This window comes from Schistocerca piceifrons, unplaced genomic scaffold (genome assembly GCF_021461385.2).
Source record: "Schistocerca piceifrons isolate TAMUIC-IGC-003096 unplaced genomic scaffold, iqSchPice1.1 HiC_scaffold_2512, whole genome shotgun sequence".
Taxonomy (NCBI): Eukaryota; Metazoa; Arthropoda; class Insecta; order Orthoptera; family Acrididae; genus Schistocerca; species Schistocerca piceifrons.
In genome coordinates, this window is record NW_025728457.1 from 1746484 (window position 1) to 1890662 (window position 144179).

The window sequence follows — 144179 nt, forward strand, 5'->3', positions numbered from 1 at the left end:
GTGTCCAAAATCAAAGCAAGGAACGGAAATTTTTCAAGGTTGCGTTTATTTTGCCACAAAGTTGTGAAAAAAAGATAGTAATAGTTCAAAGAACGCAGGACGTAATCAACTGCAACACGCATAATAGACAGAAATGATTTTCGTTTTTTCCAACTTGACGGATTTGCTCACATTCTGACAACTGGTTAACGTGCTCAGCAGGGCGTGTGATCTCCTGTGGCACAAATACGGGCCTGACAAAGACGGACCGCTGTGAATGACGTCACCAATCTCGTGTTGAGGCGACAACGCCCTTTCCGCCCGCAGAGCTGCTCCCAAGTCTCCCAGAGTGGCCAGTGGATGCAGCCTGTTTCCTTACTGCGTCCCAGACTCGAGTCGGGAGAGCGAACTGGCCGCGGCACGCGTGCAGTATCTTCAGTTTCCGTAAGAAACACCAGCCACGTGTGCTGAGAGAGGTCGGCCATCATCGCTCGTCGAGACAGTCCGGGCACACCGCAGCTCGCAGCAGCCTCGCCTGACATTCCGAGCTCTCCTCACAGCAGCTACGCCGTGCTGGTTCAGCCGTACGAGTTCCTGAAGAGGTGTTCGAATGGTCGACACAGTCCCTGCCCACACCACCAGGGATCTCTTTCCACAAGGTTTGGAGCCCAGCACCGTGTTCCACGTGCCCCCCACATGCGAATCCGCCGAGAATCTCTCTCCACCAAGTCGGGACTCGTGTGTGGAAAGAACATTGGCCCACTGTTCTACGTCTAGGTGGCGTGTTGACGGCTCCACTCTAGACGTTCCCTTCTGTGAAGACACGCAGGAGGAAACTCACGTGGTAAATAAAATGTTTTCTGTGTGTTCAATGAGGAACTGCCGAGTAAAGCACTGTCTTTGTGTGTTTGACATTCAGCTTTCAGTTGTTAAATCAATTCAAGATAAACTGGACAGTGTTCGTACCGTTAAATGTAACATTTGTCATGAAACGTGCATGAAATTACAGAGAACTCAAATCTCGTCTAATATGTACGAATGCTTCCCAATGGCTGTTTAACGTGCAAGAATGAAGCCGCTTCGCAGTATGTTAGGACTTCTTGCCGGAAGCGACTGTATATTAATTGCTTCTGTTTTTGCGGCAAGTTTTATTCTAAACATTCACTGTACTTTCCTTTCATAAGCTAACGATTGGCATTAATATACGGCGCGTATCAAAAAGAATCGTCCAATTTAAAAAATCATAGCCATTATGTTATTTGAGATGTGTGTGTGAACAACGTACTGTTGCAGAGAGAAAACAGTTTTACATGGTTCCCACCAGGTGGTAGTAGTGCGCGCCGAGTTCAGTTCAAATAAAAATGGTGTCCTGATAGCAGAAAGCGTTTCGTGTTCTGCGTTTTGCACAGTGCGGGTCAGTAATACGGGTTCAGCGTGTCTTCCGTACTAGCAATGTCGTGGATCCTCCTACAGCACAGAGCGTTAGACGATGGCGTGAACAATTCCGAGGAACAGGTTGTTTGTGTCGCAGCAAATCGCCGGATCGTCCCCGAATGTCTTTGACAAGGACGTCGAACGCATCCGCCATAGCTTCACAAAGAGTCCGCAGAAATCCGTTCGCCGTGCAGCTCGACAGCTAAACTTGGCCCCGATGTACGTCTGGCGTTTGTTGCGCCGACGTCTACGCATGAAACCGCACAAAAGTCGGCTGCTGCAAGCTCTTCGTGGAGGTGATTTCTAAATCTGAGGTTCACTGACCGATGGATTCGCTCCCACTGGACCACATGATTCAGCCTTGCTTCACTGGCCTCCAACGTCACCGGACCTGACCGTATGTGATAATTTCTTTTTTTTTGGGGGGGGGGGAACTTACAAAAGACTTCTTTATGTGCCTCCGTTACCAATAACAATGAAAGAAGTGAGACATTGCATAACAGCAGCTGTGGAAGCGGCAACTCGAGACATTGTCGCTGCAGTGTGGGAACAATTTGAATAGCGCATTGATGTATGACGTGCATCTCAGGAAGGCACATTGAACACCTATGGAAAGGTATGAAAAAACTTTTCGAGTTTCCCGTTCACCAGGAAACTAAATTCGTTGTATGTGTCCAACAGTTTCAGAAATATAGACATGGCACATACGATGATTGTTTTCGGTACACCCTGTAAACTTCGAGCCTGTGTACTTCCACATTATGGTAGATAAAAACATCTCAGTATTTTTTGTACAGAGCACTACTCATCTCTTTGCGTGCAATTTGCTGAACGTTACCTATAATGCCTTAAGGGGACCACGCCCTGCCTATCTAACCCATGTTAATTTAGGCAAGTATTTGACTCATTTCTGAAAAAAAAATTATTTGATGCATCACCGTAATATTTTTACTGTATGTTACGTGATGCTAATAGAGCCAACTGTACTAAAATCTACTTGATCCATTTTACATTTTCTAAGAAATACTTTTTTAAATTTATTAACAAAAATATTACCTTTTTCTGCAGAAAATATTTTTGTGAACTTCCTAATGGAGTATTAATGAATGTAGTACCAGAGGTGGCCTTTTATGTTACGCAGAGTCTCTGGGAACGTCATTCATTTATCAACGATAGTTTGATATAATGGGGCATGTGTACTGAAAATTTTATTTTGAGGGAAATTGACTTTAAAGAAAAGCCCTTTGAAATTTGTTACTTACAGTCAATTAAAACTGTGCTGCTGCATATGATGGCCCTTCTTTGGCCTCTAGCAGGTCTTCCAGCTTCTCTTTCACCTTCCTGCATGTTTGTCTTGCTTTCTTGGCCATTTTGGATGCAGACCTGTCTGCATCGGCTATCCTCGCTTTATTGCAATGTTGCAGCCCAGTGATCATACTTTCACCAGGGTTAATTCCCAGCTTTTTCAGTACGCAAAACTTTCCAGTATTACCACAATTGAATGTAATAACAGCATCATGGTCTCCTAGTTTCATTGTGTGCATGCCTACAAATACAGTTTTAGGAAGGCGGTTCCAAATTATGCTGTTGAAACATTCATTTGGGTTCTGTGTCTGCCCACGCAGACATTTCCTCAGAAGTTCAGCATCAGCCAATTCTCTGAAAATAGGTTTAATTGCTGTAATAAGAGCAGCAGGAAGAGAATGCTGGCGAGAATAAGATTCTCCAGTTGCCTAAACCCTATTGTATTTGCGCCACGAATTTTCTCCTGATGGACACAATCCATGACATGGCTTATTGTCAGTAGAGGACATCTCTCTTCATTGCCTCCAGATTTCCTTTATTTGTCCTAATTGCCTGCCTTAGTATACCTGCAAGTTTTCTATTTCAGTTTTAGTTAATCGACCCTGTCCGGTCAACAGTTTTCCATCTTCTAATTTTTTCCACTCGTATCAACAGTTTTCTCAACCTTGTTCCCAAACGTTTTTGAACATGGCCTACACATTTTGCATCTCCAAATGGCCTAGTTGACAGTGGGTGACAAAAGTGGGCGTGGCACATAAACACACGTGGTAGGAAAATGCTCTTTCAGGATGTATACAGCCCGGGACAACCGGGAGATCCGGGAATTTTTTAGAATTCCGGGAATTTTTCATTGTTCCAGTTTTCAGTTAAATTTTTGTAATTTTGACTGGTAAGAACCGATACTCTGACAAAGGATATTACTGGGGATATTACTGTATCCCGCTACTGCAGATTAATACTTCAACAATGAAACATAAACGAGAGAAGAAAGACGAAAATTCAGGTTAAGTTGCAAAGGACAAACCAGTGCTCATACAAGCGTCTGTCAACAGTAAAACGTGTCTAAGGCTTCAGGAAGACCGTGCAATGCTTCAGAACAACAAATTGCCTCCGATGAGCGTGAATCTCAACTATTTACATTACATTAGTTGCAGCAATTACGAGCGGGCTCATGCGCATGCGCAGTTCAGTCGGGTTTGAGTAGAGATTCTCCCGATTCTGGCTACAGGAATGTGGCTGTTGGCTGTGCAAGCACTCGCAGCAAGCAGCTGGATGCTACCGGAAAAAGGGGGCGCCATATTCATACTCTTGAGCCAGAAAAACTTTTCACAAAACGCCTATCTTCCAGCTCTCGTTGGTCTCTAGATTACTCATATGATTTTGAAACGCGTCCCTGCTGTCTTGAAACATTTTTGAACGCATTTTAAATTGATTTATGAATGAGTCACAAGTTGATTTTTGAATGTGTGCATAGTGTACGTGATGTCTCTGCCAGGAGAATCCTCGTCGCATCTAGAAATAAACTTTCCGCAGACAACAGGGGATGGGGCTATACGAGCTGAACGGAGTAAAGCGGAACGGATGAATGCCAATCGCTGTCTGATTATGTGGTTAATTGGGTTTGCGAAAGATCAGCGTTGTTACAATTACTAGCGAAATCCATAGATTCAGAGTACCAGAATGGAAATAAACGACTGACAGGAATAACAGATGAGAAATATTACGTATTATCTTCTCGGTGTATCCAAGAAAATGAAATTTGGACAAATTTTTTGGCCAGATCGCTATACCAGTAAGGACCGTTGTACAGTCCCCGGCTAGCAGCCCACTTAAGTTCTATTCTGGAAGTAACGCAGAAAACGTAAAACGCCTGACTGGAAAATAATCGCGGGATAACTAAACCTGTGATTCTGGCAGGGTTAGTGGAGTTAATCGGCGAACAAATTTTGACAGTGGCAGAAATAGCTACAGAATTGGTGACAGGATTGTTTGTTAGAACGTGGAAGGAGAAGAAACGGGGACACCACACAATTTTAGAAGAATAAGACAAATCCAAATTTATATAAGAACTTCGTAATACTACTTTTCGATCTCGTGCTTGAGAATCCGGTGCGTATAAATAAAATGTGAAACTGTTTCCTAACAAAGCTTTTTGCTTGTACTAGGCATAATAGGCATATGATATTGTTACTTATTGGATTATATTCTGTCGTGTTATAAAAATGGCCATTTGTGCCTAAAGTGCCTCCTATATTTGGTGCGTTACAAAATTGCTACCATATTAGAAAGGCTTGTTTTGTTTTATCCAGCAGACAGTGACAAACTAGATGTAATCAGATCGAGAAACCACACCAGTATTGGGTATTATTTGTGGTAAAAGCTTTTTCAGTATTAGCTAACGACATTCCAATTTTTCATGTAGCAAAACGTTTGACGAACTTTGAGGTAAGAGATTCTTCCGCAGAAAGGAAAGCACGCCACGTAAAGCTATAGCAAGATTAGAGAGAAAAAATGCTACGAGCTAAGGATTGAAGAAATGTGTAATTTCTTGCTATCTCTTGTTTATTCGTTTTATGTATCCTACATTTAATTTTATGTCACACAAAACAGCAAGTTATTAGCTAATAGGCAATAAAGAGTGCAAATTTTCTGGAGAGTTCTTGTTCTCCCTATTACAAATAATCCCATCCTCTATTAATTACGAGATTTTTTTAAATAGGGGCAGGCTGTCAAACCGACCGACTGGGAGCAGAAGAGGCACCAGAGGTTTCAGTTTCCACTGTCCTGAATATAGTTTGGTGGCATCCATTACAAAATGTACACGTTTCAATTCCACAGAGCGAAATACAGTGACGTGCGGTTGAAGAATGCTTTAGGAAGAGGCGTGGGGCACACTTCAGACCAAATAATATGTCTTACATTTCCTCGAACACATATGTTGTATGTTTCAGACTTTTCAGAAAGACGTGCGCTACAAGACGAACATATTTTTGGAAAATTGGATTTTTTTAGAATTATCGTAGATCCGGTGCTGATGCGCAGAGCAGTCTCAAGGTGGGCAGTCTCCACGTGACCCGTGTTTACATTTACTGATTTTGCTGTTTCCCCTGTGTTTACCCTCACGGAAAATGAAAACAAATCAGATGTCTATGGCCGGGAGCTCTCAAGTGAATTAAAATACATTCACATAATTACGGAAGGCAAAAATGTCATCAGTTTGAGATTTTATTTTATTTCCATCTTTCTGACAGTCAAGCATTATTCGCCTTGCGGAACAATGAAGTTATTTTAGAAGAAATAAGCCCTCGGTCACAAATATTAAGTCAAAATTGACCAGGTTTCGGCGCTACTATGAGCGTCGTCTTCAGAATTAAACTGTTCTAAAACATAACAGGTATATAAGACATTAATAAACTAAAGTTTGTACTGACTGGAAGGAGATGCAGTACTTACAAGTCACATTCTAAAATAATCTAAGCCGGAAAGGCGACGTCATGAAAAGTTGTAAATAAGACAAGATGGCGAGCCGCTAAGGGCTGCTCGTACCTGAGTGAGTGAACACGGGTTGCAACCAAACTGAGGAGCCCACGTTAGAAAGTGTGGGCAAGTAAACACGGGGTTGCTACGAGCGCCACCTAGTAGCCGCAGAAACTACGCTACTGTACATTCAAAATTAGACAAATGAAATTGTAACGAAGCTGATTCAGGCATAACGTAAGCTCTAATAATAATAAGATGAAGTTACATATTTATCTGCTTTAAACATACATTTTGTAACGTAAAAAAAACCGTCAGTTATGACATACAAGAAAACAGCAAAGACGTAACAGGAAAATAACATTTCGGCAAACTGCATGAGGAAATCTGAATCGAAGATCAAGCAACGGCTTTATACAGTGGAAAAAGTTTTTATTTTGTAGCTGCAGCTGTTCGCTGCAAATGACGCCATCATGACGAGATAGAAGTTTGAAAATCTCCAATTCCTCTGAAACATCTAACCTACGCCCCTTCTTTTCGGTATGCAAAATATTGTTATCGCCAATGGCTTTAGGCCCGTGTCCAGTAATTAAGAGATGATCGGCAAAGGATGAATTTAGGGGACTGGTGCCGTTTTTCTCAAAAGATGTTCTTTATATCTGATGGTGAAAGCACGTCCAGTTTGCCCTATATAATAGGAGGAGCACGTATCACAGATGATCTTATAAACGCCAGAACTTTCTGTAGGGGAGCGAATGGCTTTCAAATTATGAATGAAGTCTGTCGTCAGATTGTTATTAGTAGAGAAGGCAACATTGCAGTTCTATTTGTTGCGAAGCATGCGCCGAATCTGATAGGAAATGGGTCCTACGAAAGGAATAGAACAATGTTTAGTTGGGTTACATGTGTACATGTTAAGGTCTGAAGGGGATTTGCTATCGCAGTTACGCAGATACGATGATAGGAAAACAGCCGGTAGTTTCCGATTTACTCAGCACAGTCGCTATTTCTCTGCAGTTAGAGGAAGAGTAAACTACTTTTGTCTAATATTTCTGCTTGTCTTTCACTGTACAGAATGCCTCTCCGTCCATATTAGTCTAAAACTTTTAAAAACGAGTTCAAACCTGGCAGCCCAAGCATTTTTAAAACAGATTGCGTTTACGTGGGAGTGAAAATTGATTGCGCAGTTCGGAAAATGGGCAACTGGACGCGGATTTCCAGAACAGATTTACGTGACTACCCAGAAGCGGTATTCGGAAATGTGATTACGATATCTGGTGTTGGGAGTCCCGTGTAAACGATGACGGGGTTTGTTCAAATGGTTCAAATGGCTCTGAGCACTATGGGACTCAACTGCTGAGGTCATTAGTCCCCTAGAAGTTAGAACTAGTTAAACCCAACTAACATCCATGCCCGAGGCAGGATTCGAACCTGCGACCGTAGCGGTCTTGCGGTTCCAGACTGCAGCGCCTGTAACCGCACGGCCACTTCGGCCGGCCTGACGGGGTTCGTGTTGCCAGCTGTATACGGCAGTGCGAGACAAACCGGTGTGGGTGGAGGCAGGCGGTCCGGTCCGGTCCGGCAGTGCGGACACCGACGTAGACGCCTCGCCGGCTCTGCCGCAGCCGCTCCCTCGCCAGCCGAGGGCCGACCTGGCAACGCCGCAGTCGTGACGTCAGCCGCGCGGTTTGCGCGGGTCAGTCGTGGAGTGGGGGAGGGGCCAGGCGGCCAGTGTCAGCAGGTCCTCAGGGCATCTCTTCTGCGCGGGAGTACAGGGGGAGGCGGGCAGCTGGCCCCGACTGCAGTTTCCGGAAGCCGCGGCTGTTACGCCGTTCTGCACGATTTGTGTCGTCCGTCGCGTTAACTCACGAGAGAGCAACGTCAGAAAACTGCTCCTCTCTAATACATTGTCTTACTTTGAAAACAGAAAATAGCGTCGCTACGAATGGCGAATAGTCTGTTAAATTACAGTGCCCAGTGTTTAATAATTTTTTGCCCGTCACTTCCTGTCTTTCTAGTCATTTAATCGCTGTCAGTCTAGATTCCCTCAGAATTCTCGTACCACGCACACTTCAAGTGAAAACGACGCGTTAGTATGTCACAGTGCATCGAAATAAGACACGGTAGTAGGACAGAAGTTTGCGAAAACTATCAAGTGCAGCACTTAGGACTAAGAGTTAGTCCGGCACGGCGTCTTCTGCGTCAGATTCCTCCAGCCGTAGCCCTCCCTGTTACGGAACCTCCAGCAGAAATTTAGTTTTCAATGTTTCGTGTAAATTGACCGAATTTAAACATGTAAAATGCTGTCGTAATCTGGTCATTTAGAAGCATAAGCGTCTGTCTCGAGGAAACCTAACTCAAGGCGCTGAAATACCCGGACACGCGTCACCCAGTATTTGAGAATGACAGCTTAGCCGTTTGTGATAAACTCTGCAAACTTTCAAAGCCGCAGTTACTCTTCTCGCTAACATTCCCCCCCCCCCCCCCCCCCCCCCTCGGCCCTACAAACAACACCCGACGCGAACTTCGACACTTTCCATCATTTTCATCTGCATCTCCTTGTATTGGCCGTGTTGGCAGTTAAAACTTTTTGGATGTGAGGTCCGCCAGTTAAGCAAAACATCGTTTTTCTCGGTACCCAAACATGTTTCGGCACCACTGTGCCATCATCAGTGGGTTTTGGTTTTTATTTATTCTGAAACGTGAACATTTTTGTTTAATGATTATAAAATTATGTGCATTTTTAGTCCAAACAACAGATCATTTATTTTTGTAGATACCTTTACATTTGGTGTGCACGAATTGTCTGTATCACATTTGTGTTAATTACTACATTACATCTGCAACCAAACGATGTTGACGAGAAAGGTTAACTCTCAGCAAAAAACTTTCTCATCAACTACTTTGCCTCTCGTTATATTGTTACATTCAATCCTGCTTTTTCCATTGTTTGACTGAATAAAACTGTGACTGTTTAAGGGGGGAGGGGGGGGGGGGACAGGACGTCAAACGGGCCGATTTGGAATACGAGAGGCACCGCAGGACATTTTAATTTCCACTGCCTTTACTTTTACAAATTTATGAAACTTTCTCAGCATCGTTCTAGGCGCGCAGTCCGGAACCGCGCGACTGCTACGGTCGCAGGTTCGAATCCTGCCTCGGGCATGGATGTGTGTGATGTACTTAGGTTAGTTAGGTTTAAGTAGTTCTAAGTTCTAGGGGACTGATGACCTCAGCTGTTAAGTCCCATAGTGCTCAGAGCGATCTGAACCATTTTCTCAGCATCACCAGGAAGGATTCAGGATTCACACTTATAGCAGTGGAAGTTCAAAAACATAACAAAACAATTTTTATATGTGAAATTTTATCGTTTTTTCACTTACTATTGGTTGCGTTTGTTGCTATAGGCAAACTCTGCTTCATAAGACACACTCTTTGATGAATTTTGCACAGCATACAAACCATACTCAATGGTGTATGAAACTATAGAATTTTCCAGATCTACCAAAAACTGTGGTAAAAATTGAGGTAATGAACTATACTGCAGCAATGTGTGAATGCTCACAATCTTGATAACCCACTGAATGTGCTATTCCAACTTTAGCCAAAGATTCAAATCCCGCTGGAAAAGTATACATCAACTCAGATGGTCTTTTTCCTCCTCTACTGTCATTGAAAACGATGACAACGAAATTAAGTACAGGAATCCAGCGAAACCCTCGAGTTCATGCTGCGGTGCTGTGCAAATGAAAAAATTAGTTTTCCACAATTATCAGATGCCAGATGGAGTTTGTCGGATTCCAGTAATTATGACTGGTTCACAGGCGCTTTTCTGATGCTTACTGTAACAATTTTTCCCGGCGGGGTCAGGGATTTTCTCTGCCTCGTGATGGCTGGGTGTTGTGTGCTGTGCTTAGGTTAGTTAAGTTTAAGTAGTTCTAAGTTCTAGGGGACTTATGACCACAGCAGTTGAGTCCCATAGTGCTCAGAGCCATTTTGTAACAATTTTTTGAATGTAAGCGCTGGAGGAATAGAAAAATCAGATTTTCGCCGTTCGGAATATTGGAATTCACCTCGAGTCTTCACGTTTGGAGCAACGGCAGAATATCCGTGTAAGGAGAGGCGGCGACACAGAAGCCACGTCGCGCCTGCCTTATGGCGGCTTCGGTAACAGTGTTGTACAGCGAAGACACGTTGCCAACTGAACCGCTGCAGAAGCTCCAAGGTTGTGAATACCGTGTGGTGAACACGCGTTCAAGGTTTCGGTCCGATTAAGGCAGTAAAACACAAATAATTGTCGCAGTTATTAATCTAAGACGTTTCCTTCGCACTCGGTGCATCGATGTATTGCAAGTAATTACACTCCAACTCCTAAACCTAGCTTCAGAAGTGCGAATAAGGCATCTAATGAGGATATTCCGGCCCTTGCCACCCACAACTTCGAGACGAAGCTGTAGTCACTTCACTCCCAGAACACGTCAGCTGGTATCCTTCCTGGAACTTGGCAACAACGCAGAATGGTTGGCAACTCTGTGACCGGCGAGTTACTTCCTTGACGCCACAGAACTATGCTGCCACATTCACTCCATGTATTCGTGTCGTGTTTCAGTTGAATAATGCGAGTGATTTTCTCTTGAGGTGTGATATAAGGATATCAGTTAATGCTTTGGAGTCCACGAGAGTCGTTCCACACGGGAGATAACGCCTACCCACCCACGCCTCTTAACGCAGCGATTTCCTGTCACAGCGGGCACTGGGCCGGTAAGTAAGGCACACACGCTGCATCCCTGAGGTAGCGTGCGCGCCTGCCTGGTGCAAAGCTGCATTCGTTAGCCACTCGAGAATCGCTGAAAGCCACATTTGTAATTCTTTTGTGGCGGAGCTGCAAGCAGGCAGTCGGAAACTCAATAAGGCAATCTTAAGACAACGCTCGACCAAAATTCGTTTCGCTACTTTCCGTACCCCACAGTGTCAGAGCGAAAACCTTAACGGTACTGAGCAATTCATAACGCCACTTTTCTGCCGACGTATTCTTTGTTGTGCATACATAATTTCGTCTATGAACTGCCACATCCTCGTAATACTTGAGTATGATACAGGACATGAAGTAAATACAGACTAATTCGCGTTAAAATAGGCGTAATCGTCTTACAGACACTTGATGCTTCATTAAAGGCCGGTTCCCACTAGGGCTGCCGCGCGTCAAAACGGCGCGTCAGCGGCGTGGTTGCCATGGAAATGGCGTCAGCGGCAAGGCGCGGCGGGCTCTGCGTCGCGGTTTGACCATGTCGAACCGCTTCCGCTGCCGCGTGCCGCGCTCCAGGTGCGCGCCGCCAATCACAGAACGCGCTGAGCGTGACGTCAGGTACGGACTCCCGGGCCACACGAACTTTCGCCGAACCGCTGGCGCGGACGCGGCGGCAGCTATGAAATACTTATCATCCGATTCCAAGGAAACTATTCGGTAGAAAAATTTGATTCTTGGTCATGTTACAGCCTGATATATTCTCTCGATAAAGGACCGAATTTCTTTTCGTTATTCGTCGTGGTTACTTGCTGTATCGCATTTACGTAAACCTTTACACGAAATTTGAATGAGTGTGCAGAGGTAAAAACGCATTGCGTGGACTTTGCGTACAGTTCATTTTAGGTTATACATTATTGCGTATGAAATTTAGTCAACATATCGAAATTGTTTTTAAAGCTGAGAGCAGATCGATAGCTATCACCGTTCTCGAGATATTGACTGATATGTCGGCGGACGGGCTATGCCGTGACCGCGCGCGGGTTGCTCGGCGACGCGACCGGTACTTCGTCCTGCTCGTCGTAAACCATGTGGTTGTATCAACCGCAAATTTCGTAAACGGTTCAAGAAATCGAAATGTGTTTTTTTGCAAACGATAACTTGTGAAAAGTCATGTATTTCGTCGCATGATAAATATCCTAAATCTGTTTATCTACCGAGATATGAAAGTAACTACAGTTTTTCGGAAGGGATAGATGAATTTTTTTAAATGGCATTAATAGCATGTCGAATGAGAAGTTAAACCGAAACTAATTTGCTGGTATGTCATATGATGTAATTTACTAAATATGTAGAGCTATTGATTATTTCCTTTCTTTTTTCTTTATCCAGTGTACTTTACTGATTCAAGACGCGTTTCGCCTTTTACTTTAAGGCATCTTCAGTGGAATCTAGAATGAGTCAGTTTTGTTTTGATCTGTGATACTTGCAGATTATAAAACAATTCACATCTTTTTTTACGTGAATGACTGATTACTTACAGTGAATTGAGTTTTTGGCGGACATATACGTTTCCCCTCACCTGGTCACAAGCTGGAGGTTGAACTAAAACTTAGATAATGGAACATAAGCACATTTTCATGTTCGCTCTTTTTTCTTCTGTCACTAGCAGTAGACGTTTTACCGAAAACTCTGATTTAAAGTCGTAACTACAGTGTGTACACCTCATGTCCCTTCCTGTCTGGTTTGTTTATGTACATGTTGCCAACCTGCAGAATTATATGCTGAAAACTAATGTTTGTTTATTTTTGTTCTCCTTATATCTGTATGTGTGTGTGGCTAGCCAGTGATAGTTATAGAAAGTTGAAAGTGAATCCAGTAGTTGTCAGACAGTGGTTGAAAGATTTGGTGTTCAGCTGATTTCAGTTTTGGTTTAAATGTTTTAAGGAGTGTATGGAAGAGTAAATTCACTGCTTACATTAATAGATAAAATAGTAGAATAGTATTTCAACAGATGATTATTATCAGAATACTATCACCCAACCCCTTTGTCCTCACTCTTTGACGCCCCACAATACGTCCTTTCAACTAACCCCTATTGTTGTCAAAGTTGTGCCGTAATTTCCTCTTCCTCCTCTATTTAATTCCGTACCTCTTCTTTAGTCACACGATCCTCGTATCTAATGTTCAGCATTCTTGCGAATCACCACGTTTTGAAAGCGTCCATTGTCTTCTTGAGAGAACTGTTCATCGTCCACGTTTCACTTACATACAAGTCTGCACTCCACACAAATACCTTTGTAAAATAGTATCCAACCATTAGCATTTATATTCGGTGTGAACAAATTTTCTTTTTCAGAACGCTTTTCTTACTATTGACAGTCTTATGTCAGGTTTGCGTCTGCACCAGGAAATGCCTTACAATTTAAAATCTGGTTTCGAAAACTGTTCCAAATATGTATTATTCTTTCGTGATTCTTAAGCAAGGTGCTGGCGATGATTACATTATGCTCTGTGGGAAATTCTATCAGGTGGCTTCCACTTTCATCCCTTCCACCTAGCCTTTGTGTTCTTACTGTTTTCGTGTACCTGCTACCGTACCACATTTTAAATTTTTGTCTCGCTTAACTATCTGAATAATCTCTCTTGTTGTACATTGTTTCACTGTGTTAGGAGATAGTGAACAATCGTGAACGGTAGTCATGAAATCTGTTTATGGTGAAATGAGAAAACATGAATAACGAAATATGTGAAAGAGCACATTGTACAGAAAATGAAAAACTGGTATGTCTTCACCCAACTTCGTCTTTCCCTCGTGTAGGTGTAAGATATAGTTAATCAAACGCACCGCGCGTTTCAGTGGGTCCTGCCCCGTACCTCAGTGCCTGTCCGTCATTGGCTACCGCTAACGTCTGCCGCTTCCAGATGGGAACGCCAATTCCGCGAGCCGCCACGTCAACGCGGAAAACGCTTGCCGCTGCCGTTGCCGCACGACGCGCTGCCGCGCTCTAGTGGGAACCGGCCTTAAAGGCCTTAGTTACGAGCTGCAGTTTACAACTAAAGAGACAGTAAACGGTAGCAAATTAAGGAAATGGAACTTGAATAAGTCAACACACACAGTTTTTCGATAATCTTAAAGTTACCGTAATGCAACAACTGACTGAAACAGAGAAAGGAATCCGCTAGAATACGAATGGATATCTTTGAGAGAAAAAGTGGTGAATGCAGCAGAGTTGTGAACTTTGCCTGTTGAATGGAAACGTCGAATGACGGTTAAATAGTAATCAGTCACATCAGTATTCGAGACTTGCTTGATTTGGAAAATCATTCATGTCAGAACGATCTTTGTTGTAACAAGAAAATATTATTCTGCCGTATTTTGCCGGCCGGGGTGGCCGTGCGGTTCTAGGCGCTACAGTCTGGAGCCCAGGGAACGCTACGGTCGCAGGTTCGAATCCTTTCTCGGGCATGGATGTGTGTGATGTCCTTAGGTTAGTTAGGTTTAAGTAGTTCTAAGTTCTAGGCGACTGATGACCTCAGACGTTAAGTCCCATTGTGATCAGGGCCATATGAACCATTTTTTTCTGGCGTATTTTCCCTCAAAAACACTCTCTCCACATACAGTTCAAATCTTTCGAGTTGCCTCCTCTGCATTCACCCATCTATTATACCAAAAGTAAACATCTTTTTCCACTTCCGACCCAATTGTACAATGGACGCGAACACGGCCCTGTAAGTTCAGAATACACGACGATTACACCTAGCCCACGGGCTCACACAACACACGGAAGCAGACAACACTTCCTGCTGAGACAGTGTTAACAGATTGTGCAGATCGCTAAACTTCGCGTTCTTAGGGACGGTCGGTTTTATTGATCACCTTAAGTGAGAGAGACTGACTTCGTCTTAGATTTTATGTCCAAGACTGTGTACGTACATGCAACCGAACGCAATTTCGCATCTGATTGTCGTATACGTAGACTAAGACACACGCGCCCTTAATAGGTTGCAGGCAAGTGTTCGAATTGTGAAATTAGGCTAAATCTAGAAGTTCATTCTGTGGAGACTCCAGTACTACTAAAAGCCAATAATGACTTTATTCTTCCTGCAAAATAATGCTGAAAAACTGATCGATGTCATTGTCCAGTGTCGTCGTCGTCGTTGTTGTTGTTGTTGTTGTTGTTGTTGTTGTCTTCAGTCCAGAGACTTGTTTTATGCAGCTCTCCATGCTACTCTGTCCTGTGCAAGCTTCAACTGCAGTGCCTACTGCAACCTACATCCTTCTGAATCTACTTAATGTATTCATCTCTTGGTCTCCCTCTACGATTTTTACCCTCCACGCCGCCCTCCAATAGTAAATTACTGATACATTGATGTCTCTGAACGTATCCTACCAACCGATCCCTTCTTCTAGTCACGTTGTGCCACAAATTCCTCATCTTCCCAATTCTGTTCAATACCTCCTCATTAGTTATGTGATCTACCCATCTATTCTTAACCATTATTCTGTAGCACTACATATCGAAAGCTTTTGTTCTATTCTTGTCTAAACTATTTATCGTCAGTTTCACTTCCATACATGGCTAAACTCCGTGCAAATACTTCCAGAACAGACTTCCTGACCCATATATTCTCGATGTTAACGAATTTCTCTTCTCCAGAAACGCTTTCCTTGCCATTGCCAGTCTACATTTTATATCATCTCTACTTCGACCATCAGTTATTTTGCTCCCCAGATAGCAAAACTCCTTCACTACTTTAAGTGTCTCATTTCCTGATCTGTAATTCCCTCAGCACCACCTGATTTAATTCGACTACATTCCATTATCTTCTTTTTGCTTTTGTTGATGTTCATCTTATATTCTCCTTTTAAGACACTGTCCATTCCATTCAACTGCTCTTCCAGGTCCTTTGCTGTCTCTGACAGAATTACAATGTCATCAGCAAACCTCAAAGTTTTCATTTTTGCTCCATGGATTTTAATCCCTACACCAAATTTTTCTTTTGTTTCCTTTTCTGTAAGCTCAGTATACAGATTAACATAACCCTGTCTCACTCCTTTCACAACGACTGCTTCCCTTTCATGACGCTCAACTCTTACAACTGCCATCTGGTTTCTGTACAAATTGTGAATTGCCTTTCGCTCCCTGCATTTGACTCCTGCCACATTGAGAATTTGAGAAGGAGTATGCCAGTCAACATTGTGAAAAGCTTTCTCTAAGTCTACAAATGCTAGAAACACAGGTTTGCCTTTCCTTAATCTAAGATAATTCGTAGGGTCAGTATTGCCTCACGTGTTCCAGCATTTCTACGGAAACTAAACGGGTCTTTCCCAATGTCGGCATGTACCAGTTTTTTCTTTCGTCTGTAAAGAATTCGTGTCAGGATATTGCAGCTGTGACTTAGCTAATAATTCCGTAATTTTCGCACCTGTCAACACCTGCTTTCTTTGGGATTGGAATTATTATATTCTTCTTGAAGTCTTGGCGGTATTTAGCCCGTCTCTTAAATCTTGCTCACTAGATGGTTTTCTCAGGGCTGGTTCTCCCAAGGTTATCAGTAGTTCTAATGGAATGTTATCTGCTGCCCCGGCCTTGTTTCGAAGTAGGCGTTTCAGTGCTCTGTCAAACTCTTCATGCAGTATCGCATCTCCCATTTCGTCTTCACCTGCGTCCTCTTCCAGTTCTATAATATTGCTCTCGAGTACGTCGTCCTTGTATAGACCCTCTACATACTCCTGCCACCTTTCTGCTTTCCCTTCTTTGTCTAGAACTTGTTTTCGACCTGAGCTCTTAATATTCCTACAAGTGGTTCTGTTTCCGCCAAAGATCTCTCTTAATTTTCCTGTAGGCAGTATCTTACCCCTAGTGAAATATGCCTCTACATCCTTACTTTTTTCTCCTCTAGTGATCCCTGGTTAGCCATTTGGACTTCCTGTCAATCTCATTTTTGAGACGGTATTCCTTTTTGCCTGCTTCATTTATTGCATTTTTATATTTTCTCTCATCAATTAAATTCAATATCTGTTCTGTTACCCAAGGATTTCTCAGCATATTACTAATAATGTTAATGCTCTGAAAACTCAAATACCCTGCAGTCTAATTTTTTTCTGTTGGCTATACACTACTAGCCATTAAAATTGCTACACCACGAAGATGACGTGCTTCAGACGCGAAATTTGACAGGAAGCAGATGCTGTAATATGCAAATGATTAGCTTTTCAGAGCATACACGCAAGGTTGGCGCCGGTAGCGGCACCTACAACGTGCTGACATGAGGAAAGTTTCCAACGGATTTCTCATACACAAATAGCAGTTGACCGGCGTTGCCTGGTGAAACGTTGTTGTGATGCCTCGTGTAAGGAGGGGAAATACGTACTATCACGTTTCTGACTTTGATAAAGGGCGGATTGTAGCCTATCGCGATTGCGGTTTATCGTATCGCGACATTGCTGCTCGTGTTGGTCGAGATCCAATGACTGTTGGCGGAATATGGAATCGGTGGGTTCAGGAGGGTAATACGGAACGCCGTGCTGGATCCCAACGGCCGCGTATCACTAGCAGTCGAGATGACAGGCATCTTATCCGCATGGATGTAACGGATCGTGCAGCCACATCTCGATCCCTGAGTCAACAGATGGGGACGTTTGCAAGACGACAACCATCTGCACGAACAGTTAGACGACGTTTGCAGCAGCATGGACTATCAGCTCGGAGACCGTGGCTGTGGTTACCCTTGGCGCTGCATCAAAGACAGAAGCGCCTGCTGTGGTGTACTCAACGACGAACCTGGGTGCACGAATGGCAAAACGTCATTTTTTTTTTTTCAGATGAATCTAGGTTCTGTTTACAGGATCGTGATGGTCGCATCCGTGTTTGGTGACATCACGGTGAACGCACATTGGAAGCGTGTATTCGTCATCGCCATACTGGCGTATCACCAATTGAAAACGCCTGGTCAATGGTGGCCGAGCAACTGGCTCGTCACAATACGCCAGTCACTGCTCTTGACGAACTGTGGTATCGTGTTGAAGCTGCATGGGCAGCTGTACCTGTTCACGCCAACCTAGCTCTCTTTGACTGAATGCCCTGGCGTATCAAGGCCGTTATTACGGCCAGAGTTGGTTGTTCTGGGTACTGACTTCTCAGGATCTGTGCACCCAAATTGCGTGAAAATGTAATCACATGTCAGTTCTAGTATAATGTATTTGCCCAATGAATACCCGTTTATCATCTGCATTTCTTCTTGGTGTAGCAGTTTTAATGGCCGGTACTGTTTTTTATCATGTAATAAGACATTAAAAACGTTATTAAACATTAAAAAACTACACTACTAATTTTCAGGTTTTAATTTTCTTCTCAGAGGTTTCCTGTGCACTAGCTGGAATTTTTTCGGAGAAATCTAGCTAGATTGACTTCTTGCAGCAATGGCAAAGATAAGAAGTCTTTCTCTTCTTTTTTGGGTGACAGATGGAGCGTGTTTTGCTTTTCTCCAATCGTTGTACCACTGCTTGTACGTCCGGTTCTGGTAGGCGCAATACAAGATGAATCGACACACGAAGTTCGCGGTCTATGCGGTAATGGTTGACTCGCTCTTTATTGTGCCGTGAGCAACGAGTTTGCAGGATTCATCAGAAAATCAAAGCGCCTCATCTGAGTATAGTTTCTGTAGGAATTGTGAAGGACAAACGCGTTCACACCACTTACGCCCAACACGCGGAAAAGTATTATCGTCTGCCATCGCTGGAAGAGACTTCGGTCACCTCCGACATTTGTTTCAATGAAACGTATATCTAGCAGGACCTTAAGCTAAAGATGGAGTCTCTACAATTGTCTTTACCACTTCGATAACTCTCATCATTTAAGGATGTCCCAGGTGGCGAAACAAATTCGCCTGCGCTGTTCCTGTAGCGAAATATATCTTCCCTTTCAATTTCGTTGTGACTATCTAATCAAACACGATAAAACAGTATTCTCAAAGTGAAGGAGCGTAACACGGACAGCAGAGGGAGACTCGGCTACTGAATCCATAGCGCAGAGTCCACAGAGGGGGGCCTCGGAGAGCGCTGGCACGAAAGCAGCATTGGCGGTGTAGCTTCATGTCAGACTGCAGAGAACAGCCCCGCCCGTACGCATCAGCAGCAGAGTGGCAGCAAACGCTGGGTCGTTACGGCGTAGCTGTCAAAATGGCGCTGAGAGGGGCTGAGCGGACGTACAGGGAGTTGGTTTATTCGGAATGCAGTGTTCTGTCGCGGGAAGCGTGGAGACTGCTCCGTTCTTGGAGAGAGAGAGAGAATAATAGTGCACGAGGCGCGGACGTGACGGCTCGCTGCGTCAGCTGCTGGTGGCGGGGGGGGGGGGGAAGGGGTCACGTGACGTCGCAGCCGCCGCCCCTCCTCTTCTAGAACAGTCTCTTGCGAGGCTGCGCTCAGTCGCTTTCGTACAGCAGGGCAGGCCTGTTCGTGGACGCAACAGGTAGGACTAGTTACGTAAACATCGATAAACTAACGATCAACTATTAGCCTCTGCACTATCGTCATTATCGGGTCGTTTATAATGAAATCGTCTTCTATAGACTCGTGAATGTTTTGGGATGTTGTTTTACTGGATTCCTGATATTCACGGTACACTCGTGAAATTGTCGTTCGGGGAAAACCCCACTTGATCGCTACCTCGGAGGTGTTTTGTCCCATGGCTAGTCCGCCGACTGTCACACCACGTTCCAACTTACTTCACTGTTGTTAACCTGCCGTTGTAGCAGCAGTAACCGATGTGAGGCTAAGCGCAAATTGACTTAATTTTTTTTTTCACTCCAGTCACTAATTTTGTAAGAGTTATCGACAGCCATAGTGCGCGTCATTTATGACGACGGCCGGGTTTAGGTTCGTTCTGCGCATCTGACGTCACAAAACACAGTCAGCCAATGAACAGAGAACGACGTTGCCGGAGCTCGACTGCAGTGCAGAGCACGGACGAGTGTCTTCAGTTTTACAAACGTTCAGTTATAAATAAAGTAACTGAACAAAAGCAATGTCATGATAGCAGACTTTTATAGAATGTTTGGAAAAAGCATTCTTTATACCAATTGCTTCATATTCTATTAATTAAACCAAACAAGCAATAATCCTACTAATTCAGGCGATATCAAGGAAAGGCGTTTGTATCATTATCGCGAACCGCTTTTTTCGCAATAAAGAACAGCGGTAATTGTCTATTTCCTATTGTACTTCGACGAAACGTGAGTAATTCATAGTCATACCAACAGCGTTTGTCGGTATTTTGCGTCCTTTTTAGAATCCTCCCGGACTTCTGTTCACCGACGAGCTGCGTTGCCATAATGGTTAAGGTGCATAGGGGCTACGCAAAAGGTGCCGAGTTCAAACCTTCATGCCGGCACGGTTAACTCGGCGTGTTCGGTCAGAGGGTTATCTGCCCTCTGTAATAAAAAAAAAAAAAATGAGTTAATTGATCAACGACGAACCGAAACGGGTGTCTTGCGACGTCCGCCACGAGCAGATGAAACGAACAAACACGAACAAAATGAGATTAAAAAAAACCTTGTTCGGAGCTTGATATTTTCTTTAATTATAAACAATATCAAAGTGTCCAACTGCATGAATTTGAATGTAATTTTTTGAAATTTCTAGTGCTTTGTCTCTTCATTATAATAACAATAAGTTCTCGGTTTTTCTAATTTCGTCCTCCAGTATTTCTTTTCACAGCAATTAAAAACAGCGAAAAGTCACACAAACATCATTCATGTTATCTGTTTTGTTTGTATATCTTCTCTTCCGCAGTCGCTGTTCTACTATTCATATTGAGATATATTCTTTCGCGACAGTATTAAAAGTATTATTGAGGGCAGAATTTCGGCTCGTACGTTGCCGAGCTACTTGATTGTCTCACGCAATTGTTTGCTTGGCTGCTTTGGCAACGTCATATTCAATGTTTTCGTCGACTGATCTATGTTTTGGCAAGTATTTGCTATCCGTTGTGACAAATACAAATTGTTTGCGCACTGTGCCTCACTCACAATATATTTTAGTTTCTATGTTTTATTACGTCCAGAATTCAGTTTTGTGTAGTTCGCCAACTTTGTTTTAATCAGAACGTTTTGGAAAAAAGCGAAATGACTGTGGTAGAAATAAAAGTTTTATTACAGTCGCGAAAGACGGAATATTTCTCAATATAACATACGTCACCTATCAGGTACTTAAATGAGATATTGTTATACAGTAAATTTTATATGAAATTTAGATATCTTGTCCACATTTCATTCTCAACTTTGTGGCAACTAAAATCGACCATACGGAAAGTATACGCTAAGTTTGCGAACTATACTATACTATGGCGTTGCTTCTCTTACATCTACATCTACATGATCACTCTGCAATTCACATTTAAGTGCTTGGCAGAGGGTTCATCGAACCACAATTATACTCTCCACCATTCCACTCCCGAACAGCGCGCAGGAAAATCTAACACCTAAACCATTCTGTTCGAGCTCTGATTTCTCTTATTTTATTTTGATGATCGTTCCTACCTATGTAGGTTGGGCTATACAAAATATTTTCGCATTCGGAAGAGAAAGTTGGTGACTGAAATTTCGTAAATAGATCTCGCATCGACGAAAAACGCCTTTGCTTTAATGACTTCCATCCCAACTCGCGTATCATATCTGCCACACTCTCTCCCCTATTACGTGATAATACAAAACGAGCTGCCCCTTTTTGCACCCTTTCGATGACCTCCGTCAATCCCACCTGGGCCGCCGCGGTGGCCGTGCGGTTCTAGGCGCTACAGTCTGGAACCGCGGGACTGCTACGGTCGCAGGTTCGAATCCTGCCTCGGGCATGGATGTGTGGGGTGTCCTTAGGTTAGTTAGGTTTAAGTAGTTGTAAGTTCTAGGGGACTGATGACCTCAGATGTTAAGTCCCATAGTGCTCACAGCCATTTGAACCAATCCCACCTGGTAAGGATCCCACACCGCGCAGCAATATTCTAACAGAGGACGAACGAGTGTAGTGTAAGCTGTCTCTTTAGACAGCTTGTTGCACCTTCTAAGTGTCCTGCCAATGAAACGCAACCTTTGGCTCGCCTTCCTCACAATATTATCTGTGTGTTCTTTCGAACTGAAGTTGTTCGTAATTTTAACACCAAGGTACTTAGTTGAATTGACAACCTTGAGAATTGTACTATTTATCGAGTAATCGAATTCCAACGGATTTCTTTTGGAACTCGTGTGGATCACCTCACACTTTTCGTTATTTAGCGTCAACTGCCACCTGCCACACCATACAGCAATCTTTTCTGAATCGCTTTGCGACTGATACTGGTCTTCGGATGACCTTACTAGACGGTAAATTGCAGCATCATCTGCGAACAACCTAAGAGAACTGCTCAGATTGTCACCCAGGTCATTTATATAGATCAGGAACAGCAGAGGTCCCAGGACGCTTCCCTGGGGAACACCTCATATCACTTCAGTTTTACTCGACGATTTGCCGTCTATTACTACGAACTGCGACCTTCCTGACGGGAAGTCACGAATCCAGTAGCACAACTGATTACGTATCAATAGATCGTTCCGTTCGAGGTTATTCATAATGTTTGAGTACAGTATATGCTCCAAAAACCTACTGCAAACCGACGTCAATGATATAGGTCTGTAGTTCGATGGATTACTCCTACTACCCTTGTTACACACTAGTGCGACCTGCGCAATTTTCCACCTGTAGGTACAGATCTGTCGGTGAGCGAGCGGTTGTATATGATTTATAAGTAGGGAGCTATTGTATCAGCGTAATCTGAAAGGAACCTAATCGGTATACAATCTGGACCTGAAGACTTGCCCGTATCAAGCGATTTGAGTTGCTTGGCAACCCCTAAGGTATCTGCTTCTAAGAAACTCATGCTAGCAGCTGTTCGTGTTTCGAATTGTGGAATATTCCATTCGTCTTCCCTGGTGAAGGAATTTCGGAAAACTGCGTTCAATAACTCCGTTTTAGCGGCACAGTGGTCGGTAACAGTACCATCGGCACTGCGCAGCGAAGGTATTGACTGCGTCTTGCCGCTTGTGTACTTTCCATACGACCAGAAGTTCTTCGGATTTCCTAGCGCGTGTGTCGTTTGCAACTGGCAACGCAGCAATCTCCCGCGTCTGGGCGGGCATGCGCGAGCCGCCGAGATAAAAGAATTGATACAGTGAAACAAGGGTTCCCTAGTATAAAAATAAACGTCAAATTTCTTCTCTTATGTTACTCCAAAGTTTCGTAAGCTATTGAGGTCTTTGTTGCCAATTACTTGTTGAATGAGGGACTCTGTTTCAGAATTCTGTCGCAGTAGCTGCTGAGATGAGTTTGTGCTAATTACGCTGTGTTTTGACAATGGAAGTACTATTAAACCTGTCAACAAGAGAAATGTGGACGTTACTCATAAATGGTGATGTTTCTTCGAATCAGAAAACTTCAACAACTCACACAAAGACTGCCAATTCTGTTGGAATTTTGGTTGAATCCCCATAACCCATCGGTGTTTTTGACACTGAGTGACAGGAATGGAAACTTGCCCAAGGATTTTATTCCTTCTCTTGATCTGATCATGATTGAAATTAATGACGAGCGCTCTTTCAGGCGGAATGATAGGAACACGCCAGATGCTGGTTACTCACATACGGCTTGCAAAACTCACAATGTGCAGTTCGCGAATAAAATAGTTCTTACTGAGAAAAATAAAAAAAATGATCTGTCGCACAACACAGTGGTCAGTGCATTGTCAGCAGCTGAGCATAATGCGCACGAAAGTAATGCGGAAGGTAGCCATTTGTGCCTCGTGAGCGATAGTTCGAAAAACATTGTCATGAAAGTAGAGGTGCCTTTGTCAGCAACACATTTCAACAAATTAAATATATTTAATTACCACACTCTTTCAGGAAACTCCTACTTTCGTAATAATACCGACATTTTTTTTATTTGTGTAGCCTGTTGCATAATTCGTTTATTAATGCTCACACTGTGTATGCAACAATTGAAATCGTTTCTCTCAACATGGCGAGCCAATTAAAAGATGATTATTTGTGACTGTTTTCGACTGTTTCTAGCTTGCCGTGGAAATGTGATGTCCACATGTACATAGTATAATGTCTCTCATTACATCAATATCCAAATAACGATAGTGGAACATGCGTACTACATTCCTTTGGACGATTTTTTCCAGATGCACAAAGGGGTCATATCTGTGGAAATTACACGTTTTCGACTTTTTGCAACAGATCGTAGAGATACGTCAGCGTAACAGGCAACAAGTAGATAACCGTGTTTTACTTTCCTGTCTTGCCTCTAAATCACGTGATTTTATAATATTCCTTACTTCCTTAATCACTTCCTTCACGTCTGTCCGTTCTTCCGATCTGAAAACATTCTGGAGGCAGAAAATATAATCCGCGTTACTAATGGCTCACCAGTTATTGAACCGTGCATTGTTCTTGACAAAAGAATAAACAAAACGAAAGAACTGTACAGATGTATGTAACTGAAAACTATTATGTACTAACGAAAATAGATGGAGCGCTTAAACGGCAAAAACGAAACATTACTCAGTGACAGTAAAATACAGTATACAGCAAGGCCGTATTTTTCGGATGGGCAGTACTTTCACTGGCCATATGCGCCATGCCAAGTGGACAAACGGCAGGACTCCCTCCCCGCTCCATCCCTGCCTCAGGGCTCGCGCGGCGCGAGAAACTGTGCCGCAACCGGAGCGCCGCGCGACCTGGCGCAGACGCGCGTCGCGTCCCAGTCGCGTCGCGTCGCAGTTTGAGCAGTCCCATTTGAACCTGTGATGTTGCAAAAACGCTCGCTGGACTGGGTCGCGCTATACGCGTCTTAATTTGCGTCTAGCTTAACGACTGCGACACACTTGTTACACAGGCGATGCCGACCGCAGCGCCATATTCTGCATGTTTATATCTGTGTTTGAATACGTATACCTATACCAGTTTCTTTGGCGCGTATCAATAGTTTTGAAGAACACCGTCAATAGTGTGTCGGCTATCGATGCTTAAGTAACACTAAGTAGTGGCCTTCCTCTGTTGCGGGGGCGTGAGGCCGTGGGGCGGCACGCGGGGGCAGCGGCTGTGGCCGGCCCGCCTCCCCCACTTTCGCCCCCGCCGCCCACACAGCGGCACGGCGGCGCGCCTCCCACGCTGGCCTTCTGCCCTAGTGTGAACCAGTGCAGACGTGACCGCGTGCGTGAATTGACTGACGTGAGGTGGCCATTCTGTGCCGCCACAGAGGCGAGGAGAACTTTTCCGCTACTGGAGACCTGCCAGTTTAGCAGTGCGGAAGTACACTTCTCGGCCAGTTCTTCCGAGAAAGGTTGCCAGAAGACGTCGTACAAGTGTTGCCGGAACATCGCTCCGAGACGAACGCATTACTCGGGGGCTTCGACGTCGAGAAACCGTGAGTGTCTGTTCCTTAGTTTAGCTGTTAAGTCCCATAGTGCTCAAAGCCATTTGTTCCTTAGTTTCTGTCGCCTAGTGTAAAGTACCTTTTCGGCCCGCTAGATGGCGGTGCCATAGGTCCAACGGATATCAACTGCGTTTCTTTAAATAGGAACACTCATTTAGCCAGATGGCGCTACGGTTGGCCCGCTAGATGGCGCTGCCATAGGTCAAAGGGATATAGACTGCGTTTTTTTAAATATAGGAACCCCCCTTTTTTGTTACATATTCGTGTAGTACGTAGAGAAATTTGAATGTTTTAGGTGGGCCACTTTTTCCGCATTGTGATTCATGGCGCTATAATCGTCACAAACGTATAAGTGGTATCACGTAACATTCCGCCAGTGCGGACGGTATTTGCTTCGTGATACATTACCCGTGTTAAAATGGACCGTTTACTAATTGCGGAAAAGGTCGATGTTGTGTTGTATGGATACTGTGATCAAAATGCCCAACGGGCGTGTCTTAAGTATGCTGCTCGGTATCCTGGACATCATCCAAGTGTCGGGACCGTTCGCCGGATAGTTACGTTATTTAAGGAAACAGGAAGTGTCCAGCCACATGTGAAACGTCAACCACAACTTCCAACAAATGATGATGCCCAAGTAGGCGTTTTAGCTGCTGTCGCGGCTAATCCGCACATCAGTAGCAGACAAATTGCGCGGGAATCGGGAATCTCAAAAACGTCGGTGTTGAAAATGCTACATCAACATCGATTGCACCCGTACCACATTTCTGCGCACCGGGAATTGCATGGCGGCGACTTTGAGCGTCATGTACAGTTCTGCCACTGGGCACAAGAGAAATTACGGGACGATGACACATTTTTTGCACGCGTTCTACTTAGCGTCATTCACCGACAGCGGTAACGTAAACCGGCATAGTATGCACTACTGGGCAACGGAAAATCCACGATGGCTGCGACAAGTGGAACATGAGCGACCTTGGCGGGTTAATGTACGGTGCGGCATTATGGGAGGAAGGATAATTGGCACCCATTTTATCGATCGGAATCTTAATGGTGTAATGTATGCTGATTTCCCATGTAATGTTTTACCGATGTTTCTAGAAGATATTTCACTGCATGACAGAATGGCGATGTACTTCCAACTCGATGGATATCCGGCACATAGCTCGCGAGCGGTTGAAGCGCTATTGAGTAGCATATTTCATGACAGGTGGATTGGTCGTCGAAGCACATTCACCGGATGTGACGTCCCCGGATTTCTTTCTATGGGGAGAGATGAAGGATATTTTCTATGGTGATCCACCGACAACGCCTGACAACTTGCATCAACGCATTGTCAATGCACGTGCGAACATTACGGAAGGCGAACTACTCGCTGTTACGAGGAATGTCGTTACACGTATTGCCAAATGCATTCAGGTTGATGGACATCATTCTGAGCATTTTTTGCATTAATGTGATATTTACAGGTAATCACGCTGTAACAGCATGCATTCTCAGAAATGATAAGATCACAAAGGTACATGTATTACATTAGAACAACCGAAATAAAATGTTCAAACTTACCTACGTTCTGTATTTTAATTTTAAAATCGTACCTGTTGCGAACTGTTCGCCTCAAATTGTGAGCCATATGCTTACGACTATTACAGCGCCATCTATCACACAGCGAAAAAAGTGGTCCAACTGAAACATGCATCTCTTTACGTACTACAAGAATATGTAATAAAAAATGGGGGTTCCTATTAAAAGAAAAAAAAAGTTGATATCCGTTTGACCTGTGGCAGCGCCATCTGTTTTCCTCCTTCAAGCTAGACAAGTTTCGTTCTTTGTCGTTTTTTGGTTTGACGCTTATTTCGTGAGATATTTGGCCGGGTCTCGATCAATAGACCACTCTCTGTGTGTGTGTGTGTGTGTGTGTGTGTGTGTGTCACAATGACAGTTACCTTTTAATTATTTTCCTTAATTGTGCTTCATATTTTAGGAATAAATGCAACGTAATTCGTGGAATTTGGGTCTAGGAATGTAGGCGCCGTCTGACGTACGCCATGCGCACCTTAGGCCGTAAAACGCTGCGTAATGTGCCGCCGAGGTGTCGAAATCTTTCTTAAAGCTGGAGATACCGTCGTGTTGTATTTACAGTCTAGTCTAAACGTGCTCGGAGCTGCAGACACGGAATGTCGGCTATCCGGTGACACAGTGACTCCGCAAAGTGTTCGTCTAATACGTGATCGTATGTTTAAGGGTGTATGAAGGGCCGAAAACTGGCGGATGGAAACGAAGCAGGTACAAGCACGTCGTTATTGATCAGTGAAAATGAGAATGCAATAAAGAAACACAGGTTTGTTCCGTGAATAAACACGTTTGAGCATTCAGAAGTACAGATAGGCAATGTAAGACGCAAAATCAGTATTCGTCTGCAGTACTGTAAATCACACTTTGAACATAGAATGTTGTTAGTAGGGCCTGCTTTCCTCCTATAATCGCTGGCATTCTTGCTTGGAGTGGATTTCACCAGAGATTGTGTTGTTTGCACTGTAATTTTACGGCATTACTCCTTTCTATTGATATCTGACGTGATGTTTTGGTCGAGCAAATGCCACAAATTGTCGATAGGATTAGTGCCTGGGGTGTCTGCATCCAGTGGGGCCTGTTATACAAGAGCCACAGTTAGAGCAGCACGTTTTGAATTAATGTCTTGTGTGAAAATATAATACCCATATGATTCACAGTACTGTTTTTAGGGTATTTGTTACATCTTGTGGTCAATAATGCCATCAATGAGCACCCTCACACATGTACTGAAACCATGTGTAACTGGGGCTGTTAAATTTCTCTCTTCAAATTCAGAATACTTTTTTCTCCACCCTGTTACGCGCCCTTTACACGTAAACAGCTCAAATCCATTCTCGTCAGTAAATACAACCTTCCTGCAGAAACCAAACGCACCTGATTTATGTTCCCTTTGAAATGCAACTCGCTTTATTCTATTCACTTTACTGACGTAAGGTTTTCTGCGGGCTGTTCGTGCAGAAACAGGCCTTCCTGTACGCACACGAAAACCAGTAGCGAGGTGTGGGGCGCTGAGTTTCGAATTTTTGATGACTTCTTCTCGAAGTAGCTGTCGTTTCTCCATCTCGGACAGAACTGCAGCACGACCGCTTCGCGATTTGTTTTCGTAGTTTCTGCTCCGATTGAACCTGTGTGTAATACTCGTAGCTGTACTGCTGTGTGTACCGTCGGTTTCTCCAAAACATTTTCCTCGTCGAAACAACCTGAGGCACGTATCTCTTCGTTTATAGTTTCGCAACGCTCTCGACCTAGATGGCGTGAGTATGAGTGAACGGAGAGGCAGCTGTTCGGTGGGCTGGGTGGAACGCGAACGAACGCGAGAGGCCGTGTGTCGCCGCGGCTGTTGCCCAGTGGGGCAGGACCCGTTTGGCGGTCTTACGTAGCGTGTGTTTGGTCACAAATATAGGTGAAGACCGGTTTATTGCCAAGTGTCGAAATCAACCGATCTAAGGAAATAGTTGCTATTCGTTTCGCAGCGATATTTGTATGACTGTGTTATAGTCTATGCGCCACGGCCGGTCGAACAGTTTGTGGAGTGACTGTACTTGTGGTCACAACACGCTCCAAGAACGACGCCCTGTTCTCCGAACTGTCGTAGCTTTGTTCACAAAAAAGTACTGGAACTTTTGCCGGTAGCAATACGTCAAATTCAGTGTAAAGAGCGGCGAGGTGCATGCTGTTCTAATTACCAATAATGTGCTCAGTTTACTCTGAAAAAAAGTTGCTCTAGTGACCCGAAGAGGCGGCAACGTGTATCTCACACTGTTACTCGGGCTATGCAGGCAGAATAGATCCAGCTTGCTACTAAATGGCCGAATAGAAATGAAAGAAAATTAACAGTTCGCTCAGAAATGCTCAGTTACGAAACAAATGTTACTCCTGTTTAGAAGTGAAACCGTGAAAGTACACCCGAAGAAGTAGGTAGCATACTTCGGACTTGGTCTTCTTCTCAATAAAATTGCCTCGTGTTCAATGTACGGAGCCCTGGAATGCAACCGATGTGATACTGTCGTAATTGCCGACGGATAGTACCACGGAGGGCATTAGTATCGACTAAAATACTATTATGCTCAACACGATGTTTCGGCTCTTATGCAGTTTATATTGTCCATGCGCTGATTACGAGAAAAGTGCCTTTTTTTGAAGGGAACGCGTATTTCTGAAGATATAAGCATATATATGCACGGAATACCAAAAAAGTACTTATTTTCATACGGATGCAAAAAAAGATCAATTAACTGTCTGCTTCGACCAACTTGCCAATATGCTGCAGACTCTTTAATATATTTCTTCAGTCTTTACTCGTAGGTAAAGCTTACAGTTTCATACATCCTAACCATGATAGCTATAGTTGGCTTTGCATATTGTTGCATATGGTATATGTCCCTGTTGCTCACAGTTATATATCTTGATCAGTGCGCCCAACAACCTATATTTTTCTGTTGAGGCTGTCTGTTTTGAAGTATCGTGTATTACTGTCTGTGCCAAAATGGCGAGAAATTTTCGAGATGTAAGTGACTTTCTAATGGAAGATTTATACCATGTCACGGAGAACACCCAAAGTTCTATACAATGGGCTAGGCAACAAGGTCCTTTGAAGAACGATAAGGTGTGTGAAAATGGGAATTGTGTTGGATACACAGGAGAAAACTACAGGGAAAGATGGCGAAATTTGGCGCTGCTCCGTTGGCAGGGCCTGCAGAATGAAATGTTCGGTCAGGAAAATGTCATTTTTTGCTGGCAGTCATTCGGACATTTCTAAAATTTTGCGACTGTCTTACATGTGGGCTTTCGAACTCAATAAGCAAAAGTTTTTAATGAGGGAGCTCAAAATTGGCAGTGAGCAGACTGTGGTCGATTGGTGCCAATTTTGTAGGGATATCTGCCATGAATATTTCGTAATTGAGCCAATAGTTTTGTGCGGCCCTGGCCATACTGTTGAAATAGACGAGAGCTGCTTCTTCAGGAGAAAGTAAAGGTCATAGTGTGCGGCAGCAATGGGTCCTGACGTTGAGACAAAGCAAAGCTTCATGGTTGCTGTGCCACGTCGTGATGCTACGCATTTGCTGCAGCAGTATGTTTTGCCTGGAACCACAGTAGTTTCCGAGTTTTGGCAAGCTTACACCACCATAGGTAACATGGGCTGCAATCATCTGTCAGTCATTCGCTTTATTTTGTCGATCCCTTTAGAAACGATACCACAAATCACGTGGAGTCAGTCTGGCAAAAAGCTGAAGAAAAAAATAAAAGGCGTTTCGGAACTCACCGTGCTCTGCGGAATTTCTCTGGCGTCAGCGTTTTTGGGAAAAGCCATTCCACAGTCTCATTGAGCGTGTTCGAAAAATCAATCGCAATGCCGCAAATTAACTTGAGGTAGCTGTTTTTATCTAATCTGTGATTCGAGCTTTAATGTATATCTGTGCAAAATAAACAAATACGATTTTTTGAGAAAATTTTGTTATTAATTCCATCTTTTTTGCAAAAAAAAAAAGGTTTTGAAATTCCGTGCATACATATGCAATACGTCATTTCTGATAAAAAAAATTTTTTTGAGGGAGTTAATTGATCTATTTTTTTTTTCATCCGTACGAAACGCATCAGATATGATTGTAACACACAATTTTTGAAATAAAAAACGTTTTGGTATTCCGTGCATATATGTGCTTATATGTTCAGAAATACGCGTTTCCTCGAAAAAATAGGTACTTTCCTCGTGATCAGCGCATGTACCCCCTAAACTGCAGAAGTGCCGATTTTTCTTCATAATACTACCCGCTTATGCCTGTTCCGCTCGCGAATGGCGAATGGGTAAGGTGGTGGTCTGTAAGCGTCTGTATTGGCTGCAGTTTCCGGATTTCGCCCTCGTGCTCATTTCGCTGCAAGGCCGTGAGTCTGGAGGAGGCGCGCTGGCGCTGCCAAACAGCAGTCTGGCCGCAGGAAGCGAGCGTCCGCGCACCGCAGGTCAGATAACTGCGTGTCGGCAGCGCAGGGTCGGCCGGTGACGTCAGCGGCCGCGCCGGCAGGGAAGTGCGCAGCGGCGAGGCCGAGAGTGCGCACAGTACCCTCCTCCACATACCGCAACGTGATGCAGGCGGTTACTCAGTCTTACTGCACTCCGCATCACAGTATTAATTCGGTACCACTTCCCGTTTAGATTTGGCTGTTGCACGAGAGATGTGTTGCAATAGAGCAATTAACGAATTAGGATTGCGCGGATGAGAGCACACTGTTGGATTCACAATGGTAGATTAAGTACGCTTCATATCTTCGAGAGCGATGTTTCACACTTGTGCGTAAAACACCGGGCCATAAAAAATGTGTAGGCCACATGAAGTTTTCAGGTGGAAGAATGTTTCCTTCAGCTTATATGAAAGATGTGATTGTTCGTATGTTGGCATAGTTTGACAACACAAATTGTATCGTTTATCGTTCCGGTTATAAAAGTGGTTGGTCGACTGTGAGTCAGCCTCTCCTCTCCTCTCCTCTCCTCTCCTCTCCCTCTCCTCTCCCTCTCCCTCCCCCTCTCCCTCTCCCTCCCCCTCTCCCTCCCCCTCTCCCTCCCCCTCTCCCTCCCCCTCTCCCTCCCCCTCTCCCTCTCCCTCTCCCTCTCCCTCTCCCTCTCCTCTCTCAGTTCACGACGCTCCCAGTAGAGTCCCCCAGCCACCAGGAAGAGCTGCCTCAGCAGTCGGGCAGAGGTGAAGATTAGCTGAGGTGACGGGCGCCAGCCGAGAGACTCGGCCGGGAATCGAACCCGGCTACGCTGACCGCGAGAGCACGGGCTGGTGCGCGCTGCTCACTGCTGGTCCCTGCGCTCCTTCCCCCCCCCCCCCCCCCCCCCCCCTGCTCCACGTACTCACCCACCCGGGATTCTTCAGTTCGTTGCTCATGCAGCGATGTCTGGACGAACGCCGGACATTTGCCACGCCGCACATTTGCCACGCCTGCCCCTTCGCCAGGTAGCTATCCCTCAGGTAAGGGACGCCCTTCCCCGTACTTCTTCTGTGCGCTTTCAAACCGCCGTCTCCACATCTTACTCGATTCACCCAGTACGTAAGGGATCTTCTTCCTCGACATCTTGGCCAAATACAGAGCTTTTTTTCCGAAATCGAAATATTTATAACTTTTGGGAAACGAAAGCAATACCGACGCTTATGTTAGTATGTAATTAGTTCTGCCAAGTATAAATACAGATTCCTGTGTCTGTACGGTAGCTTCCTTTCACGCTTAGCGATTGCGATGGAAACAGTCCGTCGCCATGGGAGCAACAAGAAAGGAACGACGTAATGTAAGGTCAGTATTGTCTCACGTGTTCCAAAATTTCTACGGAAATACTACTAGACACGTAGTAACTAAAGCTATAACAAACTTCCCGCAGTTCAGCTGCCTATCTATCTCCTCAACGCAATGTTCGGCCAAGAACTTGAGAAGGATGTGAAACGAATGCCCCGCTGTCGGACAGCAGTTTCGACCCCGCGGCTGTGCGCCCTGTACACGCCGCAGTCAGGCCTCGCCGCCCGTCGGCAGCTCAGCGTTACACTACGTGGCGTGCGACGGACTCCTGGGAAACATCCCTGACGTAACCGCTGCCAAGAACGGACGACGTGTCAGCGGTCTGGAATGGCGATTTGGTAACTGGCGTTTCTGTCCGGTAACACCTCGACACGTGTACATCAGTATACTTTCACAGGAGAACATGTAATACACAGCCTTTACGTGATGAAATCGCGCAGTGCTTATAACTTGCTGAAACACTTCATTACAGTGCCAAGTACAGCTTTTGTCTGGCGAAATCTCTGGTCCAGGCGTAAAAGAACCTCCCCTCATGTCCTCCCAGTTAATCGTTTTGTGCGGCAACCGCATCTCGAACACCGTGTGGTTGGTGGCAGCTGCAAAAACTAAAGTCGGAAGTTTGCCAGCAGTAACTGATACTTCCAGAGGTAACGCTCTCGTATGCCGCCATGACATTTTGCGCCATTACATTACAGCAAATCGAACAGAAAAGAGCGACTTTTTCACGAATGTTTCAAATCCGACACAGCTTGTTCAGGAAGGTGAGATTAAACGCCGTCCACTCCTGTTTCCTCTCTGTTAAGCCAGCCGAGCTGACTGCCACTTGGCAGAAACCATTACAGGTTCGTGCCATTGAGGAACGAGACCTGTGGTAAAGCCGCGACAGAGCAGCTGTTTCGACCCCCTCGGCACGGCTGGAAACCCGCAGCGCTGGCCGCGCCACGAGGGAACCGACCCAGAATTCAGAGCGCTGTCAGCAGCGGGCAGCAGGCGCTCCGAGCCACCGCTACATAGGGATCCGTTACGGTACTCAGCTGCATAGATGTTTGCAAGGTTTTAATTCGAGTTAAAAGTACTTGTGGAAGGAAATCCAAATCCTTTAACGATACCTTCTAATACCAAGATGTTATCGAACACGACAGCCCTATTCCGTCTTCGTGTGTGATGTTAGACAGAAATTTTTATATGGAAGAAAAAGGAGAGGTAAATATTACATCCTTCCCCTCGAAGTGCAAGGCGGCTGTCAAGAATTGCGGTCAGCGATTCGCGACGTGGTTTACTTGCCGGGGGGGGGGGGGGTCAAAGTGCTGGGAGGAGGAGGATCGCGTGACGTCAGAGCCGCGTCCGGTTCTGGAACAGTGGCTGGATCATGGAGGCGGAATGAGGGGAGACGGACGGCGCTACAGACTGACGCTGTAAATTGTTCGAAGTCAGTGGGCGGGGCTGCCGCCATCTTGGATCCCACGAAACATTAGCAGACGAGTGTTCACAATTGCTTCTTGATCGTCATTTCTGTCTTGTACACGCGATATTTATTTTGTGCAGTAAATGTTACACTGTTTTAGTGAACAACACAGCATAAGAAACGCAACTTTGAACGTTTTTCTGGTCTTAAATGCGTATTCGATACAGTAATACGACAAGAAAATATTACGCTTCTGGCCCCAGTAGTGTAATTCCTTTTTGTTTATACACTTCGAATTACCGAGAAGACAAGTATGTGCTCTGAAAACCGTGCTTTCGTAATCCATTTGTCTTCACTTTGTGTTCGTGTCGATAACTGATAAAACCAGAACTGCAAAAGCAATGATTGATAGTTTAGAGGCACCGATTTGTATTCGTTGCATTTTCAAGTCAGATGCAAATTTTAAATGTTAAAGTTTGCAAGAAACTTACTTTATTTCCTTTGGTGTCCCATAGCTGTATGCAAGGATGATTTACACCAAAACCGAAACATACATTGCGTGTCAAAACACGAGTCAACTGATAAACTATAAGCATTTTCTGTTGGTCATACAGAGGACGAACGCGTGTGTATAACCCAAATGAGTCTCAAGGTCCAGGTGTTGAGTCCACAGTACTTACATGTCGAGTAGGACAACTGAGTTTCAGCGGTCCACGCACAAACGAACCGCTCGAGTTGGGTGGTGTTGTGAGCTGAGGTGCAGCAGCCGTGTGCTTTGTATGCTGCGGCTGACGTCACGAAGCCCGACACACGTCGCCCCCTGCCAGCCAGTGATGGCTCGAGCGCACCGAGAATATCTCGAGCCTCTAGTTCTCGAGCAGTTCTCGAGAAAATCACGAGAAATGGCTCGGCGGCGTGCGCCGCTGCGCGCCAATTGGCTGCGACGACATACGCCGCGCCGCTGTTTTATGAATTGAATGCCGCCGCTAGACTCCGTTTCTTTGGCAACGTGTGGATATACAAACCAATTTAAAAGAGACAAATTGAACACACAACAGTGACGACACTAGATCAGTTTTTACCAAAATATGCGTAGCTGTTGGCACAAGAATAATTGTGCTGTACACCAATTAGCGCAAAGAACATTAAAATTGTGAAGTAAAAAGTTTCTAACGTGAAAATGTGCTTATGTCTTGCGATTTTATAGTGCGATCTGCAGCCCGCGACCAAGTGAGAGGAAACGCAAATGCCAGCCAAACATTCGAATAATTAAGTGGCCACTTGTTCAGGCAAAAAAAGATGATGATCTGTTTCATAACCTACAATTGTGAGTAGGCGAAAAGCGTCATGGACAAATAAAATAAATCACAGAACGAAAATGGCGTTTGTTATTTACAAAATGAATATTTCTGTGCTTGCTGCAAGTGATGACCACGTTAACAAACTACTTGTTAATTATTTCGTTTTGCCTTAAGACATTTTATTTGCAACGTTTAGAATTTGTAATTACCTATAATAACACCAGATTGCCAATTACTCTTTCCAGCATCGCTAAAATTGTCTTAACAGGCAGGCTGTATACCCTGTAATAAGTCGATTTCTTTTACCGAAAGATTTTACATCCCTGATCGAATCTTTGTGTCAAACACCTTGGGACAAAGTACCAAATACACTACTGGCCATTAAAAGTGCTACGCCAAGAAGAAATGCAGATGATAAATGGATATTCATTGGACAAATATATTATGCTAGAACTGACATGTGAGTATATTTTCACGCAGTTTGGGTGCATAGATCCCGAGAGATCAGTACCCACAACAACCACCTCTGGCCGTAATAACGGCCTTGATACGCCTGGGCATTGAGTCAAACAGAGCTCGGATGGCGTGTACAGGTACAGCTGCCCATGCAGCTTCAACACGATACCACAGTTCATCAAGAGTAGTGACTGGCGTATTGTGACGAGCCAGTTGTTCGGCCACCATTGACCAGACGTTTTCAACTGGAGAGTGATCTGGAGAATGTACTGGCCAGGGCAGCAGTCTATCATTTTCTGTATCCAGAAAGGCCCGTACAGGACCTGCAACATGCGGTCGTGCATTATCCTACTGAAATGTAGGGTTCTGCAAGGATCGAATGGAGGGTAGAGCCACGGGTCGTAACACATCTGAAATGTAACGTCCACTGTTCAAAGTGACATCAATGCGAACAAGAGGTGACCAAGACGTGTAACCAATGGCACCCCAAACCGTCACGCCGGGTGATACGCCAGTATGGCGATGACGAATACACGCTTTCAATGTGCGTTCACCGCGATGTTGCCAAACACGGATGCGACCATCACGATGCTGTAAACAGAACCTGGATTCATCCGTAAAAATGAGCTGTCCACCAGTGGCAGGTATCTCGGTGTCGTAATTGACACGCACGGACAGGTTTCGCGAACTGTCGACCGACGCAGGTACACTTGTCGACGGTGCTGCGTAACGATAAAGAGCTGCCCCGTAACGCCGTGTTTCAGAATCGACTACGATGGCGGCCGGCAACGAAGCTCAGCACAGCACACCGGTGTACCTGGGCGCCCTGCTGGATGACGGGGAGGGCGCCACCGTGACTCTGGCGGCGGGGGAGACGCGGCTGGTGGTGCACAGGGCGGTCCTCGTGGCCGGGAGCCCCGTGTTCGAAGCAATGTTCCGCCACGACACGGCGGAGTCGCGCGGCGGCCTCGTCGACGTCGCAGACGTGGACGGGCCGGTGCTGAGGGAGCTGGTGACGTACCTGTACACCCTCCGCGCCCCGCAGCTGGCGAGCCTGGCCCCCCGCCTGCTCGTCGCCGCCGACAAGTACGGCGTGGCGAGCCTGAAGGCCCAGTGTGAGCAGCAGCTGGCCGCTGGGCTGACGGTGGACAACGCGGCGGCCACAGCTGTTCTCGCGGTGCGACACTGCTGCCCCGGCCTCCGGCAGACGGCCGTCTCCTACATAAAGGGCCACACACACCGAGTGATGGCGACGCAGGGCTGGGCTGACGCAGTGCGCACCCAGCCAGAAGACGTCGTCGAACTCAGCAGGTTGCTGGCGGAGACGCCACCGGAATCCAGGTGAGCACGGGGTGATCACCGTTGATCCACTGTGTGTGAAACTTCCTGGCAGATTAAAACTGGGTGCCGGACTGAGACTCGAAATCAGGACTTTTGCATAGGTCCCGAGTTCGAGTGTCGGTCCGGCACGCAATTTTAATCTGCCAGGAAGTTTCGTATCAGCACACACTCTGCTGCAGAGTGAAAGTCTCGTTCTGGAAACTCGTGTGTGTGTGTGTGTGTGTGTGTGTGTGTGTGTGTGTGTGTGTGTGTGTGTGTGTACAGGTATTACTTTATTATAATTTGAAGAACATGAAATAGTTTACTTTGCAGAACAATGAATTTATTGTTGTCAGTTTGCTAAAGATATTTGGCTTCATTAATCTTTCCCACTGAGGCAGTCAATTTATTTGAAACAAAGTGTTTCATTCCACAGTTGTTCATTGAAGAATAAAGTGCATGTTTCCATCTTATGCCATGTGTGAGATTATGTGATAATGAAGAACCAGACATGAGATAGTACAGTACAGTACTGATACTCCAGGATAATTTACGTCCCAAAAACCGTACTGAAAATCTTAATGTCAGGTGGGACATACTTCATTGTAAGTCTGCACAAACCAATGTGCACTTCAGGCCGAATTATGCATTTTAGTATAGTTTACATAATTCCTATGCTCACGGAGTATCCTCTCGTGTCCTGTTTCTTTTATGCCGTAATCTAAGCTCTCTTTATGCTTTATACACACAAACATGCGGCCTTTCTACATCACTGCAGCTGCGCACGCACAGTAATGCCTGTTTTGTGGAACTCTGGCTACTGCTAAGCTGAAGATATTTCTGACAGTCTCGGGGTAGTACTGCGAATGGTGGTTTGAAAAGTGTTACTTTCAAAGTAAATTTGCTTCTACGCAAGATGAATTGTTACGTGTGAGAAAGTGGGTTGAATTTCTTAAATAACAGTGTTTGACTCTCGTTTAAAAGTGAACACTTTCAGGACCAGCCACATAGAATAATTTCTAGCCCAGAAAATGAGACATTCACGTCAATATTTTAAATTTACTGGCACATTTGTGTGAAGTACCTTAAGTGTAACACACGCAAAAAAGATCAATGTTAGATGTGAAAGCTTAGCTTCCCTTGTATGTTATTAATCTCAGGGACCAATATTATATGTGAAAGGTTAGCTTTTTAGTTGCGACGCTATGCATATTAATGTAAACCATTAACTTTTGCTCTTTGTGTCCGTGCGCTATGTAAGTAATGTTGCTATCGGCTTACCACATCACGTGTCCTATGCTCTGAATATCTGCTGCCATCGGCTGGCGAGATCACGTGACAAGAGATAAGATTGGCTGACAAAAGGGGATCGAAATCTCGATTTCGAAGCTCCAGAAACTGGGGTGCTGTGTGTGTTCGGTGCAATTCGAATTTACACTTTCGTAATACGAAAATATGCAGCGTATATGTTGCTGACATCAAAGGTCTTTCCAAAACTTCTCTCCCTTGTTCCTTTTTTTTCCGCGAACTTCTGTGCCAGTGTACAAAACGTTAACCGTTCGAAGCATTGATAAGTTTTACACTTGGGAGGGAAAATCTATGGATGTCACTTAGCACGGAAAAAGTGTATTTTCGCCCGGGTAAGAGTGCATTTTTTGAGCTGGATATCTGGGAAAAGTCCGGGAATTTTTTCCTTGTCTGTTTACACCCTGATTTCAGGAATTGCGACTGCCTCACTGCAAGTACATTCTACAATGCGGCGTTTTGCAAACATTTTATTTATTCTAGTACATTTTGGGACTCGGAAAATAATTTATGTATTAGCTGTGAGACATGTGACTGACTCCACACTTGTCGTACATTTATGGTATTACTAAGAAGCCAAAAGTTTGTTTTATTGGTACTACTTTACATTTATGTAAGGGTTGTGCCATCTGCAATGGTTCACTTGGGTTGCAGTCATTAAAGATGTTCAGTGACACATCCTGCACATGGCATGTACTGTTGTGTAATTGATGTACAACTACGTACAAACAGCGTGTATCTCTCTGTGCGGCCCTTTGACAGCCATTAATTTTGTTTACTCTGGCCGGTGGTCATCGGCATTTCTTCGCCGTTATGTGCACTGTAGTACTGTCAAAATCTCAGTGAAGCACATACGAATAAACCGTATCCCTGTTTACATTGCGGGTGACTGGACATCTGGATGTTTCCCAGGCCGCGTACTAACACTGTACACAGCAGTACGTAAATTCAGCGTTTGTTGTATCGTAGTAAGTCAATCACATTGCAATTTCGAGCAGCGTGCAGGTCAGTCCTGTATCGCAAAAAGTACAATAATGTCGTGTTCCACCCATTTCACGTGCCAAATTCGTGTATGAATTTCTCGGGATGTAACTGACATATTGCGATGCAATCAGTCCCATTACTACGAGTATTATGATTTCTCATGTTACTGTGTATGGAATAATATGGTGTGTCCATCTTGAAAAAGCTTAAGATCGTGCTGAAACCAGTATTTGCACACGGTTCAGAATGTCTCGCAGTACTGGCTTCCGTGAGCCCCTGCCGTACATTCGTACCCGTGAAAGCTGTGAGTCAGTATCTGTTGGTGGTTCCAGAGATTTTGACGGTGAAAAGTTGTAGGTGGGACACCCGTTATCAGTAGAATTCTGCAAGTCATCAACATTTTGACAGTTCACTTGTATACTTCGACACACAAAAATGTTGTTAGAAATAATTTACAGAATCTGCAGTTTTCCAGGTAAAAGTTTTTAAGTCATTTTACGTTCTTTTCAACATGTGAAAACCCTCCCGAGGCCATTTTTGCCTCTGTAGTACCACTTCGCTTGTATTTGTATACACGGGAAGTGCCTGTTATACAAAGGTAGCGCCTCATAGAGTTTTATTCATGGAAAAATGCTGGCTAAAAGCGACGTTTGGTGATTTGAGAACCTATGCAATGGCCCGAAAACCCTTGGCATGTTTTTATTACGTCAGTTACAACTATATTAATACTTTGCCTGCATGTACAGGGTGTAAATTTCAAGTTGACAAAGCAGCATAACTCTAAACATAAGCTTCACATGAAATAATGTGTAAAATGCAAAGTTGATTATTTTTGAGGGGGATATTTGATGGTGCTAAAATTAGCCCGCCACCCCCGCCCCCCGTGGGTGGGGCGTAAGGCAACTTTAAAATTTCAAATGGGAACCATTTTTTACTGCAGAACCAGATTCTGCATAAAAAAACTACGTACATTTTGTTTTAAACATGTGTTTTGATTCTTGGTAGTGGGCACTGCAATTCAAGAAAATCCATGTTCTCATGTTTGCATGGAAAATGGTTATGGATAAATAAAAAGTAGGATGTTTGGTTAGTTAGTTAGTTAGTTAGTTGATTTGTTTGATAATTAAAAGTTGTGTGGCATCATGACCACGAAACAAACAAAACTTACCAGAATCTGCAGAAGAAATTAATACAGTATTTGGGTCAACATTTCCTCTCTCAAACCCCACCCTATGGGGAGAGAGGGAGAGTTTTAGGTTCAGTGAATAAAAATTTATGAAGTAAATAAGTGTTTTTTATTTATCCGTAACCATTATCCATGCAAAAATGAGAATATGGAATTTCTTGATTTACTGCGACAACTAATAAGAATCAAAACAAATGTTCAAGAAAAATGTACATAGTTATTATGTAGAATCTGAAACTTATTTTTCGAGTTATTGTGGTTTGCCAACTAAAAAGTTACACCCTGTATATGCCAAACGTGAACTTTCGGCCATCATAACTGATGATATCGAAAAAAAAAAAAAAAAAAGAAATTCAGAGTTACGGACGAATGTAGTCTTAAGAAGACATGGCAAAGACGATGTCATGAGTAGAAATGACCGTCCGCACTTGGCCTACCTAAAAATAGTTTTTTCCTTGGCTTTCACAGGAACTGCCCATGAACAAATAGTACTTTTATAAGCCGCCTAAGGTGCTGCGTTGGCCACACCTTACGCGAAAGAACCAGCTGATTTGCTCAGTTTGCCTGGGCTGTAGGAAGTGTGAGGTGTTCAAGCTTTGACCGTGTACTGAAGGATAGCTACAGTAAGACATCTCTCGCGACAGGTGTACAGAGGGTCTTGAGGCTAAGGGCAATCCGAGGCACTAGACGCCTTGTCTCTGCCACCAGCAGAACGCAGTTTGTGACCCCCCTGAAAAACTGCATTTGTGGGCGCAGTGTAACGGTACCTTGCAGTGTGGTGCACGGGCCAACTGAATCACAGTGTCCTATAAGCGTAAGTCGCTAGCTCAGAAGTGTGATACGTCAGTGAGACCATCTGGCGTTCCGTACGCTCTTGCCACCGAATGCTTCTGCCGCAGTGCAGACAGTACCGGGTGATCAAAAAGTCAGTATAAATTTGAAAACTTAATAAACAACGGAATAATGTAGATAGAGAGGTAAAAATTGACACACGTGCTTGGAATGACATGGGGTTTTATTAGAACCACCCCATATTCCTAGAGGCTTGAAAGATCTCTTGCGCGCGTCGTTTGATGATGATCGTGTGCTCAGACGCCACTTTCGTCGTGCTTGGCCTCCCGGGTCCCCAGACCTCAGTCCGTGCGATTATTGGCTTTGGGGTTACCTGAAGTCGCAAATGTATTGTGATCGACCAACATCTGTAGGGATGCTGAAAGACAACATCCGACACCAATGCCTCACCATAACTCCGGACATGCTTTACAGTGCTGTTCACAGCGTTACTCCTCGACTACAGCTATGATATGAATGATGGTGGACATATTGAGCATTTCCTGTAAAGAACATCATCTTTGCTTTGTCTTACTTTGTTATGCTAATTATTGCTATTCCTATCAGATGAAGCGCCATCTGTCGGACATTTTTTGAACGCTTGTATTTTTTTGGTTCTGATAAAACCCCATGTCATTCCAAACATGTGTGTCAATTTGTACCTCTGTCTGCATTATTCCGTGATTTATTTAGTTCTCAAATTTATACTGACTTTTTGATCACCTGGTACTTTGTGTAACTTGCTTTAATTTCCTTGGCACTTGTATCCATTATGCCAGCAGTTTCTGTAGCCAACGTATTTTATTACCCCCAAGCCATGGGGGGGGGGGGGGGGGGGGGAGGGAGGAGAATGTGGTGTAATTTTATATGATATGGCACATCAAATAAAAAATAGTTTCTTGTACTATGTATAATTAAATATAATAAAGTTTGAAACAGCAGCACAATAAATCTCGTTACTCTGATATTCCGTACATGTAAATATAGTTCTGATTGCCGTTCAGCAATTAGCTTCCTAAACTCCTCAACGCCAGAAGTCACAGCCAGCTGATGTTACAACTAGTTCCTTCTTTATTTTAGGTAAGATTTTTGGAAATCAGCGATATTTCAGTTAAGAAAATTTGCAAAAAACAGTGTCGATCACTCATGTGTATATTAAAGATATGACCATTTTCCAACTCTAGAAGTAGGCCATTTCCACATAATGCTGTGTAGAGGTAAGTACTAAAAATTCTAGAATGAGATTTTCACTCTGCAGCGGAGTGTGCGCTGATATGAAACTTCCTGGCAGATTAAAACTGTGTGTCCGACCGAGACAAGAACTCGGGACCTTTGCCTTTTGTGGGCAAGTGCTCTACCGTCTGAGCTACCGAAGCACGACTCACGCCCGGTCCTCACAACTTCACTTCTGCCAGTATCTCGTCTCCTACCTTCCAATCTACAGGGAAGTCGGCGAACATGGAGCAGAGTGTGTGTTCAAACCACATACCGTTAAACCGCGTGGCTGTCAGGGAGGTCGCTGGCAACAGCTGTGCTCGCCTCAGCTGAGGAGCTACAGCCGCGCGTCAGACAGCGTGCGAGAGGGCGCGTCACGCCAGTGTTAAGTCAGTGGCAAGCGACTCACGTTTACAGACCTGAAACTCTGTTTTTGAAAGTTTAACCCAAAACAGGGCTTCCTACACCCTACGCATATCGTGTATCTGAAAAACAGTTTTGTAAAACAAATAGTAAGCGAACATAATAGGTTGAACTGTAACCCAGAACCCCATTTTTAGGCGACGCCTTTCCCGTAGCAACTAACTTATCTCTCATATTCGTAATAGCTCAGTGGCCTGGAGACTCAGGGGGCCACCGGCGACGAAGTTCATCCGCTCTCCCAACCCAGCACCTCAGGCCCGAAACTTTGACTCTCGTGTCTGTGCGGTTACGTGAAACGTGGCGCTCGTACCCCGCCTGTGCCTGACACTCTTCAAAGTCTGCGACACTGCGCTGTTGGAGCTGCGAATTCTGTAACGAGACACCAGATGCTTTGTGTGTGGCAGGAAATGAGCCAGTGGTTTGGCACTTTTCGTGTAACACACGGTGCTCACACTGAATGCACAAAAATTGCTGTTTAAACCATCACGTTGGCTTGTTATTGTTTTATAAACTTTTTAACATACACGATATCCGTAGGGTATAGAAATACCTGTTTTTTTGTGTTTACAGTGTAATTGTTGTACATTTGTAAAAATGGACATTCAGATCGCTTCTCGGTGGCTGACACTGGCGTGACGCGCCCTGTTCCACGGTGTCTGACGCGCAGCTGACGCGAGCGTCCTCCCTGCCAGCCCCGTGGTTAACGATACGTGGTTTCAACGCACACTCTACTTAATGTTAGCTGACTTCCCTGTGCAAATGAGAATTTTTAGTGTTTACCTCTACACAGCGTTATGTGAAAATTATCAAACACCACAGGCAGAAACCATTCGTATCTTCAATAAATAAACATGCACTTGAGGCCGTTGTTTACTAATTTTACTTCCACTGTGCAATCGTTATTCCTCGAGCCGTCACAGAAATCCATTTTCTTAGATTCTATTTAAAGTGAATACAATCATAAATTCAAACTTTTAATTCTGATACAGTGGCAGCCTCTTACCATATGTCAGGCAGTAACATATCTACCTTGTCATTATGTACACCAATTAGGCTTTGTAGTTGGATTGTGTTTAGGATGGGCCTACCTAAGTGTGTCATTAACTCGTGTGTATTGACCATATTTAGTGGACAACATTTAGATGTTATGATATTTTCAATGACTGTAAACGTTTCCACTGGCCTAGCTCCATTGTCTCATGTATTGCAGTCTTTCTGCACTGCTGCCTCCTCTGAGGTACCTTCCCTGCAAAGTTAATAATCTAGTTTCTTAATGTTTATTGCCTGTGCCTGTTACAGTCAAGTCCCTGATAAATGAGCTAGTGGTTTATTTGCAGTGTCTTGTTCAACAACCCTCCTATCCGTCCAGCTGTGCTGAGCCCTTACATTCATCTTCGGTTTGGTACACTCAGCTGCTGTTACGGAGAAACTTGGGAGAACCGACCTGTAAACTGATGGAACGGTGAGTCGTCGAACTCGGGAGACCCACCAGTGTGACAGGCAGTGTGTGTTGCGTAAGCGGCCCCCCACCCCCAGCACTGTGCACACGCCCGCCCACGCAGCGCCTCTTGTTTGCAGCGCCTCTTGTTTGCAGCGCCTCTTGTTTGCAGCGCCTCTTGTTTGCAGCGCCTCTTGTTTGCAGCCCCGGCCCCAGCGCCGCCACTCAGCCTGCCAGCGGCGCGGCTGCCCGCCACACTCCGCCGCCTCCTGACGACGCGGCCGTCTCTCGCCTGCGGTGAGTGCTGCCGCTGCACGCGCGCGACTTGCTCACCCACAGTAATGCTCAGTGCCTCGCCGCGTCAACGCTAAAAAGATCTAATTTGAATTTTTCTGAAATTTTCGATAAAGCTGAGCTTACAGGTATCAGGAAAAATTATTTCTACACTTAATTGGTGTGTTCAATGTAACTGTTGCTCTAGATGTTCCTTGCAAATATTAGAAATTAGTTCTGAAGGAAGTGGGTATAAAGCCAGCCTGTCGGTGCACTGTCATTCGACGAAACCTACGTGTCACGGCAATGACAGTAGAGCTGTTTGGAAGTACTCACGAGGAACCTCTTGAGTGTGAGATCACAAATTGTCTTTTGCTCATTTGAAAGTGTTAACGTTTCTAACAGGGAAAATATCAGCTGCTAATGACTCACCATCTCGAACAGGAGGGCGACAGAAAATGAGTGTCCGCAAGGTATCGAGACACACCTCTTATGGGACACACGTAACACACTTAACAAAATAGACATTATCCACATTTCAGAAATGTTCAGGACAGATCACCAACTTGAACCGCGAGCACAAAATGCAAAATCCTGAGTCACAGTGGTCGCAAAGGTGCGCACCCTCGAGATCGAAGCAAAGACCTTGGGAGCTACAAACCGTTCAGAACGTTCGGCTAACTATCCACTCTTTTAGATGACGCATACACGTGCAATGGTGTGAGGGCAACTGCTGGAATGCGATGGCGCACGCCAAACGAATGCGAAACTGTGTGTCATGGTGTTCTTTTACTCTTTCCCCTACAACTGCTTTTTTGTCCCCCCTCGACTATTAGATATTTATCTCCCTTTACGTACTGGATTAAGTGTTGAGTATCATATAGTTTTTCTACATCTTCATTGTCAACTTGTGATGTCGGCATGTATACCTGAACTCTCGTTGCTTGTGCTGGTGTTGGTTTCCTGTCGATTCTGTTGAGAAGAACCCTGTCACCGAACTGTTCACAATAGCTCGCTCTCTGCCCTAGCTTCCTACTCATAATGAATCCTACTCCTGTTCCGCCATTTTCTGCTGCTGTTGATATTACCCCATTCTCTTCTGGCCAGAAGTCGTTGCCTTCTTTCCATTTCACTTCAGTGACCACCACCACATCCAGATCGAGCTTTAGCATTTCCCTTTTGTTATTGTCTGGCTTTCCTATTGCATTCAAACTCCTTACGTTCCACGTCTTGACTCGTATAATGTCATCCTTTTGTTGGTCATTCAATCTTTTTCTCGTGGTCACGGCAGTCTCCCCAGGTATCCAAATAGGCACTAGTCAGGAATCTCTTGCCAAGATCATCATGATACTTTTGTCAGTTACCGGCCACATCTCCTGTTGATGCACTTCATGTGTCTAATGCAGTGGTTTCCATTGTCTTCCCTCATTCCTTTTGTCATTGCTGATTCATCTGCCTTAAGTGGAAGCTTCCAAACCCAATGGCAAGAGTGTCCTGAACCTGTCTGCTGCTCCACCCACTTTTGACAAAGCTGTTGACTGGGGGTCTCAAGATTCTTTCATGAGTACTTGCTTGGTGAACACGGGGTGCCAAGCTAGTGCAGTCTTTCTTCTTTCCAGGGCTGCATTTCCTTGCCCTTCCCCTCCTTTCCTCTCCTTGCTCCTTTGCCCCCTCATCTGCCTCTCTTGGTGTCCTTGCTTATGTTGGCCCCGCTATTGGTTTTGTAATTTGGCTTTGTTGCGTAATCACCTCATCCTTTTGGCATTCCCTGGGGATTGGCCTCCATTACTAAATTTCTATTGCGTCGTGTGAGCCATTTGGGTAAGAGCACCTTACCTAGTGTCTCCGACGTTTGCCCTCCTAGTTCATTCAACCTGTTCTTTCACGTTGTCGTCTGATGCTAGGGTGCATAACCTGCTCAGTAGCCAGCCTGTGTGGTGGGGTCGCTAGTACCCTTTTGGTTGAGCCCCCTGAACACACAGGGATCACACTTCTGATATCTGTGCTGTGACCACCTCAGGTAAGGCTAGCAGTGGTAGCTTGTCATCCTGGTGCATTCGATCTCCCGGCAATGGCTGCTGTGCCAGACGGCCCTTGCTATGGCTGGGTGGCGCACGTGAGGAGAGCCCCTGATTGGAGTGGGTGATATCAGGGCGGACACTGCATACGGATCCAGAACTCAGGCCGTTCTTTTGCGGCCGTCTCTCCCCATGGAACTGATTCTTTTAGTGCTGCTTCTCCTGCACCTTCGGCCTTCCCTCCCGTGGCTACACCCTTGGAGGAGCGTCAGGCCCATCGGCTAGGGGTGAAACCTTTTCCCCGCTATCTGGTTTGCACCAGGACTGACGAGGATACTTTCAGCAATGCCAAACCTTTATTTTTGTGGAACACATTGAAGATAAGTTTGGGGAAGTGGACTCCCTGAACAAGGTGCGGTCGGGTTTGTTGCTGATCAAAACCACATCAGCTGCCCAGTTTGCAGCCCTTCGTGCCTGTAACCATCTTGGCACAATTCCTGTGTCCATTACCCCCCCCACCACCAGTCTCTAAATATGGTACAAGGTGTGATTTTTCGCAGGGACTTCATCCTTCAAACTGATGAGGAACTTCGGAACAATCTTGAACGACGGGGTGTTCACTTTGTTCGGCATGTTCAGAAGGGTCCGAAGGACAATCACATTGATACTGGTGCCTTTGTCCTGGCCTTTGAAGGGGATACCCTCCCTGAGAAAGTAAAGATTATTGGTTATTGATGTGGCATAAAGATTATTCTTTATTGATTTGGCGTGAAGCCGTACATACCACCTCCTACGAGGTGTTTTAAGTACTTGTGTTTTAAGTACTTGTGTTTTGGACAAGTCTTCCTGCTGTTTGCAGGCCCCTCTCTGTGGTGACTGAATGTCCGCTCCATGAGGGGAGTTCATGTGTTCCCCCTCCTGTGTGTACAGCCATGGCAATCATTTGCCACGTTCACCAGATTGCCCAGTATATAAGAAGGAAAAGAAGATATAAGAGTATAAGTTCGTTGATCGTTTAACTGACACTGAGGCTCGTAAGAAGTAAGCATGTCTTCACCCAGTGCCCATGACGCTAGTTCTGCTTTAGTTCCATTTTCACCCCGTCCTCACCCGTCCTCACCCGTCCTCACCCGTCCTCACCCGTCCTCACCCGTCCTCACCCGTCCTCACCCGTCCTCACCCGTCCTCACCCGTCCTCACCCTTCCTCATCCTTCCTTACCCCAGTCCTGAATCCCTCTCCCCCCCCCCCCCCCCCCTTCCCTTGTGGCTCCCACACCTCTGTGCACTGTTCCCCTCTCTCCAGCTAGAGAAGTGTCCCACTTCTTCGGTGTCTGCTGCTCAAGGGCGCCCCTCCTGGGATATCCCTTCCAGGCCAAAATTATGCTGCCACGCAACCAATGCTGCCACGCGATGACTGCGAGAACCACAGTCTGTGGGGCCCCCAGGTTGCCCGATCTCTTTCTGTTCCCGATCTTGCTGCAGCTGGCTCCTTTATGCCACTCAGCTCTCCTCGGTCGCAAACAGAAAAGAAGAAGAAACATAAGTCCCGGGACAAGGAGCCTCTAGTGTCTCCAGAGGTCCCATCCTTGGCTTCGCAACCCGATTCTGACTTGTTGTTCATGGATGTCACCCCCTCCTTGTCGGTGACAGTTTGTGACTGGCTTTAGCCTGTTCAACCCCCATTTGAATCGTTGTTCTATGGTTATCCAATGGAATTGTAATGGGTATTACAATTACTTACTGGAGTGGAAATCCGTTATTTCGTCTTACTCTGCAGCTTGTTTCGTTCTACAGGAATATAATTTTACTGATGATCACTCACAAACCCTCTCTGGGTTCCGTGTTTTCTGTCGAAATTGGGTTGGCCCCGTGCGGGCCACTGGTGGCATTTGTACGTTGGGCCGTACAGACGTTGCTAGCACGTGGATTCCTCTTCAAACTACATTGGAAGCGGTTGCTGTTAAAGTCCACCTGGACGGTTTGCAATCTTTATCCCCCCCCCTGACAGAACACCTACACCTGCTGGCATAACAGCCCTTCTTCTGCAACTTGTTCCTCCCTTCCTCCTTCTCGGGGATTTTAATGCTCACCATCCCTTTGGGGCAGTGCATTTCCATCTAGACGAGGTCTTCTCATAGACTAGTTTCTTGCAGACCACGACTTGTGCCTTCTTAATGATGGCTCCCCTATTCATTTCAGTGCCAGTCATGGTACCTTTTCTGCCATCGATCTTTCTCTTTCTTCTCCCTCCCTCTTCCCTTCATTACACTGGTCGCCACACGACGACCTTTGTGATTGTGAGCATTTCCCATTGATTCTTTCACTCCCTTCCCGCACACCGATGGGCAGGCTACCTCATTGGTCTTTCCAACGCGCCTTTTGGCATCTATACACTGCACAGGTTGTGTTTTCTCCCTCTTTGTCAGGTTGTACTGATGACGTCCTACATGAAGAGTGACGCGATTGTTTGCGCTGCTAGTTTTGCTGTACCTCGCTCATCTGGACCATTTCACCGCCAGCAAGTCCCGTGGTGAAGTACGGCCATTGCCATTGCCATTCGTGATTGGTGTCGAGCTTTGCAACACCTTAAGAGGCACCCTTCAGTTGCCAACCTTATTACCTTCAAACGCCTTCGTGCTAAAGCTCGTTACTTAATCAAACAGAGCAAACGGATGTGTTGGGAATGCTTTGTTTCTTCCCTCGCTCCTACTGTCCCTACGTCACGGGTATGGGCTACACTTCGCTCTCTCCAAGGTTGCCACTGGCAGACCACCCTCACAGGTGGTCCCGGATGGTCTTCGTACGGACCCGCTGATTCTCGCGGAACATCTTGCGACCCATTTTGCAACAGCATCATCATCATCAACCTCCTAACCGGCATCTTTCCTTCACCAGAAACAGTGGTCCTAAGCTTCCACCTTAATTTTCTTCTTCTCATGATACAGCTCCTGGCTCAGACCCCATTCATAACCAACTGCTTCAACATCTCAGTGCTCCACAACGGCAACATCTTGTCCGGTTTTTAACCGTATTTGGCTCCAGGGTGACTTTCCTTCGCAGTGGAGGGATAGCATCATGGTTTTGTTTGTCGTAAGCTATCGGCCAATTATTCTGACAAATGTTGTTTGCACGTTATTTGAACTGATTGTAGCCCGTCGGCTCAATTGGGTCCTCGAATCTCGGAATCTATTGTCACGTTACCAGTGTGGCTTCTGAGAGGGACGGTCTCCGATCGATCATTTACTTATTAAGCTTGGAATCCCCAGTTCGACAGTCTTTTTCCCAGCACTGCCATTTGGTTGCAGTATTTTTTGACCTTCGCAAGGCATATGACACGGCTTGATACCATTACGTCTTCCTTACACTTAATCAGTGGGGTCCACCCTCCGATTTTTATCCGCCAGTTCCCGTTCTACTGGTCGTTCAGGGTTCGGGTTGGTACTGTTCTTAATTCTCCATGGACCCAGGAGACTGGCATCCCACAGGGTTCTGTATTGAGTGTACTTCTTTTCCTCATTGCTATCAATGGACTTGTGGCCTCTGTCAGTCCTTAGGTCGCCCTTGCTCTGTATGTGGATGATTTCTGCATTTGGGTTAGTTCCTCTTCGGTGGCCTCTGCAGAGCAGCAGTTCCAGGGAGCTGTACGGCATGCCTCTGCATGGACCCTCTCACATGGGTTTCAATTCTCTCCTTTAAAATTGTGAGTGGTACACTTCTGTCGCCGTAGTACGATCCACCCTGATCCAGAGCTCTATCTCGATGCACAACAATTACCTGAGGTCCAACAGTTTCGTTTCCCAGGTCATCTTTTCAACAACTAGCTCACTTGGCTGCCTCATATCAGACTTCTGAAGGATGTTTCCGTTAACTCAGTCCTTCACCTTCACTTCCTTGCCCACAACTCTTGGGGTGCAGACAGCTCCATCCTTATCCGCCTTTATCGTGCTTTAGTGCTGTCTCGCTTGGATTATGTCGTCAAGTTGGGCTGTCTCGCTTGGACTGTGTCGTCAAGTTTATGGTTTGGCTGCTCCTTCCACACTGCACCTGCAGTATCCGGTCCACCATTGCAGTATCCGTGTGGCCACTGTTGCCTTCCCTACTAGCCCTGTTGATAGTCTCCTGGTTGAAGCTGGGATCCCCCCCCCCCCCCCCCTCTCTGTTTGGTGGTCCCAGCTTCTGGTTTCTTATGCAATCGCCGTCTGTTCCTCTCCCACTCATCCTTCCTTTTCTATCCTGTTCCCAGACCATGGATGTCGCCCATCTGATTCCCGCCCTGGGGCAGGTTTACCGGTTGGGATCCCCCTTGCGTCTCTTCACCGTGATTTTCAGCTTCCTTCTTTGTCCTGTTTTCCATGCTCCCTTCCCACCACCCCCTCTTGGTTATTTCTTCTGGCCCGAATTTGGATGGATCTCTGCTGAGGTCCAAAAGAGTCCATCCCCCCATGGTGTTCCGTTGGTTTTTCCGCCAAATTTTATGGGAGTTTCGGGATGTTGTTTTTTACACCGATGGCTCTAAATTTGTTGACCGTGTGGGATATGCTTTCATGTCCTCTGTTCGCACGGAAAATCATATGCTGCCACCTACATGTGGGGTGTTTACTGTGAAATTGATGGCAATTTCCCAGGCCCTTACCTTTATTAAACAGTTCCAACACAACCGCATTTTGTTATGTACGGTCTCAACGAGTGGCCTTGTGGCTGTTGACCAGAGTTTTTCCCGCCATCCCTTGGTCTCGGCCATCCATGACCATCTCGCTGATCTTCACTGTGCTGCTTGTTCCGTTGACTTCCTTTGGGTCCCTGGTGATGTGGGTATCCCAGGTAATGAGCTTGCTGATTGTTTGGCTGGGGAAGCAGTCCCCCCCCCCCCAATTCTCTGTAACTCCTCCTGCAGTGGATTTACGGTTTCACATCAAATCAAACTTCGCACAATCATGGGCCAACTCTTGGGTGGCTACCTCCCTTTCTAATAAACCTCGTGTGATTAAGGTGACACCTGGCCCGTGGTGTTCTTCCTTCCACCTCTCTCGAAAGGACTCAACCAAACTGTGTTGTCTCCGCATTGGCCATACCAGACTGACCCACAGTTTTCTTTTGCGTAATGAGCCACCTTCACTTTGTGGTCGTGGAGCCTTCCACTGAGTAATCCACATTTTGGTGGAATACCCCCTTCTTTTGGCTCTGCATACTAAGTACAGATTTCCCCATGCTTTACCTTTAACGTTGGATGAGGATTTCTGGATAGTCGAACTGGTTATCAGTTTCCGCCGGTAAAGTGGTTTTTATTCTCAATTTTAAGGTTTTTAATCTCACTTTGGTGTTGGGGCATGGCAGTGAGGGTTGGGCAATCTCCCACTGTAAGCTGTGTTTGGAGATTCCCGACTCCCCTCCTTGGCCAAGATCCTCTTTTCTTCCCCCTTTTACTCTGTTGTTATCACTTTTTAGAATTTGTTAGTCTCCTTTTGCCATATACACTTCTACATTCTAGCGGTTGAACGCTTTCAAATAGCAGGTAGTCTTGCCCCTGCTGCTTCAGACGTGGGATACTTCCTGCCTCTAGCATAGCCATGGGGTCGCTCTCTTGCTGACAGCACTCATTTTAATTTTACTATTGACGACACGACTGCTGTTTTACGTTTTTAGCCTTTTCCCTTTTATCGTTCTGACTGTCATGAGATGTCAAACTGTCTGAATGGACCACATTTGAAACAAGGGACTGATGACCTTGCTGTTTGGTCCCTTCAACCCCAATCAACCAATAACCATCCAGTCAGATATCCAGTACAGAAGATGTGAGCGGAGACAGTAATTAAGTCAGCTCAGTACCGTGGTCACACACAATGCTGTGCCTTACAATCACATTCTCGTCTCTGTTCGGCGATCACCCAGATAATGTGCCATGGTTTCCTTTCTACGAAACACACAGGTATGGTGTGCTCTAGTTACCTCACTGTACTTGAGGCTGGAGGGGCAGGTGTCAAATGTCTACCCCTTTGCCAGGGCTGCAATTCTCTCCGGCATTACCGGAGACCACTCCAGTGAATCACATCAGTTTCCTTGCACTAGGGTGCGGCAGATTATATTTCCTATCTGTCTATTTGAGTCTCCAGCATGTTCCACACCGTCAGTATTGGTGTGACGATTAGCTCCAAGTATTATTTGTTACCCTCTGTCTCTCAGATTCATGTGCTTCATATTAAGACTTCCTTTTCTTTTTGGAGTTTCTTGAATGTGTTACATTACTGGTAACTCAACAATTTATAAACATTGTTCGTGAAACAATATTGCCTAGCCTGTGTAATCCATTTTTTCTTTTAGCGGTAGCCTGTACTGGAATCTTCTGTCTGTTTTGTCCAGCTTAATTTAACATGAAAATTGATGTTTGAGGAAGAAGTACATCACCTCTGCTATCAAGAGACATTACATGCATATATGGTTCTGTTTGCTTTACTCAGAAGCAAATTTTGAAACAACTCTTTTGTAAGTTTTACAGTATAGCTGTTGTAATTCCTGGCCATCTCCTTCATTCTCTCAGGCATCAAAAAATACTGTATGTTAGTTATCCACTGTTAATCTAAATGGCAGTTTATCAAACAACGCCTGTGTATCTGTGACAAGCTTCATGTGTTTTTCATTGTACGAGGGTCGTTCAATAAGTAATGCCTTAAATTTTTAAAAATGCCATTAATATACATAGACAGATGTCCTTGTTGGTGCCTCCTATTTCATGGTTTTTGTGTGCCATTGCAGTTTCGAACTGTTTTGGCAGATGGCAGATCAGTAGTACAGCGTCAAAATGGCGTCTGCATATGAGTTCCACTACAAGCAGCATGCTGTTATTGAGTTTTTGTGCACAAGAAGAGAAAACGTGGTGAACATCCATAAACGTTTGTGTGCAGTGCGTGGCAATGCTGCAATTGATAGCACAGTTGGGCAACGGGTGGTGAAAGTTGCACGTTCAGGAAATGCAGAAACAAGCTCCACGACCAGCCACACTTGGGACGTCCTGCCACAGCGGCTGCTCCAGACATGCTGAATCGTGCAGATGCCATTATTCGTGCCGACCGGTGCATCAAAACTTGACAGTTGGCTCTACAGTTGTCGGTCAGCATTGGAAGTGCGTCTGCAATGATCAGGACTCTCGGCTATTCAGATAGCGGTGCTCCCGATGGATTCGATTAACGCTCACAGCGGGTTACACGATTAAAAGAAGGGCCATTTCATCTGAACTATTAGAGCGTTTTGAGACAGATGGAGACGCCTTTCTCTAACGGATTGTTACGGGGGACGAAAGCTGGGAGCACCACTTTGTGGTAGAAACAAAAAGGCAGTCCATGCAGTGGTGTCAACCTTATTCGTCACAAAACAAGACATTACAGACAAACCCCTCTGCCAGAAAAGTCACAGTGACAGTCTTCTGGGATTGTGATGGCGTCATTTCTGTGGGTGTGATGGCAAGAGGGTCAACCATCAATTCAGGGCCATATGAGAAGACTCGAACACGAGAACCGTTACCGACGTGTTCAATCGGACAAGAATCCAGCAGAAATCTTGCTCTAATATGATAATGCACGCTACAGTCCGGACCTGGCACCCTCGCACTTCCATCTCTTTGGGTCGCTTAAAGATTTTCTATGGGAACAGACTTTGACGAGGACGAGTGTGTCAGTCTTTCAGTGGACACGAGCAAGACGTGTCGATGTATATCACCAAATTCTGACTCTTAACAATAAATACATTATGGGGAAAAAAGTGGGGCATTACTTAATGAACGATCCTCGTAAGTTCACAGAACTTGTCCGATTGTTTCCCTTATTTCCCCATCCCCACCCCCGTTAGTGATATTCAGCTTCCATACATTATGTTCCAAATAACCTCACAAGCAAGTCACAGCTTGAACTGCTTCCAAAACTCTGCCCGGCAGTCGTGCTGTCAGTGCAGCACAGTCGCTGTCCCCTATGTTCGGGCTGTGGTTTGCGCCCCACTCTGAACAGCCGCCCCCTGTTTGCAGTGCGGGCCGTGGCTCCAGCAGGCCCAGCCCTGCCACTCGGCCACTCGGCGACCCCGGACGCTCTCCTGCCGCGGCTGCCCGCCACACTCCGCCGCCACCAGACGACGCGGCCGTCTCTCGCCTGCAGTGAGTGCTGCCGACTTGTACACTCGGTGCCGCATCAACCAAATGTTACACTAAAAAGATCTAATTTAAGCATTTTTGAAATTTCCGATAAAGCTGAGCTTACAGTTGTCACGAAAAATTATTTCTTCATTTAATAGGTGTGTTTAATGTAACTGCTGCTGTTGATGGTGTTTACATATCTTAGAAATTAGTTCCGAAGGAAGTGGGCTAGGAGCCACTGTGTCAGTGCACTGTTATTCAATGAAACCTACATGTCACGTGAGTGAGTATACAACTGTTTTGAAGTTCTCACAGGGAACCTCTTGAGTGCGAGATCACAAATTCAGTCTTCAGTGAGGCTCATTGGGTAGTATTAACAGTTGTGATGGGGAAAAATATTAGCTGCTAATGTTTCACCATCTTCATGAGGAGGGCTACAGAAAGTGAGTGTCTGTGATGTACAGAGATAAACCTCCTATGAGACACACGTATTACACATAACAAAATAGACATCATCGACGTTAGAGAAATGTTCAGGACAGATAATTAACTTGAACTACAAGCACCAAATGAAAAACAGCGCGTCCCAGTGGTCACAAAGGTTTGCACCATCGAGATCGGAGGTGAACACTGTCGTGGACCTTAAGCCATGGAACTGGTCTTCCTTCGAGGTGCACGTTCAGATAATGCGATAATACGTTTTATAGGCACAGAAAAAACAAAACATCTAGAGGCAAAATCTTCCAATGATACAAATTACAATATCGCACTCCTTTCAGGAGGGATAGTTTGCTCTGAGGGAATATGATTTTTATACGCAGACCAGGAACGACCAAAAGAAACTTGCTTTAACCAGCCATTGGTGAGAAGCAGTGCTTATAGTACAGCTGTAGTTCTCTTATGCCTATTTTCCTGCTCTCGTTTGCTTTGAGGTAACTGTTACCTACTGCCCTTCCAAGATGGCGCACACGAGAAACAATCGTAGGGGGCAGAGCACCTCCAGCTTGTCGCAGCACAACAAATAGATTTCCAATAAATTTACCAACTAGATTAACATTCGACATGGTTGTGTACTGCTGCGTTAAGGCATTGATCTTACGAGAGTGAGATTTTCACTCTGCAGAGGAGTGTGCAGAATTTGGAAGGTAGGAGACGAGGTAATGGCGAAAGTAAAGCTGTGAGGACAGGGTGCGAGTATTTGAAATTTCGTTACCTGATTTTTTTTTTTTTTTTTTTTTTTCAGTTTTATAGCACTGTTTCAAACTATGCCAGTAGTATAGGCTTTGATATGGGACACCACATGTTTTTGACTTGAAAATATTTCGACGCGTTTTTTTCTGAAAAATATTTCGACGCGTTTTTTTCTGAAAAATATTTCGACGCGTTTTTTTCTGAAAAATATTTCGACGCGTTTTTTTCTGAAAAATATTTCGACGCGTTTTTTTCTGAAAAATATTTCGACGCGTTTTTTTCTGAAAAATATTTCGACGTGTTTTTTTCTGAAAAATATTTCGACGTGTTTTTTTCTGAAAAATATTTCGACGTGTTTTTTTCTGAAAAATATTTCGACGTGTTTTTTTCTGAAAAAATATTTCGACGTGTTTTTTTCTGAAAAAATATTTCGACGTGTTTTTTTCTGAAAAATATTTCGACGTGTTTTTTTCTGAAAAATATTTCGACGTGTTTTTTTCTGAAAAATATTTCGACGTGTTTTTTTCTGAAAAATATTTCGACGTGTTTTTTTCTGAAAAATATTTCGACGTGTTTTTTTCTGAAAAATATTTCGACGTGTTTTTTTCTGAAAAATATTTCGACGTGTTTTTTTCTGAAAAATATTTCGACGTGTTTTTTTCTGAAAAATATTTCGACGTGTTTTTTTCTGAAAAATATTTCGACGTGTTTTTTTCTGAAAAATATTTCCACAAAGGTTTTTTCTGAAAAATATTTCCACAAAGGTTTTTTCTGAAAAATATTTCCACAAAGGTTTTTTCTGAAAAAATAATTCCACAAAGGTTTTTTTCTGGAAAAACGTTTCCACATATATTTTGTAAAAAATATTTTTGTCTTATAAAATTTCCACTTGAATATTCTGTTACATATTTCCAATTTCCTTTTTAAAAATTCGCCGTTCGTCTTGAGAAAACTGTATCGACAAGACTGTTTTCATGATTTCCACATGTTTTCCATGTAAAAATATTTACATAGTTTCCGCATAAAAAATTTCCACATCTTCCCACTGCAAATTTTAAAACATTTTGTATAAAAGTGTGGTCCTCTCTTTAAACTCACATCTTTTTGCGCAAAAGATGGCAGCCACTTTTTAGCAGTCACTTTTTTGCGAAATTGTGGCGATTTTAAGTAAGGGCAGCGGTATGGCACGAACCCGCATTTTTTAGACGAAAAGACGACAGCCACCTTTCTGCAACGACTTTTCGCATCCACTCTTTTGTGGCCACTTTCTTGAAATTTCCAAGGAGCGTTCCAGTCGTCACTCGGCAGGCACTTTTTCGTGGTCGCTGTTTAGCTACCAGTTTCTTGCGAGCGCATTTTTGCAACGACTATCTGAAACAACACTCGAAAATTTTAAATGGTGTCCACCCTTTAAAATCAGACAGTTGTGTTGTGCTTACAAGTCACCTCAATTATTTACTGGTTGATAGGTGTCTCTTCAGTTATATCTATTTTACCATCCAGCAACAATCCGTAGCAACAATCTGTACCAACAACCATTATCATCAATGCATTCTGTAATCTCGCGGAAAGCATAGCTGTATTCTATTTATACAAGTGGATTTTATTTCATTATTAATTGCTAACCCCCCAGGGAAGTGTATCGATTATTCTGTATTCTCTTCTAAAGCCATAAGCTTATTGTAGTTACAGTTAAATTCCTTACCTGTAACTGTACTTACAAAGTTCTTTGTTTCTTGTGTGTTGTTATATCGTTGATTACTATGACTTTGTCTTGTGAACCATGTACCAGCTCGGCCATTGTTCCCATATTCAAAACCTTTATCACTACGGTAGTTAAGAGTGAAGCTTTGTAATTTTGGTAGTCTGTTTACCTCTGTACGTTTTGTATGCACAACCTTTTGGTCCTGTTCCTGTCCATTGAATACTGTAATCATCTTTACCAAATTCGTCAGTCGATTCACAAAGCGTGCAACCTGTTTCTACAGTATTCGTACCATCGTCAATATAAACAAGAGTGTCGGAGTCGTAGGACACAATTTCATCACCTAATCTATCGAGCATATCGTACGGCCTCATTCTAGTATTGGAAGTGGTGAAAGTGGACACAAACAGGTTGGTACGATCTTAGACATAGTACTGATATGTAACTTGGATTACACAGGTCTGCGACATAAAAATCGTTCCAAATTTATCAAGTGGTTTTCATAGTGTTTTCAACACTGATTTCAGGGAAATTGGTGAAAAAATTCCATCACGTACAGTTATTTCACAAACGTCTTCTCTAGTTTTAGCTTTTTTCGATATTTCAGCACTCTAGTGAGTTTGAATTTTGGTTTTTAGGGTCTCCGTTAGCTGTTACTTAGCCATTTTTATGCTAGATGTACGCAAAATAAGAGTAATCAGGAGAAACCAGCAGTATTTTCAGGTCAGTGCCTGTCTGCCGTGCTGCCCCTTCCCCGCCATCACCGAGCAGCGAGCTTCTGCTGTTGTCCTTCAGATCACAGTACCTCTTAACTCTGTGATATTCACGTGTTGTTGTTGTTGTTGTTGTTGTTGCTTTAAACTAGTGACTGTTTCCTTGTGCTGTGAAGTTGTTCTATGGACAATGGCTACCAGACGATATATAAATTCGCCACATCGCTTGTGCTACATTTGTGGTAACTATACCGTTAAAAAGCAACAAAGAAACATTTCCGATTTTGTTGAAAAGGTATAGTTCGCCTATTTTTGTATAAAGTTAGGTGATCAAGATAAGCCTTGGACCCCACACAAAGTTTGTTCAGTGTGTGTTGAAGAACTGAGGCAGTGGTTTCAGCGTTAAAAAGCAGTCCGTACATTTTGGAATACCAATGGTTTGGAGGAGCCCAAAACTCAGTGATGACTGCTATTTTTGTTCTTGCAGTGCAAGAAGACAGAGATTGCTACGATTCTGGCACAACCGATCCCATTCTGTTCTCACAAACTGAACTGAACGATTTAGACCTAGGCCTTTCTAAAGAATCGGCAGACTTTTTAGGATCTAGATTGAAAGAGAAACATATATTGGCTCCAGGTAGATCCTTTTCTTGGTATCGATCGAGGGAAAAGGAGTTTGTATCTTTCTTCCCTCAAGGAGGTGACATGGTGTTTTGCAGTGATGTTCCCCCCTGGACTTATGGCACGTTTCAAAATAGAATATGCTCCTGATGAGTGGAGACTTTTTATTGATTCTTCAAAACAAAAAAGGCCTTAAAGCAGTACTTCCACACAACGGCAATAAGTACGCTGCTATACCAGTTGGACACTCGGTTTATTTAAAACAATGTTACGCAGGCATTGAACTGGCTTCAAGCAAACACTGCTATTCAGACCACAAATGGACATTACGTGGTGATTTAAAAGTGATTTCAATGCCGTTTGGTCAGCAAAGGGCTATACAAAGTTCCCTTGCTTTCTCTGTGAATAGGAAAGTAGAGATAGAAAGCAACACTACATTAAAAAAGGTATGCCCTTCAGAAAAACATTACAAGTAAGGGTTCAGAACGCTGATAGGAAAAGCCTTGTGGATAACAAAAAGGTGTTACTTCCACCACTTCACATTAAGTTGGGACTGATGAAATAATTTAAGACATTGCCAAAAGAAGGGGAATGCTTCAGATAGCTTTGTGGAGTTTCCTGGTTCATCCGAGGCAAAGCTAAAGGAAGGAATCTCTGTCGGACCAGACATTAGGAAACTAATGACAGATCCCAAGTTTGTGGACAAAATGGAAACATAAGAAAAAACAGCATGGACATCTTTTAAATTAGGTGTTACAGGTTTCCTATGAAACTCGAGAGATCCAAACTAAAAGACAATAGTCGCAGACATGCTCGACAACTTTAAGAAACTGGGCTGTAATGTGAGCATTAAAGTTCATTTTCTCCACTCGCATCTTGACTGCTTCACTGAAAACCTTGGTGATGTAAGTGAAGAGCAGGGCGAAGGTTCCACCAAGACACCCAAAAAATGGAAAGAATAGATCAAGGAAGATTGAACATCAACACGATAGCGGACTACTACTGGATGATAAAATGTGGTGATCCTCAACGAGCCCACAGCTGGAGAAGCAATAAGAGGAGCTTCGACAGAAAGCGAAAGCGTTATTATAATGACTTATGAGCTTAAAGAGAAGTGGAAGTCTGTGGGAAATCTAGTTTAGAACTTACTTTTAAATAAAATAAAATTTTATTGTTACTATACCCAGAAATACTCCTTTTTTTTGAGAAAACCTGATGTTACAGAAAAAAATTGGATTGCATTTTTGAAATTGGCGTTGAAAAGTACATCAGTTATCAAATTTCAAAAAATATTTTTTTCGGACCTGTTATTTCTTCGTTGATCAGTATGACGTTAATTGCCTCTCATTTATTTCGAGTAAGAGCTCGTACCATTGCTCAATGTTGTCTATAAATTCTGTTTGTGACTAGTTCTGTTCCTGGCCGAATTTTCTCCAGAGGGGATTGCATATTTTGGACACAGCCCGCTTGCCAGCGTTCGGTTCAGTATTGTTAATGTCGTGCGTGATGTCTTGCTTTCCCTCGATAATTCGACCGTATTCTTCGTTAGACTTCTGATTACCTTCCCAAGGACTAGTTTGACCTTCATGAAGGTCACTTACTTTCCCATTCAAAGTGCCACACCTCGTAAATTTCCTGTACTGTGCAGCCTTCTCGATGGCTTTGTTGAGCTCTATAGTTTCCAGAGTTCGTACAAATGCTCACTCATCGTCACTATGGTTGCAACTACTATCAGTCTTTTCTTCTACACTTTTCGAATGTAGAGCAAACGAAAGCTTTTCCTGCTTAACTGGAAGCACAGAGTGGTACAAGCCGTGAAGCACATGCACTTTGCACTTAACGAAACGAAATCATTCGTCGTCATATTTTCTTGGCCTCAGTATCTGTACGGGATGACCAACAGATAATCGTCGTAAACATCCCTGTTGGTTATAGCCTGCCCGTGTCTATATCGCAGCTTCTTGCCTGAAACCTTGAATTTAGCAGCGTTTGTTCTTGTGCCGAAAAAGACATCTCTAGGATTCAGGGGTTATATGACATTTACGTTCTCTTTTGAATTATTCCACTTACAGCTCCATATTTCAGTACAGTTACAACCGGCGTACCCCAACTCTTGTGTAAGTTCTAAGAGATCCATGGTTTCATTGTTGACCGTTGTCGATAGTATCGGGCGAATAACACACTGGACAGCCGTGCCAGAAGCAATTGTGATACTGGTAAACTGTTTTTGTGTTTGCGTTCTAGCTGTCAACATTTGCGCCACATTTTGTAACTTCTCCAACGTTCAATGCATTTTGTACATTAGGAAACGAATTTAACCACACAATTTACTCTTCGCTGAACATTTCCTTCTTTTGATGTATGACTACAGCAATTGGGTTCAATGTATTCTGACCTGTAAATAGCCATACAAACACTAAAAATTATGTACTGGAAAGGATCAATGTTTCTAATATCCAGGAAATATCTCCTAAATTCAAGGCAGCTGCGGCGCAATATGTCGTCAGAACGAAATACTCTGAAAATTCCTTCTGGAAGTCAAACCCGTAATTTTCACCCACTTCCTGAGCGTGCCATTCTAAGAATGCTTTTCTAGCCTTACATATCACAATGTCAACACCATAGTACTTGTTTGCTGGAAGTCGCCCTACGTAATTTTGATTTGCTTATTGAAGAAGTGTGGAAAGTAACCTTTTTTCAGCTCTTTCAGACTGATTGTCTTGGAAAACCTCGCGAGATTTCCTAGGATACCATATTTACTGGGATCTAAGCCGTACTTCCGGTTTTTGTAATTCAGAAAACCGCCTGCGGCCTAGAATCGAGTGCAAAGTAAGCGGAACTTCTGAGAAATGTTGGTAGGTGCCGCCACAACTAACTTCTGCCGTCAAATATATGTAGCGCTACACAGGCATGCTTTGCAGGCAGAAAAGATAAATACTGGCGCCAAAACCTCTGCATCCGTAAATAAATTAAAAGAAAAGGTAGAAGAATGTAAACATTATGCCATGTATTCATTTGTGTTTGCTGCTGTCTCACTGAACTTCTGTCTGCCTAATAAACTACGAAGCTAGAGTGAGACAACAGCAAATGCGGAAGAATATACATATCATGTCATGTTTATATTCGTATTATTCTTATGCTGAATTGTGATAGACAGAAATGAACCTCAGCAACTGACTAGATTTTTAAATCTAAGATGACGTTGATTTCTGTGCAGAATGCAATGCACTAAAGAGGCGTCTGCAAAGATTTTCAAACGGAGAAAATTTTTCGCTAAACTCCAGTTCACAACATCTTCTCTCATACGCTGTCTATTATTTGGTTCTTGTTGGTCATTTCCAAACAAAGCAGCAGTGTAAGTAACAACAAATGGCAGTCCCTTGCCATTGTTTCCCATATGAGACAATTTCTCTTTTTCTTTTTTATTGTAAGCCACGGAAGCACGCACAAAAGCAAGCCATGCCGCAAGCGGGGACAGGTTGTAAACACTCATTGTCAGTATGCGACAAACAGTGCATGACACAGTACAATAATGCATTTTCAGCTTAGAGTGACTTAAACACCTATAACAAAGAGAACAGCACTAAACAGAGCAAAGCAAAATAAGCAATCTGTTCAAATCAGACGAAGCACGTGAAAAAGGAAGGGTACCTGTATAATGCCTGACACACAGCAATGAATGTTCAGACAACATTATTGCGTGGAGATAGCAGCGATTGCTTGTACATGATTACTTACTGATACTATAACTTTACAGTGGAGATTGCCCTGAAGATGACCCCATGTCAGGTTGAAACCGGTTGGCGACAAAATAATGTGGCTGTGAGTGTCGCTTTGATTAATTGACGTAGCAATGGCTACTTGATAAAGCTTAACTGTTAAGCCTACGACTCGGACCACACTACTGTAGCTGTATCGTCATCTATTCGGGTTCAATTGTGTCTCACGTTAGGGTGGTCAAAAACTTTTCTCTCCCCTTGAATTTAGAACCCCAAATTTCAGGTGCAGCTTAGATTCGGAATTTTTTTTTTTCATTGATTTAGTCTCATTCTTCGAGTGCGGCTTAGATTAGATTTGAGTGAATACGGTAAGGTTACTCTGAGCCTTAGGGAAGGTATTTTTAGCACTATAATCTTCAGTCCTTGGTAAATGATTTTGATCTTCATTCAGTTATTTACACAATACTGTAAAATAAAGTACACATCATAAGTCTTTGTATTGTGTGCTATACACGTATAGCCCCTGTTACTGTGTGACAGCAACCATTCGCAAAATTCATTGTTTTCTAAATTCGTATGTGTTTCCTTTGAAGTCGTGCACGGCCACAAAGTTTGGCGTGTGTATGCCTGTATCTTGTTCTGCTTCGAAATCGGAAAAGTAGTACCTCTCTTTGTAAGAGCATTTTTAAAATTTTTAGTGCCACTCCCATTGCGAGTATATTTATTATTGCAGTAACCACCACGTCTTTTTCTCCTTTGCATGTAGCATTTGTTTTCACTTACCTTCACACACCCCCCCTTGCCGTTGGTGGGGAGGCTTGCATGCCTCAGCGATACAGATAGCCGTACCGTAGGTGCAACCACAACGGAGGGGTATCTGTTGAGAGGCCAGACAAACGTGTGGTTCCTGAAGAGGGGCAGCAGCCTTTTCAGTAGTTGCAAGGGCAACAGTCTGGATGATTGACTGATCTGGCCTTGTAACAATAACCAAAACGGCCTTGCTGTGCTGGTACTGCGAACGGCTGAAAGCAAGGGGAAACTACAGCCGTAATTTTTCCCGAGGACATGCAGCTTTACTGTATGATTACATGATGATGGCGTCCTCTTGGGTAAAATATTCCGGAGGTAAAATAGTCCCCCATTCGGATCTCCGGGCGGGGACTACTCAAGAGGATGTCGTTATCAGGAGAAAGAAAACTGGCGTTCTACGGATCGGAGCGTGGAATGTCAGATCCCTTAATCGGGCAGGTAGGTTAGAAAATTTAAAAAGGGAAATGGATAGGTTGAAGTTAGATATAGTGGGAATTAGTGAAGTTCGGTGGCAGGAGGAACAAGACTTCTGATCAGGTGACTACAGGGTTATAAACACAAAATCAAATAGGGGTAATGCAGGAGTAGGTTCAATAATGAATAGGAAAATAGGAATGCGGGTAAGCTACTACAAACAGCATAGTGAACGCATTATTGTGGCCAAAATAGATACGAAGCCCACGCCTACTACAGTAGTACAAGTTTATATGCCAACTAGCTCTGCAGATGACGAAGAAATTGAAGAAATGTATGTTGAAATAAAAGAAATTATTCAGATTGTGAAGGGAGACGAAAATTTAATAGTCATGGGTGACTGGAATTCGAGTATAGGAAAAGGGAGAGAAGGAAACATAGTAGGTGAATATGGATTGGGGGACAGAAATGAAAGAGGAAGCCGCCTGGTAGAATTTTGCACAGAGCACAACATAATCATAACTAACACTTGGTTTAAGAATCATGAAAGAAGGTTGTATACATGGAAGAACCCTGGAGATACTAAAAGGTATCAGATAGATTATATAATGGTAAGACAGAGATTTAGGAACCAGGTTTTAAATTGTAAGACATTTCCAGGGGCAGATGTGGACTCTGACCACAATCTATTGGTTATGACCTGTAGATTAAAACTGAAGAAACTGCAAAAAGGTGGGAATTTAAGGAGATGGGACCTGGATAAACTAAAAGAACCAGAGGTTGTACAGAGATTCAGGGAGAGCATAAGGGAGCAATTGACAGGAATGGGGGAATTAAATACAGTAGAAGAAGAATGGGTAGCTTTGAGGGGTGAAGTAGTGACAGCAGCAGAGGATCAAGTAGGTAAAAAGACGAGGGCTAGTAGAAATCCTTGGGTAACAGAAGAAATATTGAATTTAATTGATGAAAGGAGAAAATATAAAAATGCAGTAAGTGAAACAGGCAAAAAGGAATACAAACGTCTCAAAAATGAGATCGACAGGAAGTGCAAAATGGCTAAGCAGGGATGGCTAGAGGACAAATGTAAGGATGTAGAGGCCTATCTCACTAGGGGTAAGATAGATACCGCCTACAGGAAAATTAAAGAGACCTTTGGAGATAAGAGAATGACTTGTATGAATATCAAGAGCTCAGATGGAAACCCAGTTCTAAGCAAAGAAGGGAAAGCAGAAAGGTGGAAGGAGTATATAGAGGGTCTATACAAGGGCGATGTTTTTGAAGACAATATTATGGAAATGGAAGAGGATGTAGATGAAGATGAAATGGGAGATATGATACTGCGTGAAGAGTTTGACAGAGCACTGAAAGACCTGAGTCGAAACAAGGCCCCCGGAGTAGACAATATTCCATTGGAACTACTGACGGCCGTGGGAGAGCCAGTCCAGACAAAACTCTACCATCTGGTGAGCAAGATGTATGAAACAGGCAAAATACCCTCAGACTTCAAAAAGAATATAATAATTCCAATCCCAAAGAAAGCAGGTGTTGACAGATGTGAGAATTACCGAACAATCAGTTTAATAAGCCACAGCTGCAAAATACTAACACGAATTCTTTAGAGACGAATGGAAAAACTAGTAGAAGCCGACCTCGGGGAAGATCAGTTTGGATTCAGTAGAAATACTGGAACACGTGAGGCAATACTGACTTTACGACTTATCTTAGAAGAAAGATTAAGGAAAGGCAAACCTACATTTCTAGCATTTGTAGACTTAGAGAAAGCTTTTGACAATGTTGACTGGAATACTCTCTTTCAAATTCTAAAGGTGGCAGGGGTAAAATACAGGGAGCGAAAGGCTATTTACAATTTGTATAGAAACCAGATGGCAGTTATAAGAGTCAAGGGACATGAAAGGGAAGCAGTGGTTGGGAAGGGAGTAAGACAGGGTTGTAGCCTCTCCCCGATGTTATTCAATCTGTATATTCAGCAAGCAGTAAAGGAAACAAAAGAAAAATTCAGAGTAGGTATTAAAATCCATGGAGAAGAAATAAAAACTTTGAGGTTCGCAGATGACATTGTAATTCTGTCAGAGACAGCAAAGGACTTGGAAGAGCAGTTGAACGGAATGGACGGTGTCTTGAAGGGAGGATATAAGATGAACATCAACAAAAGCAAAACGAGTATAATGGAATGTAGTCGAATTACGTCAGGTGATGTTGAGGGAATTAGATTAGGAAATGAGACACTTAAAGTAGTAGAGGAGTTTTGCTATTTGGGGAGCAAAATAACTGATGATGATCGAAGTAGAGAGGATATAAAATGTAGACTGGCAATGGCAAGGAAAGCGTTTCTCAAGAAGAGAAATTTGTTAACATCGAGTATAGATTTCAGTGTCAGGAAGTCATTTCTGAAAGTATTTGTATGGAGTGTAGCCATGTATGGAAGTGAAACATGGACGGTAAATAGTTTGGACAAGAAGAGAATAGAAGCTTTCGAAATGTGGTGCTACAGAAGAATGCTGAAGATTAGATGGGTAGATCACATAACTAATGAGGAGGTACTGAATAGGATTGAGGAGAAGAGGATTTTGTGGCACAACTTGACCAGAAGAAGGGATCGGTTGGTAGGACATGTTCTGAGGCATCAAGGGATCACCAATTTAGTATTGGAGGGCAGCGTGGAGGGTAAAAATCGTAGAGGGAGACCAAGAGATGAATACACTAAGCAGATTCAGAAGGATGTAGGTTGCAGTAGGTACTGGGAGATGAAAAAGCTTGCACAGGATAAAGTAGCATGGAGAGCTGCATCAAACAAGTCTCAGGACTGAAGACCACAACAACAACAACAACCTTCACACACTCATCAGCGCAATTTTGGCAATCAGAGAAGCCAGGGTTGTCTGCCGAGGCTGCTTCTGCGTTATTTTTTACACTTTTCGCACTTGAAAATCTTTTCACACAAATCTTTTCACACGCTCACTTGTGATTACCCATGCATTTTTTACCAAAACAGTACTGTAGTCTCGATAGTCAGTTCCCAATAATCCGAGCCCCTTTAATAAAAAAGAAAAAAATAGAGGTTGCAATGATCTACTTTCTTTTTTTCACAGACATGATAAATAATGAAAGGGAGAGTACAGCTCAGCACAAAGCAGACAACAATGCAGTCAACACCGACGGTTAGCTCGCTGCCCTGTTGCACGAACATCTGTCGTCAGTATGGCACGAAATACCCCGACTGCTGCCAGCTGCTACCGATCAAAACTGGGGAGTTCATACGATGCTGTAGTTCCCAGCACCTGTACTGTACAGTGCTGTGTCGTTTTGTTTGTTGACTGTGTGTTCTATTATTGTAGAATTTAAAAAAATCATAAGTGACGAAAATTTGTCTAATGAACAAATATATAACTGTGACGAAACTGGGCTAAATTTTAAAATGTTACCAGCGAGAACACTTGCTTCTTGAGAAGAAAAAAGTGCTCCTGGGCACAAAAAGAAAAGGAAAGAGGGGCTCACAGTTATGGCAGCTTCAAGTGCAACTGGAAACCACAAACTAGAACTAGTTGTGATTGGAAGTTTGCCAAGCCAAGAGGAGTCAAGAATGTATCCATCTCAGCTCTTCCGGTTGTCTATACACATCAGAATAATAATGCCTGGATGAATCAGGAAATCTTCAAGAACTGGTTTTTAACTCATTTGTACGTGACTGCACGAATTTTTTAAAAGGAAGGGGACTGCCATACAAAGCAATTTTGCTCACGGATAATGTGTCCTCATATCCGAGTACAGGAGAACTGCAGTGTGACGGTATCCGCGCCTTGTTTTTCCCACCAAACGTCACCTGTCTCATTCAGCCCACGGATCAGGGCGTTCTGGAATGTCCAAAACAAGTATCGACGGCGATTGCGATTGCTACAGTCAATGCTGCATTCCGAAGACAACGAAAGCATTGTAGGAGCTTTGAAGAAAGTGACTTTGAAGGACGTCATGTACTGGATTAGTGAATCTTGGAGCGAAATAGTCAGACACAATTTCTAAGTCGTGGAGGAAAATTCTACAGGAAAGTATGCCGGACACAGAAACTGAAAATTCAGCAGATGAGGACGATCAGCCACTGTGTAATTTAATCAGTGGATTGCCAGGGTGTGAAGAGGTGGCAGGAGGCGAGTGGAGGTGGTTAAGTCCGGACCAACAGTTGGAAGTGACAGACTCTTCTGTAATTGACACGGCTGACATTCCACGGCAGTGTGAGGGTGACGAGGCAGCGGCTGCACCGGTGATGAGTCACACGGATGGCTGCGCTGGCCTCGAGGCCGCGGTATGCTCCGTGGGACAGCAGCCTGAGGCGACACTGCCGCGAGCAAACGTCGCACACACTTCACTATTACTTGGCTAAATAAATAATTATTGTTGTTCTGCTAATGCAAATGCGTGTGTAAATACTTTCATTTTAATAAAGTTCAAATTTGAGTTGTATTACTTACAATATCATATTACAATATTTCTTTTTCCCATGTAAATTTCGATCGTCCGAGTTTTTGACAGTTCGAGGTGGTTCCGGACCCATTTACCTCGAACTATCGAGACTCTACTGTGTGTCTTGCACTTTCTGCATTAAATCCTTAGCTGTTTACCTTTATGCTTTGGTCTTAAACACAAGGTGCACATTTTTCCTGTATCTTTTTTGCAGAAGTATTTGTCCTTGTGATTGCAGGATTCGTCACACATCTTGCAATAGACATTCTGCCTAAAAGAAACTCTTCATATTGTTGAAGCCATTGTGGTGGTCATTATTTAAGTACAAATAGTGTTGTTCCCTTTTCGCCGCCAGAGGAATGCATAACTGTGTTAAAATTAACAGCGGAAACAACTTTAATCTGAACATTCAAAAAAAGCTGCTGCATTGTCGATATCATCCAGACTGAAACCTTCTTCACAGTTCTATGAGTCTCGCTCACAACTCTTTTGCTAATCCTTCCTGCGGAGCTCTCCCTTTCCTAGTGTAGAGAGCGTCATTATCTGTCAGTTCATCGCACAAGTATGTTTCTAGTGATCATTGCTCGAGGACCGCACAGGCTATCGTTGTTGTTTATTTTGTTTATACTTCTCTTGCCAATTATATCTTTCGTAATATTTACTATTTTTGTTTCACTTTGAACCTCTACCTCCACCTATTTTGTAGACCTCAAAGTAAAATTTGGTGGTGTTTGTGTTTATATTTTCATTGGATCATTGGACGTTACTATTCTTTCAATCTGATCAAGTAGGTGTGAATCGTTGAATTTAAATTCCTTTTCGATGAAATTGATTGATTAAAATAGTTTTCAGCAACTATTTTCGTTTCATCTCATTGCTTGAAATCGGGCAGTTTTCTTACTGCATTTGTATAGCCTTTCTAACAGCTTTCATTAGTTACTCGGGATTACCTTTCTTAGAGTCTTTGATTGTAACGATATTAGCTGTCTGCCAAACGTTATTTCCTTAACAATACTGTACGATCACAGGATTGGGTCTCGAGCGGTAGCTTCTTTTCTTTCACTGAAGTGAACAGTTCTTTTTTGAACAGAAATATTTGGCCTAGTTTTCCTGTTTTCGTGGAGCCGCACCGTTATTTTTCTTCGAAAACCTCTGTAGAGAATTGAATGTGCCGAATTGCTTCCAAACGTTCCTTTTCTGAGTTCACCAAGTCCAGTAGGCCTTTCTTTGTATGTACTACAGAGTAACCTTTGACCCTACTTTTCCTTGCTATTTTTTTCAGTTCACGAGAAGTTTTCAGAGAAAAGTCTCCGTAGTTAAACAAACCACTATCATTTGCTGCTGAGGAAACTCATTCTATAGGTTCAACAAGTGCTGCTTTCTTCATTTTGTACAAACCTTTGATTGTGAAGTCTTATGCAAGGGCTCTTAATTCCTTAAGTTTTATTTTCTTTAACCTTCAAATTTTTTCTTCATTTGGCTCATCTAAGGACCACGCACCAGTTTCAGTGCCTCCTTCTTTGTTGTTCTTTCTTTTTCCTTTAGTATTCTTTCATCTTTTCACTACATATGCTTTTTCTATCCTGGGACCATTTTGACATGTCTTTTTCTCCCTCTTGCCTTGGAATCCTTCAATTTTTTACGCTTCCCTATTGAAAATCTCTTTATGTTTCATCTTTCTCACTCATGTTGTTTCTTTCCATATCTTTCCTAACTTCCTGAGTCCAGGCTATTGTTGACTTCTTGTCCCAAAGATATCTAAAAATCTGTTTGGTTAACCTCTTGCTGTTAATTTTGTGTGAGTGTCCAAAAAATAGCAATTGCCTCTTTTGTAGTGTTCCATTTTTTCAATGCTACGATAAACTTCTTCATTGCTTCTTGATTTCCATACCTCTGTATTTTTTGGTGGCCCAAATATTTTTCGAATTTCTTTCTAGGACTTCAGTTTTGTATAACTCGTAGTTCAGTACTAAACATTAATTTCCATAAAGAAACTCTGGTTTTTCTACTGTGTTGTAGTGCTGTGTCTTCAAATTTTTAGACAGGCATCTTTTGTTGCAGATATTCCTTGTTATTTCACAAGTGCAAATATTTAAATTTATTTACCATCTTTATCTGGCCAATATCTGTTGCTATGGATTCCAGAGCATTTTTTATATTTGTCATAAATTTTATTTGTCTAAGATATTCAACCTGCTTTGTTGGCTATTTCTTCTAAGAGACTGATTTGTATTCCAGCATTTGTTAGATTTTCAGAAAGAATGGCAAAATCATTCGCAAATGCTAAACAGTGAATTTCAATACCTTTGTTTTTAGTTCCCAGTCTGACTGGTGATAGCTTCTGCTCTTTCAGTTTTTGTTTCCACTCTCTTACTAGTTTTACTCTTTTCTCTAGTGCACAGTTAAGAGGAGTGGAGACAAGCCATTACCTTTCCTTCCACCTGTTTTTATGCCGAATGCCTTCGATATAGCACCCCGAAAATTTACTTTTGATGTGGTGTTTGCAAACGTTTCAACGAATAAGGTTTGCTAATTTAGGTTTGATGCCAGATTCTCTGTTCATTTATCAAGTGTTTCGCTATAAACCGAGTGAAATGCATTTTTAAAATACATAAATATTACAACTATATCTTTGGACTTTGTAAATCTATGACGAATTATGGACTGTAGGTTGAAAATCTGTTCTCAGCAAAATCTGCAGTTTCTAAAACTAGTCATACTCTACCAAATGGTTACCAAGTGTTGCTCCTTCCATGTTTAATAGTATTGTTGAAAATTTTGCTACACGTTATATATTTTTTTAATCCGTGTTTCTGCTAATTCAGTTTTCGTGACACTGTTTGTGTGCACGAACCGCTGCGAAGCATTCCCTGTTGTAATCTGTGGCACACTAAGAGAAGCAGGATGTGGCGGCGTTGTCAGCAGCTGCTCTCTTCCGTCAACAGATGTCGCCGAGGTTTGCGCCGTGTAAATTACTGCAGTACGTGTTCTGCTTTACTCATTACGGAAATGCATTGCGAGTGTAAGATTCTTTTACCACATTGATACAACAATGTGCCGAATTACGAGGACTATGAAACGCTGAAAGGCACACTTTAAAGGTTACAAGAATGTCAATGGCTGTGACGTTGACAATATCGAATTCTGTTAAATTCTTAAGGTTTATCGACGATAAAAATCACAGTAAACGTGAGACTTTAAAATTTATCCTTAAATATATTTGCAAAGTACGATTAAAAGCTTGTTAAACAAGCGAAGAAAACAGGACGTTTGAACAGCTGAAAAGTTAGTTCAACGAGTGGAAGACGAATCCGATATTAGAATACGAGGAGTATAAGAAAGGCGTCCAGCCTGTGACGGATAAACTGAATGCTTTAGAGAAAGAAGTTACTGGTGCTATAGCGAAAAATCGAGAGGTTGAAAGAGCTAGTTCCCTAGGAAGGGAATTATGACAATGTGTGTCCTATTCCGCCTACAACTGAGGAATAACCTTTTGAAAGTTTATTTGTGGATGATGATCCGATCACGCGAAAGACACGTAAGAGGCTTGAGCCCTCGTTGTAGCAAATTGAGGAAGAAGACCGGGAGGACATGAAGGCTGTTAGAAACTAAACAACACATTATGTTGGGCTGAAAGTACCAAAATGCTTGGGTGGTGTCGTCGTACAGTATTTGGCTTAAGATTTGACAGTCGAAAGCACTACATGGGCGGTTCCGAACTAACGTTTAACAATGACACTATTTCTGTCAAAGGTAGCAGTTTTCAGTGCCAGCAATGAATTCATGAAACTGCTAACCCGAAAAAAAGTAGCATTCGAAGACTACACACCTGATGACCGTGAAGCATATAAAACTATGCTGAAGGAAACTAATGCAATATTTCACCACTATGATCCAAATACGAATAAACTCAAGTCAAACCGCAGTGAAAAGTACATCATCATTATTCCGATGTAGCAGTCGTTTGTCTTGTGTAGTAATTCTAAATCAGTGGCCAGTCACCAGTCAATAGCAAAAGAACCTGTTGAGTATATAGAATTCATTCTAGAAACATCCCCCAGGCTGTGGCTAAGCCATGTCTCCGCAATATCCTTCTGCAAGGTTCGAAGGAGAGCTTCTGTGAAGTTTGGAAGGCAGGAGACGAGGTACTGGCGGAATTAAAGCTGTGGGGGTGGGTCGTGAGTCGTGCTTGGGTAGCTCAGTCGGTAGAGCACTTGCCCGCGAAAGGCATAGGTCCCGAGTTCGAGTCTCGGTCCGGCACACAATTTTAATCTGCCAGCAACTTTCTGTTGAGTATGTTTGGATGAATGACCTCAGATCTAATCGACTAGGTGATGGTGGTTCACGGTGAAGAGAACGCAGCTGGTAGGTCGCTGGGGTTTGCAGAAATGAAAGAACAGGGAAGCGGGCATGAAGTGTTCCGGATAAACCCGCAGTGTGACTAAACACCACGATGGACCCATCACATGCCTTTCATTGTGCCACCTGCGTGCAGGTACCGTTTTTAGCAAAGTGTTTATCGGTATGCCTGAACGTCCAACGTTTTATTTTAAAGTCTCGCTGTAAGGGGGATAGGCAGGCTGCTAGCTCAGGGTGTATACGACCCGGGAGATCCGCGAAAAACCCGGGAATTTTTTGATCTGTGAGGAAAGCGGGAATTGTTTAGAATTGCGGGAAGTTTTCGTTGTTTTAGTTTTCAGTTAAATTTTTGTCATTTTGATTGGTGAGAAACAATTCTCTCATCCTGCTACTGCAGACTAATACTGCAGCAACAAAACATGAACGACAGAAAAGAAACGAAAATAAAAGTTTAGTTGCGAAGGAAATGCGCCACATACAACAACAAAACACAGTGCTCATACAAGCTTCTGCCAACAGCAAAGTATGTCGAAGGCTTTAGGAACACTGTGCAGTGATCGATAACAGCAAATTGCCTCCGATGGGCGTGACGTGACGACTGTTTGAATTGGATTGCTTTGAGGAGTTGCGGGCTGCCTTTCGCGCATGCGCAGTTGAGTGGCGTGTGAGCGGTCCCAGCTCCCTGTTGTGGTTACAGAAGTGTGGCTGGGAGCCGCCCTTGGGAAATGCGGTGGATCCGGGGCTGGTGCAGAGAGCAGCCCGAGCTGTGGTGGGCGGGTGGGTCGCCTCCACGTGGCCTGTGTGTACCTTCAGCGGTTTTGCTGTCTCCTCCTCGTTTATTGCTCTCACGTTAAATTAAAGCAAAACGGATTTTTGTGACAGGGAGCTATCAACTGAGTTAAAATACGTTCGCATAATCAAGGAAGGCTGTATGTTAAGAGTTTCAGATTTTATTTCCACCTCTCTGACAGTCAAGAAGTAATCGCTTTGCAGAAGAATCAAGTTATTTTTCAAGGTTCGCTAAAGAGATTGGGCTTTTAATAATCTTTTCCGCTCAGGCAGTCAATTTATTTGAAACAAAGTGTTTAATTTCACACTATTGCCTAGTTTCAACTGTTCGCTGCGCATCAAGTGCACTTATGGCATCATAAAGAACTAAACATGATGTAATGCAGTACTGGTGCTGCAAAAAAATTAACATCGGAATCTCGACTTGGGAATGTGCGCTTTAAGGCGAATTGTGCATTTGAGTGTGGTGCACGAAATCCCGATGCTCTTGTTCCTTTCGTGACATAATGTAAGATCTGTCCGAGTTTTTTACACGTACGAACATGAGGGCCTCCTGCGTCATCCCGTAGCTGGGCAAGCGCGGTGACTCCTTCCACCTGGCGCTCTCTGTCAGCTGCTGACACGAACCTCATATTTCTAACAGGTCGCGGGAAAATACTGAGAATGGTGGTTTCAAAAACGTACAGCGTGAATTTCCTTTTACGCAAGATGAACTATGTGCGAGAATGTACGATGAATTTATTGAATCAAAGAGCGTTTGACTCTCATTTAAAAATCAACTCTTCGGTGACGAGCTATTTAGAGGAATTTAGAGTCCAGAAGATGAGACATTTGGGTTGTTACTAAAAGTTTTACAATCACGTTAGTGTGACGTGTATTAAAGTGTAAAACGCGCACAGATCATCAATATTGTATGTGCAGCCTTAGCTTCTCTTGCAGCTTATTAATCTTTGAGACCAATATTGTATGTGAACGCTGTGTATATTAATTTAAACCATGAGCTTTTATTATTTGTGTGTTGGCGCTACTTACGAGTGATGTTGCTGTTGGCTGACTACATCGCGTGTCGTGTGCTGTCATCAGCTGGCGAGATCACGTGACATGAGCTATGGCTGGCTTACAAAAGCTCTTCGCAATCTCGATTTCAATGCATCGGAAAGTAAGATGCGGTGTTTGAGGGAATCCGAATGTATACCCCCATAATAGGAACATATGCACGACATCAAAGGTCTTGGAAAACGTTTTTTTTCCGCTGAATTTAGTTTCCTAAAGTGCCGGGAATTCTACGTCGGTACAACAATCAAAGAAGTGATGAGTTTTACAGTGGGGAGGAAGAGCATATTGTCGCTTAACACGGAAAAAGTGTATTTTGGCCCGGGAGAAAGTCTATTTTTAACCGAGAAGCCGAGGAAAAATGCGTGAATTTTTTTTCCTTGTCCATGTACACGCCCTGTTAGGTTGTTGATGTACAGAAGATGTAATAATAAGTCGATAGTTCTACAACTCTACAACCAGCAGTATATTTATAATGTGCAGCTATTTTTATACGCAGGAGTGTCGCGATATTTTGTCCACCGACACACATTTTTTTTTCAAGATGTCGAGAGTCGGTATCAACATTTTAGTAAATATCGATCTATTGGATGCCACATTATTAAAAATATTCTGGTGTAGCGCCGACTACCTTCCCGCAGCCGAAGTGTGTCGATTGCGGGCGTGCGGCCATCAGAGAAGACGGCGGCAGCCTTTGCAGGCGAGTCAGCCGAGTACAGGGGGCAGCCCGGCCGACGCTCGGCCCTCCCTGCAGCTCGCGTGCGCCACGCCGCAGCCGCCTGCGTCTGCAGACACGGCTTCCGTCGGCTCAGCCTAACATTCGACCTGGTCTCTGCTCGAAGGCACGCGGTTGCTTCCTGACGGTGAAACACCTGGTCTCAGGTCGAAATTACAAACTACTCGCAATTGTACGTAGACGGAATACACTTTATTTAAATGCTTTGAGCACATACTGAAATGTGTCGGACATTCGCTGACAGGTGGTAGGGGGCGTCGCTTGTGAGGGTCGCCTGCCCTGGCCGCCCTCTGCCCTGGACGCGGTACAGTGTGTCCGTCAAGTCGTGCGCCCTCTCCGCTCCGCAGTGCTGTCCCGGCGACCCAGTCTGGCCACACAGCCTGGCGCCGCCCACTCCCAGCTCAGCGACTGCCCTGTCCAGAAAAACACGACATTACGGAGTAAATTGCATAAACACGGAAACAGGAATCAAATGTCAGCGTTCCCGTATCTCTTAGAAGTATAAAAGCGGGTGCCTGTTCGTGTGAATGCGTGTTCGTGTACAACTTCATCCACAATTGGCGCATACATTCCGTCCGATACGGTTTTTAAACAACACATACTGCAGCTGTACTGGACAATTTAAGCCTTTCCTTCGATGTGGTCTGGCCTGTGTTGCGACCTAGGTTTTGTTAACAGACGAGGAAGTTGTATTTCTGTACTTAGATATCTGATTAGTCACCTATGTTTTCTTCCCCAGTGTCGGAAGGGATTGCTCCACACACAAGTAACCGTTAGAGGTGTGTTTCTCTGAAGCTCAAAGATCGGTTACCAGCAGGATGCTGAGGTGACAGGAGGTGACTCCTCGGAGTGAATTAGGAGAAAAAGTTGAAACAGCTGGTAATGAGATGCAGTGCACAAATTTTTTAACGGGAAGCGGCTGCAGATTTCGATAGTGGGATACTGGTATGTGTCTGTCATACGCTGGTTGATCTGTATCGTAGAGGGAAGATTTCTACATTTGTAACTCATGGCTAGGCAGAAGTGTATTGAGGGCTGCTGGAAGTTTCGCGTCTGTGACGGTTTCTTTCATTCGGTGTGTGTGTGTGTGTGTGTGTGTGTGTGTGTGTGTGTGTGTGTGTGTGTGTAGTAGAGTGAGAGAGTGTCGATGTTTTGTGCAGGAGCCTCTCTCAACAGGAGAGAGGGAGGAGGCTGATAGAGGCGGCCGAGCAGGGCGCGGTGGAGCAGCTGCGCGAGTTACTGGCGGCGGGGGCGGACGTGGGGGCGAGGCGGGAGCGGGTGTTTGGGGGCAGCTGGACCGCCCTGCACGTGGCAGCAGGCGGGGGTCACGTGGCGGCGGCCAGCTGCCTCGTCGGCGCCGGCGCGGAGGTCGACGCCAGGACCAGCCTGGAGCAGCAGACGCCCCTGCACTGGGCTGCAGGGAGTGGCCACGCTGGTGTGGTGCGGCTGCTGGTCGGCGCCTCTGCTGACCTCAACGCCAGGGATCGGTGGGAGCAGACGCCGCTGCACAGGGCGGCAGAGAGGGGTCACGCAGAAGCGGCGGCTGAGCTCCTCCTGGCGGGGGCGGACAGGGGGGCCCGGGATGGGGGTGGCAGGACCCCCCTGGACGTCGCCAGGCAGAACAGAAAGCAGGAGCTGGTGGATATGCTGACACAACGCTGACATACGGCATTCAGGAAGCACAAGCAGTTACACCATATGCGTTGGCCTTTCAAATAAAGAATACAAAAAAACAATCCTTTGTTCATTTATTTGTACATACCATTTTGTGCTGCATATGACAACTCTGGTAACACCGGGACAACGACGAGAGATACCTGTAAACTAACGTGAGGAGCCCTTCAGTCTGTAAAATACTTCACAATCAGTTTTTGCAAAAGCTGAGTAACAACTGATAAACACTGCACTATTACTAAGCACCACCTGTCTCTCTCAAGATAACGTCAGCACTCAATCTCTTTGAAGACACGAATGGCGCAATACTGTTGGTTGTCTACCACATCACGCAGCTGCACTAACGTTCGTTGTTCGGACCAGACCGCTACATTACCCCATTACTGGAAACTATATGCTGCTAGCGTGCGTGGTGCTATGTTACACCAGCATAAACTGCACCCTACTCAGATTACTGGCACACAAGTCGTTCACTCAGAATGTGTCTTCTGTTGCGATCTCACGCCGAGTTCACTTATGTATCTGCAGTACGCAAATACTTGCCGCCTTTAATTGCAGCCTCACATTGGTAGCAAGAGTTACACCACATACCAGGCAACACTGCACACGGAATGAGTCACACATCAGGCAGATTCGTAGAGGTGACACTATGACGAAAACTAAAATAAATAAAATTCTCTAGTTTGGCCCACTAATCGAGCAAGTGCTTCCAACTGCTGGTGAGATTCTAATGAGCGACTTGCTGTTACGTTAATTCAAATGTAGATCTGACTCTCGATGTAAATTACACACTTTCCCATAGTGTCGACATCTGTACATGACCGTGTCGTTATTTCCTAACTTTCGTCACCTGAGTCTACGACGTTTAATAAAAATGACGGAACGAGCAGCGGGGATTTCAAAAACGAAACGCACTACGACAACTAACTTTTAAAACACGGTTCCTCTCACAGCAGTGCTGCACTGAAGCGAATACCTGGTGGTTACAGAGATGGAAGAGATACATGTCCAGTGTGCACAGAGGGGGTTCTTATAAAGTGTCAAGCGATGTGAAAGACTCATAAAATTTTGACGTCGAAAGTGAACTGGCTGGATTCAGCGTGGGAGGTTCCTTTCCCTATCGACAGCAACTTATTTTTCCAGATTTCAGGTTTCAGTGTGACGCTGCAGCTAAGGGAACAGTGCAGAATACAGCAGCAGTGGCGGCGGCGAGCGGGAAGGCGTTCTCCGCGCATGCGCCGGCAGCGGATTCGCCGCGCGGCGTGACGGTGAGTGGCTGGGGTGAGGGCTCGCGAGCCAGCCGTGGGGCCGCGACAGAGACTCGCGCCCGCCAGCCTCCAGTACTCGGCTGCGAGGCGGACCTGCAACTTCCCCTCAGTCAGCATCGGCCGCCAGGGCCCACCTGTGGCGCAGCAGGCGGTCACGTGTGTAACCGCTACACGGCGAAACAAACAACTTAGACCCACACATTCACACCAGGCTATGATCGGAAACAGGAAACACACTAAATTTTCTGAATATCGCCGTCCGAAAGAGAAACGCCACACCATGGCTTCACAATAGTCGGGAAACCGACAGCCACGAAGCATCGCCGTTCACAAACCGCCGAATCACCCGGTGCCGCACAAGCTTCAGATTTGGACTCTACAGACTGAACAGAACATCCGTAAGCAAACACCATCACACAAAGCAGCTACACACAATAAAACATATACCAGAGGAAAATAGTGGCAAGTCCCATATGATCCAGAAATTAAACCAACAAATTAGTAGAGAGAAAAGAAACAGGCCCACACACACAGAGACAGAGAGAGACCGATAGTGTAAACAAAATTCAAATTCGTCGCCAAATACTCTCGAGAAGAGTTGAACGCTAACGGCTTTAGCAAACACAACGTGTGTTTGTGTGTGCAGTGCCCTCAGAACGCAAAAAGAATGATGTCGCAAAAAAATTGAGCAATAACATGTATACGCTAAATGTTTTGACGCCAAAATTACGTCGCTGAATAATCAAGAGGTGTGCAGTGCAGGACACCATACAGATAGTCCTGCTAAACTGCGTAATGTAAAAATCACGGTAAGAAGAAAAAAAAAATTTCTTTAGGCCTGTCTTTGTTAGATCAATTAAAACACAAAATATGTTCACTTTCTACAGCTTACAATAATCAGATGTCCACTGGGTATGGCACAGAGGTGCCTAAACATGTTTGGGTAACAAGAGAAATTACTCTTTCTGCATAAAAGGGGAACCTGTTTTCAATAATGTATGTAGATATTCGCCATTTACTGTAAGAGTTATTTTCATAACTCGTGTCGCCTTTGGGCTCTGAACAAGATTTCATCTCAGCACATGTCAGACTTCAAACTCCTCCGACACACACACACACACACACACACACACACACACACACACGTCCCGATTTTTGTAACTTCATGTGGTGAACCGTTTCACCTATTTAAATGCTAACTGTTTTACTGCATTTTAAAATAAATGTACTGTGATGGCGTCTTGGAATTTACTTCAAATGGTTTAGCTACTCTCACCACCAAATTGGACACACAGATCGCCTGCTTGCATCTAAATAGCTATCCGTTCTGCTGCAAGAACTGCCCAAGTGGCCATATCAGCAAGAGACGTACGAAGAACAAGCAGGAGGGATTGCCGTGCGTCGGCTCACTAACATCGTACAGGAAATAGTTAAGTGCAGCAGTCTCGGGTGGGAAGTTACGGGGTGTTTATTGCTTTCTTCGGAGTCGTGGCTACATTCAGAAACATGTACGGAGATTTCGTACCAAATGGGGGTCTTGCGCGTAAAAAAGCGTTCGGAAGAAAAGTAACGAGTAACTATTTGTACAAAGAACGGGTGTTCAAAAATTACAGGTTGTATACGACTGAGGACAACCGGAAATCTGGGAAGAACCCGTGAATTTTTTCATTGTTTTAGTTTTCAGATAATTTTTTGTAATTTTGGCTGGTGGGAACTGATTCTGTGGCAAATTGTATCCCGCTACTGTAGAATAACACTGCAGCAATGAAACATGAACGGGAGGGAAAAAAATAAATCTTTAGTTGCAAAGGAAATGCGCCATTTACGACAAGAAAACACAGCTAAAAATATGTCAAAGGCCTTGGGGCGAAGACGATGTGATACTTTGTAACAATAAACTCCTTTCTGTGAGCGTGACGTCACAGCTGCTTACGTCAGGTCCATCTGGGCAGTCGCCAGCGGGCTGATGCGCATGCGCAGTTGACTCGCCTGCGAGCAGTACCTTCCCCCGCCCCCCCTTCGCTGCTCTGACTGCTCAGGGCCGTTAGCTGTACTGCGCGCCCTGGCTGCCGCATTCGCGCATGCGCAGAGTTATCTGAGATGCAGTGAAAAGGGGGGGGTAGTGTCCACGTGACCCGTGTTTGCGTTCAGTGATTTGGCTGCTTCCTCTTCATATACAGCTCCCACGTCTAATGAACACAAAACGTTTTTCTGTGGCCAGGAGCTATCTAGCGACTTAAAATACATTAACATATTTATTGAAGGCAAAAATATATTATTAGTTTCACTTTTCTGGATTTTATTTCAAAGTTTTTGGCAGTCAAGCATTAATTGCTTTGCAGAACTATGAAGTTATTGTTGTCAGTTTGCTACACAAATCTGGCGTTACTATTCTCGCTGAGGAAGTCAATTTATTTGAAACGAAGTGTTTCATTCCACAGCTGTTCGTTGAATGGAAAGTGCACGTTTTCATGTTCTGCCATGTATGGCATTATGTCATAATGAAGAGAAAAAAAAAACATGAGATGCTACAGTACTGCTACTGAAAGAAAACTTACGTCCCAAAAACCACACCGAAAAGCTTAATGTCAGGTGGGACCTACTTAACTGTGAATCTGGAGAATGTGCACTTCAGACCGAAGTATTCACGTTAGTATAGTTTACGAAATTCTGATGCACTCCGAGTATCCTCTGACGTCCTGTTTCTTTTATGGCGTAATGTAACACCTCTTTGTGCTTTATACACACAAACACGCGGCCTTCCTACGTCACTGCAGCTGCGCACGCGCAGTAATGCCTGTTTTCTGGCGCTCTCTGGCTACTGCTAAGCCGAAGGTATTTGAGACCGTCTCGGGATAGTTTTGTGAATGGTGGTTTGAAAAGTGTTACTTTCAAAGTAAATATGCTTCTACGCAGGATGAATTACGTTACGTGTGAGGAAGTGGGATGAATGTCTTAAAAAAACAGAGCGTTCGACTCTCGTTTCGAGCCCTGAAGACCAGACATTTACGTCAGTATTTTAAATTTACTGGCAAATTTGTGCGACGTACCTCAAAGTACAACACACGCAATAAACGTCGTTATTGTATGTGAAAGCTTGGCTTTTCTTGTTGCTACACTACATATTTTAATGTAAACCCCTAACTTTTCCTATTTGTGTGTTCGCGCTACGTAGGTGATTGCTATTGGCTTAATACAGCGCGTGTCCTATGCTCTGAATGTCTGCTGTCATCGGCTGGCCAAGTCACGTGCCATGACGTCGCAATCTCGATTTCAAAGCTCCGGAAACTAGGGTGCCGTGTTTGGTGCAATTCAAATTTATAGTTTCGTAATACGAAAATATGCAGCGTAGGCCTATATGTTGCTGCAAATGAAAGGCCGTTCAAAAACTTCTCTCCCCGTTCCATTTTTTCCAGGAAGTTCCACGCCAGTGTATAAACCGTAAACTATTCTAAGGATTGATAAGTTTTACAGTTCCGAGGGAAAATTTACTGGAAACCTACCGTCACTTAGCACGGAAAAAGTGTATTTTCACCCGGGGAAAAGCATATTTTTACACCCTGAATTACCAGTAAAAGAATCAACCAAAAAAGAGGTGAGAATCCTGGAGGCCAAAGAAAATGCGTGACCTTTAAGAAGCAGCAAATACACTTTCCCACAACGTAAGTAAGACATCGGGTAAAAATTATTCTCTGTATCAGGAACCTGACTTGGGCACGCTCTGCCCCTAAAATCTCGGGTAAATTACTCTAAAAGCTGACTGATACTGTCGTGTTGGTTCCACTAGCGATGGGAACTACAGGAAGTGCCGAGAATAAGTACCATTCATTTCGTTTACCACTATTATTCATGTGCAACAGGTGTATTTACCGGTTTCCGCTACTTGCAGAAGACTCCAAAGGTTGGAAGGCTTCGCCGTAAAACACGTAACGTGGTAATTGATGTACTCGCTGTCCCCGGTCTGCGACTCGTATTTGTTACATTAGAGGGTGCTGTGGCGTGGCTGGAGGATGCGACATCTTTCATTTAGATAACTCTGCTCAGATGACGGCAGACGAACCCGTTAAATACTTCGGAGCAGACTGCGAATATCGTAAAGAATAAACGTAGGTGACTGGACGATTAGTCGGAAAACAGACTGCGCGCTGCTAAACAGAAAGGTGGCAGCTGAAGGGCGTGTTGCGCGATGCCACGGAAGTAGCAGCAGGCAGGAGGCAACATTCTTTCTGAGAGTGTGGCTCATGTCCAGTGTGAGAGGGGCCGTGCAGATCCTGATCTACATCTACATGATTACTCTGCAATTCACACTTAGGTGCCTGGCGGAGGGTTGATCGAACCACCTTTAAGCTACTCCCCTACCGTTCCGCTCTCGAACAGTCGCGGGAGAAACAAACACTTACATCTCCCCGTGTGAGCTCTGACTTGCCTTATTTCATTATGAAGATCATTTCTACCTGTGTAGGTGGGCGCCAAAAAAATATTATCGTACTCTGAGGAGAAACTTGGCGATTCAAATTGCATGGGAAGGTCCTGCCGTAGCAAGAAACGGCTTCGCTTTGACGGCTGCCACGTTAATTGCTGTATCATATCCGTAGCGCTGTCTCACCCATTTCGCGGTAATACAAGACGACCTGCCCTTCTTTGAACTTTTTCGATCGCTTCTGTGAATCCTGTCTGAGGCGGGTCCCACACTGCGCAGCAGTACTCGAGAAGGGGGCGTGCAAGTGTCTCTTTAGTGTACCTGTCACGTTTTCTACTTCTTCTGTCAGTAAATCGTAGTCTCTAGCTTGCTATCTGCACAACATTATCCATGTCATCGTTGCAGTTTTAGGTATAAACAACTTAAACTCTAAGTATTTAGCTGAATTTATATCCCTCAGATTTTTGTGATTTATCGTCTTAGTGGTTTCTTTGTCGTGCTCATGTGGACGACTTCACACTTTCCATGATTTGTAGTCAATTACCACTCCTTGCACCATTCCGATACCTTGTCTAAGTCATTTTGCAATTCGTTTTGGTCATCTGATGACATTACATGACTGTAAGTGGCTGCACCAGCTAGACACTGTCTAAGAGCACTGCTCAGATTGTCTCGTAAGTGGTGTACGGAGACCAGCAATAGCAGAGGGCCTCTTAACTCTTACTTTGGAGAACGCCAGGCGTTACTTCTGTTTTACTCGATGACTTTCCGTCAGTTACTAAGAACTGTGACTTTTCCAACGTGAAATCACGAATCCAGTCACACAACTCCACAGGTGCGCAATTTAACCAGAAGGGACGGTGTCAAAAGCGATATGGAAACCTAAAAACTACGTAGTCAAATTGACGTCCCTTGTCAATAGCAGTCATTAGTTCGTGGTAATAAAGAGCTAGTTGTGTTTCACAAGAGCAGGACGCCAGTTACCGACTTCGAGTATCATCTGAAGAGGAGGCGACACAGCTAGCGTTTCCACTAGGTTTGTAACGTCTAATGGTCATATTCTTTTTTATTCCTTTTTTTTCTCTAAAAGATCTATGATGTAGTGGCAAAGCGCCCGCTTCGTGATCCAGAGAGAGCGGGATCAAATCCCGTTCAGACCACAACTGCTTTCAATGTGATTTCTAACCGAGTAGTCTCTTCCTGAGACGTTGGAGTGGCCACGAAAGACACGTGGCTGGGACTCCACGTCAAACCGCAGGTGTCCACTTTGCGATCAGGCGACAGGGGAGGGCCAGGGAGGCGCCAGCAGCTGCAGTGCGGCCGCCAGGGAGACCTGCAAGAGGCCTGCCGGGCGGGTTCTCTGCCGCTCGCGCTCGTCAGCCCGTCTGCCGCTGTGGAAACCTGCCTTGAACTGTGCAGACAACTGTCTGAATAACTTCATACCGGCTGTTGCACTCTTGCACGTGTATCAGTGGCTAGCAGACCACATTCTATAACATTTCCTGTAGGCCATTGCTTGCAATGATGATCGAATGTTGTACATTTGACTATCAGTGAAACAGTTGTTTGTTTATTCTGTGTAGTCGTGACAAAAATGCAAAGTGTCACTTGAATGTCAGAAACAAACCGGACAAAGGAAATGTTGATGCAGCGACCACTATTTTTATTTAGACAGAGCTGGGATGGAGTCACAAGTGGTCCCGGGCATTGTTCTGCATATTGCGCTTCATTCCAGGCGTGACTGACGTAATTCGTAAAGTGTGGCCAAGAGAACTGGCGATGGACAAATGGCGGTAGCTTAAGAATACTCTTCCGCTGATAAACCAGAAACGAGAGAGAGGTATCGGAAATGATGTTCTCTGGTAATTTCCTCAAAAAATGGTTTCCACTGTCCAAAACATTCTTTATCGAGAGGTCGAATCGCACTAGCGATTCCAGGCGGAATCCACATTACATCCACACATTTTTCGTCACCGTCCACAAAAACAGAGGCGTCGTTATGTGCAGAACATGAGTGCAACGAAAGCAATGCATTGGTTTCTGCAGCTGGTAGGAATACTTCTCGAACGAAATGGTGGAAATTATTCTTTCCCATTGTCACAGATTTTGATACATTGATCACAAAATCTTTGCACTTAGACAGTCCATTTTCTAGTTTTGGTCCCTACTTTGTGTTGCGGTTCTCGCAGACAGATGTACAGCTGCAGAAACAGTAAACCGCCCACACTTCCTACCGGCATTATGGTACAAGAATGTGTCGTTGCATTCACTGGGTGGGCAGCCGACTCCGCCCCTTTTCCACCCCGACACGATAAAGAGCGGGCCGCACGCAGTTCTCTCACCAAACCCGACTGATCGGCGCTGTAAACACCAGTTGCGGCGACGGCGGCAGGTTTCGCCCCTGAGTCAGCCGCGAATTCCCGTGCAGCACTGCCCGCCACCGGCAGCTGCTCCACAGGGTCACGTGACGTAAACCCGGTGGTTCTGCGGCCTCCTGCTCTGTGCGACTCCTGGAAGCCGCGCAGCCGGCCGGACAGAGGCCCAGAGCCGGCAGTGGCCGCCTCCAGCCGGCTGCAGCCCCGCACACCTCCGCCGCTGACGGCGCACAGCCTCTCCATCCAGCCAGTCCCCCATCTTCCCCCGACAGTTTTTCCACTCAGGTGGTTTGGGGCCTCCGTTTGGCGCACATTCCTCACTTCCTCTAATTCCTTCTTCCACTTCCACAGTTCACGCCCAGATTGTACGAAACGGAAACGCCTTCGCACACTGCGTAACTTCGAGCGTTTTCCCGTCCTTCGTCTGACCGATACTTCGCTGCCTTCTCTTTGTCGCTGAAAGCTGTTGCAGTACGTGTGTTGTTTCCAGACTTGGGAGGATTCTCCTTCACAACTGTTACTGGCACTGCAGACGCCGTCCCAACCACAGTTCACGGAATCGTCACCGTTATTTCGTATTTCTTCTCACGTATCCACAGTTTCAAACGAAATGTCGACATCATTCGAATGAATGTCAAGGAAATCAAGTAACAAATGACAAATATGTACGTCCTCAGGAGAGGTAGGTCATTTCGGCTGGAAGCCACGTTGTCCATATTTCATCGTTGCTAAATTGAGAACGTTAATTCGAATCCACATTATTGTGAAACAAGAACAAAAACAAATCTTCTGTTAGTAGGCGTGCCTTCCCGAACCTCACTAAATATTAACTCAGCTCTATCTTTATTCTCAGTAGCTCCCAATACTGCAAAATACAACTGATAATTTGTAATACATGTTTCTTGACTGGCTAATTCCAGAGAATAGTAACATTGTACTATAGTGTCCGAGAAACTATCAAGGAAAGGTTACCTGAGACGTCCTTTACAAACTACAGTTGGGGTTGTGTCGTGTTTCCTGTTTATAAATGCACCACCGATGTCGGCTGTGTTGCGCATGCGCAGCTGCTACAGCACCAGTAGGGGTGTACATATCTACCACCGCCTGGCGCGCAACGCATTTGGCAATTTTCAACTTTTTTCCTTTTTTTTTTTTTTGGTAGTGTCTCTTACCAGCTAATATTTTGACAGTGCATTTCTTTCGTTGCCTTCTTCCTGTGAAAAAAATTAGAGGGCTATGTTTCGACTTGTCTTATTGGACCATTACCTTGTTAGTTTTCTTCATCACTATGTGAAACGAATAAAAAATTGTAATCCTTATCTCCTCTTCTAAACTTAGCCATCCGCCTTATTTAACTACTGGACATCATAAAGTTGTTCCATAAATCTGCGCGATTCGAATGTCTATGCCTTCTTCCAAAATCATTGCCCACTGTGGGACAAAAGCATCTACTTTTCATCCAAATTTATTCGTTGTCTTGCGAAAGGCATTCCATACAGTTTCGCACGCCCGCCTGATCAACAAAATAAGGAGCGTAAGGAATATGAGACCAGCTGTGTGACTGGACAGAAGAGCGCCCAGCAAACGGAACACAGCGTATCATCCTGAACGGAGAGGAGTCTTCGGACGTAAGAGTAACTTAAGCGGGCATTACACGAGGATTCGCCGCGAATGGTACTGGTCTAGCGCGACAGCCATCTGGCGGTAGAACGGGTGAAACTACGAAATTTAGCGGACACATTACCCGCAGTGCGTACTGCTTATTGTTTGGTTGCTGCTAGGTGTCTAGCGGCTAAATTCAGATTTTCGTGTTGGGAAGTTTTCGCGTTGGGGATCTTACACATTTTATTTTTCAGTAAGCAGGTTTCATAAATGCAGTAGACTCTTTCATACTAGCCGTTTGAGAAAGGATTTTTCTATTGATAGCTTCGTATTCTAGAAATGAAATGCAGCAAAGAGGCGTTAAGCGTCTTAAATTAGGTATACAGCGAGGAAGGCCATTTATGACCCACTCTATCATATTAAGCTACATCGTAAGTCGTTTCTTTCCGAGTAATATGCATATAACGTTATACGGCGATTCACGATTTGTATCGTAATTTCCTAGTTTACGAAAGTTCCGGTTTGATTTGATAGCGTCTCTTGCTCTATTTCAGCATGCGAGAAAACAGAAACTGGAATTGAAAGGGAGAAAGTCGTTGCATTTTGGCACAGTGCGACAGACGAGGACTGCAAAACTCTGAGTAGACCATATATATATAGAGGGGACCAGAAAAAGTATCCACTGTTTAAAAGTCCATAACTTGCAAACTAATTGACGGAGTTTTCTCATTTTTGGTGAAAGAGTAGCGTAAAGTCCATCTTAAAGATATCACTGTAGGTGTTCGGAATGGTCACCATTAACATCCACACACAAACGATGCCGCCGAACTGCAGCACCAACTACCGACTGCAACGTGTTCAGTTGGATATTTGCACACGAATGTACGATGGATCCTCAAAGCTCATCCAATGTGCGAGGCCTTTGTCGATAAACGACGTCCTTTAGTGTTCGCCACAGGTAAAAGTCCAGAGGAGTTAGGTCTGGGGAATGTGGTGGGTACTCCACAGCACCTCTACGGCCTATCCATCTTCCTGGCAGATTTTCGACGACATACGCCCTAACACGATTTTGGTAATGGGCTGGGGCACCATCTTGTTGAAAGCAAACTCTTCTGTATCCATACAAGTCTCGGATGGCAGGTAAAATGGATGTCTGAAGCTTCTGAAGGTACACCTCGCCGCCAAAGAAGAATGGCCCTATCGAGCCCTGGTGAGACAACCCACACCACACATTTACTCCTGGCAAATTCACGGCTTTGTCTACATGGACGTCTCATATTTTCGGCGGCCCAGTAGATGCAATTGTGGCGATTTACTGTACCACTGAGTTTGAACTGTGCCTCATCAGACCACACAATCATCTCTGCAAACTCTTCATAGTTGCACACGATGTTAGTAAACCACTCACAGTAGTCCATTCTACGGTCTGGCTCGTCCTCGTTCATTGCGTGTAGCTTCCACTCTGCTGTATTCAAAAGTCGCCAAACACTCGAGCGACTCACTCCAGCTTCACGGGCACACTGCCTCACAGACCTCTGTGGTGGGCGAGTGAACTGTTGTAACACGCGGCGGGAGTTAGCCGGACTTGTTACTGTTACAGGTCGTCCAGGTCGTTGTCTGTGTACATCTGTAACACAGCCCTCGGCTTCACATTTGCTTCGAATGCGTCGAATCGTTAAACGTGTCGGTGGGTCTGTTTGCTACTCATTTCGCCATTGCTGTTGGACCTCATTAATGTTTTCTTACTTGAAATACCTCTTCAAAACTGACTTACTTTCATCGAATGTAAGCCTTGCGCCAGCCACGTTTACTCGGGTAACTAGGAGCAGCTAAGAACAAAACACTGCGTATCTGTCGACTGTCATCTGACAAAACAAAACGACGCAATACAACGCTTGTGTGGCGATTGCCGGAACTACAAACTATTACACTACCAAAGATGAGACAACTCTGTCAATTAGTTTGCCGATTATGGACTTTTAAACAGTGGATACATTTTTGGACCCCTCTGTGTATACATATATTCCAAACTTGGAAAATTAACACAAGTACAACTTTAAGTTGTGCTGCAAATTGCAGAGCACACATCGACAACAAGTTTTGAAATGGTGGGCTGTGTTATTATGTGGTTAATAGTCAGACTCTTGAAAGATTCCCCAGTCAGCAGGAAACGTAGTGTTACATCCAGCCTGCATCGTAACAGTGCATTTACCGGTATTTTATTGGTGGTGTAGGCTGGTATAACCACCAAATGTATAAACATATGATTTTATTCTTAGTTTCAAGAATGTGAGATAGCCTCCCTTATGATTGTATCACACTTGTTAATTCCATCTTCTATCACAGACAGACGAGGATAATGGAATGTAGTCGAATTAAGTTGGATGATGCTGAGGGAATTAGATTAGGAAATGAGACACTTAAAGTAGTAAAGGAGTTTTGCTATTTGGGGAGCAAAATAACTGATGATGGTCGAAGTAGAGAGGATATAAAATGTAGACTGGCAATGGCAAGGAAAGCGTTTCTGAAGAAGAGAACTTTGTTAACATCGAGTATAGATGTAAGTGTCAGGAAGTCATTTCTGAAAGTATTTGTATGGAGTGTAGCCATGTATGGAAGTGAAACATGGACGATAAATAGTTTGGACAAGAAGAGAATAGAAGCTTTCAAAATGTGGTGCTACAGAAGAATGCTGAAGATTAGATGGGTAGATCACATAACTAATGAGGAAGTATTGAAAAGGATTGGGGAGAAGAGAAGTTTGAGGCACAACTTGACCAGAAGACGGGATCGGTTGGTAGGACATGTTCTGAGGCATCAAGGGATCACCAATTTAGAACTGGAGGGCAGCGTGGAGGGTAAAAATCGTAGAGGGAGACCAAGAGATGAATACACTAAGCAGATTGAGAGGGATGTAGGTTGCAGTAGGTACTGGGAGATGAAGAAGCTTGCACAGGATAGAGTAGCATGGAGAGCTGCATCAAACCAGTCTCAGGACTGAAGACCACAACAACAACAACATCATAGACAGCAGCTTCTCGAAACAGGCCATGTCCATCCTCACGAAGGTCCGAAATTCATGCGTATACTTTGAGCCTCAGTTCTTTCGTAAGCAGTGAATTTAATCCCATGCATTTGTCGCTTCTTTTCAACCAGGATCGAACTCACCAACAACATCTGGCTTTCTGTTTCCGTCGCCGTTCTGCCCCAGTCCGAATATTTACTGTCACTGCCAGGGCAACAGCTGCAAAAACAAGTGGGTCCTCCATGTGCAGAATGCTGTATGAACACATATAGCTGTGTAACCAAGTGTCGTAATGTAAAACTAAGTGTTGAGTCTGTAATTCAGAACAGTAGTAACCTACATAAGAAATTAACAACTACTTGATAAATAATGATACACAGTTTCTTATGAAAGAGGAACCTTGAGTGACACGAATAATTAGAACGGATGACGTTCCAATACGTCACACGGTCCCCCTCGTGTTTCACGTGGAAGAACGAACGACTCGACAACAGATCAGACAGTCGTGTTTGCGTTTCGCGCGTTGTCACTGTCTGCTGCGCATGCGCGCCAGGTATGTCCCGCGTGGATGGCGTAACAGCTCTACGTGAACCAGCCTGTAGTTACGGATATGCACCGTTGGGGCGCTGGTGCATAGGTCTACGGTTTAGGGGCATAAGTATTCAAAAATGGTTCAAATGGCTCTGAGCGCTATGGGACAACATCTGAGATCATCAGTCGCCTAGAACTTAGAACTACTTAAACCTATCTAAGCTAAGGACATCACACACATCCATGCCTGAGGTGGGATTTGAATCTGCGACCGTAGCGATCGCGCGGTGCCAGACTGAAGCGCCTTTAACCGCTCGGCCACCACGGCCGGCGGCATAAGTGTAATATTGGCTTCTAGGGTGTGCCCCCAAGGGAGTGCTACAGGACCGTTACTTTTCGCTATATATGTATGACGTAGTAGATGACGTCAGGAGTTACGTCAGGCTTCCGCTGCTGCACACGGAGGAGTCGCGGCGGTGGGAAACTGCAGCGGAGTACAGGAGGACCTGCAGGGGGTGCAGGCTTTGGTGCAGGGAGTCGCAGCGGACCCTCAACACGAACAGGCGTAACGTAGTGCGAGTACGTACACAGGGAGACCAGTCACTGTAAGATTACAAAATTACAGAACAACCACTGGACAAATGGTTGCAGTAAGTATCAGCTCTTACGTTCTCGAATTTTCTCGCTGTGGCCATTTCGCGAGAACTGTGTGTGAGGGGGGAGAGGCAGTGTGTAGTGCGAGTCTTAGCGGAAAATGCTCTCTCGCAATGTCAGCAGCAGACCTCTCCCTGATGTACAACGCCTCTCCTGCAGCGTCTGCCGCTCGACTTTGTTGGCCGTCTCTGTGACGCTCTCTCTCGCGCAGACCAAAAGGCCCCGTGACGAAACGCGCCGCTCTTCTTTGGACCTCCCCTGTCTCTTCCTCCAGTCCCACCTGGTGAGCGTCCCACACTGACGAACAGTACTCAAGAATCGGTCGCACAAGCCCTTGTGAGGCATGTGTCTCGTGGATGGTTTGCGTTTCCTTCAGATTCTCCCTACGAATGTGTCTGGCATCCCCTTTTGCTGCTAATTGGTTTCCATCCTCATTCCACATAGGTTCGCTGTGGATAGGTACTCATAGATTTACGATAGGTAACTTACTGCTTCCAGAAATTTGTCATCAGGTATGTAGTTTTAGAGCAGTGGATTTCTTTTCCTGTGTTTGAGCAATGTGTTAAATAGATTTACGTTCAGCGTCAACTGGCAGAGCCTCCAATGTTCATTAATCCTCTGCAGGTGATTCAGCAAATCTGCACCGCCTTCTGGCGTCGCTCCTTCCTTACAGACGACCGCGTCATCCACCAACAGCGTCAGAGACCTTCCAACTGTAACACTGTCACAGCAGGGCCACAGAACCACTTGTTCAGAATGTAGTCTGCCACTACTAGCCACACATCCACAGACTGGGATGCCAAGTCTAACTCTACGACAGCAGACAGGGGAATGAACGTTGGAAATGTCGTCTGCCAGAATACGTACACGGGGACGCACACTGATGCTACGAGTGATTTAGATGTGCAAGTCCAGTGCGTCCACCGCACACTTCTCGTAACTTATTTTTAGTGTTTTCTCATTACCTGCCACCTCACAGCTGTTGCCCCAATAAGTTTCTTCTCCGGCGTTCGCGAGCTGTAACGCATGTACCGTAAACACTGCTCAATAGTGGGATGACTATGTACGTTTTAAAGCTCAGCATAACAAGAACCGTAAGATGCTAGGATCCCACCTAATTTTGTTGTATTTCACCAATCACAAAATCAGTAAGACGATTTCTACAGCCAGTCTATTGTTGATATTCATAACAAGATTCCCAGCCACTATTCAGTAGTTCCAGAGGAGAGCAGCGCGTTTCGTCACAGGTTCGTTTAGCGAACGCCAAAGCGCCTCCTTCTGCTGGAAAAGTTATGGCTATGGTATTTCTCGATTCCAAAGGACTCTTGCTTGTGGACATCATGCCAAGTGGAACCACCATAAATTTTGGTGTATATGTGATGACACTGAAGAAACTTCAAGCTCGATTGGGTCATGTTTGACCACATCGGCAAAAGCGGCATGTTTTGCTGTTGCACGAGAATGCACGGCCACGTCAGACAAAAAACCGTGGAAGCGATCACAAACCTGGGAGGGACAACACTGAAACACCCGCCTTACAGTCCTGACCGGGCTCCATGTGACTATCATCTCTTTGGGAAACTGGAAGGCTCTCTTCGTGGAACAAGGTTTGAAGATGATGACTCCCTCGTGCACACTGCCAAACAGTGGCTCCAACAGGTGGGTCCAGAATTTAACTGTGCGGGTATACAGGCGCTGGTTCCAAGCTGGTGCAAGGCAGTTGAGAGGGATGGAAATTATGTGGAGAAAAGAAAATGTTCTTCCTAAAGGACGTATCTACACAGTGTACAACTTTCAAACATGTAGAATAAAAGATGGATATTAAAAAAATGGTGTGCATTTCTTTTGGAGTGACCCCCGCATAGCAGCTTTGAGTTAAGTTTCCTGTATCAGCATCATAAGTTAACTTTTGTCACTGGCCTCACTATATTATCTCAGTATGTCTGACCTGGAGTAGTGTGCAAAGTATGCACTGTGGCCACATGCTTAAGCAATAACTACGAGTTACAAACAGTACAGTCATGTTTGTGCATTAAAAATGTTGCCGTCAGTGATATTAGTGATTCATGTTTTCCTTTCGAATATTTCAGTTGCTACTTCTTGCAAAACATCTTGTTCCCTGCAAATAACATACTCAAAATTGCACAAAAGGAGAGATGTGAGAAATTGTTTTACTGTCTGCGATTCTCTCTCAGTGCTGGCTACTGGATCACACGTGTCACTGAGCAGTGAGAGGCCATGAGTGTGAGAGGCCCACCTGTTATTAAGTGCACCCCTATAGAACTTGTTACAGTGGTTTAGCCAAGTATACAACATCAGCACATCTCGTAATCAGAAAGCCTTGTCTTCTCAAGGCAAGGCAAGGCAAGGCAAAGCATACAGTATCAAAGGGAGAGCCACCCGAGAAACGACACACGTCATATACCAGCTGTTAAGTAAACAATGTCTTCTACATCGGCAAGACTACCACCAAATTATCAATTACGATGAATGGGAGTAGGTGTATACTGGCAACTCACAATATCCTGTTGCAGAGCATGCTCTACTACATGACATTCGTGACCTGGGGACCTGGTTCACCACACGCATCATCTGAATTCTTCCTCCAGACACCAATTTCTCAGACCTCCGCAGATGTCCTTGGTTCTCATCACCTGCCTGGCCTTAATTTATGTTAATTTCTTCTGTCTCAGCATTTGTTCACTGTAACTACTCTTTGCTTCACTCCATTTTGGTTTTCTACATCTTTCGTTGTCTGACCTGTCAATTTTTCACTGCCCTCTCCACCTCTGTTATGTACAATGCACTTGGCTTTTTAGTCTTATTAACTCCTGGATGATGATTAAGCAGTAATCTGTCTGCATATTACCCTGTCTTCCATCTTCAAGCTCTCCGGTTTTCGAATCTTGTCCGTTGCAGTCCCCAACAATAAGTATTTCCTTTTCATCCTGTCCAATGTATCTCCCCTCACCTTGGGTACTGGGTGACTTTTCTGAACTATACCCCTTCTATAAACCTCTCCAGTACTTTTCCTTCACCCTTCTTCCTTCCCCTTCAACCCTTCTGCCTGAAGAAGGAGCCACTGGCTCCAAAGGCTTGTAAAAGTAAATCCTTTGTGTGTGTGTGTTCCCCTGCCACTGCTTGGTGAGTCAATTTTTTATCTATCTGTTTATACTATAATTGTATTTCTGCATTTGTCATCCTCATAAGACTTTCAAACCAACATTTTTCTTTGAAAACCCTAGATTCAAACAAGAACAAAGAACTGTTTAAGTTTGTAGGACTTTGGTTCCACCTTGCCAACTTACAGAATTGAACATTATTTTTGTTGGTTGAAGTGTATCAATCCTGAAAGAGTTTTTAACCTTATATTTTGATATCAGTATAACATGTGTTAATCAAGAAAGCCACAAGTTTTATTATCACAGCCAAGTGCACTTCCAAACAAAAAGGGGAGACATGAAAATAATTTCTGTGTATCATTTGGACAGTGAAGCACTTAAATTAAGTATAATTGGCTCTAATGTATTACTCAACAAAGCAAACCATGGACCTGGGCATAGCTGGAACTGGAACACTTACCCTGTGATGACAGTGTCATTAAATTTGTTGGTAAGAGGAAGTCACAACTGACAAAATGTGAATAAAAGAAAGTAAAGAAAACAAAATTGAGCAAATATGTTTCTAGGTACCAATTTTTTTATGATTACTTGTGCTTCCATTCTGTGCACCATATTTCATTGATAGACCCAGCTGTCTTTCAGGTGCTCAGAGTTTTGCTGTTGTGTGCTCACTGCTTGGACCAGACTGAAGTATTGTTTAGTCTCTCACTTACTTGTAGCTGAGTTACATTCCTGAACTGTACTATACCATTTGATGGATATGTCCTTTTTCTTTTTTTTTTTTAAGAGCTAGCATTGATCCTGTCAACTGCAAATTCAGAATTTCTAACTCTGGAAAATGTTATGGGCACTGATTGCCATATACCAAGCATTATTTAAATTGATCCTCCTGTCTAGTGTAACAGGTTCCCTGATGTCTTTATTTCAATATAAAAACTATGCTGTTCCGGTGACTGTTCCCACCACCATACTAGTTTCATATTTCGTTTCACAATTATATTCGAGGCTCTGCTTGGTGACAGCTGCTTTGCTCTGTTTTAGTCAGTCACTGGTGTTCCTTGCACCTTTCTTTACCTGTTCAGGCAGTCTGCCACAGCTAACAGATGCAACATTCACATGGAATATAATATGCATCCAGATTTTGGAGACCTAGGTCATCAATATTACAAAGGATAGCTTCTACCTTACGAGGAGAACATAGCAAGTGCCACACCCTGATTTCCCAGAAACTTCATTCAGTTTAAGAGTGGTCAAAATAAGCGAACACTTTACTTACCTGTGTAGACACTCTACTGTTTTGAGTAAATGACAGTCAAAGTTTCAGGAACTTTATGTACCTTTTAGTGCATAAGTAATACATGAAGTGGTGGCAGAGTGGCAAGCATCACAGCTTCACATTTTGTGCCCTGTGTTTGAAACCCCACTTACTTGTATTTTTGTTTTTCTACCCTGACCCACATAAGTTTACTACACAAATATATTCCACTGCATACTGAAACAGCATTGGCCATGTTTGCTGCTGAATAAATTTGATGAAGAAGAATAAATCAATAAGAAAATTGTTTGAAACTTTTCAGTGAAAATCATGTTGTGTATCTTTACCAAAAATGATTAACAAGTGGATGTTTCTAGAAAAGTGATGATCCATTACACATGGTTTGCAAGTCAATTTATTGCCCATGTGTGAAATCTTCAATCTTAATTCTGTTTCGTAAGTGAAATTCATATGGAGAAATGTCACTGGCAAACCTGCATTCTTGCAATGCTCATGGTATTCAAAATGTGTTTCAAATTTTTCTGTGGTCAGCATCATTCAAGGGAGTGCTCCAAGTCTTTCTGAAGACTAGACACGAGAATAAAACATCTCATTCTTATATTATGAGACTAAAAGGATTGTAACACCTTCAAATACTGTGCAAACATTTAACTGGTTGTTACTGACAGTTATGATAAGTCTTAGTTTGCTACACAGTCATGGTGGCACATCAAGTAGTCCCTCGTTCATTATGTCTGAGGAATAAAATTCTGCTAAGGGGTTTACCAATTAAAAGTTAATCTAGGCCTGTGCTACCCCCACAGCAACTAGTTGGGGCCTTATGATTCATTGAACACCCAAGGGCCACTGAGTACCATGTTATAAATTGTGACTATACACATTTTTATCCCTTCAATTATATCACCATCAGCGACAAAATGAAGAAATTGCTTGAGATAAAATGTATGCAGATTTTGCTTTAGAATCTTAATCTGAAATATTCAGTGGGAACTGCAGATCATTGCAAAGTAGGTCCCTGCCACCCACACACAAAAGGGGGCGGATCGAGTGGGGTATTGTTGGATGTTCACTCTTAAACAAACTGGAATTGTAACTTTTTTGATCTAATGTGTAGTTTGAGATATTTCAATGTCATCACTTAAAATGAACACCCTGTATAATAAATGTGTGACGCAAATCCAGTTGTAACTTTACAATTAATGTAACTCTTTTACTACTCAAATGGTTATCACATTTGGGAATACCTCATGGAAAAAGAAGAAGTAAAGAAAAAAATCTGGTTTTGATCACAGGGTGGAAAACAGGCTGCAATACTTGCTACTGTGTTACTATTTTGGCTGAGATTAGTGTGCTTTACGACACGTAAATTTCATCTACAACTGTTTTTTACTCAGCTACTTTCAGGTATCTACACATAAGCCAACATTCTTTCCCTTATTTTGCTCTTCTTACACCAAGAAAAGTTTCTGGGAAATATAATTAGGACACTTGCACTTCCTCAATCTCTGTCTCTTCTTTCTCAAGCATTCTTGCCTTTGACTGTATTGCCTGTTCAATAGTTCAGTCTTGTTGGATTTCAGGTGGCCAGTACACAAAACAGCCAAACTCCCAGAAACCTGAAGATAGTTATGCCATCAAAGTATTGTGCACAAAAATCAAAGCAACATCTCTGCCAAATATTAGGTTGTACACTATTAACTCCATTGAGTAAATGAGATTACAGTTTCTATGCAGTTAGAAACAATAGAAATCAATAACTCTACAGTTTTTCATAAATACTTACAGGCTAGTGAGAATACAATAAAATTGTTTATATGGGATTTGATCTTTGAATATGCCAGGTAAATGAGTTGTGCAAACAAGATGACAGCTTCAAGAATAACATCCACCAAAATTTATGTGAAAGTAACCATATTTAAGGGATCCATGATGTGGGAAACTGACCAACTTAATTTACTCATCATTTTTAGTTACACTCCAGAATATGTGAATGTCTATTCTTTGACCTCTGCTTTGCAAGATGGCCAGCCTGGTGCTAAGTGAGTGTATGCAATGGCTGAGCGTCATTACAGCACTGTTTTCATTTTACTCTTTGTGATTGGAAATAGGGTAGCACCCATTTCACAAGAATTTCTGCAAGTATGACATCACACTCAACATTGACAACTGCAGGAGCTATGATCTACTCTGTAACTAGGAACAATACAAATTTTATTGTTGTTTCTTTCACTCACAGTAACTTAAACTGCCCTCAGGTTTCTGCCTAGCCCCATACTCTGAATTTACCAAAAATTTATTTCATTATCTGTTTTCAAATCAGATGGAAACATAAATAACATTTAATATTGCAGAACAAACTTCATTACATTCCTAATAAAGTACCAGAATGTGTTAACACTAAGAACAAAATATTTTCATGTAGCAGGAAAATAACCTATGTCAACTGCATAAACTACGACATTATCCATTATGTTAGCACCTCATCATGTGAATTAGTGTCCTGTGTCATGATAGCACCTTTTGGAAGATTAAATTGATGCAATGTTAATGACATTTAGCAGTAATCATGACATGTCAGAAATTTTCAGTGCACTGTTATCTTGAAACAGGGTACTGCAAGTTTTAATACAAATATGTTCCATGCTTAGCTACCAATCAATTGTACCAAGGATGGAGTGTTTTTATAACTTATACACATGAATGAAGTCTTGTGAGGCCCATATCTCATGCTAATTAAAGTTTATGGCAGTTCCTGCTGCTGTTAATAGAGGATCTCTGTCATTCTCTCTGTCCAGAGGCCCCAAGTTGCCACGTATTGGAGAACTAGTGTACCTGCCAATGAATATAGACACAACCATCCCCCCCCCCCCCCCTCAATGTCAATAGCAAATGTTATAAAATCTGTCTATAGATACTTAGCTAACAAAAACTTGCTTGATAACAGTAAGTGAGGGAGAACTCATTCCCAGTGAAAGTTTCAATAATTGTCTGTGGGAATGCATGCCTGTAATAGTAGGATAAATCTTGCAATTCACAACCATATTACCCAAAATCTGAATAATTTCCATGTGAATTATGCATTCCCTTTTTAGGGGTTCATAATGGAAATTTTTATACTTAGGCACACGTCACATGCTGCTAATAGAAATTGTAAGAGTAAGGTGAGACAATCTTACCGGTTTTATAGCATTTGTGATGCCAGTTTAATTTTTCCTTTTCAGATTTTGTCAACAACACATGCACATTATTTACAGGAAATTTCTTGTTTTAATCAATTCAATGCACTGGCACAATGCCATTTGAATACCTTTTTGTACTTGTGCTTAAATAGTTATAAAACACTAAAATTTTTATCTAGCATTACACTAACACCATCACTACATGCTCCACTTGTCATTCAAATACCTTGAAGAAAAACCATACTTAGAAATTTTGAAAGTTCGAGGTCTATTGTTTCTGCATATATTTTCTGAAGTTCAGTGAACTACATATATCATCACATACTGGAATTCTTTGATATTGTGAACGGAGCTTGTCTCTCAGTTTCTGCAATGCAGTTATTGTGTAGTAATCTGTTGAGCCAACAATGCTTTGCCCATGTGGAGGCTGTTTTCATTTTGCAAATCTACAAGGTTTTGGAAGACCAAATATGGTTAAGCTGTAGCTACAAAATATACTGTGTGAAACATATCTTGCACTTTTAAAAAATTTCTTTCCCTTGTTCTGCTACAAGGTCCTTTGCAACATTCTTTTTTCTTTGTCTGTATGAAATTAAATAAACTTTGGAATTCCTATGTTTATGTATTTTAATCAGTGGTGTTAACTGAGCTTGTTTACTTCCACAGATTGGACCAACCCAAATACACTACTCTTTAGACATGGACACTCTCTATGATTTACTCATTCTTACATTCTACACTTCTTTCCACAATGAGCCACCCATCTTGTTTCCCTTACACACCCACTCATATTTTGTCACAAATTATGTGTGTACTGTTGTTGAAACGAGTGAGATATGTAGATATTTTGAGACTCCAAATATGAAGGAATTACTTCATATGATTAGCCTGTATCTTCAACACCACCTGTTCGAGTGGTACTGTTTGTATATGGTGCAGGTGTACTGTTACCAGTTACACACCCTTAGAACTGCGCAGTCAGTTTTCTGCAGCTGAGACTCTGGAACTCACTGAAATAATTTGCTATACTGTTTCAAACTGAAAAAATGACACCTTTCAATTATGAGAACATTTTATACACTTATCACTTAGAAATGTAATAAATCAGGAGTGGAAACAGGGAATTTACACACAGAATCACAGAAGTAAATGGAACTGTTTGCTTCTGTGACTACCTCTTTGCTGACAAGAAAATTGAAACAATACCCATCCCATCCTTCCACGTTGTGACTAATGATTAAAGCTGTTAATCAGACTGTAAATACACAAATGGAAGACACAGTGACTGAAAATAAATAGCTCTACTACTTACTGCAATAAATCATAGTAGATGATTAACATCTGACATTAAATGTTCCATAATTAAGGATGTAATATCAGTGTAAGGAAGCAGGAAATGTTTTTATTTTACCAATGCCTTCTTATAGCTTAAATTTCAGATAAGAGTGAAGTTAGATTACAGCATTAAAGAATGCAACACCAGTGCCAGAAAGCACTAAGAAGTGAGTTGTCATGAATTTTCATTGATCATGTTACATACTGGCTTTTGTGCAGTATTCATTCCATTCACTTGCTTGAACACTGTTCCATAAATCCCATCATAAAACAGAGCCTTATATTTTCCCTCTCTTCTTTCATATTAAGATGTTCCGATTTTAATCTAAAATGTGGTTGGGATTGTTGGCGAAAAAAGTAAAGGATATTTATTACAATGTTGGCATCACATATATTCTGCACAGTCACAAATACAGTTTACATTTATGCTAATGGTAATCAAGGTTGCTATGGAGGCACAAGTATTAGTAAAAATGGACAGAGTTTTGCTTGTAATGGTTTAATTACATTAGCAAAACTTGCCACTCGCTAGAAGATATCAGAAGTAGCCCGAAACTTTTACTGTTCTTACCAATTAAATTAGTTGTTGTGAAGAGAGGCAACCGATGTAGAGTAAAGATTTGTACTCATGAAAAATAAGTTTATTCATAGCAAGATGGCATTTGATGTTAAGTATTTCCGTGACAGAAATAAATTCAATTGTGATCTCACAGACATTGTGAAATAAACCAAAGTCTTGTTCCTTACTGCAGTTAAATATGTCCATGCAAGCCCATAAAAATTCAGATAAAATGAACTTTGCAAATATTAATGCTTGAAAATTATAAATATGCAAAGTATTTATAATGTTAATTTGAGGGTGAAGCCAATATTTAATATGTAATTAAATATTTTGTAGTGGCTGATTGTGCACCATTACAACAAAAGCCAGATGGCCAACCTTCTACAGACTGCACTTTAAATTATTTTTCACTTAAACGTTTCCCCAGAGAGGAAGAGATTTTGAGTAGGAACAGGAGAAATTCACTTTTAACCATATATTACAAAAGAAAATACGTATGTCAAATACTTAGCATGTCAGAATACCAAAGCGATTTAATTCTTAAACATCACAGACAAAAGTAGTAGTCAGTCTTTGAAACAGCTGCTTTTTTTTAATTTTAATGAGATTTGATAATAAAATACATTTTGTTTACATTTTTAACACAAATATCACTGAGTTGCAGGTTTTATAATTACTTGTTGTATTAGCTATGGTTTTCATCACAGAAATACAGTTTTGTGCTTTCTTTACACTGGACATTTAGACATGTGGTATATGTTTAGCTTCATTTTTATAGGGCTTTCCAGGAGAAGTCACACCCTTCAGCAAGTGTGCAAAGTGTAGTAGTCACTAACAGGCAAAAGCCACCATTCGAAGCAGTTTTTTTATAAATACACTAAACACAAACTGATTAGTCTAAGGATAACTTTAAAAATTAACAGTGGACTTCAAAAAACAACTCATACAGATTCAGATTCAGCAAATATTTGAGAAAATATGTGATACATTACACAGGACACTATCATCTGTCAACCTACTGGAAAACTCAAAACTACTCTGTGTTAAACATTACAGGTAAGGGGAATTTACATCCTTAAGTTTGTGTTCTGGAAAAATATACAAAAAGAGTCTAGTAAGATAATTTCTGAAAATTCATGGGTACTGCAGAATGTTTCTGCTTCATGTTGTAATATTCCTAACTTTTCACATTTTGTAGTTCGTGTTGTCAGTCTTGAAAAGATGTTTGTTCACCATCCAGTGGTGTATTACAAGTTCACTTTCATTCATCAGTGCTCTAATCCTAAGATTGGATTGTGTAGAGTACTTTCCAGATAAAATACCACAGGTCAACACTTCACATAATCTGAGAGGCTTAACACAGCTTTTAAAGTGTTAACACAGGCATTATAAGGCGTAGTGAATACCAGCTTCACACTCTCTGAAAACTACATGTTTACAATTTTATTCTGGGGCACTGATGAGTTACATGAAGAAACAGATTGTGCATAAGTTCATTGCTAGGCCCCAACTCTGATAGATTTGTACGTCAACAACTGTGTGATGACTTATGCTTTGTGCATGATCCCTATTTATAGGTGCAAGAATTACAAAAATTATACATACACAAAATACTCATCTATTACATTTTAGCTGTTAATTAGAAGATAGCAAACTTAGAGGGTCCAAAGGTGCTGTTGTTGTTGTGGTCTTCAGTCCTGAGACTGGTTTGATGCAGCTCTCCATGCTACTCTATCCTGTGCAAGCTTCTTCATCTCCCAGTACCTACTGCAAACTACATCCTTCTGAATCTGCTTAGTGTATTCATCTCTTGGTCTCCCCCTACGATTTTTACCCTCCACGCTGCCCTCCAATACTAAATTGGTGATCCCTTGATGCCTCAGAACATGTCCCACCAACCGATCCCTTCTTCTGGTCAAGTTGTGCCACAAACTCCTCTTCTCCTCAATCCTATTCAGTACCTCCTCATTAGTTATGTGATCTACCCATCTAATCTTCAGCATTCTTCTGTAGCACCACATTTCGAAAGCTTCTATTCTCTTCTTGTCCAAACTATTTACCATCCATGTTTCACTTCCATACATGGCTACACTCCATACAAATACTTTGAGAAACGACTTCCTGACACTGAAATCTATACTGGATGTTAACAAATTTCTCTTCTTCAGAAACGCTTTCCTTGCCATTGCCAGCCTACATTTTATATCCTCTCTACTTCGACCATCATCAGTTATTTTGCTCCCCAAATAGCAAAACTCCTTTACTACTTTAAGTGCCTCATTTCCTAATCTAATTCCCTCAGCATCACCCGACTTAATTAGACTACATTCCATTATCCTTGTTTTGCTTTTGTTGATGTTCATCTTATATCCTCCTTTCAAGACACTGTCCATTCCATTCAACTGCTCTTCCAAGTCCTTTGCTGTCTCTGACAGAATTACAATGTCATCGGCGAACCTCAAAGTTTTTATTTCTTCTCCATGAATTTTAATACCTTCTCCGAATTTTTCTTTTGTTTCCTTTACTGCTTGCTCAATATACAGATTGAACAACATCGGGGAGAGGCTACAACCCTCTCTTACTCCCTTCCCAACCACTGCTTCCCTTTCATGTCCCTCGACTCTTATAACTGCCATCTGGTTTCTGTACAAATTGTAAATATCCTTTCGCTCCCTGTATTTTACCCCTGCCACCTTTAGAATTTGAAAGAGAGTATTCCAGTCAACATTGTCAAAAGCTTTCTCTAAGTCTACAAATGCTAGAAACGTAGGTTTGCCTTTCCTTAATCTTTCTTCTAAGATAAGTCGTAAGGTGAGTATTGCCTCACGTGTTCCAGTGTTTCTACGGAATCCGAACTGATCTTCCCCGAGGTTGGCTTCTACTAGTTTTTCCATTCGTCTGTAAAGAATTCGTGTTAGTATTTTGCAGCTGTGACTTATTAAGCTGATAGTTCGGTAATTTTCACATCTGTCTACACCTGCTTTCTTTGGGATTGGAATTATTATATTCGTCTTGAAGTCTGAGGGTATTTCACCTGTTTCATACATCTTGCTCACCAGATGGTAGAGTTTTGTCAGGACTGGCTCTCCCACGGCCGTCAGTAGTTCCAATGGAATATTGTCTACTCCGGGGGCCTTGTTTCGACTCAGGTCTTTCAGTGCTCTGTCAAACTCTTCACGCAGTATCATATCTCCCATTTCATCTTCATCTACATCCTCTTCCATTTCCATAATATTGTCCTCAAGTACATCGCCCTTGTATAGACCCTCTATATACTCCTTCCACCTTTCTGCTTTCCCTTCTTTGCTTAGAACTGGGTTTCCATCTGAGCTCTTGATATTCATACAAGTCATTCTCTTATCTCCAAAGGTCTCTTTAATTTTCCTGTAGGCGGTATCTATCTTACCCCTAGTGAGATAGGCCTCTACATCCTTACATTTGTCCTCTAGCCATCCCTGCTTAGCCATTTTGCACTTCCTGTCGATCTCATTTTTGAGACGTTTGTATTCCTTTTTGCCTGTTTCACTTACTGCATTTTTATATTTTCTCCTTTCATCAATTAAATTCAATATTTCTTCTGTTACCCAAGGATTTCTACTAGCCCTCGTCTTTTTACCTACTTGATCCTCTGCTGCCTTCACTACTTCATCCCTCAAAGCTACCCATTCTTCTTCTACTGTATTTATTTCCCCCATTCCTGTCAATTGCTCCCTTATGCTCTCCCCGAATCTCTGTACAACCTCTGGTTCTTTTAATTTATCCAGGTCCCATCTCCTTAAATTCCCACCTTTTTGCAGTTTCTTCAGTTTTAATCTACAGGTCATAACCAATAGATTGTGGTCAGAGTCCACATCTGCCCCTGGAAATGTCTTACAATTTAAAACCTGGTTCCTAAATCTCTGTCTCACCATTATATAATCTATCTGATACCTTTTAGTATCTCCAGGGTTCTTCCATGTATACAACCTTCTTTCATGATTCTTAAACCAAGTGTTAGTTATGATTATGTTGTGCTCTGTGCAAAATTCTACCAGGCGGCTTCCTCTTTCATTTCTGTCCCCCAATCCATATTCACCTACTATGTTTCCTTCTCTCCCTTTTCCTACACTCGAATTCCAGTCACCCATGACTATTAAATTTTCGTCTCCCTTCACAATCTGAATAATTTCTTTTATTTCATCATACATTTCTTCAATTTCTTCGTCATCTGCAGAGCTAGTTGGCATATAAACTTGTACTACTGTAGTAGGTGTGGGCTTCGTATCTATCTTGGCCACAATAATGCGTTCACTATGCTGTTTGTAGTAGCTTACCCGTGTTCCTATTTTCCTATTCATTATTATATCTACTCCTGCATTACCCCTCATTGACTTTGTGTTTATAACCCTGTAGTCACTTGACCAGAAGTCTTGTTCCTCCTGCCACCGAACTTCACTAATTCCCACTATATCTAACTTTAACCTATCTATTTCCCTTTTTAAATTTTCTAACCTACCTGCCCTATTAAGGGACCTGACATTCCACGCTCCGATCCGTAGAACGCCAGTTTTCTTTCTCCTGATAACGACATCCTCTTGAGTAGTCCCCGCCCGGAGATCCGAATGGGGGACTATTTTACCTCCGGAATATTTTACCCAAGAGGACGCCATCATCATTGAATCATACAGTAAAGCTGCATGCCCTTGGGAAAAATTACGGCTGTAGTTTCCCCTTGCTTTCAGCCGTTCGCAGTACCAGCACAGCAAGGCCGTTTTGGTTATTGTTACAAGGCCAGATCAGTCAATCATCCAGACTGTTGCCCTTGCAACTACTGAAAAGGCTGTTGCCCCTCTTCAGGAACCACACATTTGTCTGGCCTCTCAGCAGATACCCTCCGTTGTGATTGTACCTACGGTACGGCCATCTGTATCGCTGAGGCACACAAGCCTCCCCACCAGCGGCAAGGTCCATGGTCATGGGTTGTCCAAAGATACTGATTCTGAAAATAGACCAGAAAGTTTAGAGAAAGTATGCTTTAAACTTGGATAGTTAAATAGAAGTATGCATTTAATAAACAGAAAAACGAAGCCTCCAAACCTATTTTAATGGATTGTGAAAATAACTTGATTTTAGTATTTGAACACTGTAGATAAAAATTATGACTATATAGTTTTTGGGAAAAGTGTTTATTGACCATAGGAAAATGATTGCTTTTCAATACACTATAAGAATCTGAAAACAAGAAATCTAGCAACATGGAAAATTTTTTATCTTTTGGATGTATAGTAAATTAAAAATAATTTAGATTCAAATGTAGCATTATCAGAAGTTTGAAAACGTCACTGTGAATAAATTTTAACAGATGTTCAAATGAGATGAGTAAAAATGAAGCATGAGAGAAGAGTTCAACAGCGTGCAGTAAACACTATGAAGCCTCAAGTTTCTGTGCAACAATGCCCTGCTTTCTCGTGTGTTTTTGGAGATTAGTATTTTCTCAGTACCTCTGAAAGGACATTGGTGTACATTCCATCATACAGGGCAATTATGAGGTCAGTAGAAGCCATTGAACAATTTAAAGAAAGCCATGTGCTTGAACAAGGGAAGCAGAGAAAGTTATTTCAGAAGAGCATTTCAAAAACATTTCACTGGTTCCTAGAAGATAATTAAGCAAAATGACTTCCCAAATTAACAGGAAACAATTTTGTCAGGGCATTAGAGACAATGAAGCAAATGCTAATTTCAAACAAAAATACTCAAATCCTACATGAAAGATATGAATATTTTGTACATTAAGAAATGGCCCTGTGACATTGCAAGCCCATTGCTAGAAGGGCAAGAACATTAGGACCTTTTGAGAATTTTCAAATGTAACCAAAGTTGTGTTGATGTACTCCCTGTAGTACATCATAGAAAGAGTCTTCCATACAGTTTTGACAGCACTGCATAATTAACTTTTTTGCAATCTACTTTGATGTTTATTTCGGTTGTGGGACCTCCACTGCATGTATGGAACCCCAAAAATTACATCAAAGTAAGGATGAAAACAGGCATGCCGATATCCTATACTAAAAGGCTAATCTGCATGCGCAGCAGTGAGTGATACTTCAAATTGCATAATCTTTACACATGTCCTGATTTTGTTAGGAATACAGCACTGCAGATAAGGAACTAAGTTAACATTAACAAGTGGTCCAGGTGTGAGCACAGCTTTCCATGTACAAAGGGTCCAAGTTCCCTGGTATCAGCAAGCTTGTGCTCACTGAATGTAGGCCCTTGAGGAGTCTTAAGACAGATGAACCACAGTCCCAGAGCCTGATACTACTGGTTCTTTACTGCAGCCGTCCACCTGTTGTCACATGGAAAGTGCACTCAAACCTTCCCAGCTACTGCAACACACATGACTTACGTAACATCAATTTAAGCATATGTTAAGTCCCTGTCCCCTCCTGACATTTAACAAATGTGCAAATAAATAGTTCTTTCACAGGTATACCTACACTGAAGTCTAGGAGAAGCATTTTTGACTCTATTGCAATGTGGGTTATTTCACTGTTTCAGTTATGAACCCAACACATTTTTACTGAGCCGATACAGTAACATTCTTTAGGAATGCTGTGAGTGTGAGTGCTTGAGTTCCTACAGAAAGATGCTTATAGATACTGCTTTAGCAGGACCTCATGAAAAAACCCCTACTACATTTGGATAAACCTGCTTTTGTTTCAGGCAGTGTCAAACAACTCAGGTGGCAAACATGGGAGAGCAAACAACTGCTCAGCTGCTTGAGCAGTGATAGCAGATGTCGATGAAATGTATTTGTAGTATGTCAGGTGAACCAGTACTAAGGTTACAATGTAAGTGACATTAAATATTTGAAAATTTAAGGATACTGAAATGTGTTTTAATTACCTGAGAGCAGCAAGTTGCAGCCTGCAGTGCTTTGCTGGCATAATGTACAAAATCTGCGCATAGTGTTATTTTCTGACAAATGTGTGACCTACTGCAGTTCACACAGAATGATTGATGTTTTTGTACCCAAGGACGACCTTCATTATGTGAAAGGGTCAGAAAGGAACTGACCTCATATTAATATGGACCAGGATGCCACCATACTTTGCCTTTTTAAGTCTACATTAAGGAAACATTTTTTCAGATATAGTGGAAACATTGTTGACACCTCAGGTCAAAGACAAGGGAGCCATGGGTCACCATTACAGCAGCACACCTCACTGTTCAGGTACAAGAGTTTCTGCATGCAACAATTTTGAGGCCAATGGATTGACTCTCCAGCTGCAATAAAATGGGCAACATAAGCTCAGATCTTGCCATATCAAACATCTCATTATGAGGAACAATTAAGTTCTACTCAGTCCACCATTAATGCAAGACTAAGAATGGCGTCAAAGTGTACAACTTTCAGGGTATCAGATTTTCTCCAGCCTTGTCAAGCATGACGTGAGAGACACAGGTATCTAAAGCATAATTGTGCCCATGCAGATCCACTGGATATACAGCTTTTTTATCTAACCATTGTAGTACACAGTATACTTTTTTTTGGGACATGAATAGTATTAACACACACTGCTTTCCCTGTATCTTGAAACTGGCCCTGTCCCTTAAATGACTGCTTACTAATACTTGAGAAACATTCTACGATATTGTTCAAATGTGTGGGGCCCATACTAAAGAGCACTAGCAGGATATTAACATAACACAAAGAAGGGCAGTGGGAACAGTTACACGTTTACTTTTATCACCCAAGAGCATCTCAAAGATGCTGAAAAACTATCAGAACCTTAAGAAACCAGCTATCCCAAAAACCCTGCTTAAGAACTTTAAAGATGAGTGCTGACAAATTGCAGAATGCATCACAGTCCTCTGTGTATCTCTCCAATGATGGCCACAGTAACTGGATTATTTATTACAATATGTGCAGCGGTGCTTAAGTAATCATCCGTCTGAACACTGCATCAAAATGCTACAGGAGATAGTCAAAGTTGTACAATATGACATTCTTTCTACCCTGCATTTATTAACAGCGGTTTTCAGACCATGGACGTAAATGTGACTGATGTTCAGTCACAAAAACTCCTAAAAATTATTAAAACCATGAGGCCTCACTGCACAAAATTTACAGTGAAGATATGCTCAGTTTTACATAGTAGAACAAGAGGAGATAGCAGTCTTGGCTGTGATGCTGAAATTAGTGTTTCTTTATTCATCAATGACTCATGGGTTGCATAATTCCCGGCATTTTCAGAGTGGCTGATGTTGATAAGCAAGTTGAAGATATCTGTGATACGAAAACAACAAAAATAAATTTTCTTCATGGGGATGTTTTATTGATATCCATAACTTAACACATATCAGAAAATCTGAAGATACTTTGAATTAGGCAAAACACAAATCACTGATGAATGAATAAGCAGTAATTTCAACATTGCATCTAAGACTATTCTCATTCTATACACTGGTTGCTATATCTGAATGCCATAGCAAGTGGAAAACGTTTCACATGTGGAGAATAGTTTTGTCAGTAATATATGCATCTAAAATAACAGTTTAGCTATTATTACCATCAGAGGTAAGACTTCCTATGGTGCTCATCCCCATATCTGCCACAAAGACTCGGTCCAGGCTGCTGTCTTACCACAGAGACACGTAGGGCCCCAACACATCCCTCAGCACGTGGACCTGCTGTCCAGAACTGTCCACCAGGATCTTGACCATGTCCACATGTGAAGATGAGCCAAATGCCACAAACACGTACCTGTAGCAGAATACCAGACAGTCCATGTTATTAAAGTCAATTTCTTATTTTATAGTAAGTACAGCATTTTCACCAAATCTAGTGGGCTTTACAGAACATTATAACCTACAAATCATTTAAGGCAGTCTGCTTCCCATTTTTCAATCATTGCCTGCCAAATCATTTGGCTTCTACAGTATTTCAAAATATACCTAAACAGACAGCTGAATAACAATACAATAACAAGTACCAAGTAATAACATGGCTTACATCTTATTGGATTGTGCTACGTTAGTGCAAACAAAAATGCTGGGAAAGGAAACACTGAACGAACCAATACTGTGTCTTCTTTGATCCACTGCAAAATGACGGACATTAACTTCTCACAGAATTCCAATATGCATAAAATAGGCACCACAAGAATTTTAATTATGCTCATGACCTAACAGTTTGCTTCATAAATTTCTAACCAATTTGTCATCTATTAATATGAAGGAGACCTCGGCACATAATACAGTTTTGTCACCACCATCTCCATTCCACAAAATAGAGGAGGCAAATTATATCATCAGGAATCTGTCCAATTTGTCTTTGTGTGGATGAAAAAGCCAAATCAGGTAATGGGTTAAAGATGAGGTTCAGTATCATGTTCAGTCTGTGCAAGAGCACTTCTGCAACCCCATGTTCACAAAATAGGTAGTTACTTGCAACATTTACTGCCTAACCCAATCAAAATGCAAAGATAATTCCTTATGCTACATCCTTACAGACTTCCAGCACTTTATATTTTCCTTTAATGCAGAGTGCTACATCGGTTATTCTAATTGGAATACAACAGCTATGACTTTTCTACAAGGTCTGTTCAACAAAGACCTTCTTTCCTGTTGCTTCTGTGACACTTTGCTGTCTCTACCATGAATTGGAAAGAGCAGATTTTTATGTTTAGGTGGCAGCACACACTCAACAGTAAGTTGGTAGTAATGCTCTATTTTGTGGACACTATGCATTTCACACCTCAAACCATGGAGGTATTGGAAGAGGAGGAGTATGGGGCAATAAAATTCTGTGTTTTTTAAAACTGTACAGCCACCAACACATACACAAACCTGCGGTAAGTTTATAGTGAAGATGCACTACTTTGAGCAACAATTTTTAAATAATTCAACCACTTAAAGAAGGCCACCTTGTCTGTGTTAAACAAGGTGAGCTTTGTGTTTTGGCTTCTACTATGACTGAAGTCAACATCACCAGCATGCTGCAACTGTCCATAAGGATCACCAGGTAACATTATGTAACCTCAAAGCAGTATTAAAAATTTCATATGTCAGTGTCCTCAAAATTATGCAGGATCATATCCTTATAACCCATGCTTGTACCTGCTTGTACCTGTTCAAACAAAATGCTGTGTCAGTAGCAACAAGCCATGACGTGCTGCACCTCTTTGCTGATGGAGGGGATCTGTGTTTGGAATCTAATATCACTGGTGACGAGTCACAGTTCAGATGCATCATTACGATCTTTAAGGAGAATGAGCCAGCACAGTGAGGAAACCACTCAGTTTTCCAACTCCAAAAGATAACTGAAAGTTTTTCCATCTGCAGGGAAGTCCTGGAATGATTTACTGGCATTCAGATCCTTCACACTACTGTTACAGCAGCATACTGCATGTCAGTATTGGCTGAACTGGTGAAGCACACTGCAAGCAAAGACCAGAAGTTCCTCAGACTGGATGACAACTTCATAACAATGTGCAGCCTCACATCACAAATCAAGTTTTCCAGTTTCTGGTTCAGTTCAACATTACCTGTGTGCTGCATCCACATTATAGCCCCAGTCTTGCACTCTGTGATTTTCTTTTTAATTCCTTTCACTAAAGACAAAACTTTGAGGCCTTTTATTTGAGGACTGTAAGCATTGCTGAAGAAGTGAGCAGTGCTTAAGAAGTGAGGATTCTCAAGGACCTGATAAAAAATTGTCTGCAGTGTGTGTTTGAGCACTAGCAGAGATGCTATAGAAGGTGCATTTCAGTAGGAGGGAAGTACTTTGGAAAAGTTGCTACCATTTGAATGGAGTAATAAACATCTGTGAACAAAATTAGTCTGTCTGTTAATCAGCCCTCTTAAATCACATGATGTGGAGTGATTCATGGTAGAAACCAAAGTAGTAGATACCGGTTGACATGCCACTTGGACACACACACTTCTGAAGTAAGGACATTCGTGAATAAGCAGTGCTAGTGTGTTGGGCTTCAACAGTGTACCACTAACCTAAGTTCATAACTTTGAGTCAGGTCAGGACTGTACACAGAATTTTACATATCTTACTTTAAAGTGGCAGAAGTCATCGAATTATTTATACTTGAGCTGCCAGATGAAAGCATAACATCTCTACACCAGAGGCTTCAATGAAAAAACCATTACAAACTCAGGAAGTTTAACCCCTGAACATAAAACCCTGAGTTCTGGGTTTTATTGTCTGACAGAAATGTAAAATCCTGAGTACACTCAGTCAACTCAAGAACAGACCTTTAAAACATTAAACCCTGCATTTGTCTGTTTCAAGACTGGTAGTCAGGTTCTACATTTGTAGCGTGTTTCAGTTGAGGTGGTTGCCAATAGATACCTTTACTGTGTGCAGTTTTGGATACTCAAAACACACACTTTCAGACTCTCCTGTATTGTTTAAACAATGCTTTCAAAAAAGGATGGCAACAGTGAACCTGTGTTTTACACAGAAACATTAAATTATTGATAAAATTATTTAATTGGACACATAAAAAATCTACTCATCAACCAGCGGCAGAACACACTCATAAAAGACTGTTGTCAATGGCAAGCTTTCAGAGCCAGTGGGTCCTTCTTCAGGCAGAAGGGCTGAAGGGGAAGGAAGAAGGGAGAAGGGAGAAGGAAAAGGACTGGAGGGGTCTAGGAAAGGGGTAGATTTTAGGAAAGTCACCGAGAACTGTGGGTTGGGGAGACTTTCCATACGGAATGAGAAGGAAAGACTGATTGTTGGGGAATGCATTGGATCTGAAAACCTCAGAGCTTACAGGTGGAAGACAGGGTAATATGCAAGCAGAGATTACTACTAAATCATTGTGCATGAGTTAGTAAGAGTGAGAAGCTAAGTGCATTGTGTGTAACAGAGGTGGGAGGGATCAGTGAAAAAAGATGGGAAAGACAGTAAATGATGTAGAACAGAGTGAAGCAAAGAGTAGTTTCAGTGAAGAAAAGCTGAGATGGAAGAAATTAATGTCAATTAAGGTCAGGTGGGTGGCAAGAGCCAGGGACATGTTGTAGTGCTACTTCCCACCTGCGGAATTCTGAGAAACTGATGTCTGAAGAGGGTGTTGTGAGTTGTCGGTATATACCCTCTGCCTATGCCCATTTATCCTAATTGATTGGTGGTAGTCATACCAATGTAGAAGACTGAACAGTGTTTACATAATAGCTGGATGGGGCTTTCCTGGGGATCCATAAGTCTTGAGACTCCTGGTTTGGTTTGAATACTTGATGACATATTTACCATATGGACTCATGGTGATGCTGAACTGCTTAAATTCCTGGAGTCTCATAATACCTTCTCCCAGTTAAATTTCACATAGTCTTATTCCAAATCATGTGCCACTTTCATTGATGTTGATCTCGTCCTCACCAAAGGCCAGCTACACACTTCTGTCCACATTAAACCTACCAGCAAACAACAGTACTTACATTTTGACAGCTGCCATCCATTCCATGTTGAACATTCCCTCCCATACAGCCTTGGCATCCGAGGCAAACGTATTTGTTCAGACGCAGACACTTTACAGCAATACACCACCATTTTCACCTCAGCCTTCACTGCACATAATTACAGCACCAGTCTAGTTGAAAAGCCAATTTCTCAGCCCATTACATTCAATCCTGGTACTGCTGATCCCTCCACAAAACAGCTTCAGAGCACACTATTGGTGACTCCCGGTCTGGAATGTGTTAATCAGCTACTTTGACAGGACCATGACTTCCTAAAATCGTGTCCTGAAATGAGATCCATTCTGTCAGACATTTTTCCCACTGCATGTATAATAGCTTTCCATCGCTCTCTCCATCTCTGCAATATTCTTGTCAGACCCTATGCTCCTTCTGCACCCATGTCCCTACCCTATGGCTCCTACCCCTGTCATGATCCCCTACGCACCCTCCTGCCACCACCTGTGACAGCCCTGTAACTGGCAAAACATGTACTATCAAAGGGAAAGCCACCTGCAAAACATCTGACATATACCAGCTAATACGTAAACACTGTTCATCCTTCTACATTGGCATGACTCCCACCAAATTATCAATCAGGATGAATGGGCACAGGCAGAGAGTGTATACTGGCAACTTGCAATATCATGTTGCAGACCACGCTCTACAACATGACATTCACGACATCGGTGCCTGTTTCTCCATATGTCTGGATTCTTCTCTCAGACACCAGTTTCTCAGAACTCCACAGGTGTCAACTAGCTCTACAACATGTCCTTGGGTCTCACCACCAACATGACTTTAATTTACGTTAATTTCTCAGCTTTTCTTTGCTGTAACTACTCTCTGCTTCAGTCCGTTTTATTTTTCTACATCTTTCATTATCTTTCCCATCTATTTTTCATCGCCCACTCCCACCCCCTTTACATACAATGCACTTAGCTTCTCACTCTTATTAACTTGTACACAATGTTTTAGTAGTAATCTCTGTCTTGTGTATTACCCTTTCTTCCGCCTTTAAGCACTAATTTTTCAACCTTGTCCGATGCAGTCCTCAACAATCAATCTTGCCTTCTCATTCCGTACTTTAAGTCTCCTCTGACTTGCAGTTCTGGATGACTTTCCCAAAATCTACCCCTTTTCCTAGACCTCTCCAGTCCTTTTCCTTCACCCTTCTTCCTTCCCTTCAACTCTTCTGCCTGAAGAGGGAACCACTGTCTCCGAAAGCTTGCCAACCACAACTGTTTAATGTGTATGTTCTGCCACCGCTTGGTGAGTACATTGTTTATCTATCCACTTTAATGAGCTTGACACTGAATTTAGTGGCCAAGAAAGTGAAGAATATTGTTGTTTCATTGGTTACTGAAAGCAATGATAGTTTGTCAGTTGAGTTACAGGTGCTCACCAGTGTATCAAGATAAATACATTCACTGTGCTCCAGCCAGCTCCACCACTTATGTACACAAGAAATTTTTGTGGAATACATGGTTGGACTTCATAGCTACACACATCCAAAAATAACTTCAGGTTTCAGGATATATTAGTCAAAGTCCAGTGCATGAATATATGAGGTCTGTTCAAAAAAATTTTGCAAATTACTCCACAAAATTTGTCTACACTTGTCTTTTACTTATTGTGTATGGTCTACTATGAAATACTCTTCCACAATTGGTAGACTGCTTCCAACACCATTTCCACTTCTGGAAGCAGTCTTGGTACACCACTTGCTAGACTGTGCAAAGTACCGTCTACAAATTTTTAACTCATCTATCACTGCAAAATCTTCATCCTTTTGACAGAGTTTTCAACTTTAGAAACAAAAGAAGTCCACGGCTTCCACGTCTGGGGAGTATGGAGGATGAGGCAGCACACTGATTTTGTGTTGTGGAATAGTCACGCACCAACAGGGATGAATGTGTGGTTGCATTATTGTGACGCAAGAGCCATGAATTCTCTCTCCACATTTGAGGCCATTTCCTTCTCATATTTTCTCACAGGCATCACAACATATCTTGATAGTACAATTAATTGACAGTTTGTCCCTGAACTAATCCTTCAAAGGAAACTATCAGCATGGCTTTGACATCTGACCTAGCCTGATGAGCTTTTGTTGGTCTCTGAGAACCTTTCCCAATTCAATGTGAAAGTTGAACCTCAGTCTCAGCATCATAACCATAGATCCACATCTCATCATGAGTTATGATTCTCTTAATGAACAGCTCTCTCTCTCTCATTTGTGTGACCCAAAAGCTCTTCACAGATTGCAAGGAGAAGCTCTTTCTTTCGTCATGAACCACGGGATGAACTTGGTGGCTACATGACGCATTCCAAGAAACTGTGTTAGGATTTCATGACATGCTCCAACTGATATGTTACATTCTTCTGCAGTCTCTCAGACAGTCAGTCTTTGATTGGCAGACACAGTTTCATTGACATTCCTGATATGAGCATCATCTGTGGACATCAGAGGGAGTCCTGAATGAGGATCATCTTTAACTTCTGTCCGGCCATTTTCAAACCGTGTGAACCATTTGTAACACAGAGTACAGCTTAAGTACTCATCACCATAGGCTTCCTGCATCACCTGACGTCTCTATAAAAGTTTTCTTGAGTTTCACGCAAAATTTAATACACACGTGTTGCTCCTCTAACTGCCTTTTTGAAATTCGCTAACTGTGGAATGCAACATTCTACTCAACAAAGCATTATGGCATTGAACAACAACTCACAGACGTACAACAATGCAAGTTCTGGCAGTTACACATTAGAAACAAGTGTGTGCATGGATGTCAACTGCATTTTACTCCAACACACCACTGCTGCAAAATTAGGAGAGTTTAGAAATGTTTTGAACAGACCTAGAGTTTATTGTTTGTAATATTCAAAATTTTATAACTTATTTTGAACTTTAAAAGCTGTCTTTATATGTCAGTCATGATTTTCATTAATGGAAAGTATTCTTTGGAACAATTTGAAAAAAAAAAAAATGTTAAGGGGTTATTTGTCTGCGTATCCAAGCAACAGTCTTAATGACATCAGGCCACTACTTATGATCATAGAATCCTGTCAGTGTGTGTTTTGGATCTTATAGAGAGAAATAGTTGGTATTTGTTTTACTCAGCACTAAGGCGCACCAAATGTCTAAATTTAATCCTCTACTTCTGTTAAGGTAGTTCTGTGCTTTTGAATTTGTGTGGTCTGTACATCCTAGCTTAGTAATGATTGGATTAAACCACAGTAGCCGAGATATGAATTTGGGGCTTCTTTGTCCCAGTGCATGACCTATATTTGCTTATTTATCTGTTGTCTGATCAATCCTTGACCAAGAGTTACCAAGTTTTTCACGGCAGTTGCTTTCAAATGCATGTACCTACATGCCCTGCAATCACTGCCATCCAAGTTGATGGATTCTATTGACTGCAGCTTGACATCCACCCAGTACAAACACTTGTTGCCAGTGTTTACAGTTATTTCGTTGGGCCAGCGCACGCCAACTGTCGCAATCTTCAGTTTGTTGCCCCAGTCACAACAGAACATTGACCTGCAGAACAAATGATCATTGGCTTGCATGTCATGTCAGATTAACAATTCTGAAATTAAAATTTAAACAGAGGAGGGTATAATTAGAAAACACAAAAATAAAATATCTTGTTCTGATAGAGACGCCATGGCTTACATCATCATACAGTTAGCAAACTTCTAATCAGCTCCTAGTGGAAACCAAGAAGCTCAGCACAGTTCAAAACATAAAGCATTACAGTATATCCTACACTTAATACCATATACATTGAATCAATTCAGTATCACTATAGCCTATTCAAGTGAGATTACTGTAGTCAACTGTCCTAAAAGCAAAAATTCCCACAAGATGATTAAAACTACACTACATATTAAAAGCATGTTGTGCTGTTACAGCTACAAATATTTAATTCATCACTATCACAGGGTGTCTCTCCAGTCTTAAGTACATCACGCTGGAACACCTCAAATGTAGGACAGATAACTGACCTATGAACTGATGCTTTGGAAAAGAAAATTTAAAGTATTGAAAATGAGCATATGCAACTAGATTCTAAGCCAGTCACAGGTTGTACTCTCCACTGAATGTAGGATTTAAAATTGACAGCATTTTGGATTATGTTAAAATTCCATTGACAGCATTTTAGACTATGAATGACAATATTTCATTCATCATGATTTGTGTAATGGGTCCATGACAATTAACAAAATCATCATCTTTTGAAGAAGCTTTAAGCTTGTGACTTTCAAAGCATAGTTACTAAATGGTTCACTTAACGTTTAACTGATCAGAAGCATGAAGAGAGATACTGTGGAAGTCTGACTTGTTTGGGAGTGGGAAATAAAAGGACAGGCTGGTCCCAGCAAGAAGTTTTGTGGAACAGTGTAGTGCACCGTCACCTCTCCTCTTCTTTGTGATTTTTGACAACAGTGACCAAGGTGGCAGAAGAAACTGGAGAAGACAAGACATAAGGAATACTGTTTAGGCAAAAGCAATACTGTTTGTATTGGTTATGATCTGGGTAAACAGGATATTCATGAACATCTGCATGCTTGGGAATAAGCAGTAGGGGATGAAATTTATTGTAAACAAATGTGAGATTCTGCTTCCAAGTAGAAAGATAGACCAAATAGCAGAATAAGGATAGGAGGAACAATTGAAAGTGGAGAGTGTGAAGTACTTGAGAAGTGTGGCAGAGGAAAATGGAAGAAGTGAGCCTTCAGTGAATGTGGCAGACAGGCTGAGGAATTCTTGCTAAGTGTTAAAAACTTAAAGGATGCCCCACAAAACCAAAGAAGTGATGTACCCAAGTCACTACCATCTGAAACATGGGTAATGAAGGAAATATGTGAGCAGATTACAGGTGTGTGAAATGAAGTTTCTCAGAAGCAGGACGGCAGTAAGAAGAAGAGATGATATGGAATGGAAATGTGAGAAAAATAGTAAAAAGGAATGCTTACAGAGCAGGATAGAAACAACAAGGCTACAATGGCACCAAGGCTATGATGGTATGGGCACTTAAATTGAATGGAAAACAAGAGGGTTCCAAGAAGAGACATGAAATGGAGATGTGAAAGAAACAACAAAGAGGAAAGGCAAGGGGACAGATGGCTGAAAAATGTGAAGCAGTGCTGAAAATGAGAGACAAGGACTGGACCAGAGTGAACGCAGACAGTGAGGAAACAGGACTATATGGTGAGGCTTATGTTCCAAACAGACCCAGCCTGGGGCTGGAAAATGTTCAAGATAAGCAAAATGTGGTAGACAGCTCACACAGCTCTGGTGAATATTCTAATGGCATTTAACAGGACCCACTCTTTCTTCTCAAGCAAATCACCTATCTCATACCAAAAAGATAAATTAGGCTCACTTATGATTCTTATGTGATCAGCATAGCATACAACAGAGCTGCAATAGCACAACAAGAGTGCTGCAGCAGCAGTACAAGTAATTAGTTAAGGTCTTCATCCTTAATAAATGGAGTTTTACTTAGAAAGACTGTGCAAGGCAAGAATATCAACAATTCAGCACAGGAAGGGAACTCAACATTTAAGACCTCACTATTCCCAAATGTCCACATTTCTGAATGTGCATTTTCCACAATTAGCAGGAAGTCACAACCAGATCTTTCCAAATGCTCCTTAAATTCAGAATCAGAAATGTAATGTACTTTGTCTACGTCCATTCTATGTTAAATGGACTAATTTTCTGTGACAATTCCAGACAAACTACTCCTTGCACAGAAAGATAACATACTGTGTATCCTAACTTCAAGAAGACAACTGTCTAAAAGCATGAGGCTGTTATGTCTTATGTTTTTACCGAGTTTGTTGGAGAGAATTGTGCGACATTTGACAATAATTTTCATAAAACAGTATAACACTAGGACCAAAAAACCACCACTAGCCACACTCCTCGACAAAGGGGAGCAAAGTACAATGCCATAATCCATTGCGAATTAAATAATGATGTTGAAGTATTTGCACAGGCCCTACAGAAACTGATACTACACCTCGATAAGTGGCCTAAACATAGGATTTTAATTTTGGTGACACAAATATTGATATAAGGCAGAACACACCTAAACAACTTAATCTTCTGAATATGCTAAGATCACATGACTTGCACTGCATTAATGGAAACCCAAGAAGACAGTCTGCCTGCCTTGAGTATGTAATCACAAATGTTGAGACAAATCGGTATGAACTAGGGCTATTCAATACTCATTATTTATCAGACCATAAAGGTATTTGGTTAAAATTGATAACAAAAGAGCCAGAATCTGTCTCCAATAAAATTAAATACATTAGGCTATGGAATGAAGAGAACATTGATAACTACAGAACACAAATAAAGATGACAAATTGGAATTACATTCTGCTAGAAAGTAATCATATCGAAAAGGCATTTACATTATTCATTAGTGCATTGTCAGATACATTTAAAACTTGCTGCCCTAAAGTAATGAGAAAAAAATAAGGGAACTATGAGGAAACATGGTCTCACATCAGTGCATAACTGGTTCACACCTGACCTACAAAGGCTCAGAACTCTGTTAATGATTTCCTATGACAAATCAAAAAATAGTGAAGCCAAAAAAGCAAACTACATAAGTTTGAGGAACAAATACAAGGCAGAAAATAGGTTAAGCAATTGCAAGGCAAATGATGATTATATTAGTAAGTCCCAAAATAAATGCAAAGCAGCCTGGACTGTTATCAAGACTCATCTGGGTAGAAATAAAGATGCTAACAAAAGTAATTCGTGTTATGCTTGTATCACACCAGATGAACATATCCATAAATGTGACAACCACCATATCTCAAATAATAGAAATTCATTTCTACAAAATTTTGAGGGTATGGTTCCTGTGTTTAAATGGAAAGAAGTAAAAGTAACAGGTATTAAGACTGCAATAGCAAAATTAAGTTACTCAAAATCAGAAGACATTTATGGTCTCTCCAATTTTGTAATAAAAAAAATAGCAGATGTAATAGCACATCCACTCTGTTCTCTTATGAACCGGATGTTTGTCAGTGGCTGTTTCCCTTCATCCTTAAAAATGGCAGTCGTTACTCCACTGCACAAGAAAGGTGACAAGTCTTGTCCTTATAATTACTGTCCAATCTCCCTTGTACCCATCATATCAATAGTAGTGGAATATTGCATACAGCTCCAAATCAGTCAACATCTGTTTGTGGATAATATTCTTAGTGACTCTCAGTATGGCTTCAGGTCTATGGCAAAAGCAGTTGAAGATGTTGTTTCATATATATTGACATCATTCAAATCAGAATTATCAGTTGATGCCACTTTTGTGGACCTCAGCAAGGCATTTGACTCTATCAGTCACAGGATACTATTAGAAAACTGCACTGCTATGTTATTAGAGGCTCAGAACTATCTCTGATCAGATCCTATATGAGCAACAGAAAACAAATTGTGCATTTTAACAATATGAGGTCAAATGTCTTGGATATCATGCAGTGTGTACCACAAGCCTCTGTATTTGGTCCTTTACTTTTTATAATATATGTAAATGACTTGCCCAGAACCATGTTATGTAAATCCACACTCTATGCAAATGATAAAACTTTTGTTAGAGCAGGGAAAGATTTAGGAAAATTAAATGAGGAAAGTGAAGCTCATCTCAGAGCAGCCATCAAGTGGTTCCAGCTCAATGAGTTGCATATAAATCATGATAAAACTGTAAATATTCTCTTTAGCTTGTGTGTTAAGAGTGATAAGATTGATTGTGTCTCAACTAAACTACTTGGGATCCATCTTGACTCAAAATTAATGTGGAAGTGTCATACCGATTATATTTGTACTAAGTTAGCACATGTGACATATTTGTTAGGTAAACTAAGCTCATGTGTTAGTGATAAGTTATTACTCAATGCATACTATGCCTTTTTCCACACCCATTTAACATACGCCACTATGTTGTGGGGAAACTCAGCTGGAGCAAAACAAGTTTTCATTTGGCAAAAGAAGGCAGTCAGATGCATCCATGGATTCAGAAATAATGAGTCTTGTAGACCATATTTCAAAAATCTAAAAATACTAACAGTTGCAGCCCTCTTTATACTAAGTTGTCTGATACACACAAAAGAAAACCAACACAGTCACAAACTACGACAATCTATCCATCACCATGACACATGTTTAAACAGCAAATTGACATCCCAGTTGCTAGACTAAAGAAAACTCAAGATAGTTACAGGTACATGGGAGTAAAACTATTTAACATGTTGCCAATAGAGGCACATAATGTGTCACTGAATGAGTTTAAAAGTGTCACAAAGAAATGGCTTGGAGAAAAAGCTTTTAATTGAATAGAAGAGTTTATAATGTGCAGTAAAGATGATCTTAAGTACTGGTACTAATAGAGTTTCACTTAGATTAAACTTATACATGTAAATATAATGCAAATACCTTGTGCAGCATCAAGAACAAATTTTTGTACCTTATTAGACAATAATGATCTACAATATATTAGACCATTTCTGTTACTTATGTAAACTGTATATGTACACAAATGATGACATCAATTGCATTTTTAATGCCTAAAGATGGATAATAAAATAAATAAATGTCTGCTTGTGTTTGTGTATGTGCGGATGGATGTGTGTGTGTGTGTGTGTGTGTGTGTGTGTGTGTGTGAGTGTGTGCCTGTCCTTTTTTCCCCCTAGGGTGGGTCTTTCCACTCCCGGGATTGGGGTGACTCCTTGCCCTCTCCCTTGGAACCCACATCCTTTCGTCTTTCCCTCTTTCTTGGTGGGGCAGCCGTTGGTTGCGAGGGCTGGAATTTCGTGTGTATGTTTGTGTTTGTTTGTGTGTCTATCGGCCTGCCGGCGCTTTCGTTCGGTGAGTCACATCATCTTTGTTTTTGGATATAGAAATAAATAAATGTGCTGAAAGATAAAGATGTTGACAAGGAATTTCAAAATTCTGGAAAATTGAGTATATTTGAACTACAAAAATTAGGACTAAAATTATTTGATTTGATGCTGTTTTACTGTAGCAGTTTTGAAAGTACTGAAAATTGTTCACAGTCCAAACAATATTGGCAGGTGGTGAAAATATCTTATGTATCAATAGTTTATTTCAGATTCACTTATAACAGGAACTAAATACATGTAAGGAAGATGGAACATTTATTGCACAAAAGCGTGTAATCAGAATAATAGCTGGAGTCCACCCAAGATCATCCTGCAGACATCTATTTAAGGATCTAGGGATATTCACAGTAGCTTCTCAGTATATATACTCTCTTATGAAATTTGTTATTAACAACCAAACCCAATTCAAAAGTAATAGCAGTGTGCATAACTACAATACTAGGAGAAAGGACGATCTTCACTATTCAAGATTAAATCTAACTTTGGCACAGAAAGGGGTGAATTATACTGGCACTAAAGTCTTTGGTCACTTACCAAATAGTATCAAAAGTCTGACAGATAACCAACAAGTATTTAAGAAGAAATTAAAAGAATTTCTGAATGACAACTCCTTCTACTCCATAGAGGAATTTTTAGATATAAATTAAGAAAAAAAAGGAAAAAAAACAAAAATATTAAAAAAAAAAATAAAATAAAAAAATACAAAAATAAAAATAAAAAATAAAGAAAAACAAAAAAACACAAAAAAATAAAGTTGTTATATTAACTTAAGTATGTTGTTAAATTAACCTAATTATGTCATATATTGGAAAATTCCACTCGTTCCACATCATTACGAAATATCGTATTCATGATCCATGGAACTAGTATTAATCTAATCTAATCTAATCTAATCTAATCTATCTGTTCAGCAAATGGTAAATGTGTGCTTTCAGAAAATGTGTAAGAGTACACAATTTTGTTCAACTAAATTTGGGACCTTTTCACCATAAGCATTAGAAGTGCCAAGCTTTCTCTATCCTTATCTGTAAATGGAGATATGCACCAATAATTTAATGTTTAAGATTGTACTTTATTTATATTTTATATATAGGATATTCTCTATTGCTAGCCGGAGTGGCCGAGTGGTTCTAGGTGCTTCAGCCTGGAATTGCGCGACCGCTACGGTTGCAGGTTTGAATCCTGCCTCGGGCATGGATGTGTGTGATGTCCTTAGGTTAGTTCGGTTTAAGTAGTTCTAAGTTCTAGGGGACTGATCACCTCAGAAGTTAAGTCCTATAGTGCTCAGAGCCATTTGAATGATTTTTTTATTCTCTATTAGTGCAAAAATTTGTATTGTAGAGGTACTTCAGCACCAAGCAGTCGTTTTAGTTCATCAGGAGACATCTTTATGTCACAGGAAATTTTGCAAAGCTAACACCACACAGACCACCCCAAGGGGACCTTTTAATAGCCAACTATATGAGTTGCCAATGAAAATGAGAAACGTCAAGAACTTATGTAGTTTTGGCATTTTGAATGCTCTTATGCATTCTTTCACCACCATCTAAGATTTCATTTTCTTATAATAATCCTTTTGGCAGGAAAAAATTTGAATGCGGAGGAAGGTTCACATGTGATGTCTAAGTTAAACTGTAGTATCTTGTGGGTCTTATTTAATAGACAGTATAATTATTCCACCTTCATATATAGCTGCTGTATTGCACAGAAGAACTTAATGTGGTCTTTGTATCTAGCTAATACTTAAACATTAAAGTTTAATTGGCTTTCTTTAACCCACTTTTACAAAGGCAATCCTAAGTGAAATTTACATTTTTTATTCTTTATGGACTGTATACCAACATTTAAAGTTCCACTGCATTTTCCTTTCCCCAAGAACAAAATTAAGTCTTTACCATCTGCAGAGAAACCAACACAATTGTCACTTGCTTCAGATTGATCATCTGATGTTTCAACACTTCAGTGTTCCTATATATTCAAGACTTTTTGCTTGTCTCATAGTACTTTATGAAAAATATTTGTCTCAGTTATGATGATGACATTGCCCACAACTTTTATTTGTCATTAATAGGAAAGTTACATGCAGACTGGTAGTGCCAATTCTTGGTTAAGGATTATTTTGTGGCAACTGATGCTATAAAATTATTCAAATTCTTCAGTTATCTCATAACTTACAGGAAACTTACTGCATCCTTAAGAGGTAAAATACATAAAGTGAAGCTGATAGGAAGCGATTTTAAAGGAGGAAAGTGTTGTAGCCCACACATTTTAGTCTGTACATGAGAGAAAAACAAAAATATGGAAAAGAAAAATAAAACATTTAAATGATACTTAAATTCCACCAGATGGCAAATATTTAAAAACAGTGATTGATACTTCCTTGGAAAGAGGCTTTAAGACTAAAAGTACAACACTAGAGTGATGAGAGGTTAGCTTCAGATATGAGAAAGGTGTAGTAAAGTTACTGGCAATGTCAGAAATACAGAAGATATAAAATGTAGTTTGTGTACAGCGAGAAAAGCTTTCCTTGGAGTTAAATTTCTTTATCAACACATTATCTTATCTTAGAAAGTAGATTAAGGAAAGCCAAACCTACGTTTGAACATTACCAACACATTTTCTTTCTCGTCTTTCCCTCCTTGTTTTATTCCTTCTTATTATTACTATTTTAACTTTATTTATTTAATTTCCCTATCCACCAGTTACCCACTGTGTACCCTAATCCTGTATCACATTATTTACATTCATTCCGGAATCATGCATTCACTGTAGCCAAACTGCAACCCCACATACTTTTCCTCCGGTCCTGCTTAAACATTGGAATTACCCCTAAAGGACTTACCTTAAAAGTTCTCATCCCTTGGTGCAATTCCTCCTTCCACCAGTCTCTCCCAGACTTCCAGAACCTTCAGTCCTTAGCCCTTACCCAACTTGTCCTGAATCTCTGCACTATTTCGTCTAACCCCCACTCCCAATGGCTCCTATCTCTTATCAAAGTCCTCCACCTCTCAGACCCCTGCTTGGAGAACAAACTCAGGAACATCATCCTAGAAGCAAGCTGTAAACTTGAATTCCATACCACACACCACCTGAAAAAACTATCCACAGTGCTAGTGCAACACTTAAGAAGTGGGGTCCCTCTCCCTATCCCTCACAAACACCAACCACAACAGAACCTGCAACAAACCCCCCTCATAGCCAACAAACCTAGCCTAGCCACCCTACTCAATCTCCCAATCCCAGCACATACCCCACACAGGCCAAATCTCAACTATAACCACAGTCAAATGCCTCATATCACCAGTCCCAATTCAGTTCTAAACCTCTCATCCAGATCCCTCTCTCCTCCAGAGATATCTGTTCTATCAAAAGGCTTAACCTTTAGCCCCACATCTAAATTCAACCACACTGCCCTGGTTAAAGATCTTCTGTCATTCACCCGGAACCTCAACTTGACCACCCAAACACAGCCCCCAAATAGTAGACCCAGTGTTGAACCCTGTCTAGAACAGCTCCGACTGTCTTTTCAAAGGGATCCTCCTCCCTTCCCCCAAAACCATCCCTTGCAGACATTTCAGGAATTCCTCACATCCAGTGTTTCCTCCCAGTCCTTTTTGAGGAACATCCCAACAACCCCCTAACATCACCCCAGCTGAATCCCGTGCCATTAAGGAGCTGAAAACAGACCACTCTATTGTCATCCTCCCGGCAGATAAAAGCTCCACAGCTGTGGTACTTGACCATGTGGAGTAGGTGGCAAAAGGACTGCGTCAACTCTCCAACACCTGAACCTACAAAGCTGTTACCCAGGAGCCCATTCCTCCCATCCAGACTGAGCTGCAGAAAAGCCTAAAAATCGAAGGTCCCTTACAAGGCCTCACAATGGCCTCCATAGACCTACTCACTCCACCTGAGTCACGTACCCCTACCTTATACCTATTACCCAAAATCTACAAAGAGAACCATCCTGACCGTCCCATTGTGACAGGCTTCAAAGGCCCAACAGAACGTATCTCAGCTCTGGTAGACCAACACCTCCAACCTATCACCCGCAGACTCCCATCCTACATCAAAGACACAAACCACTTCCACGAATGCCTCAAATCCATTCCCACTCCCCTCCCACCTGAAACCTTTCTTGTCACCACAGATGTTACATCCCTTTACACAAACATCCCACATACCCATGGTCTCTCTGCCCTTGAACACTACCTCTCCCAATGCCCACCCAAAGATCTTCCAAAAACCTTGTTCCTTATCACACTTACCAACTTCATCCTCACCCATAATTACTTCACTTTTGAAGTCCAGACCTACAAACAAATCAGGGGAACAGCCATGGGGATCAGGATGGCTCCATCCTATGCCAACCTCTTCATGGGCCGCATGGAAGAGGCTTTCCTGAAGACCCAACAGCTGCTTTCCCTGGCCTGGTATAGGTTTATAGATGACATTTTTGTGGTCTGGACTCATGGTGAAGAAACACTCCTTAATTTCCTCCATAACCTCAACTCCTCTTCGAATCTGAATTTCACCTGGTCATTCTCCAAAACCCAAGCCACCTTGCTAGATGTTGACCTTCATCTTGTTGAAGCTCACATCCACACCTCTGTCCACATCAAACCGACAAACAAACAACAGTGCCTTCACTTTGATAGCTTCCATCCATTCCACATCAAACACTCCCTTTCCTACAGCCTAGGTATTCGTGGCAAACGTATCTGCTCCAGTGACGAATCCCTCAACAATTACACCAAAAACCTGACCAGTGCTTTCCTCTCCCGCAACTATCCTGCAGACCTTGTCCACAAACATATCTCCCGAGCAATACATTCCTCCCCATCCCACAAGAATGTTCCTATCCCCAGACCACACAGAAGCACCCCCTTGTCACCCAATATTATCCTGGCCTCGAACACATCAACAAATTACTCTGCCAGGAATATGACTTTCTCAAGTCAAGCCCTGAAATGAGATCATCCCTTGACAATATTCTCCTCACACAACCCAGAATTGCCTTTCATCACCCCCCCCCCCCCCCTAACCTCCATAACATCCTTGTCAAACCCTACAATATTCCCACACCACCTTCTCTACCCAGCGGTTCCTACCCCTGTAACCGACCACGCTGCAAAACCTGCCCCATGCATCCCCCCACAACCAACTACTCCAGCCTCGCTACTGGTAAAACATACACAATTAAAGGCAGGGCCACATGTGAAACAAGACATGTCATTTATCAGCTGACATGCCTGCACTGCCAATCCTTTTACATAGGTATGACGACAACTAAACTGGCTGAGCGCATGAACGGGTGCAGACAAACTGTCCGCCTAGGAGGTGTCCAATACCTAGCAGTGGAGCATGCCCTCCACCATAATTCTCGGGACCTAGGAACCTGCTACACTGTAAATGCCATTTGGCTTCTCCCACCCAACACCAGTCCCTTGGAAATGCGGAGATGGGAACTTGCACTGCAACACATTCTTTCATCCCACCAAACCCCTGGACTGAACCTACGTTATCCAACCTCACTCCCATTTACTCTTCAGTCTTCTCCTCTTTCCGTTTCCTCTTTAGCCATTCAAACATCTTTTCATCCTACATAGTTGTGTTTATCTTTTACTATATACCTCTTCACTTGTATATGCATCCTCTTTGGTTTGAAGCTGGCACAGTACTTACAGTAGAATATCTATGGCTTCCCTCTGACACCCATGCCTCCATCTTTGCTACCCTCCCTGTTTACCTTTCTCCTGTTGCTTCATAACCTGGGTTGTGAGTAACTGAATCCACTTTCCCTTCTTCCCCTTCTTTTCCCCTCCCTCCTCCCTGACGAAGGAACAAAGTTCCAAAAGATAGGATAAAAATGTTCTGTTCTGTTTTGTGTATCTATTGTCTGTACTGAGCCGAGGTAAGTACTGGCCAGCCCCTCTATCTCTTTGTTAGTATTTGTTTCAAACCTACGTTTCTAGCATTTGTAAAGTGATTACATGGAAGGATAATACTGAGGCATCAGAGTAATTTGGCACTGGAAGGAAATGTAAGAGCATAATAATAAAAGAGAGACCAAGGTTTGAATACAGTTTAGTATGTTCAAATGGACGTAGCATATAGAGAGATGAAGATGCTTGCATAGTGTGATCTGGAGGCATTTTTTGCCCATCATGACAGGCAGTTAAAAGAGTGTGTCATGTACCTTATTAGGAAGGTTAGGTGCTAAACATCTCATAGTATCCTCACATCCATTGAAGAGATACCTACATATCACCCTAGCTGTAACGTGACATAGCAAGAGCAGCACTTCCACCCTTACCTATTCCATGTCACAAGAGACATTCCTCTGGGCTTCTGGACATCCTCGTTCATGAGCACAGTGCATTCTGTCCCAGTTTTTGTGCAGACTCCAATGTAGCTCTCCTCACCATTGGTGAAGTAGATGTTGCCCATTATGAGGTCCAATGCCAGGTCTTCTGGTAGACTCAAACCTATAAATTTTGAACCATGTCAATTTACACTTCTCTGTGCCAACTGTGCTAACTCCATAATCCTCATTGAACCCATTAACAGAAAACTGTCCGTGATCCAAATATGAACACCACGTCACAGAGCAAAAGGACATTTTCCCCACTAATAAATCTCTGGTAAAGGTGAAAGGGGCAACAAATGAAAAATTTTTAAAATGACTGGGGATTGACAACCCAAACCTTTGGCTCTTGGCCTACTCCCAGTGAAAATCAAAGCCACAGATCCTTTCTCATATATTTCACCAAAACTTAATTTTTCTTTTCGAAACTATACACAAAAATTGAAATCAAAGTGTTCTTCCTTATACACTAGGCATGTACTGTAGAAGAAACAGTTTCCTCTAAAGTTAACAACAGAACAGTGACACTGATACAGTACTGTTTTGTATTCAGTACTCTTCCACAAATGTAAATGTCTTCATTTGTCAGAAATTAATTTCAGTATTATGATTTCTTGTAAGCAACAATATTTTTAATTTGCTGTGAAGTAGACACATTGGCTGTGTCAGAGATGTTTCTTTATATCAAGTCTATACTCTAGTCTGGACTGAAGGGAGAGATATTTGACATAAGAGCATGGAATACAGAGTCTGCAGAACAGTAAACTGTGAAAGAGTAGGGGATCAAAATTCCCATTACAAACTTTGAGAACTTTTAGAGGGGATTGAGTATGTACCATTTTGAATAGCAACCCATGTCTGGAAACATGCTGTTTCTGTTGTGCAATAGTTTCATTTCAGATGTCTAGCTCTTCTGTTTCTGGTAGATGAATTTAATTAGGTGTGATGCAGTATAATTATTAGATAAAAATTCAAAAGGAAACTTAACAAAACATCCATTTATCACTTTAGCACATTTGTATTAACACTTTTTACCTTATGTGTTTACATTATTCCGAAATGAAAAAGAACCCAGCATAATGTACTTAAAAGACAGTACCGATGGATTATGACAGCAACTCAATGTTGTGACCACTAATGTTACTGACATTGTACTTCTGAAGCATGTTGTACACTCCATCCCACTAATGTCTCTTCAGTTTCTGGTGCAACAGCCAGAACTCATGCCAGTAGATCCTCCTCCTGTCTCTACGGGAGTCAAAAACTTTACATATGACCCCATGCAAAATAGTCCACAGGAATTAAATCTGTCAATTGTGTCAGCTAAGCGGTTGGACCAACTTAGCCTATCCATTTTTCACTATACCATATTGTCTGTTGATGTGTGTGTGAACTGCATGTCTGACATGAAGTGGTGCACCATCACACTGAAACCACATTTCGTGACAGACATTCAGTGATACAGCTTTCAAGAACTGGTCTGACAAGTTTTTAGGAAGATTGAGGTTGCAGGACCATTTCCAATTATCATGAGTTGCACTTCCTTTCACTCAAGCTGTCTTAGAACAGAAACAATATGTTTCCTGACAGGTTGATATTCAAAATATTGTTTATCCACTCCCCCTACAGGTCCTTGAAGTTTGTCACAGGAATTTCTGAACAGCCTGTAGATGCCAACTAGCTGCAAGTGACACAGGGTGGCAGTAAGTATGCCTCCAGCATGGAGACCTAGGGCAGTAACACTTTGTGGGTGAGAGAGCCAATACAATTCTGCTGGGTCAGAGAACAATGTCAATTTATTAAGAGGCTTCAACAGAACTTTGAAGGACCAGTACAGTTTGGCCAAAGTATGCCTAGAATAATTCACATCTGGAAGAGATTCCACAGTTAACATTATTATGCTGAGCTAATACATGATGCCAGCAGCTTCACAGTTAATAAAACCTGTTTTACACGGACGACTTTCCGCTGAAAATTCACTACTCGATTCGAGTGTGTGCTTTGAGGGTCTGCGTGTAAATCAGGAGCCAACCACGACTCGAGCGGATCAGTGACGTCAATGATAACCTACATCTGCATCTACATTTATAATTCACAAACCACCAAACGGTGTGTGGTGGAGGGCACTTTACATGCCACTGTCATTACCTCCCTTTCCTGTTTCAGTTGTGTATGGTTCGCAGGAAGAACGACTGCCAGAAAACCTCTGTGTGCACTCGAATCTCTCTAATTTTACATTCGTGATCTCCTCAGGAGGTATAAGTAGGGGGAAGTAATATATTCGATACCTCATCCAGAAATGCACCCTCTCGAAACCTGGACAGCAAGCTACACCGTGATGCAGAACACCTCTCTTGCAGAGTCTGCCACTTGAGTTTGCTAAACATCTCCGTAACGCTATCACACTTACCAAATAATATGATCATTCCACTTCAAATTGTTCTGTATGCATACTCCCAGATATTTTACAGAAGTAACTGCTACCAGTGTTTGTTCCGCTATCTTATAATCATACAATAAAGGATCCTTCTTTCTATGTATTCACAATAGATTACATTTCTCTATGTTAAGGGTCAGTTTCCACTCCCTGCACCAAGTGCCTTTCTGCTGCAGATCTTCCTGCATTCCGCTGCAATTTTCTAATGCTGCAACTTCTCTGTATACTACAGCATCATCTGCGAAAACCCACATGGAACTTCCGACACTATCTACTAGGTCATTTATATATATTGTGAAAAGCAATGAGCCCATAACACTCCCCTGTGGCATGCCAGAGATTACTTAGACGTCTGTAGACGTCTCTCCATTGAGAACAACATGCTGTGTTCTGTTTGCTAAATCTCTTCATTACAGCCACACAGCTGTTCTGATATTCTGTAGACTCTTACTCTGTTTATCAGGCGACAGTGCGGAACTGTATCAAACGCCTACCTGGGAGCCTGTATCTAATATTTTCTATGCCGAGTGCGGAGTTCTAAAATTCGGAGAATGCGGAATACTGCGCATGCACAGAAGGCATAGGCGTGCCATATTTGTTTACAGTTGTGGATTTACAGCAAAAGACAGACAGAACATTTTTGAGCACAATTCTCATAGTGAGTATCCATCATCAATTGTTAATAAATGTTGCTCATATTTTGGTATTGTCACAGTATATATGTATATAAATTATTTGTATTTTATAATTTCGTGTTATTTTTTAAAAATGGAATGGACAAAGAATTTCATCACTGCCTTGATTTCTGCATATCAGGGCAAAAACTTTCTAATAGTTGCAGAACATTCACTGTACCACAACAAGGTAAACTTGTAACTTCTGTAACGTTCTTTGTGGTCCTTGTATCTTTATACTACTTATAGGTGCAAGTAGATACATAAACGTGTAGAGAAGTATTATCGACAAATCTTGTATTTTTTCTAGAATGCAAGGAAAGAGTGTTTGGAACGTGTAGCAACAAAAGTGGCCGAAGTCTTGCAAGGCATTACCGCTGATGACTGCAAGGCCAAATTCTCAACTTTGTGGTCTCACTATGGCGCTGAACTGAAGAAAATACATCAGAGCGAGGGCATTGGCTCATCCAGTGCCATATACAGGCCAAGAGTCTGGTAGTTTGATGTTTTACATTTCCTGAAAGACTTCATTACACCACGCGAAAGCCGGTGTAACATTCCGAACAGTGTTGTAAGTATTTTTAGTTAACTTTTTATTCTCATGTACAGCAGTTTGTAACAGTGCTTTCTATTGACAATGTTAAGTTTGTTAATGCTGTTGGTGCTGCCCTGAAATGAAGAAAAAGATGTTAGTGAATTTTAAATAAAATGTTGAGCATAGTTTTGAGATAAGCTATTAAATGTAGGAAGAAGAGAGAGCTGAAATTGCATGTATTATCAGTAAAGAAAAATGTAGTTAACTTTTACTGAGTAACTGAATATATTACTTGAAGCAGTAACTCCAGAGGCGTTCAGTGAATGTAGCATAGCTGGCAGTTATAGAACATTAGCTCTATTTAGTACGTGCATTTGTCCATTGCATCTATAACAGCAGTAACTGCTGCAGATATATCTTGCCAGATTCACTGAACTTGTACACTACTTTTTGCAGAATTAATTTCTTAAAATGCTTCATGAATGAAACATGTATTTTTCATCTAACTTTACAATTCATGCTCAGCTTGTACATTTAAATGAACCATACAGGAATAGAAAATTGAACACTGTGCAATAAAAGTGCATATATTTATGGACTGAGTGGACTGCGTGTGTTTTTTTAATGTAGTTTATATCACAGGTAGATTTCTCAGTGAGTTTAGCAGTGTAATCTGCACTGGCACTGTAAACAAGTGTTTTCTTGTGTGGTGGTTTATGCTGAGCATGGTGTTACTTTAATGATCAGCTTCTTTACCAGTTAAATATATGTTAAAGAGTTGAAATGTTTGGCAAATAGAAATGCTTGGCAGAGAAAGTATGTCAAGTGCTGTGAAAACAAATTTAATTTCCTTATTTAATTCCATTCATTCTGGAGGTTTTATTCTGTATTTAAAGGTATTCACCTTACGGGAGAGTTTCCTCAGAATATGAAATTTCAATTTAGGCACAACTGAGTGTAACATGCTAAGTGCTCATAACTGTTTAGACTGTGGTACAAGATTTTTCAGTTCTTAAGACATGACATCCACTACTTAACTTACCATTAACAGACTCAATATTCCACATCACCTTTACTTCAGTTGTTGAGCTATTTATGTGATCATCATTGTTCATTCCTTTGGCAGGTCTTCTTTATTTATTTAGAACCTACATTAATGCGAGATTCATAGCAAGCATGTAGTAAAGCCTTTGTGGTATTTACACGTTTTGTGGACACTACTCTCATTGTGGCCGTAGGTTCTTATCAGTTGCTATCCTTCCTCCTTCCCAGCCTAGATCCTGGATATACTCTAGATTTAGTTTACTTTGCAATTCCACTACGTTACTGTCCAGAGATTTTTCTACTGGCATTGTACTCATACTTAGCATTACTTTTAAAAACAGAGAAATATTGGTGACAAAGGGTTAGTGTTTTAGTGCTAATTCCCCTCATCTCCCTTCTTCCCCTCCACCCCCCACTCCCCATTTACACGATTTCTTGGTTGTGTTGGCATACTGATGTGTAACATAGCCCGAGGTCTGGTTTAGATTATGTGGTGTCAGTTTCATTGAAAGTTTGGGGAGCTGACATTTGTGAATGCAAACAAATGTGTGGTATGCACCACATGTGACTTTCTTTTTAACCTGCAACATGTTAATGTAATACCTCGACCATAACCAACAAGTGTGAAGACTTGTGGGCCACAACATTACCAGGAATAGGAGTCACTATATGGGTGTTCAATGTACCCCCTGAGTGTTACATATCTTTGGTAGTGTGGTGGGATTAAAGTGAATAAAACAATTTGTCTGATAATGTATTTTACTCCATGGGATAGTACCTACACAATGTACCCTGGGCTTTCCTCCAGCAACTAGGCAGTTCTCTGTTGGGTTGGTGGCGATGGTAGGAGAGTATTCTGGTATGTTATGGTTAAATAGTATGGGGGTGTCTCTCAGCTGCAAAGCCCACTTATAATCTGACAGGGAATCCACAGGGTCTTCTCCAATGTTAGCAGTTTTGGATAACTCAGTGCCACCAACATCAATGTCATTGTCACTTAGCTCTGAAGTGGTGTGGAAAGTAAACATGTGGAAGTACTCATGGATCTTCTTCTTTGGAAGGAAAATACTTAGCACTAATTCCAGTTGTTTCTGTGATGTTACATTCATTTAGGGATAATGAAGAAGATGTATCTATTTGGAGTAAGGGACCCTTTTCCAGAAATGACAGTCAGAAGTTATAAGTGGAAACCACTCTGGTGCCTTTGACTATGACACTTTTCTGCTGCAAGGTTTTTGCTTACCATATTTTGGGAGTAAGTAGTATGGATCAAGACAAGAAAAAAATTGTCTGGTAAACATGGGACCTAAAACACTTACATTAGGAGCTATGATCAATTAGTCAGTATAAGAGATGTTTCATAGTAGCAAATATGAATAAGTGTTTATACAGCTCTGCATGTGTGCACTTTCAAGCCCATGCATACTGGATTTTTTTTTATTGATTTGGTTTGTACTACCTCCTCCAAGAAATACAGAAAGCAAAGAGATTACAATACAAGAGTTTCTCTGTCAGAGGTATGAGAACAATTTTTCGTATGACTTACAGCTTTGCTGTTTTTCAACTAGGGCTTCTTACCTCAAAATGATACATTTACCTCCCTCCATCATATATCAAAGTTGGTAACATCTTTACAGACTCTCCCTGTAATACTTTTATTTCATTGTTGAAGCGGACTGTACTGATTAAGGTGCAGTGAATGTTGTGTACCAAGTGTAGTCAAAATTATGAATGCTCTCTCCCAATGCAAGACCAAAGTAATAAGAAAAAGTATGCAATCGGATGTACCATTTCTTCCACCTGTAACTATTAACACACAATGATGGTCAATGGTGTTCAGTTTTTGCTGTGGTTCTTTTACTGAATATGCAGTTTGACACATCACTGGCCAGTTACATATTACTTAACCACTTAATTGGTCTCCAGCTTAAATGACATTTACTTCATTATATTTACATAATTATTTTTTTACTTCTCGGCTGTATTTCACTCATTACTTATTTTCCAAAAAAATTGCCTCAATTACAATAATATGACACCCCTACAATTACTGTTTACTAACCACAGGACACTAAACATTTGAAATAATTTGATATGTCTTAGCTGTAAATGGTGTAGAGAATTCTCACAGTTCTCAGTGGACTAGGCAGTATAATATTCATGTTGACTGCTTACAAAAACAGCTTATTCTTGATGAGTTTTGTTTAGTGAGACCTTCATTAATGTGTAACCAGACCAGATAGCAGCTTAACATCACTCACTGTGGATAGTAGAAAACTAGAGCACAAGTGTGTTGAGTAATTGTTCATGGCATGAAGACTTGATTTCAGTAAAATTTTGGGTAACATTTGTGATAAATGTGGTTGTTCGGATGGATAATGATATATGATATTGTCAATACACAGTGACCAAATGTGTTATCAATAAGGCTCATCAATTTGGAAATTCTCTTTTGATATATGTGGCCTTGTGATCCATTTAATGTAGAAATGAATTCCAGTTTGCTACAATTAAATGTTTAATGAAAAAACAGCAGAATAAAACTCTTCAGTATTTATGTAGTCAGTTCAGTTGATTAGCCTCCCTGTAAGTCATCAGTCATGTTTCATTAAATGTCACATTATTAGATCTGCATGGAACAATTTCAGTTATATGTTGATAAAATATTATATACAACATTGGGTCATATAGTTACTGGTTTGTCCTCTCTGCAGCCATGCTCAAAGCAACCTGAGGTCTAATACACAACTAAAATGAGGGAATTTTACAGGTGCCTCACAACTCTAGTACAGAAATCCCGAGGACTAGGAAGACGCCTGACAACTCAGTGATAGAAATCAACAGGACTGAGATCATAATTTTTTATGATGAGAGTAGTAATGTAAGTCAGGTCAATAACATTTTTCCTTTTTATTGTACAGTAAGTAATAATTGATATACTGAAACATTTTTTTCCCTTAGATCGATAGCCCACCATGCACATCAAATAGTGAACGCCCAGATATCACAATTGATGTAAGTAAAAGACTCGCTTGAGGTAATGTTCATAACCTCCTACACAAATAAGTTCATTCCAGCTTGCAAATACAGAGATTAAATCTTAACCTCCCAGCGTTACTTTTATTGATAACAGTAGCCATTAATGAAATTAAACAAACTTAAACAGTCCTCTTGAACACTAATGCCATTTTTCATTACAGAATATGGATGTGGTGGTAGTTAACAACAGTGCTGAATTTGAGGTGCCTAGTACTCCAGTGGTTTCTGGTGCATATTCCACTACACCAAAAGTTCGGAAGATGAGAAAGAGTGATAGTAATCCCTTACTAAATACAGTACTGGAGAGCTTGAACTCAAAATTAACTGAAAAGGCATTAGACCCATCTCCACATGATGCTTTGGGACACTTCATTGTTGAAGAGTTGTCCAGAATAAGAAATCCAATGACTGTGAGAGACGCAAAACATAAGATACTGAAATTTATCATGGAAGCTCAAATAATGGATGATAATTGTTGAATTGTATGCATTTAGTGTTTATTACTTTGAAAATACATTACCATTCAAAAATTGAAGTTTTTAATTGACTCCATTGCCAAGGGACAGAAACACTCGTATTAAAATATTCACAGTATTCACAGACTTCCTTTGCTTGCCTCGCAGTTCTGCTGGTGTATGCTACCCCACAGAGCACCAGCACGCCATGACCCTTCCTCCATCGTACAAGACTCCGTGTTTTCCACGTCTCTGGTTGACATATATGTGCTGTCTGTTTCATCAATCTAAAAAAATATGTAAAATGCAAAGTGTTTCCGTAATTAATTCCACTTTGTCTACAGCAAGTTTAATAGTTGTCAGCAATATTCAGAAAAGGTTCAAGAAGGGTCGTCGAGCAGATGCGCAAAACTATAGACCTATATCTCTTACGTCGATCTCTTGTAGAATTTTAGAACATGTTTTTTGCTCGCGTATCATGTCATTTCTGGAAACCCAGAATCTACTATGTAGGAATCAACATGGATTCCGGAAATAGCGATCGTGTGAGACCCAACTCGCCTTATTTGTTCATGAGACCCAGAAAATATTAGATACAGGCTCCCAGGTAGATGCTATTTTTCTTGACTTCCGGAAGGCGTTCGATACAGTTCCGCACTGTCGCCTGATAAACAAAGTAAGAGCCTATGGAATATCAGACCAGCTGTGTGGCTGGATTGAAGAGTTTTTAGCAAACAGAACACAGCATGTTGTTATCAATGGAGAGACGTCTACAGACGTTAAAGTAACCTCTGGCGTGCCACAGGGGAGTGTTATGGGACCATTGCTTTTCACAATATATATATAAATGACTTAGTAGATAGTGTCGGAAGTTCCATGCGGCTTTTCGCAGATGATGCTGTAGTATACAGAGAAGTTGCAGCATTAGAAAATTGTAGCGAAATGCAGGAAGATCTGCAGCGGATAGGCACTTGGTGCAGGGAGTGGCAACTGACCCTTAACATAGACAAATGCAATGTATTGCGAATACATAGAAAGAAGGATCCTTTATTGTATGATTATATGATAGCGGAACAAACACTGGTAGCAGTTACGTCTGTAAAATATCTGGGAGTATGCGTGCGGAATGATATGAAGTGGAATGATCATATAAAATTAATTGTTGGTAAGGCGGGTACCAGGTTGAGATTCATTGGGAGAGTGCTTAGAAAATGTAGTCCATCAACAAAGGAGGTGGCTTACAAAACACTCGTTCGACCTATACTTGAGTATTGCTCATCAGTGTGGGATCCGTACCAGGTCGGGTTGACGGAGGAGATAGTAAAGATCCAAAGAAGAGCGGCGCGTTTCGTCACAGGGTTATTTGGTAAGCATGATGGCGTTACGGAGATGTTTAGCAAACTCAAGTGGCAGACTCTGCAAGAGAGGCACTCTGCATCGCGGTGTAGCTTGCTCGCCAGGTTTCGAGAGGGTGCGTTTGTGGATGAGGTATCGAATATATTGCTTCCCCCTACTTATACCTCCCGAGGAGATCACGAATGTAAAATTAGAGAGATTAGAGCGCGCACGGAGGCTTTCAGACAGTCGTTCTTCCCGCGAACCACACGCGACTGGAACAGGAAAGGGAAGTAATGACAGTGGCACGTAAAGTGCCCTCCGCCACACACCGTTGGGTGGCTTGCGGAGTATCAATGTAGATGTAGATGTACAATACCAAAGGCATTTTCAACAACTCGTCTTGCCCTTGATAATCTGTAATTGAAAACATTTTTGTGAGTTTCATTTTTATAGTCTTTATAGGGCTTCATGCTGTATGACTGGAGTCTGAAAGCGTCATCTGCCACAACAACATGTGGAAGAGATATGTTGCTGTTTTTTAGCACTTTTTCTTGTGGAACTTGCAACCAATTTTCCCTTAGTGCAGAGCTTATTTTACATTGCTGAAAGACTCCTCCATCGCTTACTCGCCCATTGCACCCAATGTCAATCAGAGAAAACCAATACTTAGCATCAACGATTGCTAGTAATACAATGCTATTAAATTTTTTGTAATTATAATAAAGTGAGTCAGCTGATCTTGGTTCAGCAATCGCAACATGTTTCCCATCCATTGCACCTGTCAATAAAACAACAGAGATGATTTGTCAATTTTGTTTGAGTAGATTTTATTTGGAGACAGTTATAATAAACTACACAAAATGTAAATTCCTTGATTAAGTAACATACCTAAGCAATTTGGGAACTGCCACAGTTCATCAAACATGTCAGCAGTCAGCTGCCACTCTCTTTCTGTTGTCGGAGCCTACAGAATGGTGACAGCAGTGAGATATTGATGACATTGTTTTCACAGTAATGATGGAGGATATTGGTTTTGGTGGGACGATACTTCAACTATAGCTTTAAAGAACACACTTACCTCCAAATATTTATCTTTCAGTACATCTCGAATTGTTGTGCATACTTGCATGATAATATGTGAAATACTCGGCACAAATATTCTGTGCAAGAATGACAAACTCTTGTAACTTTCCCCTGTTGCCAAGAACCTGAGAGTAACAGCAAGCCTGTAAAAAAATTTTTATTCATTCACACATCAAGTTCAATAGATCCAATACTGAATGACTCAAGACATGTACAAGAGGCAGAAGCAATATATGCTGGCTGCTTCTATATTCTATACTAGCAACAAAATGATGACTAGCATCAATCTACTCAGTTATGGTAATTATTTGTAGATTATATAAGTATGTTACAATAAAACACCTTTTTTGAGAAAGACAACTGCTTCATTGCTCAGCTGCTGCTGTATAATACCTCACACAAACCAGTATAAGCTGTCTATATACAGGCAAAGTAAGGTTGCACCCTAATACTAACATTACTGTTATGCAGAAATCACATTCTGGGGTCCCAGTATTCAAGTATCTTAAAGTGGCTAAAGAAACACTCATTTCCTTTATATTTAAATGTATCAAATTTTCAGTCTCCTGCTTAATGTCCACTGGTAACTTGTTAGATGCTACTACATTAGAATGTAAAACTCCTCTCTGTTACCTTTAGTATTGTGGCTGTGAATTACTGAGTTCAAACTAAATACTATTTGGCGTTATTATTATTGGCATGTAAGAATCCCTAGGTCTTTGAAACTTCAGCAAGATGTTAAATTAGCAATTTCCTAATACGCTGTTACTGCACAGTTTGTAAAATGGTTACGTATCCACCATGCTTGTAACATCTCAGTTAATTATCCATCTAATGCCCACAAACTTAACATTTGGAGTCTTATGAACTGAATTCCCTATTAATCACTACTTCTGGTACCTGTTAAGTCATTTTGATATGTTTGTAATTTCATATTAAGGTTAAAGGTAGTGGCTGCGAACCAGCTGTAGGCCTTTATTATTCTGCTGGTTGACTCTAGTATTGATATGTTTGGACATTTTATCAGTACAGTAGCGCCATCAGCAGACATTAGAGATTTTGAAGTCACATGTTTCTTATAAATTGTTTATGTAGACCAGGAACAGGTGTCAGCTAAGCACTAAACTTAGCAGAACAGCATATTAATATTTTCCCACTGTCAATTTATTCTTATTCCCATTTTATTTACTAGCCTCCATTTTCCAGTGTTAATATATGACTGTCGGTATGTGGGGGAGACCACTACTCCCATACCATATTACTTTCCCTAGCAGAATTTTATAATCTACACATTCAAAGGCCTATACAAGATCACAAAAAATGCCTATTAGATTTTTTAGTTAGTCTTACAACAATTTATGAGATTATTGCATCTTCAGTAGAGAAGCCTTTTCAAAAGCCAAATTGAGCTGTTACAAGGTTATCCAGAAGACTTATTTACATTGATGGTTGCAGAATGAATAGTGATATATATACAAATTATATAACGATACTGCAGTTAGGAGTAATCAAATATTAAAAGAACAAATGCAATCTAAATTACCACTCAAAATCCCGCTGTATACATCAATGTGCAAAGTTGCCTGAATACGGTGAAATCTGGAAAACATAACTGCTACAGGATATAATGCATTTGAATTACAAATAAGTGGCCAAAAATAATACTAACAGTGCTAGACTACTGTGATTTTTCTGTGTAAACCGTAAATAATTTAGCATAAAAGTGCTCTTCAGCAGCTTAATGATGTAGTGGAAGGGCACATAAACATTTCATTTGGTCTTAGTAAAAGTTAATATGTGCAACTGGTATGCATTCAAATACACTTTTCCAGTTATGTTTACAGTGCCACTGATTGTACCCTACCAATGAACGAAACTTTGTTGGTATTCTCAGACTCTAAATGACAACCCACTTGCAGTATTGTTGAAGAAATCACCACAAAGTAAATACAGACAGTACACACACAAAAATTGTAATCCTAACAATATGGTATATTGCAGTACATACAATCTTACCTTCAACTAGGAGAAATTGATTCCTTCATGACGGTGTCTTTGTGACAAATGTTATCACTGATGAACGACAGCAATTTGTCATAACATGACTTGTCCATGCCTACAAAATTGCAGAATTCATTGGGATCCTCTGGTTCCATTTTGTTCATCGCATGTTGTATATACCCCTCCCTTCTTCACATCTCTGCAGCCAATGTCGAGCCCAACAACCTCTTTTTCTGCCTCTTCTGTCCTTTTCCACTTCCAGTGCAGCGATTGCTATCATTTCTGTAGCAATTTCTAGCAGATTCCTATCCATTGCTGTGTTTTCAGAACATTGAAACAAGTATGTAGTTGCACACGGTTAAATGCAGATCATAAATTCACAGAATAGGTGCATATGATATAAATGCATGTCCACAAATAAATTAGATATACCTTTAGAACTGAGATACGACACTCAACAACTATTCATGGGTTGTTTAGAGGAAGCCTTCTTAGTTAGCCAGGCCTGCCAACCCAAAGTTTGGTACAGATTAATTGATGACATCTTCATGATCTGGACTCACAGTGCAGAAGAACTCCAGAATTTCCTCTCCAACCTCAACTCCTTTGGTTCCATCAGATTCACCTGGTCTTACTCCAAATCCCATGCCACTTTCCTTGACGTTGACCTCCATCTGTCCAATGGCCAGCTTCACACGTCCGTCCACATCAAACCCACCAACAAGCAACAGTACCCCCATTATGACAGCTGCCACCCATTCCACATCAAACGGTCCCTTCCCTACAGCCTAGGTCTTCGTGGCAAATGAATCTGCTCCAGTCCAGAATCCTTGAACCATTACACCAACAACCTGAAAGCAGCTTTCGCATCCCGCAACTACCCTCCCAACCTGGTACAGAAGCAAATAACCAGAGCCACTTCCTCATCCCCTGAAACCCAGAACCTCCCACAGAAGAACCACAAAAGTGCCCCAGTTGTGACAGGATACTTTCTGGGACTGGATCAGACTCTGAATGTGGCTCTCCAGCAGGGATACAACTTCCTCAAATCCTGCCCTGAAATGAGATCCATCCTTCATGAAATCCTCCCCACTCCACCAAGAGTGTCTTTCCGCCATCCACCTAACCTTCGTAACCTCTTAGTTCATCGCTATGAAATCCCCAAACCACCTTCCCTACCCTCTGGCTCCTACCCTTGTAACTGCCCCCGGTGTAAAACCTGGCCCGTGCACCCTCCCACTACCACCTACTCCAGTCCTGTAACCTGGAAGGTGTACACGATCAAAGGCAGAGCCACGTGTGAAAGCACCCATGTGATTTACCAAATGACCTGCCTACACTGTGAAGCTTTCTATGTGGGAATGACCAGCAACAAACTGTCCATTTGCATGAATGGACACAGGCAGACAGTGTTTGTTGGTAATGAGGATCACCCTGTGGCTAAACATGCCTTGGTGCACGGCCAGCACATCTTGGCACAGTGTTACACCGTCCGGGTTATCTGGATACTTCCCACTAACACCAACCTGTCAGAACTCTGGAGATGGGAACTTGCCCTTCAGTATATCCTCTCTTCTCGTTATCCACCAGGCCTCAACCTCCGCTAATTTCAAGTTGCCGCCGCTCATACCTCACCTGTCTTTCAACAACATCTTTGCCTCTTTACTTCCGCCTCGACTGACATCTCTGCCCAAACTCTTTGCCTTTACAAATGTCTGCTTGTGTCTGTGTATGTGCGGATGGATATGTGTGTGTGTGCAAGTGTATACCCGTCCTTTTTTCCCCCTAAGGTAAGTCTTCCGCTCCCGGGATTGGAATGACTCCTTACCCTCTCCCTTAAAACCCACATCCTTTCGTCTTTCCCCCTCCTTCCCTCTTTCCTGACAAAGCAACCATTGGTTGCAAAAGCTTGAGTTTTGTGTGTATGTCTGTGTTTGTTTGTGTGTCTATCGACCTGCCAGCGCTTTTGTTTGGTAAGTCTCATCATCTTTGTTTTTAGAAATAAATTATTTTGTTATGTTTTTGAGCTTCCACTGCAATGTGTGTGAATCCTGAATCCTTCCTGGTGTTGCTGACAAAGTTTTATTAATTTATTTGTAACATTATAGACACTGGAAATTAAAATGTCCTATGTTGACTCTCAGGCCAAAGTCGGCCTATTTGACGTCCTACCACCCTTAATATACATCATACTCAGCATCCAGAAGTCAACAGTTGATGCTGCTTCATCACACGTTTTGGGTAACATTACTGCGATGAGTGGACAAGATACAAAATTTTCTTCCCCCAACTCACTGCAAACAGCATATATAATCCAATGTTTACTGTTGTGTAAATCTTACTTTGGGAGAAAATTAAAACTGTCATGTTCTTAGCATAACACTAAATTGTCTACACAATTCATACAAATAGAAACAAGCACTAATTCAATGTAAAAATCCAAGTAGAGGATCAATCCATTTTCCCCTGATATCAACAATGCTTACACATTAATTTACTTTTCAGCTACTTAGAGGTTTAAATGTAAGTACAAGGTAAATCAAGTATGTCTGCACAAAATTCTTACCTGTAATAGTAGAATTATGTTATAGTGAGTACCATTAAAATATGAGAAACAAAATGACAGTAGCTGTACCACTGCCTTTTTGTTTCATGGAAATGAGTCCATTGACAATAGCCTACTTTCACCGCCAACTTATCAGCCACTTTTCTAAGGTGGTCCTGGCTATCGAGGATGTCTGCACAGGTGAACAGTATAGGCTCCAGTGTGTTCAGATTTGACTTTGTTGTTACCTTGCAATTCTAAACTTATGTGACTGTTAACCACCTTTTCTTGTGGGCAATGTGAGTGCAGCTCAACACTTAACAATTCCTTCAGTTCTTCTCGCACTTAATTTCTAAACAGCCTGTAGATGCCAACTAGCTGCAAGTGACACAGGGTGGCAGTAAGTATGCCTCCGGCATGGAGACCTAGGGCAGTAACACTTGGTGGATGAGAGAGCCAATACAATTCTGCTGGGTCAGAGAACAATGTTAATTTATTAAGAGGCTTCAGCAGAACTTTGAAGTACCAGTATAGTTTGGCCAAAGTATGCCTAGAATAATTCACAACTGGAAGAGCAGCCACAGTTAACATTACTGTGCTGAGCTAATACACGATGCCAGGAGCTTCACAG

General features: G+C 42.4%; 1 protein-coding gene across 1 annotated transcript; it reads left to right on the forward strand.

Moving 5' to 3' along the window:
* The first annotated feature begins 19387 nt into the window (after positions 1–19387).
* LOC124743697 (poly [ADP-ribose] polymerase tankyrase-1-like) lies at positions 19388–77362 on the forward strand. The gene is made up of 5 exons (XM_047248868.1): positions 19388–19413; positions 36695–37271; positions 44837–44929; positions 54849–55061; positions 76787–77362. Exons 2-5 carry the CDS (start codon positions 36706–36708, stop codon positions 77286–77288), a joined length of 1374 nt encoding a protein of 457 aa, XP_047104824.1. The 5' UTR covers positions 19388–19413; positions 36695–36705; the 3' UTR covers positions 77289–77362.
* The last annotated feature ends 66817 nt before the right edge of the window (positions 77363–144179 follow it).

Bases quoted from the DNA above. Each gene is read 5' to 3' on its own strand.
- LOC124743697 (XM_047248868.1), top strand. From the start codon at position 36,706: ATGGCGGCCGGCAACGAAGCTCAGCACAGCACACCGGTGTACCTGGGC. The intron at 37,272-44,836 runs GTGAGCACGGGG...TCTTGTTTGCAG, and splicing joins GAGACGCCACCGGAATCCAG to CCCCGGCCCCAGCGCCGCCA. The intron at 55,062-76,786 runs GTGAGTGCTGCC...TGTTTTGTGCAG, and splicing joins GCGGCCGTCTCTCGCCTGCA to GAGCCTCTCTCAACAGGAGA.